This window comes from Protomyctophum bolini (assembly GCF_963924005.1).
Source record: "Protomyctophum bolini genome assembly, chromosome: 8".
Lineage (NCBI taxonomy): Eukaryota > Metazoa > Chordata > Actinopteri > Myctophiformes > Myctophidae > Protomyctophum > Protomyctophum bolini.
The window spans coordinates 10,132,387-10,241,844 of record NC_137869.1 but is presented as its reverse complement, the minus strand read 5'-3'; the positions used below and the strand labels follow the sequence as shown (position 1 = coordinate 10,241,844).

The 109,458-nt window shown below is 39.7% G+C and overlaps 4 protein-coding genes and 1 long non-coding RNA gene across 7 annotated transcripts; 2 read left to right on the top strand and 3 right to left on the bottom strand.

The window, feature by feature from the left end:
* Window positions 1-44,844: 44,844 nt before the first annotated feature.
* babam1 (BRISC and BRCA1 A complex member 1) lies at window positions 44,845-52,154 on the bottom strand. 2 transcript variants are annotated; one of them, XM_080769936.1, is made up of 9 exons: window positions 51,839-52,154; window positions 49,579-50,009; window positions 49,151-49,209; window positions 48,941-49,061; window positions 48,635-48,713; window positions 48,484-48,508; window positions 47,787-47,916; window positions 46,775-46,861; window positions 44,845-46,004 (listed from the first exon to the last, which is right to left on the bottom strand). In XM_080769936.1, exons 2-9 carry the CDS (start codon window positions 49,996-49,998, stop codon window positions 45,804-45,806), a joined length of 1,122 nt encoding a protein of 373 aa, XP_080626062.1. In that variant the 5' UTR covers window positions 49,999-50,009; window positions 51,839-52,154; the 3' UTR covers window positions 44,845-45,803. The 2 variants fall into 2 exon arrangements, with proteins under 2 accessions (XP_080626062.1, XP_080626063.1); XM_080769937.1 differs by lacking the exon at window positions 51,839-52,154 and having other exon boundaries at window positions 49,579-50,110.
* A 513-nt stretch (window positions 52,155-52,667) lies between these two features.
* On the top strand, window positions 52,668-63,232 carry ushbp1 (Usher syndrome 1C binding protein 1). The gene is made up of 14 exons (XM_080771023.1): window positions 52,668-52,812; window positions 53,688-53,902; window positions 54,142-54,269; window positions 54,851-55,014; window positions 55,761-55,970; window positions 56,635-56,894; window positions 57,433-57,573; window positions 58,013-58,101; window positions 58,783-58,921; window positions 59,266-59,500; window positions 60,383-60,541; window positions 61,510-61,607; window positions 62,394-62,516; window positions 62,872-63,232. Exons 1-14 carry the CDS (start codon window positions 52,807-52,809, stop codon window positions 63,035-63,037), a joined length of 2,133 nt encoding a protein of 710 aa, XP_080627149.1. The 5' UTR covers window positions 52,668-52,806; the 3' UTR covers window positions 63,038-63,232.
* LOC308320529 lies at window positions 56,000-85,045 on the bottom strand. The gene is made up of 4 exons (XR_013964541.1): window positions 84,906-85,045; window positions 83,323-83,377; window positions 77,013-77,206; window positions 56,000-56,878 (listed from the first exon to the last, which is right to left on the bottom strand). It is a non-coding gene; the product is annotated as an uncharacterized lncRNA (long non-coding RNA).
* Window positions 75,262-84,167, top strand: nr2f6b (nuclear receptor subfamily 2, group F, member 6b). The gene is made up of 5 exons (XM_080771024.1): window positions 75,262-77,212; window positions 78,063-78,157; window positions 80,217-80,554; window positions 80,677-80,923; window positions 81,295-84,167. The coding sequence occupies exons 1-5, from the start codon at window positions 76,905-76,907 to the stop codon at window positions 81,567-81,569; spliced, it is 1,263 nt and encodes a 420-aa protein (XP_080627150.1). The 5' UTR covers window positions 75,262-76,904; the 3' UTR covers window positions 81,570-84,167.
* Window positions 85,046-85,419: 374 nt separating the features above from the next.
* On the bottom strand, window positions 85,420-107,807 carry LOC308319388 (occludin). Of its 2 annotated transcripts, XM_080769439.1 has the most exons (10): window positions 107,579-107,807; window positions 102,033-102,658; window positions 101,253-101,444; window positions 99,171-99,338; window positions 92,609-92,778; window positions 90,594-90,746; window positions 89,955-90,173; window positions 88,962-89,133; window positions 87,850-87,891; window positions 85,420-87,465 (listed from the first exon to the last, which is right to left on the bottom strand). In XM_080769439.1, the coding sequence occupies exons 2-10, from the start codon at window positions 102,636-102,638 to the stop codon at window positions 87,364-87,366; spliced, it is 1,824 nt and encodes a 607-aa protein (XP_080625565.1). In that variant the 5' UTR covers window positions 102,639-102,658; window positions 107,579-107,807; the 3' UTR covers window positions 85,420-87,363. The 2 variants fall into 2 exon arrangements, with proteins under 2 accessions (XP_080625565.1, XP_080625566.1); XM_080769440.1 differs by lacking the exon at window positions 90,594-90,746.
* Between the last annotated feature and the right edge of the window lie 1,651 nt (window positions 107,808-109,458).

Sequence of the window (109,458 nt, the reverse complement as noted above, 5' to 3'; positions counted from 1 at the left end):
CTGAACTGGGCCAAAACGGATCTAGAAAGATGGCGACTTCCATTGCAAGGACTGACAGGCTTCATTTTACGTTCACGTTAGACCCGCGGGACGCTTTGTCCATATTTTTTACAGTCTATGGTTTCACGTCTTCAACAACAAGAATGCAGAAGACCCAAAGGCAGGTGGAAGTCCTACTGTCAAAAGTCCAGACCCATGGTGGCTCTAAATGGAGGCGGCCATTACCAGTACCACACGGCCCTGGCCTGTACCCACGGAAAGAGAGGAAGATCAGGGAAACACAGGAGAAAATCCTTGCAGAGAGAGACAATGAGATCAGCCGAGAGGAGAGAAGTCTACGGGAGCGCTACCTGCAGGGTGAAGAGCTGGAGAAGGAGAGAATGGAGCTGTGGCATAAAGCAGAGAAGAATGCAAGACAGATGGCTGAGAATCCAGCCACCAACTGGCTCATGATTGTTGTCTTTCTACTCATTGCATTTGGGCTAATGGCAGTTTGTGTTTTAATGGGATATGACCGATAGGCCTAGTTAGGCCTATGTTTGTTAATGTACAAGCCTATGTTTGCACAAAGAGCATAATGTCCCTTTGTATTTCGATGTTTATATAGTAGTATAGTATCTTTTCCCTTTTTGCATCCTATATCATGAATTCCTGTTCTGTTTTTAACTACATAGATGTGTCTATTGTCTCTAAATATTTTGAAGAATTGAACAATGTGGACCCTGTTGTAAACAAGTGTAATGCTTAATTGGGTCGTCCACTCACAGTTAACAATCTTTGTATTGAGTTTGTGCTTGAAATGTACTGTAATTCTACAAACTGTTAATAAATATTTAAATCAATCAATCAATAGATTTAGTTAAGCATACTGGCATTTCTTCGTAAATACATACTGTAGGCTAATGGACATAGTCCATTCAGTCTCCATAACAATGACAAAATGATTTTACTGTATGCTATAAAGAAAAAAGGTTTGTATGCAAAAGTAGTAGTAGTGCAGTGCTTAAACTTTGTAACCAATAAAAAAAACTATTGTAGACCATAAAACATTGATCTCATTTGAGGATGGATGTATGGAACTGTGTGTGCTAGTGCCTCCTTGTGGCACAGCTGAGTAACATATTAGTGGATGTCAGCTAATATTGTTACATCAATGTCTGCAAAGAAACAGTTTGTTGTGTATCAATCAAAGAGGTGTTTTTATTTTTTATCAACTTTGTAGAATGTCATTTCATGTATAATTCCATCCTGTGTGTATGTATGATGTGATTGTGAAGGTTTTACAATAATGTTAAGCGTTATAATAACAAAGTGAGATCAAGGTTCTTTATTAGTTGTATACTGTAGATTCCGATATGCAAGGTCTCACACACACTGTGTACAAAGTTTTATAATATTGCCAACCGGGTCAGCCAGATATTCAGAAGAGTGGACACTTTAGTTCCGGAACGCTAGTGGTGGCACTTGAGAGATTTGTTTTAAAAAACAATAAAAAATAAAGGAGCACAAATAGCGGAGCCATTTGCTCAGCTGAAACGTCACTCCAGAGTGATGATACGAGTCAGAAATGACAGCATACAAAATAGGGTGAGCCAATGGCCCATATTTACCACGGTGGCCATTTTAGTGGGCGTGAGTTTCTGGCACCACTGAACTGAACAATCTGCCATTCGTTTTTTTCGCATAGAGATTTACAAAAATATTTATATCAATGATTTTAAGCCTAGAATCAAAGCCATCTAGGATCCTGGTGAATAAGCCATGACCATACATACATACAGCACCTTTTGAAATTGTGAAAATATAAAATGCTAAAACAAAGCATATTTGTTATATATATATATTCCATCCACCAGCCGTCTAAAAACCCGTTTTTTTCGGCTGTCCGCAGCCGAGGACGTCCGCCGCTCTTTTGACAGTGTGGCAGTACTGTCTGTGTTGCATCACTTCCGCTCTGCCAGTCTCTGTAGCAAAGTGACCGAAATGATGAAAAACGGCGTGCCATAGTATGCCGTACGATATGGGCTATAGCCCACGGTCCAAAATGATGAGAAACGAGGCTAACTATTTTTTTCAAAATTTCAAAAAACATGGGCTATAACCCACCGTTTTTTTCATTTTTCATTTTTTTCAAATCCTCAAAAATGATGAAAAACGGCGTGCCATAGTATGCCGTACGATATGGGCTATAGCCCACGGTCCAAAATGATGAGAAACGAGGCTAACTTTTTTTTTCAAAATTTCAAAAAACATGGGCTATAACCCATCGTTTTTGTCATTTCGTCATTTTTTTCAAATCTTCAAAAATGATGAAAAACTGCGCGCTATAGTATGCCGTACGATATGGGCTATAGCCCACGGTCCAAAATGATGAGAAACGAGGCTAACTTTTTTTTTCAAAATTTCAAAAAACATGGGCTATAACCCATCGTTTTTGTCATTTCGGAAATTGCGGATTCTTTTTTCATTTTTTCATTTTTTTTTTGTCATTTCGGAAATTATCTCAGGATCTCAGGTCAGAATGGGTTAATCAGACCAGTGTGTGTCCAGTGGAAAACCTCGTATGAATCTGATCTCAGGTCAGAATGGGTTAAATGTGATCAGAGATTTATATCTATATCAAACAAAGTCGTGTTAGCTTAAATCATCTCTATTTAAATTCTCTCTATTTAACGAGATTGGATCTGACGTTGGTTTAGAGTCTGACTTCATAACCCGTTCTTTACGGGAACTTCCTTTTGGTGTTTTTATAAGCATTGTGTTATACTTTTATTTATAGCTATTGGAAAATAGCAGATCTACAAGCTCATATAGCGCTATAGGAGCTTGTATAGGTCTGCTATTTTTGAAAAATGGTGAAAATGTGGCGCAAATCTTTGAATACAAATTCTGCCAAAGTTTTTAACTCAAATATTTGCTTCTGGCTCTCAAACATGAAACTGTTTGAGAGGCACTGAAACATGGGGTTTTTCAGTCATGAGTTAATAGAAGACATTTGTAGAACCGTTCCCAGGTCAAAATGGGATAAATCACCCCCCCCCCCCCAGATCTCACATTGTTCAAATATCAATATTTAAAAAATGATTTGGAGGTTACAGAGATTAATATGTCAACAATATCTGACAAGTGGAAAACACGGAAACTGAGAGCACATGTATGAGTGTGTGTGTGTGTGTGTGTGTGTGTGTGTGTGGCTGTGCGTGTGCGTGTGTGTGTGTGTGTGTGCGTGTGTGTGTGCGTGTGTGTGTGTGTGCGTGCGTGTGGGTGGGTGTGTGTGTGTGAATGGGTGACAGCAACAAGGAAACTTGGGTAACACGGATGCTAGCGTGACGCTAACACAGTTATACGTTTTGCACACGCCTGTCACTAATCCTGATGTTTGATATTTTCTTATGATTTGAAAACTAACAGATGTGTTTTCATATAAAGGTCACTCATGCCTCACTGCAGTGCTGAGGCAATGTCTCTCTCTCTCTCTCTCTCTCTCTCTCTCTCTGTAGCCAGTCACCCAAAATGCACCTGTGATGAGGACCTGTGATGTCATTCATTCGTTCATTAACCCATTCTGACCTGAGATCAGATTCATACAAGGTTTCCACTGGACACACACTGGTCTGATTATAACCCATTCTGACCCGAGATCAGATTCATACGAGGTTTCCACTGGACACACACTGGTCTGATTAAGTTCCACAGACTGAGAGGTCTGCTCTGGCAGAACCATCGGGGGAAAAAAAACGATTTTACGATTTTGGCCACGGACCCCCATTTGATGAGGTTTAGCCTCTCGGACCCAAATCTATAACTCCATGCTGTATATGATTAACATGTCAGTTTAATTTCTTTTTTTTTTAAAATATTTAACACTGAAATGTATAGTGTACGGAGAATACAATATAATGTGTTTTGTGTAGTTGAACCTTATAAGGTCATCAACTCCGACCTTAATGACCAGAGCAGGCCTCTCATTCTGTGGACCAGAATACAGTATGAATACAGTATAGAGAATACAGTATATGCAACGTGTCTTTAATTCTGTCTTTAAACCCATTTAGAACGGAGAACAATTCTACAAAATGTCTCCTAAATCATGACCGAATGTTACCGAGAGAGAGAGACAGATGATACAGATGACATCCTTTAACCCATTCTGAACGGGAACCCCTTTTGGTGTTAGCATTATTATGTTATGCTTTAGCTATTGAAAAATAGCAGATCTACAAGCTCGTAGCGCGCCACCGAGTGGCGCGCTATGAGCTTGTTGGTCTGCTATTTTTGAAAGATCGAAGAACGACTGACGTAGGAACATGGCTTTTTCAGAAAAACTGTCAGGATGTAGAAGAACATTTATAGAATCTGATCTCAGGTCAGAATGGAAAACTGTCAGGATGTGTAGAAGACACTTTTAGAATCTGATCTCAGGTCAGAACGGGTTAAGTTTAGAAAGAGAAGGAACACAGCGGCCTCCTGTCCTTTGGATATGCTCAGTGATACATTGATCCAGTGTGTGGAGAAGAGCTTGAGTTGAGTTTATGCTAAATGGGATCATACTGTCGGCATTACCTGCACCTCTCACAGGGGGCTCCCCTGCATGCAGATAAAGAGCACTGATGGGAACCAAATGGACCCTTCCTTTGCTGTTGGTATACGCTCTCTTTATGAGTCATGGACGGGCCGCATCAGAACTGTGGACAGACAAAGTCAGAGAGAGAAGGATGAGGCTGGCAGGGCACTGCGTCAGGCACCCAGAACTATGTTCAGGGGTAAGGGGTCGACACTATGCCAGTCTAACCAGTGATCCCACACAGGGGTAAGGGGGTCGACACTATGCCAGTCTAACCAGTGATCCCACACAGGTGTAAGGGGTCTCCACAAACACTCTGCCTCCTACCCCTAACCCTCTCACCCCCAATTCTAACCCTAACCTCAATCCTAGCTTTCCTCCCCAGCCACCTCAGAGCATGCACCCGGATCAGAGGCCCCTCCCTATAGCGCAGGGACAGGGACGGACCTGGACGGGGCCCACACATTACGCTCTCCTCTATCAGAGGCCCCTCCCTAGCGCAGGGACAGGGACGGACCTGGACGGGGCCACACATTACCCTCTCCTCTATCAGAGGCCCCTCCCTAGCGCAGGGACAGGGACGGACCTGGACGGGGCCACACATTACCCTCTCCTCTATGTCTTCCCTCCTCCAACTCCTCTTCTCCTATACCATCCAGGCCATAGGCTCCTCTACCACTACAACACTACTCCCATTCATAACCACATTTTCACATACACTCCAACCACTATACACCACAAGTTTAAACAGAACTTCACCACTACACAACAATCCTACCCCCCATTACAAACACATCAGGTCATTTCTGCACTCAGAAGGAATAGGAACCCATGGGAGACCTCCTTGTGCATTCCAAATGTTCCACTTTACCTCCCAAGCCCCCACAGCCACATACACTTTATATTGCTGTGATCATGTTGTACCCAATCATTATACCTTTGGCTTATTTCTGTCTTTGCGTCTCGTCCTCTTTAGACAGTCCTTGGGTGCAACTTCCCATTGACAGCCCATTCATTTAAACAGAAAAGTCCTATCTAATAATATTAAACGATGTAAGTGTGTAGTTTGTGTAAGCCTACCACCTGTTTTGAATTTGCACATAATGCAGGAGGCAGAAGGAGGTTTCTTTACTGATAACGAGTGCTTCCAAACTCAGACACAAAAAATAATCATCTTGCTGGCAAGATATGGCAGCCTTTATCCAAGGTGCTTTACATACATTAAATTCACCCATTCACACACACACATTCTTAGACCAATTGTGGCGGACGCCATGCAAGGCACCAACCAGCACATCGGGAGCAATTTGGGGTTCAGTGTCTTGCTCAAGGACACTTCCACATGTTAGACAGGAGGAGGAGCCGAGATTCGAACCGCCGACCCATGAGGGATCATTGGACGACCTGCTCTACCTCCTGAGCCACACAGCCGCTCAGGAGGTAGAGCTTTGAGACGCAGTCAGTGTTTCCAGGGAGCCAACATGTTTTCATTTATTTTTAATAATAGAGAGCAGGTGAAACTATGTTTAAAGTAGTTTGTCATGGACAGACTGGGAAACCGTTTTGCTGCCATCTAGTGTTCACCAGCAGACACTGCATGTGTCTGAAGATTATTATGGATCTGCAGCAGTTCTCGACAAACCTTTTCATATTATATAATTTGTCTGTCTGTCTGTCTGTCTGTCTGTCTGTCTGTCTGTCTGTCTGTCTGTCTGTCTGTCGTGTGCGTGTGTGCGCGTGTGCGCGCGCGCATGCGTGCAGCTTGTAAATCCACACAGCTGTTATCCATTCACTCTGACGGACCAATGACCGACGGTCTAGAACCGGATACAGGAGGCGGGGCTTATGCTTTAAAATGGAGGCGCACACGGTGCATAGTGTGTTTGGGGCGTTGCTGCTGAGAGGTAAGATTTGTTTGTTAACCGCATGGTTGTTAGCCAACATTAACTCTGTTATTGTTTAAAGTGTTAGTGTTGTTAGAAGGACTGTTGGTTGTTTATTGTGACTCTAAAAGGACAACAATATGAGGAATGTGTTGGTACTTTTTGAGACACAAACAAATAAACAAACAGGTGGAAAGTAAATAATTACATCTACTGAAGTGGTGTGGACAATAGGCTATATTGTACTTTTATATTCTATTATTTGGACACTTTACTAGTTATTTTGTAGATTTGGATTATTAAATATATATCCTTTTGGCTACATTGCAATTTACCACTGGGCTAAAACCACATTTTGCCCATTTGGAAGTAGCTGATCTACAATCTCACAATGCATTGTGATGCAATCTATTTTGAGATTGTAGATCAGCTAATTGTAGATTTGTAGCTATTTTTCAGATTTTTTTTCCTTTCAAACATTTGAAATGGGACATTTCTGCACAATGAGCTACATTTGGTAATTTTTTAAGTGCCACTTCACCCCTTTTGCAACCAGATCTTCTTTGAATGATTTTTGAGACACACTTTCCTTGGGTTTTTATGTGTTTTTAAGATATTTTAGTATTTCAAAGTGTCCTTTGTCATGGACACCGGGCTCACTTCCTTCCTGAACTACTATTCCCACAATGCTTTGGTCCACTGCTCCTCCTTGTGGATAGGGGGAGGGCTGTCTTACTGAGACAAAATGTAGTCCAGGAAGGAAGTGAGCCCAGTGTCCATGACATCATGGACTCTTTGAAATATCTAAACCCCAGGAAAGTTTTTTTCTTTTTTTTTGTCTCAAACATCATTCAAATAAGATCTGGATGCAAAAGAGAAAAGCAAGAATTTCCTAAAGATGTATTTTCTACAATGTATAAAATCTGGATAAAGAGTAATGTTGGCGTATGTTTGTGTCTTACAGGTTGATCATGTGACCTTGGTGTCATGCGGTGACCTTGGCTGCAGTCTTCAGGAGATGGCTGGTATTGATAATAGAGTGTCTACTCGGGTGAGCTGAAACGAATAACGGTGTCAACGAACGCTCCCTGAGATTACGAGGCGTACGGTGCTCGGGACGTATTGTGCCATACAACCTACGCGGCTCTATTAATACCGGCCATCTTCAACCGAGCGACGGAAGGCCCAACACGGTACGTAACTGGATTACATGTGGCTGTAGTAGAAACTAGGGCTGTGTCATTACATTACAACATGTTAAGTTGACCATTCATTGTCATACAAAGGACTGCGATTAACAATTGTGTTTGCTGTTGAACATATGAATACGAAGTTTCCTTTTTAGCTTTTAGGCGTCATAAAAGAAATGGTTGCACAAGGCACATTATAGCCCTAGAATGTGTGTGACACAGCCTTGTCAGTGACTGTTATGACTTCCAAAATGTCATCCTGTAGGCCGACAACTAATTTTCTTTTCCCCTGCCATTTCAGAAAGTGAAGCTGACTGCTGGGTGAACTCTATGCTGTTGCCACTGCTGGGTGAACTCTATGCTGTTGCCACTGCTGGCTGCTGTTATCAGTGAAGGTTAGTTAACCGTCTGATTCCTGCTGCTTGTTTAAGTGGGTTACATGCTACCATACCGTAGGTTGTCTTTTGTGACATGTATAGTTTCACTTAATTTGTGTGTATAATGCCAGTCCACATCACCGTTATATGATGTTTGTGGAGGCATGTGATTTATTTATCGTTTAACATAATTTACGGGTAAAGTCTGTCCACATCCACATCACATATGTAAGATCTCCTTTCTCTTCTATTCTTTGGATTTAATAAAGTTATTTATTTTTTCTTGTCATAGTTTTTAATCGCATTTTGCTTTATTATATTTAAGTAATGTCTTTCTTCTTGCCTATCTATTGCCCTAGTTCTTCACTAGTGTTTTATTTGTGTACAAATGTGATGTGGAGGTGTGTGCTTTATGTCTTGTGTCATTATGGTAGCATGTAGCCCCTTAACACTGTGTTTACAGCTTACTATGCTGTAGGTCTGAACTAACAAGAGGAAGCAAATGATGGCCGCTGTGTCATTTGCTTCCTTGGTTGGTGTGTGTGTTTTGTTTAGTGCTGATATTGAAGGTAAGTGAGTGTAGTTTATTATCCTTGACTGTTGGGCAGAAACCTTGTATCTCCATAGTTCAACCTTTTAGTAAATTAATTTCCTTACTTGGTCATGCTACAGTGTCACACACAAGTAGCAAATGGCCAATCTCACGAGGCAAAGATAATCCATTTTTTAATATTTAACATACAATACGTAGTATTCTGTTTTTCTAATATATCGAACCAGTGAAGTATCAGCAAGAGCTTGTGACTAAATAATAACATTGGAACACAGATTATTATATTAATAATATGGATCAGTTGTTTTTGGTCCAGAAAAGTAACCGTTTTGGACGTACAAGGTTTCTACCCAACCTTCATCTTTTCTCTCTTCTATTCTTTGCTTTAATAAAGTTATTTATTTTTGTGGTCTCAGAGTTTTTAATCGCATTTTGCTTTCATTTTTATTGTAATTTCTTATTTCTTTCTTTCCCATCTATGACACTAGTTTTTCACTAGATGTGTGAGTCGGGTCGTGTCTCGCGTACAGTTTCTCATTTGGAGCTGTTTCATGTAATTTACCAGTAAAGCGTCATCACGTCAGTTCACATCAGATATGAACACAGGCCGATATGTGATGTGCATTTATGTGTTTTTTTTAAAGGTGATTTTTCACAGCAATTGCGGATAGCTCGTCATTCACGCCATTCAAATTGTGTTTATTGCTGTTGTATGTTGTGTATTATTGTGTTCATAGTATTGCTGACAAATACTGGGGCGCATAGAATGCTGCTACCTCGTATAATTTATGTCAATCGTCCACACATGGCATAAATTGTACAGTCTTGCCCCATGTTTCCTACATGGGACAACTAGATCGAAAAATACTTGCACCACGAAAACCTAAAGGCCAACTGCTTGGGCAGAGACCAAGAAAATCTATTTTGTTCATGTTCATAAAGCGCTCCAAGTGCTTAGAGTGAAAAGTGCAGCAGCAAACATCTAGGTCATAAGACCATTGTCGGTGCTATATTATCAGATCTAATTTGTGAGTAAAGCTTCATTACGTAAGCCCACATCACCTATGAACACAGGCCCGGTATGTGATGTGTGTTTATGTCTTGTCTTATTTCACATTTGTGAGTAAGGCTTCATCATGTCATCCCACATCACATAATGAACTTAGGGTTAGGGTAGGGCTAGGTATGTGATGTTGGTTGATGTGATGTATGTCTTATAATGTGCAAGCTTCATCGCGTCAGTTAACATCACATTATGTGGTGTGTATTGATGTGATTTATTTATGCTGCCATTTGCAGCTAAAACTTCATCCAGGCATTGACGATGGGCCTATGACTCAAACGTTTTCTGCTGCACTTTTCACTTTTAGCACTTGGCAGCACTTTATGAGCATGACAAAATAAGATTCTTAGTTTATGTCTGAGGAGTTTTCCTTAAGGTATTTGTGGAGTGAGTCTTCCGGTTTTCAATTGTATAATGACATAATCATGGATATCATTTATAGTCATGATTCAAATTGAGTGTGTAGGCTCTCTCTTTTTTTTTAAAATTATCTGGCCGCAAGAGTACGGTACGTTTAAAACGTCTTTTCCAAAATTGCAACTAATGACTGATTTGGACCTGTAAATTGTAAAACAAAAACTAAGGCACTGGTGTGGTACTCCTGGTTTACCAGAACGGGGTTCAACTCCCTGCGGTGCCCTCAATTTGTTGTATTTACATGGTTCATTTTCTGCTCATTGTGTTGCCTTTTCATAGATGATAACCCCCAGGTTCTTTACTGTGTTTGTACGCCCTACAGTTGGGTCACAAGTCCATTTAGGGACCAAGCCCAAAGGGACTCTTGGTCCCTTATTTTTCTCTTCTCCTTCCACCAAAAATTTCAGTTCTGGCTGAACTGTGCTGTCGGGTTTTCGTCAAACTTGGCAATATGGTAGCCCTCTACCTATTTATTTTTTGGGCTCAATTCCAATCATTTGAAAATGACTTGGCCCTGATTTCCGATCACCCCATCCGATCGGGACAACCCTAGAGGGCAATGCCAAACTGTGGATGCGAAGCCCACAACCATTGTCCAATGGGTGGCGCTACAGCACTCAACTGAAAATTCAAACTTTAAAACGGGCATAGCTCATGAACCGCTTGACCGTGAGCAATAAAACATTGATACCCGTGTGTAGGGATGGAGCTTGATACCCGAAAGAAAATCCTTAAACGTATTGAGTACCCGTTATCAATAAGCTTTGGGCTTGTTTAGCATAGTGGCCCCGGGTCATGTTTAAATAATCAAGACGAGAGGTGGATCAATAGATGCCAACCAGCGCTGTCCGGGTAAACACAATTACGCTTTTAAAGTGGTGGAACATATATTAACCTGTTAACAGTTTATTTAAAGGTATATTCAGTGATTTCACTTGATTCAAATATCACTTATTTCTTTGTTTTGTTGTGATAATCCTCTATTAGAGTGTGCTGACCATATAAGGAGTTCCTCCCTGTCCCCAGTTAACCCCTGTGGGTCAAAAAACCTTAGGTTTCAATTTTGACTCTCTATCCTGATTGGACGAAAGGCCTTATTGGGTCCCATCCAAAAATGAAACCTAGGGTTTTTTTTGAGTGAAATCACTGAATATACCTTTAATATTTATTCGTAAAAAGGTCAATTGCCCTAGTATAAGATACTGGTTCTGTTCAGATTTTATTGTCTCCTGTCTTTCCACAAAATAATATAAATTGCTCGTTAAGAACCCGGCTCGTTAAGAACCCGGCTCGATAAGCCTGATCGTTATCGATATAAATTAATGATCTCCATCCCTACCCATGTGTCTCCTCTTGCCTCACTTTCGTATTCTGACTTTTGTATCTCTCTCCTCCTGGGATCTTTGCTCAAAATGCCTAAAAATTTCTATATGAAAATTAAGTAAAAGACTGTTTACTATACAAACTGTAGTCCTGTCCGAACCTGGAAGGACCGCAGACAAGGGTTTTAAATGTATAACAATCTTTATTAAAGTAAATACTCAGTGGGTTATAAAATTAGGCAAAACTGTAAACTACGACAAGACATTTCATATATAGCAAATCACTTAAACGCAATTAAACTCCCTTCACATAATAAAACCTTTCTCTATAAAATACTAGCCACCTCTATTACGTGTACACAATATACAACAGTGTTTGGTTGTGCAATTAACTGGCCCTGGCGGCGTGACCACGCCGAGGGGTTGGGTGGAGGGGTTCTCTTCTCACCCTTTTTACTCTGTCGGGTCACCTTTTGTCATAGAGGTTTTTAATATAGTCTTGACTGTGCAGAGCGTGTCACCATTGAGAGCTTTATAGGTGAGGATTTTGACCTCTATTCTGTATTTAACCAGGAGCCAGTGTAGAGGGGCCAGTGATGGTTCTGATCACATGGTTCTCTGACCCATATAGTATAGGGGTTCCTCGTTACTACAGAGGAGTTCCAAATCTTTGCTTGCAACTTTTTTCATTTAATATTCATTCATTCGTTCATATCGTTAATGTAATAATTAAATCCAATTTCCATTTATGTATTTACTACATTAATTACATTAACCCTAGAATCACTATTCTGAGGGGAACATTAGCAAAAAAAATCTGATCTACAAGCTCATGTGTTAAGAGGATTTGAAAAAGAAAATGATGCCCCCTTTCATGACTATGCCAGTCCCAGGAAATGAATCCCAATGCATTTTTCCCATAGACATTTCAAAAAGTATTTAAAGACATTTTAAGCGTTGTACGAAGCCGAGTCGTGACAAATCATGACAACAAACACAATATTTTGGACCAAACTAAGAAGAAAAACAAAGTCTTGTATGTACCTGACATTCTAATTTGTTTGGCCCAAAACATTGTGTTTATTGTCATGATTTGTCACAACAAGAGTTGGCTTTGTCCGCGGCGTAAACTTTAAATAAATACTTTCTGAAAAGTCTAAGGAAAATGAACGGGGATTTATTTTCGGGGTCTCTCGAGGGCGGGACTGCGACGCTCTATCTATAGTATGCTGTGGTGCAACCCAACAGAGTTGCAGCACTTTTCAAGATTTTGAAGGATTTCAAAAAAGATGAATCACGAAAAAAAAGGTATACTAGTCCATGGTTTTGGACTGCATGACGTTTTTCATGATTTTGCAGGATTTGAGAACAAGATGAAAATAATGGACCTGTAAATTAAAACAAAACAAACTAAGGCACTGGTGTGGTACTCCTGGTTTACCAGAACGGGGTTCAAGTCCCTGCAGTGCTCTGCTCAATTTGTTGTATTTACATGGTTTATTTAAATTATATAAGACTAGTAAATGACCTTGACCAGTATAAATGACCTTGACCAGTATAAATTACCTTTACCAGTATGCGTTCTGTGACCATGGACTATAGCCTTTCGCTTTTCCAAGATTTTCACCTTCACTTTCAATCCTCAACAATGATGAAGAATCGCGCAATATAGCGCGCCGCTAAATGACCTTGACCAATATCAATGACCTTGAGCAGTATAAATGACCTTCATAAGACTAGTAAATGACCTTGACCAGTATAAATGACCTTGACCAGTATAAATGACCTTAACAAGTATATATGACCTTGACCAGTATAAATTACCTTCACCAGTAAAAATGACCTTGACCAGTATAAATGACCGTAACCAGTATGAATGACCTTGACCAGTATGCCCTCCGACACCATGGACTATAGCCTTTCGCTTTTACGTGATTTTCACCTTTTTTTAAATCCTCCGAAATGGTAAAAAACGACATACTATATGCCCTCCGACACCATGGACTATAGAGTGTCGCAGTCCCTCCCCCTTTCAGAACGACGAGTGGCCCAGGAAATTAATTTTCCCATGGGCATTTCAAAATGTATTTATTTAAAGACCTTTTAAGCGTTGTACGAAGCCAACTCTTGTCGTGACAACATACACACAATATTTTGGACCAAACAAATAATTACAAAGAAGAAAAACAAACATACAAAAATAACAAAAAAAGTGCCGTTTTTATCTACTTTCTAATTCTTTAATTGGCCTCGTTTCGTTTTTCATCATTTTGGACCATGTGCTATAGCTATAGGTTTCAAACGAGGATAACTTTTTCTTTTTCAAAATTTCAAAAATGATGAAAAACGGCATGCTATAGTATGCTGTACGATATGGGCTATAGCCCATGGTCCAAAATGATTGCGGAAATTGCGGATTTTTTTCCCCATTTTTTTCATTTTTTTTAAATCCTCAATGATGAAAAACAGCGCGCTATAGTATGCCGTACGATATGGGCTATAGCCCATGGTCCAAAATGATGAGAAACGAGGCTAACTTTTTTTTTCAAAATTTCAAAAAACATGGGCTATAACCCATCATTTTCGTCATTTCGTCATTTTTTTTAAATCCTCAAAAATGATGAAAAACGGCGCGCTATAGTATGCCGTACGATGTGGGCTATAGCCCATGGTCCAAAATGATGAGAAACGAGGCTAACTTTTTTTTTCAAAATTTCAAAAAACATGGGCTATAACCCATCGTTTTTGTCATTTCGTCATTTTTTTCAAATCCTCAAAAATGATGAAAAACGGCGCGCTATAGTATGCCGTACGATATGGGCTATAGCCCATGGTCCAAAATGATGAGAAACGAGGCTAACTTTTTTTTTCAAAATTTCAAAAAACATTGGCTATAACCCATCGTTTTTGTCATTTCGTCATTTTTTTCAAATCCTCAAAAATGATGAAAAACGGCGCGCTATAGTATGCCGTACGATATGGGCTATAGCCCATGGTCCAAAATGATGAGAAACGAGGCTAACTTTTTTTTTCAAAATTTCAAAAAACATGGGCTATAACCCATCATTTTTGTCATTTCGTCATTTTTTTTCAAATCCTCAAAAATGATGAAAAACGGTGCGCTATAGTATGCCGTACGATATGGGCTATAGCCCATGGTCCAAAATGATGAGAAACGAGGCTAACTTCTTTTTTTTCAAAATTTCAAAAAACATGGGCTATAACCCATCGTTTTTGTCATTTCGTCATTTTTTTCAAATCCTCAAAAATGATGAAAAACGGCGCGCTATAGTATGCCGTACAATATGGGCTATAGCCCATGGTCCAAAATGATGAGAAACGAGGCTAACTTTTTTTTTTCAAAATTTCAAAAAACATGGGCTATAACCCATCATTTTCGTCATTTCGTCATTTTTTTCAAATCCTCAAAAATGATGAAAAACCGCGCGCTATAGTATGCCGTACGATATGGGCTATAGCCCACGGTCCAAAATGATGAGAAACGAGGCTAACTTTTTTTTTCAAAATTTCAAAAAACATGGGCTATAACCCACCGTTTTTTTCATTTTTCATTTTTTTTCAAATCCTCAAAAATGATGAAAAACGGCGTGCCATAGTATGCCGTACGATATGGGCTATAGCCCACGGTCCAAAATGATGAGAAACGAGGCTAACTTTTTTTTTCAAAATTTCAAAAAACATGGGCTATAACCCACCGTTTTTTTCATTTTTCATTTTTTTCAAATCCTCAAAAATGATGAAAAACGGCGTGCCATAGTATGCCGTACGATATGGGCTATAGCCCACGGTCCAAAATGATGAGAAACGAGGCTAACTTTTTTTTTCAAAATTTCAAAAAACATGGGCTATAACCCACCGTTTATTTCATTTTTCATTTTTTTCAAATCCTCAAAAATGATGAAAAACGGCGTGCCATAGTATGCCGTACGATATGGGCTATAGCCCACGGTCCAAAATGATGAGAAACGAGGCTAACTTTTTTTTTCAAAATTTCAAAAAACATGGGCTATAACCCACCGTTTTTTTCATTTTTCATTTTTTTCAAATCCTCAAAAATGATAAAAAACGGCGCGCTATAGTATGCCGTACGATATGGGCTATAGCCCATGGTCCAAAATGATGAGAAACGAGGCTAACTTTTTTTTTTCAAAATTTCAAAAAACATGGGCTATAACCCATCATTTTCGTCATTTCGTCATTTTTTTCAAATCCTCAAAAATGATGAAAAACGGCGCGCTATAGTATGCCGTACGATATGGGCTATAGCCCACGGTCCAAAATGATGAGAAACGAGGCTAACTTTTTTTTTCAAAATTTCAAAAAACATGGGCTATAACCCACCGTTTTTTTCATTTTTCATTTTTTTCAAATCCTCAAAAATGATGAAAAACGGCGTGCCATAGTATGCCGTACGATATGGGCTATAGCCCACGGTCCAAAATGATGAGAAACGAGGCTAACTTTTTTTTTCAAAATTTCAAAAAACATGGGCTATAACCCACCGTCTTTTTCATTTTTCATTTTTTTCAAATCCTCAAAAATGATGAAAAACGGCGTGCCATAGTATGCCGTACGATATGGGCTATAGCCCACGGTCCAAAATGATGAGAAACGAGGCTAACTATTTTTTTCAAATTTTCAAAAAACATGGGCTATAACCCACCGTTTTTTTCATTTTTCATTTTTTTCAAATCCTCAAAAATGATGAAAAACGGCGTGCCATAGTATGCCGTACGATATGGGCTATAGCCCACGGTCCAAAATGATGAGAAACGAGGCTAACTTTTTTTTTCAAAATTTCAAAAAACATGGGCTATAACCCACCGTTTTTTTCATTTTTCATTTTTTTCAAATCCTCAAAAATGATGAAAAACGGCGTGCCATAGTATGCCGTACGATATGGGCTATAGCCCACGGTCCAAAATGATGAGAAACGAGGCTAACTTTTTTTTTCAAAATTTCAAAAAACATGGACTATAACCCACCGTTTTTTTAATTTTTAATTTTTTTCAAATCCTCAAAAATGATGAAAAACGGCGTGCCATAGTATGCCGTACGATATGGGCTATAGCCCACGGTCCAAAATGATGAGAAACGAGGCTAACTTTTTTTTCAAATTTTCAAAAAACATGGGCTATAACCCACCGTTTTTTTCATTTTTCATTTTTTTCAAATCCTCAAAAATGATGAAAAACGGCGTGCCATAGTATGCCGTACGATATGGGCTATAGCCCACGGTCCAAAATGATGAGAAACGAGGCTAACTATTTTTTTCAAAATTTAAAAAAACATGGGCTATAACCCACCGTTTTTTTCATTTTTCATTTTTTTCAAATCCTCAAAAATGATGAAAAACGGCGTGCCATAGTATGCCGTACGATATGGGCTATAGCCCACGGTCCAAAATGATGAGAAACGAGGCTAACTGTTTTTTTCAAAATTTCAAAAAACATGGGCTATAACCCACCGTTTTTTTCATTTTTCATTTTTTTCAAATCCTCAAAAATGATGAAAAACGGCGCGCTATAGTATGCCGTACGATATGGGCTATAGCCCATGGTCCAAAATGATGAGAAACGAGGCTAACTTTTTTTTTTCAAAATTTCAAAAAACATGGGCTATAACCCATCATTTTCGTCATTTCGTCATTTTTTTCAAATCCTCAAAAATGATGAAAAACGGCGCGCTATAGTATGCCGTACGATATGGGCTATAGCCCACGGTCCAAAATGATGAGAAACGAGGCTAACTTTTTTTTTCAAAATTTCAAAAAACATGGGCTATAACCCACCGTTTTTTTCATTTTTCATTTTTTTCAAATCCTCAAAAATGATGAAAAACGGCGTGCCATAGTATGCCGTACGATATGGGCTATAGCCCACGGTCCAAAATGATGAGAAACGAGGCTAACTTTTTTTTTCAAAATTTCAAAAAACATGGGCTATAACCCACCGTCTTTTTCATTTTTCATTTTTTTCAAATCCTCAAAAATGATGAAAAACGGCGTGCCATAGTATGCCGTACGATATGGGCTATAGCCCACGGTCCAAAATGATGAGAAACGAGGCTAACTATTTTTTTCAAATTTTCAAAAAACATGGGCTATAACCCACCGTTTTTTTCATTTTTCATTTTTTTCAAATCCTCAAAAATGATGAAAAACGGCGTGCCATAGTATGCCGTACGATATGGGCTATAGCCCACGGTCCAAAATGATGAGAAACGAGGCTAACTTTTTTTTTCAAAATTTCAAAAAACATGGACTATAACCCACCGTTTTTTTAATTTTTAATTTTTTTCAAATCCTCAAAAATGATGAAAAACGGCGTGCCATAGTATGCCGTACGATATGGGCTATAGCCCACGGTCCAAAATGATGAGAAACGAGGCTAACTTTTTTTTCAAATTTTCAAAAAACATGGGCTATAACCCACCGTTTTTTTCATTTTTCATTTTTTTCAAATCCTCAAAAATGATGAAAAACGGCGTGCCATAGTATGCCGTACGATATGGGCTATAGCCCACGGTCCAAAATGATGAGAAACGAGGCTAACTATTTTTTTCAAAATTTAAAAAAACATGGGCTATAACCCACCGTTTTTTTAATTTTTCATTTTTTTCAAATCCTCAAAAATGATGAAAAACGGCGTGCCATAGTATGCCGTACGATATGGGCTATAGCCCACGGTCCAAAATGATGAGAAACGAGGCTAACTGTTTTTTTCAAAATTTCAAAAAACATGGGCTATAACCCACCGTTTTTTTCATTTTTCATTTTTTTCAAATCCTCAAAAATGATGAAAAACGGCGTGCCATAGTATGCCGTACGATATGGGCTATAGCCCAAGGTCCAAAATGATGAGAAACGAGGCTAACTATTTTTTTCAAAATAAAAAAAAACATGGGCTATAACCCACCGTTTTTTACATTTTTCATTTTTTTCAAATCCTCAAAAATGATGAAAAACGGCGTGCCATAGTATGCTGTACGATATGGGCTATAGCCCACGGTCCAAAATGATGAGAAACGAGGCTAACTTTTTTTTTCAAAATTTCAAAAAACATGGGCTATAACCCACCGTTTTTTTCATTTTTCATTTTTTTCAAATCCTCAAAAATGATGAAAAACGGCGTGCCATAGTATGCCGTACGATATGGGCTATAGCCCACGGTCCAAAATGATGAGAAACGAGGCTAACTTTTTTTTTCAAAATTTCAAAAAACATGGGCTATAACCCACCGTCTTTTTCATTTTTCATTTTTTTCAAATCCTCAAAAATGATGAAAAACGGCGTGCCATAGTATGCCGTACGATATGGGCTATAGCCCACGGTCCAAAATGATGAGAAACGAGGCTAACTATTTTTTTCAAATTTTCAAAAAACATGGGCTATAACCCACCGTTTTTTTCATTTTTCATTTTTTTCAAATCCTCAAAAATGATGAAAAACGGCGTGCCATAGTATGCCGTACGATATGGGCTATAGCCCACGGTCCAAAATGATGAGAAACGAGGCTAACTTTTTTTTTCAAAATTTCAAAAAACATGGACTATAACCCACCGTTTTTTTAATTTTTAATTTTTTTCAAATCCTCAAAAATGATGAAAAACGGCGTGCCATAGTATGCCGTACGATATGGGCTATAGCCCACGGTCCAAAATGATGAGAAACGAGGCTAACTTTTTTTTCAAATTTTCAAAAAACATGGGCTATAACCCACCGTTTTTTTCATTTTTCATTTTTTTCAAATCCTCAAAAATGATGAAAAACGGCGTGCCATAGTATGCCGTACGATATGGGCTATAGCCCACGGTCCAAAATGATGAGAAACGAGGCTAACTATTTTTTTCAAAATTTAAAAAAACATGGGCTATAACCCACCGTTTTTTTAATTTTTCATTTTTTTCAAATCCTCAAAAATGATGAAAAACGGCGTGCCATAGTATGCCGTACGATATGGGCTATAGCCCACGGTCCAAAATGATGAGAAACGAGGCTAACTGTTTTTTTCAAAATTTCAAAAAACATGGGCTATAACCCACCGTTTTTTTCATTTTTCATTTTTTTCAAATCCTCAAAAATGATGAAAAACGGCGTGCCATAGTATGCCGTACGATATGGGCTATAGCCCAAGGTCCAAAATGATGAGAAACGAGGCTAACTATTTTTTTCAAAATAAAAAAAAACATGGGCTATAACCCACCGTTTTTTTCATTTTTCATTTTTTTCAAATCCTCAAAAATGATGAAAAACGGCGTGCCATAGTATGCTGTACGATATGGGCTATAGCCCACGGTCCAAAATGATGAGAAACGAGGCTAACTTTTTTTTTCAAAATTTCAAAAAACATGGGCTATAACCCACCGTTTTTTTCATTTTTCATTTTTTTCAAATCCTCAAAAATGATGAAAAACGGCGTGCCATAGTATGCCGTACGATATGGGCTATAGCCCACGGTCCAAAATGATGAGAAACGAGGCTAACTTTTTTTTTCAAAATTTCAAAAAACATGGGCTATAACCCACCGTTTTTTTCATTTTTCATTTTTTTCAAATCCTCAAAAATGATGAAAAACGGCGCGCTATAGTATGCCGTACGATATGGGCTATAGCCCATGGTCCAAAATGATGAAAAACGAGGCTAACTTTTTTTTTTCAAAATTTCAAAAACATGGGCTATAACCCACCGTTTTTTTCATTTTTCATTTTTTTCAAATCCTCAAAAATGATGAAAAACGGCGTGCCATAGTATGCCGTACGATATGGGCTATAGCCCACGGTCCAAAATGATGAGAAACGAGGCTAACTTTTTTTTTCAAAATTTCAAAAAACATGGGCTATAACCCACCGTTTTTTTCATTTTTCATTTTTTTCAAATCCTCAAAAATGATGAAAAACGGCGTGCCATAGTATGCCGTACGATATGGGCTATAGCCCACGGTCCAAAATGATGAGAAACGAGGCTAACTTTTTTTTTCAAAATTTCAAAAAACATGGGCTATAACCCACCGTTTTTTTCATTTTTCATTTTTTTCAAATCCTCAAAAATGATGAAAAACGGCGTGCCATAGTATGCCGTACGGTATGGGCTATAGCCCACGGTCCAAAATGATGAGAAACGAGGCTAACTATTTTTTTCAAAATTTCAAAAAACATGGGCTATAACCCACCGTTTTTTTCATTTTTCATTTTTTTCAAATCCTCAAAAATGATGAAAAACGGCGTGCCATAGTATGCCGTCTGATATGGGCTATAGCCCACGGTCCAAAATGATGAGAAACGAGGCTAACTTTTTTTTTCAAAATTTCAAAAAACATGGGCTATAACCCACCGTTTTTTTTCATTTTTCATTTTTTTCAAATCCTCAAAAATGATGAAAAACGGCGTGCCATAGTATGCCGTACGATATGGGCTATAGCCCACGGTCCAAAATGATGAGAAACGAGGCTAACTTTTTTTTTCAAAATTTAAAAAAACATGGACTATAACCCACCGTTTTTTTAATTTTTAATTTTTTTCAAATCCTCAAAAATGATGAAAAACGGCGTGCCATAGTATGCCGTACGATATGGGCTATAGCCCACGGTCCAAAATGATGAGAAACGAGGCTAACTTTTTTTTCAAATTTTCAAAAAACATGGGCTATAACCCACCGTTTTTTTCATTTTTCATTTTTTTCAAATCCTCAAAAATGATGAAAAACGGCGTGCCATAGTATGCCGTACGATATGGGCTATAGCCCACGGTCCAAAATGATGAGAAACGAGGCTAACTATTTTTTTCAAAATTTCAAAAAACATGGGCTATAACCCACCGTTTTTTTCATTTTTCATTTTTTTCAAATCCTCAAAAATGATGAAAAACGGCGTGCCATAGTATGCCGTACGATATGGGCTATAGCCCACGGTCCAAAATGATGAGAAACGAGGCTAACTTTTTTTTCCAAAATTTCAAAAAACATGGGCTATAACCCACCGTTTTTTTTCATTTTTCATTTTTTTCAAATCCTCAAAAATGATGAAAAACGGCGCGCTATAGTATGCCGTACGATATGGGCTATAGCCCATGGTCCAAAATGATGAGAAACGAGGCTAACTTTTTTTTTCCAAAATTTCAAAAAACATGGGCTATAACCCATCGTTTTTTTCATTTTTCATTTTTTTCAAATCCTCAAAAATGATGAAAAACGGCGTGCCATAGTATGCCGTACGATATGGGCTATAGCCCACGGTCCAAAATGATGAGAAACGAGGCTAACTTTTTTTTTCAAAATTTCAAAAAACATGGGCTATAACCCACCGTTTTTTTCATTTTTCATTTTTTTCAAATCCTCAAAAATGATGAAAAACGGCGTGCCATAGTATGCCGTACGATATGGGCTATAGCCCACGGTCCAAAATGATGAGAAACGAGGCTAACTTTTTTTTTCAAAATTTCAAAAAACATGGGCTATAACCCACCGTTTTTTTCATTTTTCATTTTTTTCAAATCCTCAAAAATGATGAAAAACGGCGTGCCATAGTATGCCGTACGATATGGGCTATAGCCCACGGTCCAAAATGATGAGAAACGAGGCTAACTATTTTTTTCAAAATTTCAAAAAACATGGGCTATAACCCACCGTTTTTTTCATTTTTCATTTTTTTCAAATCCTCAAAAATGATGAAAAACGGCGTGCCATAGTATGCCGTACGATATGGGCTATAGCCCACGGTCCAAAATGATGAGAAACGAGGCTAACTTTTTTTTTCAAAATTTCAAAAAACATGGGCTATAACCCACCGTTTTTTTAATTTTTAATTTTTTTCAAATCCTCAAAAATGATGAAAAACGGCGTGCCATAGTATGCCGTACGATATGGGCTATAGCCCACGGTCCAAAATGATGAGAAACGAGGCTAACTTTTTTTTCAAATTTTCAAAAAACATGGGCTATAACCCACCGTTTTTTTCATTTTTCATTTTTTTCAAATCCTCAAAAATGATGAAAAACGGCGTGCCATAGTATGCCGTACGATATGGGCTATAGCCCACGGTCCAAAATGATGAGAAACGAGGCTAACTATTTTTTTCAAAATTTAAAAAAACATGGGCTATAACCCACCGTTTTTTTCATTTTTCATTTTTTTCAAATCCTCAAAAATGATGAAAAACGGCGTGCCATAGTATGCCGTACGATATGGGCTATAGCCCACGGTCCAAAATGATGAGAAACGAGGCTAACTGTTTTTTTCAAAATTTCAAAAAACATGGGCTATAACCCACCGTTTTTTTCATTTTTCATTTTTTTCAAATCCTCAAAAATGATGAAAAACGGCGTGCCATAGTATGCCGTACGATATGGGCTATAGCCCAAGGTCCAAAATGATGAGAAACGAGGCTAACTATTTTTTTCAAAATTAAAAAAAACATGGGCTATAACCCACCGTTTTTTTCATTTTTCATTTTTTTCAAATCCTCAAAAATGATGAAAAACGGCGTGCCATAGTATGCTGTACGATATGGGCTATAGCCCACGGTCCAAAATGATGAGAAACGAGGCTAACTTTTTTTTCCAAAATTTCAAAAAACATGGCCTATAACCCACCGTTTTTTTCATTTTTCATTTTTTTCAAATCCTCAAAAATGATGAAAAACGGCGTGCCATAGTATGCTGTACGATATGGGCTATAGCCCACGGTCCAAAATGATGAGAAACGAGGCTAACTTTTTTTTTCAAAATTTCAAAAAACATGGCCTATAACCCACCGTTTTTTTAATTTTTCATTTTTTTCAAATCCTCAAAAATGATGAAAAACGGCGTGCCATAGTATGCCGTACGATATGGGCTATAGCCCACGGTCCAAAATGATGAGAAACGAGGCTAACTGTTTTTTTCAAAATTTCAAAAAACATGGGCTATAACCCACCGTTTTTTTCATTTTTCATTTTTTTCAAATCCTCAAAAATGATGAAAAACGGCGTGCCATAGTATGCCGTACGATATGGGCTATAGCCCAAGGTCCAAAATGATGAGAAACGAGGCTAACTATTTTTTTCAAAATTAAAAAAAACATGGGCTATAACCCACCGTTTTTTTCATTTTTCATTTTTTTCAAATCCTCAAAAATGATGAAAAACGGCGTGCCATAGTATGCTGTACGATATGGGCTATAGCCCACGGTCCAAAATGATGAGAAACGAGGCTAACTTTTTTTTCCAAAATTTCAAAAAACATGGCCTATAACCCACCGTTTTTTTCATTTTTCATTTTTTTCAAATCCTCAAAAATGATGAAAAACGGCGTGCCATAGTATGCTGTACGATATGGGCTATAGCCCACGGTCCAAAATGATGAGAAACGAGGCTAACTTTTTTTTTCAAAATTTCAAAAAACATGGCCTATAACCCACCGTTTTTTTAATTTTTCATTTTTTTCAAATCCTCAAAAATGATGAAAAACGGCGTGCCATAGTATGCCGTACGATATGGGCTATAGCCCACGGTCCAAAATGATGAGAAACGAGGCTAACTTTTTTTTTCAAAATTTCAAAAAACATGGACTATAACCCACCGTTTTTTTAATTTTTAATTTTTTTCAAATCCTCAAAAATGATGAAAAACGGCGTGCCATAGTATGCCGTACGATATGGGCTATAGCCCACGGTCCAAAATGATGAGAAACGAGGCTAACCTTTTTTTCAAATTTTCAAAAAACATGGGCTATAACCCACCGTTTTTTTCATTTTTCTTTTTTTTCAAATCCTCAAAAATGATGAAAAACGGCGTGCCATAGTATGCCGTACGATATGGGCTATAGCCCACGGTCCAAAATGATGAGAAACGAGGCTAACTATTTTTTTCAAAATTTAAAAAAACATGGGCTATAACCCACCGTTTTTTTCATTTTTCATTTTTTTCAAATCCTCAAAAATGATGAAAAACGGCGTGCCATAGTATGCCGTACGATATGGGCTATAGCCCAAGGTCCAAAATGATGAGAAACGAGGCTAACTGTTTTTTTCAAAATTTCAAAAAACATGGGCTATAACCCACCGTTTTTTTCATTTTTCATTTTTTTCAAATCCTCAAAAATGATGAAAAACGGCGTGCCATAGTATGCCGTACGATATGGGCTATAGCCCAAGGTCCAAAATGATGAGAAACGAGGCTAACTATTTTTTTCAAAATTAAAAAAAACATGGGCTATAACCCACCGTTTTTTTCATTTTTCATTTTTTTCAAATCCTCAAAAATGATGAAAAACGGCGTGCCATAGTATGCTGTACGATATGGGCTATAGCCCACGGTCCAAAATGATGAGAAACGAGGCTAACTTTTTTTTTCAAAATTTCAAAAAACATGGGCTATAACCCACCGTTTTTTTCATTTTTCATTTTTTTCAAATCCTCAAAAATGATGAAAAACGGCGTGCCATAGTATGCCGTACGATATGGGCTATAGCCCACGGTCCAAAATGATGAGAAACGAGGCTAACTTTTTTTTTCAAAATTTCAAAAAACATGGGCTATAACCCACCGTTTTTTTCATTTTTCATTTTTTTCAAATCCTCAAAAATGATGAAAAACGGCGCGCTATAGTATGCCGTACGATATGGGCTATAGCCCACGGTCCAAAATGATGAGAAACGAGGCTAACTTTTTTTTTCAAAATTTCAAAAAACATGGGCTATAACCCACCGTTTTTTTCATTTTTCATTTTTTTCAAATCCTCAAAAATGATGAAAAACGGCGTGCCATAGTATGCCGTACGATATGGGCTATAGCCCACGGTCCAAAATGATGAGAAACGAGGCTAACTTTTTTTTTCAAAATTTCAAAAAACATGGGCTATAACCCACCGTTTTTTTTCATTTTTCATTTTTTTCAAATCCTCAAAAATGATGAAAAACGGCGTGCCATAGTATGCCGTACGATATGGGCTATAGCCCACGGTCCAAAATGATGAGAAACGAGGCTAACTTTTTTTTTCAAAATTTCAAAAAACATGGGCTATAACCCACCGTTTTTTTCATTTTTCATTTTTTTCAAATCCTCAAAAATGATGAAAAACGGCGTGCCATAGTATGCCGTACGATATGGGCTATAGCCCACGGTCCAAAATGATGAGAAACGAGGCTAACTTTTTTTTTCAAAATTTCAAAAAACATGGGCTATAACCCACCGTTTTTTTCATTTTTCATTTTTTTCAAATCCTCAAAAATGATGAAAAACGGCGTGCCATAGTATGCCGTACGATATGGGCTATAGCCCACGGTCCAAAATGATGAGAAACGAGGCTAACTTTTTTTTTCAAAATTTCAAAAAACATGGGCTATAACCCACCGTTTTCGTCATTTCGTCATTTTTTTCAAATCCTCAAAAATGATGAAAAACGGCGCGCTATAGTATGCCGTACGATATGGGCTATAGCCCACGGTCCAAAATGATGAGAAACGAGGCTAACTTTTTTTTTCAAAATTTCAAAAAACATGGGCCGACGGCGTGCCATAGTATGCCGTACGATATGGGCTATAGCCCACGGTCCAAAATGATGAGAAACGAGGCTAACTTTTTTTTTCAAAATTTCAAAAAAGATGGGCTATAACCCACCGTTTTTTTCATTTTTCATTTTTTTCAAATCCTCAAAAATGATGAAAAACGGCGTGCCATAGTATGCCGTACGATATGGGCTATAGCCCACGGTCCAAAATGATGAGAAACGAGGCTAACTTTTTTTTTCAAAATTTCAAAAAACATGGGCTATAACCCACCGTTTTTTTTCATTTTTCATTTTTTTCAAATCCTCAAAAATGATGAAAAACGGCGTGCCATAGTATGCCGTACGATATGGGCTATAGCCCACGGTCCAAAATGATGAGAAACGAGGCTAACTTTTTTTTTAAAAATTTCAAAAAACATGGGCTATAACCCACCGTTTTTTTTCATTTTTCATTTTTTTCAAATCCTCAAAAATGATGAAAAACGGCGTGCCATAGTATGCCGTACGATATGGGCTATAGCCCACGGTCCAAAATGATGAGAAACGAGGCTAACTTTTTTTTTCAAAATTTCAAAAAACATGGGCTATAACCCACCGTTGTTTTCATTTTTCATTTTTTTCAAATCCTCAAAAATGATGAAAAACGGCGTGCCATAGTATGCCGTACGATATGGGCTATAGCCCACGGTCCAAAATGATGAGAAACGAGGCTAACTTTTTTTTTCAAAATTTCAAAAAACATGGGCTATAACCCACCGTTTTTTTCATTTTTCATTTTTTTCAAATCCTCAAAAATGATGAAAAACGGCGTGCCATAGTATGCCGTACGATATGGGCTATAGCCCACGGTCCAAAATGATGAGAAACGAGGCTAACTTTTTTTTTCAAAATTTCAAAAAACATGGGCTATAACCCACCGTTTTCGTTATTTCGTCATTTTTTTCAAATCCTCAAAAATGATGAAAAACGGCGCGCTATAGTATGCCGTACGATATGGGCTATAGCCCACGGTCCAAAATGATGAGAAACGAGGCTAACTTTTTTTTTCAAAATTTCAAAAAACATGGGCTATAACCCACCGTTTTTTTCATTTTTCATTTTTTTCAAATCCTCAAAAATGATGAAAAACGGCGTGCCATAGTATGCCGTACGATATGGGCTATAGCCCACGGTCCAAAATGATGAGAAACGAGGCTAACTTTTTTTTTCAAAATTTCAAAAAACATGGGCTATAACCCACCGTTTTTTTCATTTTTCATTTTTTTCAAATCCTCAAAAATGATGAAAAACGGCGTGCCATAGTATGCCGTACGATATGGGCTATAGCCCACGGTCCAAAATGATGAGAAACGAGGCTAACTTTTTTTTTCAAAATTTCAAAAAACATGGGCTATAACCCACCGTTTTTTTCATTTTTCATTTTTTTCAAATCCTCAAAAATGATGAAAAACGGCGTGCCATAGTATGCCGTACGATATGGGCTATAGCCCACGGTCCAAAATGATGAGAAACGAGGCTAACTTTTTTTTTCAAAATTTCAAAAAACATGGGCTATAACCCACCGTTTTTTTCATTTTTCATTTTTTTCAAATCCTCAAAAATGATGAAAAACGGCGTGCCATAGTATGCCGTACGATATGGGCTATAGCCCACGGTCAAAAATGATGAGAAACGAGGCTAACTATTTTTTTCAAAATTTCAAAAAACATGGGCTATAACCCACCGTTTTTTTCATTTTTCATTTTTTTCAAATCCTCAAAAATGATGAAAAACGGCGTGCCATAGTATGCCGTACGATATGGGCTATAGCCCACGGTCCAAAATGATGAGAAACGAGGCTAACTTTTTTTTTCAAAATTTCAAAAAACATGGACTATAACCCACCGTTTTTTTTAATTTTTAATTTTTTTCAAATCCTCAAAAATGATGAAAAACGGCGTGCCATAGTATGCCGTACGATATGGGCTATAGCCCACGGTCCAAAATGATGAGAAACGAGGCTAACTTTTTTTTCAAATTTTCAAAAAACATGGGCTATAACCCACCGTTTTTTTCATTTTTCATTTTTTTCAAATCCTCAAAAATGATGAAAAACGGCGTGCCATAGTATGCCGTACGATATGGGCTATAGCCCACGGTCCAAAATGATGAGAAACGAGGCTAACTATTTTTTTCAAAATTTAAAAAAACATGGGCTATAACCCACCGTTTTTTTCATTTTTCATTTTTTTCAAATCCTCAAAAATGATGAAAAACGGCGTGCCATAGTATGCCGTACGATATGGGCTATAGCCCACGGTCCAAAATGATGAGAAACGAGGCTAACTGTTTTTTTCAAAATTTCAAAAAACATGGGCTATAACCCACCGTTTTTTTCATTTTTCATTTTTTTCAAATCCTCAAAAATGATGAAAAACGGCGTGCCATAGTATGCCGTACGATATGGGCTATAGCCCAAGGTCCAAAATGATGAGAAACGAGGCTAACTATTTTTTTCAAAATTAAAAAAAACATGGGCTATAACCCACCGTTTTTTTCATTTTTCATTTTTTTCAAATCCTCAAAAATGATGAAAAACGGCGTGCCATAGTATGCCGTACGATATGGGCTATAGCCCACGGTCCAAAATGATGAGAAACGAGGCTAACTTTTTTTTTCAAAATTTCAAAAAACATGGGCTATAACCCACCGTTTTTTTCATTTTTCATTTTTTTCAAATCCTCAAAAATGATGAAAAACGGCGTGCCATAGTATGCCGTACGATATGGGCTATAGCCCACGGTCCAAAATGATGAGAAACGAGGCTAACTTTTTTTTTCAAAATTTCAAAAAACATGGGCTATAACCCACCGTTTTTTTCATTTTTCATTTTTTTCAAATCCTCAAAAATGATGAAAAACGGCGTGCCATAGTATGCCGTACGATATGGGCTATAGCCCACGGTCCAAAATGATGAGAAACGAGGCTAACTATTTTTTTCAAAATTTCAAAAAACATGGGCTATAACCCACCGTTTTCTTCATTTTTCATTTTTTTCAAATCCTCAAAAATGATGAAAAACGGCGTGCCATAGTATGCCGTACGATATGGGCTATAGCCCACGGTCCAAAATGATGAGAAACGAGGCTAACTTTTTTTTTCAAAATTTCAAAAAACATGGGCTATAACCCACCGTTTTTTTCATTTTTCATTTTTTTCAAATCCTCAAAAATGATGAAAAACGGCGTGCCATAGTATGCCGTACGATATGGGCTATAGCCCACGGTCCAAAATGATGAGAAACGAGGCTAACTTTTTTTTTCAAAATTTCAAAAAACATGGACTATAACCCACCGTTTTTTTAATTTTTAATTTTTTTCAAATCCTCAAAAATGATGAAAAACGGCGTGCCATAGTATGCCGTACGATATGGGCTATAGCCCACGGTCCAAAATGATGAGAAACGAGGCTAACTTTTTTTTCAAATTTTCAAAAAACATGGGCTATAACCCACCGTTTTTTTCATTTTTCATTTTTTTCAAATCCTCAAAAATGATGAAAAACGGCGTGCCATAGTATGCCGTACGATATGGGCTATAGCCCACGGTCCAAAATGATGAGAAACGAGGCTAACTATTTTTTTCAAAATTTAAAAAAACATGGGCTATAACCCACCGTTTTTTTTCATTTTTCATTTTTTTCAAATCCTCAAAAATGATGAAAAACGGCGTGCCATAGTATGCCGTACGATATGGGCTATAGCCCACGGTCCAAAATGATGAGAAACGAGGCTAACTGTTTTTTTCAAAATTTCAAAAAACATGGGCTATAACCCACCGTTTTTTTCATTTTTCATTTTTTTCAAATCCTCAAAAATGATGAAAAACGGCGTGCCATAGTATGCCGTACGATATGGGCTATAGCCCAAGGTCCAAAATGATGAGAAACGAGGCTAACTTTTTTTTTCAAAATTTCAAAAAACATGGGCTATAACCCACCGTTTTTTTCATTTTAAATTTTTTTCAAATCCTCAAAAATGATGAAAAACGGCGTGCCATAGTATGCCGTACGATATGGGCTATAGCCCACGGTCCAAAATGATGAGAAACGAGGCTAACTTTTTTTTTCAAAATTTAAAAAAACATGGGCTATAACCCACCGTTTTTTTCATTTTTCATTTTTTTCAAATCCTCAAAAATGATGAAAAACGGCGTGCCATAGTATGCCGTACGATATGGGCTATAGCCCACGGTCCAAAATGATGAGAAACGAGGCTAACTTTTTTTTTCAAAATTTCAAAAAACATGGGCTATAACCCACCGTTTTTTTCATTTTTCATTTTTTTCAAATCCTCAAAAATGATGAAAAACGGCGTGCTATAGTATGCCGTACGATATGGGCTATAGCCCACGGTCCAAAATGATGAGAAACGAGGCTAACTTTTTTTTTCAAAATTTCAAAAAACATGGGCTATAACCCACCGTTTTTTTCATTTTTCATTTTTTTCAAATCCTCAAAAATGATGAAAAACGGCGTGCCATAGTATGCCGTACGATATGGGCTATAGCCCACGGTCCAAAATGATGAGAAACGAGGCTAACTTTTTTTTTCAAAATTAAAAAAAACATGGACTATAACCCACCGTTTTTTTAATTTTTAATTTTTTTCAAATCCTCAAAAATGATGAAAAACGGCGTGCCATAGTATGCCGTACGATATGGGCTATAGCCCACGGTCCAAAATGATGAGAAACGAGGCTAACTTTTTTTTCAAAATTTCAAAAAACATGGGCTATAACCCACCGTTTTTTTCATTTTTCATTTTTTTCAAATCCTCAAAAATGATGAAAAACGGCGTGCCATAGTATGCCGTACGATATGGGCTATAGCCCACGGTCCAAAATGATGAGAAACGAGGCTAACTATTTTTTTCAAAATTAAAAAAAACATGGGCTATAACCCACCGTTTTTTTCATTTTTCATTTTTTTCAAATCCTCAAAAATGATGAAAAACGGCGTGCCATAGTATGCCGTACGATATGGGCTATAGCCCACGGTCCAAAATGATGAGAAACGAGGCTAACTGTTTTTTTCAAAATTTCAAAAAACATGGGCTATAACCCACCGTTTTTTTCATTTTTCATTTTTTTCAAATCCTCAAAAATGATGAAAAACGGCGTGCCATAGTATGCTGTACGATATGGGCTATAGCCCACGGTCCAAAATGATGAGAAACGAGGCTAACTTTTTTTTTCAAAATTTCAAAAAACATGGCCTATAACCCACCGTTTTTTTCATTTTTCATTTTTTTCAAATCCTCAAAAATGATGAAAAACGGCGTGCCATAGTATGCCGTACGATATGGGCTATAGCCCACGGTCCAAAATGATGAGAAACGAGGCTAACTTTTTTTTCCAAAATTTCAAAAAACATGGGCTATAACCCACCGTTTTTTTCATTTTTCATTTTTTTCAAATCCTCAAAAATGATGAAAAACGGCGCGCTATAGTATGCCGTACGATATGGGCTATAGCCCATGGTCCAAAATGATGAGAAACGAGGCTAACTTTTTTTTTTCAAAATTTCAAAAAACATGGGCTATAACCCATCATTTTCGTCATTTCGTCATTTTTTTCAAATCCTCAAAAATGATGAAAAACGGCACGCTATAGTATGCCGTACGATATGGGCTATAGCCCACGGTCCAAAATGATGAGAAACGAGGCTAACTTTTTTTTTCAAAATTTCAAAAAACATGGGCTATAACCCACCGTTTTTTTCATTTTTCATTTTTTTCAAATCCTCAAAAATGATGAAAAACGGCGTGCCATAGTATGCCGTACGATATGGGCTATAGCCCACGGTCCAAAATGATGAGAAACGAGGCTAACTTTTTTTTTCAAAATTTCAAAAAACATGGGCTATAACCCACCGTTTTTTTCATTTTTCATTTTTTTCAAATCCTCAAAAATGATGAAAAACGGCGTGCCATAGTATGCCGTACGATATGGGCTATAGCCCACGGTCCAAAATGATGAGAAACGAGGCTAACTTTTTTTTTCAAAATTTCAAAAAACATGGGCTATAACCCACCGTTTTTTTCATTTTTCATTTTTTTCAAATCCTCAAAAATGATGAAAAACGGCGTGCCATAGTATGCCGTACGATATGGGCTATAGCCCACGGTCCAAAATGATGAGAAACGAGGCTAACTTTTTTTTTCAAAATTTCAAAAAACATGGGCTATAACCCACCGTTTTTTTCATTTTTCATTTTTTTCAAATCCTCAAAAATGATGAAAAACGGCGTGCCATAGTATGCCGTACGATATGGGCTATAGCCCACGGTCCAAAATGATGAGAAACGAGGCTAACTATTTTTTTCAAAATTTCAAAAAACATGGGCTATAACCCACCGTTTTTTTCATTTTTCATTTTTTTCAAATCCTCAAAAATGATGAAAAACGGCGTGCCATAGTATGCCGTACGATATGGGCTATAGCCCACGGTCCAAAATGATGAGAAACGAGGCTAACTTTTTTTTTCAAAATTTCAAAAAACATGGACTATAACCCACCGTTTTTTTTAATTTTTAATTTTTTTCAAATCCTCAAAAATGATGAAAAACGGCGTGCCATAGTATGCCGTACGATATGGGCTATAGCCCACGGTCAAAATGATGAGAAACGAGGCTAACTTTTTTTTCAAATTTTCAAAAAACATGGGCTATAACCCACCGTTTTTTTCATTTTTCATTTTTTTTAAATCCTCAAAAATGATGAAAAACGGCGTGCCATAGTATGCCGTACGATATGGGCTATAGCCCACGGTCCAAAATGATGAGAAACGAGGCTAACTATTTTTTTCAAAATTTAAAAAAACATGGGCTATAACCCACCGTTTTTTTCATTTTTCATTTTTTTCAAATCCTCAAAAATGATGAAAAACGGCGTGCCATAGTATGCCGTACGATATGGGCTATAGCCCACGGTCCAAAATGATGAGAAACGAGGCTAACTGTTTTTTTCAAAATTTCAAAAAACATGGGCTATAACCCACCGTTTTTTTCATTTTTCATTTTTTTCAAATCCTCAAAAATGATGAAAAACGGCGTGCCATAGTATGCCGTACGATATGGGCTATAGCCCACGGTCCAAAATGATGAGAAACGAGGCTAACTTTTTTTTTCAAAATTTCAAAAAACATGGGCTATAACCCACCGTTTTTTTCATTTTTCATTTTTTTCAAATCCTCAAAAATGATGAAAAACGGCGTGCCATAGTATGCCGTACGATATGGGCTATAGCCCACGGTCCAAAATGATGAGAAACGAGGCTAACTTTTTTTTTTCAAAATTTCAAAAAACATGGGCTATAACCCACCGTTTTTTTCATTTTTCATTTTTTTCAAATCCTCAAAAATGATGAAAAACGGCGTGCTATAGTATGCCGTACGATATGGGCTATAGCCCACGGTCCAAAATGATGAGAAACGAGGCTAACTTTTTTTTTCAAAATTTCAAAAAACATGGGCTATAACCCACCGTTTTTTTCATTTTTCATTTTTTTCAAATCCTCAAAAATGATGAAAAACGGCGTGCCATAGTATGCCGTACGATATGGGCTATAGCCCACGGTCCAAAATGATGAGAAACGAGGCTAACCTTTTTTTTTCAAAATTTCAAAAAACATGGGCTATAACCCACCGTTTTTTTCATTTTTCATTTTTTTCAAATCCTCAAAAATGATGAAAAACGGCGTGCCATAGTATGCCGTACGATATGGGCTATAGCCCACGGTCCAAAATGATGAGAAACGAGGCTAACTATTTTTTTCAAAATTTCAAAAAACATGGGCTATAACCCACCGTTTTTTTCATTTTTCATTTTTTTCAAATCCTCAAAAATGATGAAAAACGGCGTGCCATAGTATGCCGTACGATATGGGCTATAGCCCACGGTCCAAAATGATGAGAAACGAGGCTAACTTTTTTTTTCAAAATTTCAAAAAACATGGGCTATAACCCACCGTTTTTTTCATTTTTCATTTTTTTCAAATCCTCAAAAATGATGAAAAACGGCGTGCCATAGTATGCCGTACGATATGGGCTATAGCCCACGGTCCAAAATGATGAGAAACGAGGCTAACTTTTTTTTTCAAAATTTCAAAAAACATGGACTATAACCCACCGTTTTTTTAATTTTTAATTTTTTTCAAATCCTCAAAAATGATGAAAAACGGCGTGCCATAGTATGCCGTACGATATGGGCTATAGCCCACGGTCCAAAATGATGAGAAACGAGGCTAACTTTTTTTTCAAATTTTCAAAAAACATGGGCTATAACCCACCGTTTTTTTCATTTTTCATTTTTTTCAAATCCTCAAAAATGATGAAAAACGGCGTGCCATAGTATGCCGTACGATATGGGCTATAGCCCACGGTCCAAAATGATGAGAAACGAGGCTAACTATTTTTTTCAAAATTTAAAAAAACATGGGCTATAACCCACCGTTTTTTTTCATTTTTCATTTTTTTCAAATCCTCAAAAATGATGAAAAACGGCGTGCCATAGTATGCCGTACGATATGGGCTATAGCCCACGGTCCAAAATGATGAGAAACGAGGCTAACTGTTTTTTTCAAAATTTCAAAAAACATGGGCTATAACCCACCGTTTTTTTCATTTTTCATTTTTTTCAAATCCTCAAAAATGATGAAAAACGGCGTGCCATAGTATGCCGTACGATATGGGCTATAGCCCAAGGTCCAAAATGATGAGAAACGAGGCTAACTTTTTTTTTCAAAATTTCAAAAAACATGGGCTATAACCCACCGTTTTTTTCATTTTTCATTTTTTTCAAATCCTCAAAAATGATGAAAAACGGCGTGCCATAGTATGCCGTACGATATGGGCTATAGCCCACGGTCCAAAATGATGAGAAACGAGGCTAACTTTTTTTTTCAAAATTTAAAAAAACATGGGCTATAACCCACCGTTTTTTTCATTTTTCATTTTTTTCAAATCCTCAAAAATGATGAAAAACGGCGTGCCATAGTATGCCGTACGATATGGGCTATAGCCCACGGTCCAAAATGATGAGAAACGAGGCTAACTTTTTTTTTCAAAATTTCAAAAAACATGGGCTATAACCCACCGTTTTTTTCATTTTTCATTTTTTTCAAATCCTCAAAAATGATGAAAAACGGCGTGCTATAGTATGCCGTACGATAGGGGCTATAGCCCACGGTCCAAAATGATGAGAAACGAGGCTAACTTTTTTTTTCAAAATTTCAAAAAACATGGGCTATAACCCACCGTTTTTTTCATTTTTCATTTTTTTCAAATCCTCAAAAATGATGAAAAACGGCGTGCCATAGTATGCCGTACGATATGGGCTATAGCCCAAGGTCCAAAATGATGAGAAACGAGGCTAACTTTTTTTTTCAAAATTTCAAAAAACATGGGCTATAACCCACCGTTTTTTTCATTTTTCATTTTTTTCAAATCCTCAAAAATGATGAAAAACGGCGTGCCATAGTATGCCGTACGATATGGGCTATAGCCCACGGTCCAAAATGATGAGAAACGAGGCTAACTGTTTTTTTCAAAATTTCAAAAAACATGGGCTATAACCCACCGTTTTTTTCATTTTTCATTTTTTTCAAATCCTCAAAAATGATGAAAAACGGCATGCCATAGTATGCCGTACGATATGGGCTATAGCCCAAGGTCCAAAATGATGAGAAACGAGGCTAACTTTTTTTTTCAAAATTTCAAAAAACATGGGCTATAACCCACCGTTTTTTTCATTTTTCATTTTTTTCAAATCCTCAAAAATGATGAAAAACGGCGTGCCATAGTATGCCGTACGATATGGGCTATAGAACACGGTCCAAAATGATGAGAAACGAGGCTAACTTTTTTTTTCAAAATTTAAAAAAACATGGGCTATAGCCCACCGTTTTTTTCATTTTTCATTTTTTTCAAATCCTCAAAAATGATGAAAAACGGCGTGCCATAGTATGCCGTACGATATGGGCTATAGCCCACGGTCCAAAATGATGAGAAACGAGGCTAACTTTTTTTTTCAAAATTTCAAAAAACATGGGCTATAACCCACCGTTTTTTTCATTTTTCATTTTTTTCAAATCCTCAAAAATGATGAAAAACGGCGTGCCATAGTATGCCGTACGATATGGGCTATAGCCCAAGGTCCAAAATGATGAGAAACGAGGCTAACTTTTTTTTTCAAAATTTCAAAAAACATGGGCTATAACCCACCGTTTTTTTCATTTTTCATTTTTTTCAAATCCTCAAAAATGATGAAAAACGGCGTGCCATAGTATGCCGTACGATATGGGCTATAGCCCACGGTCCAAAATGATGAGAAACGAGGCTAACTTTTTTTTTCAAAATTTCAAAAAACATGGGCTATAACCCACCGTTTTTTTCATTTTTCATTTTTTTCAAATCCTCAAAAATGATGAAAAACGGCGTGCCATAGTATGCCGTACGATATGGGCTATAGCCCACGGTCCAAAATGATGAGAAACGAGGCTAACTTTTTTTTTCAAAATTTCAAAAAACATGGGCTATAACCCACCGTTTTTTTCATTTTTCATTTTTTTCAAATCCTCAAAAATGATGAAAAACGGCGTGCCATAGTATGCCGTACGATATGGGCTATAGCCCACGGTCCAAAATGATGAGAAACGAGGCTAACTTTTTTTTTCAAAATTTCAAAAAACATGGGCTATAACCCACCGTATTTTTCATTTTTCATTTTTTTCAAATCCTCAAAAATGATGAAAAACGGCGTGCCATAGTATGCCGTACGATATGGGCTATAGCCCACGGTCCAAAATGATGAGAAACGAGGCTAACTTTTTTTTTCAAAATTTCAAAAAACATGGGCTATAACCCACCGTTTTTTTCATTTTTCTTTTTTTTCAAATCCTCAAAAATGATGAAAAACGGCGTGCCATAGTATGCCGTACGATATGGGCTATAGCCCACGGTCCAAAATGATGAGAAACGAGGCTAACTTTTTTTTTCAAAATTTCAAAAAACATGGGCTATAGCCCACCGTTTTTTTAATTTTTAATTTTTTTCAAATCCTCAAAAATGATGAAAAACGGCGTGCCATAGTATGCCGTACGATATGGGCTATAGCCCACGGTCCAAAATGATGAGAAACGAGGCTAACTTTTTTTTTCAAAATTTCAAAAAACATGGGCTATAACCCACCGTTTTTTTCATTTTTCATTTTTTTCAAATCCTCAAAAATGATGAAAAACGGCGTGCTATAGTATGCCGTACGATATGGGCTATAGCCCACGGTCCAAAATGATGAGAAACGAGGCTAACTTTTTTTTTCAAAATTTCAAAAAACATGGGCTATAACCCACCGTTTTTTTCATTTTTCATTTTTTTCAAATCCTCAAAAATGATGAAAAACGGCGTGCCATAGTATGCCGTACGATATGGGCTATAGCCCAAGGTCCAAAATGATGAGAAACGAGGCTAACTTTTTTTTTCAAAATTTCAAAAAACATGGGCTATAACCCACCGTTTTTTTCATTTTTCATTTTTTTTAAATCCTCAAAAATGATGAAAAACGGCGTGCCATAGTATGCCGTACGATATGGGCTATAGCCCACGGTCCAAAATGATGAGAAACGAGGCTAACTTTTTTTTTCAAAATTTCAAAAAACATGGGCTATAACCCACCGTTTTTTTCATTTTTCATTTTTTTCAAATCCTCAAAAATGATGAAAAACGGCGTGCCATAGTATGCCGTACGATATGGGCTATAGCCCACGGTCCAAAATGATGAGAAACGAGGCTAACTTTTTTTTTCAAAATTTCAAAAAACATGGGCTATAACCCACCGTTTTTTTCATTTTTCATTTTTTTCAAATCCTCAAAAATGATGAAAAACGGCGTGCCATAGTATGCCGTACGATATGGGCTATAGCCCACGGTCCAAAATGATGAGAAACGAGGCTAACTTTTTTTTTCAAAATTTCAAAAAACATGGGCTATAACCCACCGTATTTTTCATTTTTCATTTTTTTCAAATCCTCAAAAATGATGAAAAACGGCGTGCCATAGTATGCCGTACGATATGGGCTATAGCCCACGGTCCAAAATGATGAGAAACGAGGCTAACTTTTTTTTTCAAAATTTCAAAAAACATGGGCTATAACCCACCGTTTTTTTCATTTTTCATTTTTTCAAATCCTCAAAAATGATGAAAAACGGCGTGCCCTAGTATGCCGTACGATATGGGCTATAGCCCACGGTCCAAAATGATGAGAAACGAGGCTAACTTTTTTTTTCAAAATTTCAAAAAACATGGGCTATAACCCACCGTTTTTTTAATTTTTAATTTTTTTCAAATCCTCAAAAATGATGAAAAACGGCGTGCCATAGTATGCCGTACGATATGGGCTATAGCCCACGGTCCAAAATGATGAGAAACGAGGCTAACTTTTTTTTTCAAAATTAAAAAAAACATGGGCTATAACCCACCGTTTTTTTCATTTTTCATTTTTTTCAAATCCTCAAAAATGATGAAAAACGGCGTGCCATAGTATGCCGTACGATATGGGCTATAGCCCACGGTCCAAAATTATGAGAAACGAGGCTAACTTTTTTTTTCAAAATTTCAAAAAACATGGGCTATAACCCACCGTTTTTTTCATTTTTCATTTTTTTCAAATCCTCAAAAATGATGAAAAACGGCGTGCCATAGTATGCCGTACGATATGGGCTATAGCCCAAGGTCCAAAATGATGAGAAACGAGGCTAACTATTTTTTTCAAAATTTAAAAAAACATGGGCTATAACCCACCGTTTTTTTCATTTTTCATTTTTTTCAAATCCTCAAAAATGATGAAAAACGGCGTGCCATAGTATGCCGTACGATATGGGCTATAGCCCACGGTCCAAAATGATGAGAAACGAGGCTAACTTTTTTTTTCAAAATTTCAAAAAACATGGGCTATAACCCACCGTTTTTTTCATTTTTCATTTATTTCAAATCCTCAAAAATGATGAAAAACGGCGTGCCATAGTATGCCGTACGATATGGGCTATAGCCCACGGTCCAAAATGATGAGAAACGAGGCTAACTTATTTTTTCAAAATTTCTAAAAACATGGGCTATAACCCACCGTTTTTTTCATTTTTCATTTTTTTCAAATCCTCAAAAATGATGAAAAACGGCGTGCCATAGTATGCCGTACGATATGGGCTATAGCCCACGGTCCAAAATGATGAGAAACGAGGCTAACTTTTTTTTTCAAAATTAAAAAAAACATGGGCTATAACCCACCGTTTTTTTCATTTTTCATTTTTTTCAAATCCTCAAAAATGATGAAAAACGGCGTGCCATAGTATGCCGTACGATATGGGCTATAGCCCACGGTCCAAAATGATGAGAAACGAGGCTAACTTTTTTTTCCAAAATTTCAAAAAACATGGGCTATAACCCACCGTTTTTTTCATTTTTCATTTTTTTTAAATCCTCAAAAATGATGAAAAACGGCGTGCCATAGTATGCCGTACGATATGGGCTATAGCCCACGGTCCAAAATGATGAGAAACGAGGCTAACTTTTTTTTTCAAAATTTCAAAAAACATGGGCTATAACCCACCGTTTTTTTTCATTTTTCATTTTTTTCAAATCCTCAAAAATGATGAAAAACGGCGTGCCATAGTATGCCGTACGATATGGGCTATAGCCCACGGTCCAAAATGATGAGAAACGAGGCTAACTTTTTTTTTCAAAATTTAAAAAAACATGGGCTATAACCCACCGTTTTTTTCATTTTTCATTTTTTTCAAATCCTCACAAATGATGAAAAACGGCGTGCCATAGTATGCCGTACGATATGGGCTATAGCCCACGGTCCAAAATGATGAGAAACGAGGCTAACTTTTTTTTTCAAAATTTCAAAAAACATGGGCTATAACCCACCGTTTTTTTCATTTTTCATTTTTTTCAAATCCTCAAAAATGATGAAAAACGGCGTGCCATAGTATGCCGTACGATATGGGCTATAGCCCACGGTCCAAAATGATGAGAAACGAGGCTAACTTATTTTTTCAAAATTTCAAAAAACATGGGCTATAACCCACCGTTTTTTTCATTTTTCATTTTTTTCAAATCCTCAAAAATGATGAAAAACGGCGTGCCATAGTATGCCGTACGATATGGGCTATAGCCCACGGTCCAAAATGATGAGAAACGAGGCTAACTTTTTTTTTCAAAATTTAAAAAAACATGGGCTATAACCCACCGTTTTTTTCATTTTTCATTTTTTTCAAATCCTCAAAAATGATGAAAAACGGCGTGCCATAGTATGCCGTACGATATGGGCTATAGCCCACGGTCCAAAATGATGAGAAACGAGGCTAACTTTTTTTTTCAAAATTTCAAAAAACATGGGCTATAACCCACCGTTTTTTTCATTTTTCATTTTTTTCAAATCCTCAAAAATGATGAAAAACGGCGTGCCATAGTATGCCGTACGATATGGGCTATAGCCCAAGGTCCAAAATGATGAGAAACGAGGCTAACTATTTTTTTCAAAATTTCAAAAAACATGGGCTATAACCCACCGTTTTTTTCATTTTTCATTTTTTTCAAATCCTCAAAAATGATGAAAAACGGCGTGCCATAGTATGCCGTACGATATGGGCTATAGCCCACGGTCCAAAATGATGAGAAACGAGGCTAACTTTTTTTTTCAAAATTTCAAAAAACATGGGCTATAAGCCACCGTTTTTTTCATTTTTCATTTTTTTCAAATCCTCAAAAATGATGAAAAACGGCGTGCCATAGTATGCCGTACGATATGGGCTATAGCCCACGGTCCAAAATGATGAGAAACGAGGCTAACTTTTTTTTTTCAAAATTTCAAAAAACATGGGCTATAACCCACCGTTTTTTTCATTTTTCATTTTTTTCAAATCCTCAAAAATGATGAAAAACGGCGTGCCATAGTATGCCGTACGATATGGGCTATAGCCCACGGTCCAAAATGATGAGAAACGAGGCTAACTTTTTTTTTCAAAATTTCAAAAAACATGGGCTATAAGCCACCGTTTTTTTCATTTTTCATTTTTTTCAAATCCTCAAAAATGATGAAAAACGGCGTGCCATAGTATGCCGTACGATATGGGCTATAGCCCACGGTCCAAAATGATGAGAAACGAGGCTAACTTTTTTTTTCAAAATTTCAAAAAACATGGGCTATAACCCACCGTTTTTTTCATTTTTCATTTTTTTCAAATCCTCAAAAATGATGAAAAACGGCGTGCCATAGTATGCCGTACGATATGGGCTATAGCCCACGGTCCAAAATGATGAGAAACGAGGCTAACTTTTTTTTTCAAAATTAAAAAAAACATGGGCTATAACCCACCGTTTTTTTCATTTTTCATTTTTTTCAAATCCTCAAAAATGATGAAAAACGGCGTACCATAGTATGCCGTACGATATGGGCTATAGCCCACGGTCCAAAATGATGAGAAACGAGGCTAACTTTTTTTTTCAAAAATTCAAAAAACATGGGCTATAACCCACCGTTTTTTTCATTTTTCATTTTTTTCAAATCCTCAAAAATGATGAAAAACGGCGTGCCATAGTATGCCGTACGATATGGGCTATAGCCCACGGTCCAAAATGATGAGAAACGAGGCTAACTTTTTTTTTCAAAATTTCAAAAAACATGGGCTATAACCCACCGTTTTTTTTATTTTTCTTTTTTTTCAAATCCTCAAAAATGATGAAAAACGGCGTGCCATAGTATGCCGTACGATATGGGCTATAGCCCACGGTCCAAAATTATGAGAAACGAGGCTAACTTTTTTTTTCAAAATTTCAAAAAACATGGGCTATAACCCACCGTTTTTTTCATTTTTCATTTTTTTCAAATCCTCAAAAATGATGAAAAACGGCGTGCCATAGTATGCCGTACGATATGGGCTATAGCCCACGGTCCAAAATGATGAGAAACGAGGCTAACTTTTTTTTTCAAAATTTCAAAAAACATGGGCTATAACCCACCGTTTTTTTCATTTTTAATTTTTTTCAAATCCTCAAAAATGATGAAAAACGGCGTGCCATAGTATGCCGTACGATATGGGCTATAGCCCACGGTCCAAAATGATGAGAAACGAGGCTAACTTTTTTTTTCAAAATTTAAAAAAACATGGGCTATAACCCACCGTTTTTTTCATTTTTCATTTTTTTCAAATCCTCAAAAATGATGAAAAACGGCGTGCCATAGTATGCCGTACGATATGGGCTATAGCCCACTGTCCAAAATGATGAGAAACAAGGCTAACTTTTTTTTTCAAAATTTCAAAAAACATGGGCTATAACCCACCGTTTTTTTCATTTTTCATTTTTTTCAAATCCTCAAAAATGATGAAAAACGGCGTGCCATAGTATGCCATACGATATGGGCTATAGCCCACGGTCCAAAATGATGAGAAACGAGGCTAACTTTTTTTTTCAAAATTTCAAAAAACATGGGCTATAACCCACCGTTTTTTTCATTTTTCATTTTTTTCAAATCCTCAAAAATGATGAAAAACGGCGTGCCATAGTATGCCGTACGATATGGGCTATAGCCCACGGTCCAAAATGATGAGAAACGAGGCTAACTTTTTTTTTCAAAATTTCCAAAAATATGGGCTATAACCCACCGTTTTTTTCATTTTTCATTTTTTTTAAATCCTCAAAAATGATCAAAAACGGCGTGCCATAGTATGCCGTACGATATGGGCTATAGCCCACGGTCCAAAATGATGAGAAACGAGGCTAACTATTTTTTTCAAAATTTCAAAAAACATGGGCTATAACCCACCGTTTTTTTCATTTTTCATTTTTTTCAAATCCTCAAAAATGATGAAAAACGGCGTGCCATAGTATGCCGTACGATATGGGCTATAGCCCACGGTCCAAAATGATGAGAAACGAGGCTAACTTTTTTTTTCAAAATTTCAAAAAACATGGGCTATAACCCACCGTTTTTTTCATTTTTCATTTTTTTCAAATCCTCAAAAATGATGAAAAACGGCGTGCCATAGTATGCCGTACGATATGGGCTATAGCCCACGGTCCAAAATGATGAGAAACGAGGCTAACTTTTTTTTTCAAAATTTCAAAAAACATGGGCTATAACCCACCGTTTTTTTTATTTTTCATTTTTTTCAAATCCTCAAAAATGATGAAAAACGGCGTGCCATAGTATGCCGTACGATATGGGTTATAGCCCACGGTCCAAAATGATGAGAAACGAGGCTAACTTTTTTTTTCAAAATTTCAAAAAACATGGGCTATAACCCACCGTTTTTTTCATTTTTTTCAAATCCTCAAAAATGATGAAAAACGGCGTGCCATAGTATGCCGTACGATATGGGCTATAGCCCACGGTCCAAAATGATGAGAAACGAGGCTAACTTTTTTTTTCAAAATTTCAAAAAACATGGGCTATAACCCACCGTTTTTTTCATTTTTCATTTTTTTCAAATCCTCAAAAATGATGAAAAACGGCGTGCTATAGTATGCCGTACGATATGGGCTATAGCCCACGGTCCAAAATGATGAGAAACGAGGATAACTTTTTTTTTCAAAATTTCAAAAAACATGGGCTATAACCCATCTTTTGCGGAAATGGAAATTGCGGAAATTGTGAAATTGCGGAAATTGTAATTGCAGAAATTGAGGAATTGCGGAAATGGTAATTGGGGAAATTGCGGAAATGGAAATTGCGGAAATTACGGAAATTGCAAATTGCGGAAATTGAAAATTGCGGAAATTGCAATGCCATGGACCAATGAACCATGTAAATACAACAAATTGAGCAGGGCACTGCAGGGAGTTGCACCCCGTTCCGGTAAACCAGAAGTACGACACAGTACTTAGTTGCCAGTAACAGTGCCTTAGTTTTTGTGTTGTCATTTACAGGTCCTATTTAAATGACTGCTGATTGATTTCAAGTATAATAATGGATAAAATGTAATGGCTTGGAATTATTATACAATTAAGACAGACAGCACACGCAAATACATGGCTTGGATTTATTACACAACGAAGCCAACTTTTGTATAATTACTTTTCAAAGAAAAATATTTCTAATTTGTGTGCTAATTCTTCCAAGGAGACTAGAGATATAGTGACTAAAGACTTTCATTGTGTGTATCTGCATCAAGTGATCTTGGTACATAGAAATTGATTTATTGGAGATTATGACTGACATACATTTTGTTTTGATTGCATTGTTCCACTTTTTGCTTTGGCAATGTAGTTTGCTTTTTCATGCCAATGAGAAATTTAATTGAAATTGATTATCAGTGCCAGAAAACGTTTCAGATGGAATGGCTACGTTCAGTTTAGTCAGAGGTCCAATTGACTATGCCATCTTTAGAAGGCATGTGCTGCCATCACCTGGAGTAAAAGAGAAACAACATCCAAAGCCACTGACTAAATAATTTATTTTTTGTTGTCTCCACCAGGACGAAGTCATGTCTTAAACATTAAATTCCCATTGACAATTTTACATCAAGTATCTGAGCAAATAGGCAGTGCCTATATTACATCATAATGGTGTACGATGGGGGTCTCCAGGGACTCTGTCTCCACGGGGTGCGAGCGAGGGCTCGATGCAGGCCAGGCCTGTGACTAATAAGGTCATATACAGTATCTGTATATTGTGAGTCATGTCTCCTGCTCTTTTCCTGCCTAGCCTTACACTCAACTTGAAAAATGCTGTACTGTTGTAGTTATGTTAAGCTGTTTTTCTGTTTACCTTTGTCTGTTCATTTCTTTTTTTTATTCTTGTTTTCCTGGATTCATGCTTGATTTTTGTTAATTTATTCATTATTTGATGTAAAGATTTTTTTTTTTTTTTAAATAAAAACAAAGGGTTAATGGGGTACGATGATAAGCGCACCCCTCACTTCACACCGTGTTATTTGTTTTAGTATAGTTGTCAAGCTCACAGCTTCGAGTAGATGGGCTTTTTTCGGTATGTGATTCCATCAGATGATGGAATATAAATAAAGCATTACTGTACATTCTTTCATTGTCCCCCATAGCAAGAGAAAGAAATTAGCATGATTTAAAACAACTTTATAAAATAAACAAATACATTTGGCATTAAAAGAGGCAATAATATGGTGGAAACACATGTCATTACGATGACACTAAAGGTGTAGTTATAGACGAGAAAATAATAACATGAAGCAGTATTACAACTTCTTTTAAACTTGTCTCCAAATGCCAGCCATGGAAAAAGGTCAGAGATTACAGTTGTTTGCTTGGACTCCAAAACTAAGCATTTATTAAAAGGAAAAACCAACCGTAGTTCCCAAAGCCCCTGGCTTTTCCTCGTTTCTGTTTTTTCTTTGTCTCTCATGCGACTGTTGTCGTCTCATCAGTCCACTGGCATGCAGTTCCTCCGTCTCACCAGCAGTCATCCAGACTCAAGAGAATGATCATGCTTCCGTTCCCAGCTCAGCTTTAAAGCCATTATCAGCTTCTCAATCAGAATGGCTGCATTAGTGTTTGGCTGAAGTCTGGGTCTCCACAGAACCTGGGTTGGTCTTCCCAAAGGCATTTCACAAATACATTTATTTTTGCTCTATTGTGACTTAACCGCTTACACAATGTCATGGCATTGTGAGCTTTCAGAACACCAATTACATTTTTTGAACTTTTTTGTTTTTGTTATCACCTTTAATGACATGCCCAAAATTGAGAATTAACTAATGCCAGCATTAATGTGGTTAAATGGAGTTGAGGTATGGGATGGGGGGTTAACTAAAGACATGAGCTATAAGAGAAACCAGTCCTTTACTGATATAAACTTCAGTGTGTACAGTATAATGCACATTTCCTGAAGAACCAGTACGTGATGTACAGTAGGAGGAGCTGTGTTAAACCGTAGCCTCAATATCCTGGGGATCGTCCCCCTCCAATAAACTGTAGGAGGCATGGCTCTGGAAAGGCCTCTGTAGAGGATGTGACAGAAGTTTGGCCATGCAGTTGTGTAGCTCGATGGCAGGTCCACTCAGCGATACCTCAAAGCGGTAGCATACGCCCCTGGAGTCCAGGTTGCAGAAAGAGGTGTAGTTTTCCTGCAGATAACACAAATGCACATACAAATACAGTGAATGCAAGCTACAGGACACTGCTGCAGTGCAGCACTTTGATCAAAATAATGGAAACACTGAAAGGAGTAGACGAGCGTTGTCAAGTGTGAACACTAAAGAGGAGTGCCCTGGGTTGGGTACATAGCGAGCTTGTAGATCTGCCAAAGGGCTCACCAAGGGGAGAGACATGCAGCAAAGGTCGTCATAAATGGGACTCGAACACACAACGCGCTGTCAGGCCAGAGCCTATATGTGGCAAGCGCCTGGACCACTTGGCCAGTGGGCGCCAATTTTAGTGTTCTGAGGTTAATTCTAGTGCCACATAACAGTAAATGTGGTGTGCTGTGCATGTTTTCCTCATCTCTTTGACAGTGAAAAGATTTATTGTCAAACAGATCTTGGCAATATATCAATATTATAAAAACGTATCAATTAATGACTTAATCGATAATTCCCATCCCTAATTAAAATACAATATTTTCAGAGGTATTTGGTCATACATATATTTGATTTTGTCCATATTACCCAAACATATAATATAATATTACACATTATGTCAGATAGATAGAGCATGAAGATTACTACATTTACATGTAGTAGTATGCCAGTTTTGCTGCAAACATTTCAATCTTTTTATCAAAGTTTCATCATTTTCTGTATGCTGGATTTACCAAGACAAATCAACATGTTATGTAACTGCATAAAGCCACAGTTGTCTGCCCTTCTTTCACACCACTTCAATACTCGGTACTCACCCTCCAGCTGCTCTCATCTCCTTGTTCCTCTGCCCCGTTGTGGAGGTAGACCACATCAAAAAAGAAGTATGGAGACTGCAACATTTTCTGTAGGAGACCAGTGGGTGAGTCCTTGAGTTAAGGTTTGTACAGTGAACTGGGCACTGGAGATAACTTGGCACCAACACAAAATAGGCGAATGGTGAACAGGCACTAAAACAAAGCACTGAGAAATTGAAGTCATAAGCATCACACTTAATTATTTGATTAAGCATCCTTAAGTATGATTGTGTCTGTCTGCAAGTGTCTGTGACACATACAGACACAACAATTAATTTGTTTATTTACATTTACAGGTTGCCTTTATTCAGAAACGTCTCGTATGTTTGGTTTACTTTTATTTTGAAACTTCCACTTCCTGCACCAGAACACATATCTGAAACACGCTAGCTTTCCACGCATTCCACACAAGTGACACAGGGAGAGAGACAGCGTGTTTGAACGTAGCAGCGCCACACATGCCTGCTTTGCTGTGTCTGATGTGCCAAGTGCCTGTTGTCCGATTGTTTTGGTATGAAGTTCAAGGTGGCTTTCGACCCAGCCCTTAGCCCCTCAATTAGCGGAGCGAGTTTTCACTGTAGCTGCACTCGATTTGTGAAAGAATGAGAAGTGGATGATCTCAACAGGTGCTCAAATGATCTTCATCTGTGCCTGAATAAATTACACCCGTTGAGACCATCCACTTCTCATTCTTTCACAAATCGAGTGTCTATGACTGTATATTCTTTTGAACTATTTGCAAAATGGTAAATGGACTGCATATGCATATACCATATAGCGCCTTTATCCAAAGCGATTTACATCTCTATTTCAATCTCATTCACACAATGATCGCTGCACATTAACATACCGATCAAACTAACATTAAACAAGACCAAAATATTAATCTAGGGGGCTTGATATTGATTACACATGGGTGAAGGAAAATAGCAGGTATATCTAAAGAAAGCTGGGTGTGTTTTGGTAGTCTTACACTGACTGCCTCAGAGGGGTTGAAGTGGAGCTGCCCTGCATTGCGACTGTAGATAAGCAGAGTCCGCACCACATATGGAGGTGGAATGGTCTGAACGTTCTCCATCATCGGCAGGTCAATCTTCTGGCGGCTGCACAGACAACAAAGGATGCAGTTACAGATATGAAGGGCTGTTACTTCTGTTTCTGTATACGCGTCTGAATAAATTAATGTGGATCAATCAATCAATCAATCTGCAAGTCTTTAACAATGAAGTACAATCTGCAGGTCTTTTAAAAAAAACAATCACACTCGCGTGAAGTGAGGGGGACTCTTATCATCATACATCACATTCCGTGCTTAAACGGACAGACGGACACACATACCGTACACACAAAGCTGTGCATAAGCTAGCGCCCCTCAAAAAAGCGCGAAGCTCACAGCTTCATGTTGCGGCGTTCAGACTATGGGTTTTAAGGGTACGTTTCACATTGGACAGCCTAGAGACGAGGCAGACAATCATGAAAAAGTGTCGACTACGGCCGCTACTAGAGGTAGTAGCAAATGTAGTCCAGGCACTTTAAGCACATGGCAAAATAAAGAGGCTGGCGACTCCATATGTATGGAGAAGGCATGTTGTCTATTCCCCAAGACCTACACAAGGGAATTGGCAATGAGAAGATGTGTAAGATTTTTTTTTTTGATGAAAGACACTTACATGACACTGAGAAGATCTTCCAGGTCTTTGGAGAAACGTTAAGTTGAAAAGACACTTAACTTAATTTAAGGGACTTTTATATTTTCAGATGTAATTATTATAAATGACACAGTTTCAATTCTGAAGTTAGTTTTGAACGAAAAAAAGATACTGAAAGACTCGCACACATTGGTGTCCAGGTCATACAGACAGCTGCACAGCTCCCTGGGGTCAGAGGTGAACCCCGACAGCTGAAACACACACGAGAGAGAGAGAGAGAGAGACAGACAGACAGAGGGGATAACATTTCAGAAAAATGTCACATACACTGAAAAACATCTATGACAATGTGAGCAGAATAAAACATCTATGACAATGTGAGCAGAATAAAACATCTATGACAATGTGAGCAGAATAAAACACCTATGACAATGTGAGCAGAATAAAACATCTATGACAATGTGAGCAGAATAATCACCCATAGAGCGTCATCATTCACAACAACCAGAGCAAACTCATGCCGCTTGTCAATCTTGTGCTTCGTTCTGACAAACATCTCAATCATCTTCTGGGATATATTAAGTGCATTGGTTTTAGACCTGAATTAAAAGACAAGGGAATTTGATTATTTTGCATCCATGTCAAAAATGTATAATAGAATTAATTCATTCATTCATTCAAAGCTTACCCATTAAAAGACTCCAGATTTTGCAAAGACATCTCTTCAGACAGATCTAAACAGATGATCTGTCAAGAAAAAGATCACAAAAAAGATCACAAGACTACAGACTAACCTCAGACAGAGCTGCATGTAATACATACAGTACAGTAGCACTGTACAGTAGCATAACCATTTAAATTGCAGAATTCAATGTAGGAGCCGAAAACTGCAAGGGTACAGGCATAAGTTCCGACATACTAGCAGTCCGACAGTCATTAGTCCGACGCATGTCAGACCAACGGGTGATTTGCGCACAAATAAGTACCTTCCCTATATTGTTTTATGCCACAACATTTTTTCAAAAGATTTTCATGATGTATTTTTGAAGATTTGGTTCCAGGAGACAGCAAATTTCTCTTTTGGTTCTCTTTCGGGACACCTGCTATGGAACGTACCACTTTCTCTGGACAGTTGACACGGGGGGCTCGGAGCTGGTACTCTACAGTGGAAGGGGTGGGAGGTGTCAGTACTGGTGCCTGTTGTGCAGGTTTAGGTCGCTCCTTGGCTGCAACAGGAGCAGTTGGGAGTGGAACAGCAGCGTTAACTGCAGCCGGCACCACTGCTGCGGTCTGGGCTGTGGCGGCCAAGACAGTTGTAGTGGTGGAACTGGGGTGACTTTCACTGGTTGAGGCTTCCCCCTCTCCCTCCACACGACTGCCCACCGCAGGCTGAGGCGTATTAGGGTTACTGTTGCCACCCAGGCTGCCCGTGCTGCTACGTCTGTCTTCTGCCCCTTCTGGGTTGGAGCGAGTTCGAGGTCGCAGTTCCACCAAGCGTTCCTCTCCATCTGCGGGGCCGGGCTCTGGGGTCTCCATGGAAACACAGGCTAGGAGAACAGAGGTAATAGTAATAGTCTTGGTTGGATGGCTGGTTCAGCAGGCATTGCAATCAATGGCAAATGTGTGTGTGTGTGTGTGTGTGTGTGTGTGTGTGTGTGTGTGTGTGTGTGTGTGTGTGTGTGTGTGTGTGTGTGCACTGTGCAGATGTGTGGAGTAATGGACAGATGAACAGTAACATCGAGAAGAAAAGAAGAAAGAAGAAAATGATTTGCAAAAGGCAGGGGGCAGCTTCATGCCTTCATCTCTCTAGCTCTGGTGTCTGGTCCATAGCTCTAATGCCGTTGCATTTAGAGCTATGTTACTGTTGACTTCCGGGGCTTGCATAAATGCAGACCAGCCTCTCGTTTTTGCTACTCACCAATACAAAGGCGGCTTGTGTAATTAGAATTTAAAGCCTACTTTCCTTAGTGGACACACTCTGAGCCCCCCACCACACGTAGAAAATGCACTTTTTGGCCAGAAAGGGATTTGTCTACTGGGAAAAAAATACTTTTAGTTACTCCACTGCGCCCTCTACCGATATTGCCAAGAGAAAACCATCATAGAGAAGATTTTTCCTGCAGTGAAAAAAAAATCTATTTCTGGCCAAAAAGTTTCATATAATTTCATCTCTAAAAGGTTGGACTAACAGAGCTTTGGATCCATCAGAGCGCACCTGCTAATACTACAGTTTGGAGGCATCAACAAATATGATGGTTGCTTGCTGCTCAGTACACATCACTGTATTTTGATTTTGTGTCAACAGTTGAGGTGAGCTGGCCGGAATTTCCAAAAGTCCTATCTGATTGTAAATGATGTCGTTAATCTAACCAACATTGCAGCTGTACAAAAAGCTTGAAAGCTTTCAATCTGCAAAATGTGCAAAGTGTTTGTTTCATAAAAATCCACCATAGACATGTTATGAGCTACTTTTTGTCAATACATTCTGTGCACCTGCATGATTCAAAACAGGGGGTACGCAGGACCCTTGGGTGATTTCCAAGAAAGAGCGCTTCCAAACTCGAACACATAGGGAAAAAAAACCATCATTTTTTTTACACAGAAAGCCATAACATGTCTACTTTGGATTTTTATGAAACAAACACTTCGTCAAATGAAAGAGCCTGATTCAAGCTTTTCAACAGCTGCAATCTTGGTGAGTTTAACGTTGTTAGGACTTTTCTGTTTGGATGTATGGGCTGTCAATGGTCGGTGTTGCAACTCTAGAATCAGCATATTCAAATAAATCTAGTGTTGCAAATTGTGGCCAGCCTATTGCAGGATTACTGAATTATTACTGCACAGTGCACACAGTGCACAGCTGTCAAGACATGTTGGAGGAAATACATCAACAAGCATTGTGTTTAGAGCTCAACAGAGAAGAAACATACCTACCCATGAAATAACATGGGTACCGTTAGGATAGCTCTGAGTCTGATCCATATATCTAATGCCGTTGCATTTAGAAATGCAACAGCATTAGAGCTATGGTCCAGAGCTAGGGTTAAGAGAGCACTTTAGTAACTAGATTAATTTAAAGCTATGACTTGGGATAGAAAGATTATCAATTGGCTTTTCTGGATGCGTTTATACATTAAAAAAAAACTAATTATTTATTGCCAAGCGGACTGAGTCGCTGCCTAAACCGTTTTCTGGACAGACACACTTACTTAGACTCAGCTTACTGAGAACATGAACTGAACAAACAGGTATTTGCACCATAAACATGACAACGCTAGCGGTTAGCATGACCAGAAATGCCATAGTGAGAAATGGGCTACAATTTAACTGTCAAATCGTTAGGGACTAAATGAATTATATCATCATGTATACTTACGTATTATGTTGAAGTGGTAGTTATTGTCTTTCAAAAGAAAAACAATTCATTGAAAGGTCCAATTAAAGACCAAAATATTCAACGAGCGAATTTGTTTTGTACAACTTCCTTACCGGAAGTAGCGCAATCAGGAAGTCAAAGCGCCCAAGGCATTGTGGTTAATGAAGTTCAACGTACCATCCTCATTAGTAGGCCTACCATCATTCTATTTAAAACATCAAATAAAAGAAATGTTTCAATGAAGTCGGCAAATCAGGAAACCCACTGAATGCACTGTTGATGATAGCTATAATAGTCTGTATTAAAATCAATTAGTTCTGAACAGAACAACTAAAGCAGAAATACTATTAAATTACAGTCAAATTAGCTAATATATTTTTGTGATATGCCTTTCACAGTCAGCATTTGGATGGCAATCATTATCTCTGTGTTTTAAAGGGTAAAGAAGATCTAATCATCATAACAATGATAGACAAAGAATAAAATTTTGTAATTAGAGATGGCCATACAGCATACTGTAACTGTAAGTGCAGCTTAAAAACAAATCAATGAGTGAACATGTAAACCAACAAAGTTTGTACATCAAAATAGTGTGTATGTAGGGGAATGGGGAGGGGGTATGATTACAGGAGGGGTTTCCACTTGACGCATTCACAATGCTAGAAAAAACATCTCAGTGATAGGAGTTAGATACAGAAACACTGAGAACAAAGACACTGTTGCCAGAGAGAGAGAGAGAGAGAGAGAGAGAGAGAGAGAGAGAGAGAGTGAGAGGTGGGGACAGGACAAGGCTCTGCTCACTGGCAGTCTGGTACAGTGTACAGTGTATATTACAACACAGACTAGGGAGCTGTTGGAATGTATAATTATACACAACATAAAGACAGGAAGAGCAGTTCTACAAAAGCTTGATACTGGACAGTGGACAGACATTTAATCACTTCTTCCGACACACAGCAGTCTGAAGCATGGACGTGAGTTGTTATCAGGTGTTTCTTTTTTCTTCTCCAGTTTGCCTAGTGTGGCTTAGTTCTCACACCCCTATACAGAATGTTGCGTTGCATCTCCTGTGTTCAAAAATAACATTAGAAATGTATAAAAGAACACATGTGATTTTCATCACATGTGTTCTCATTCTTTTGTGTTAAATCCTTTTTGTTATCCATGTGCTGTTTACATTTCTGACTAATAAAGAAGTATGTTATAGGCTATGTTCAATTGTCCACTGATTTAATCACAGATATAGATAGATAGATAGATAGATAGATAGATAACTTAAGCCCGTTGCTCCTCTAGGGTGCATAGGCCGTTGACAAATGTCCTCCATTTCACTTGTTGAACCTAACACTATTATTCAATTCTAAACTATATAAAACTCTTGCAATAAAAATATATGTTTATTTTATTTCATACCGACTTACAGTAACAGAATAAGTTAAAAAGAGAGTTTACCATGAAACAAAATTGAGTCCACAAAAGCTTTCTCTGCAGGAAGTTGGATCACAGGATGTTTGAGCTTCCTCCTCTTCCGTTGCTCAAAACAATAGCTGTTTAAAAGAGCAACAATAAAAGAGCAACAATAAGCATAGCAGTCTCCCTGTGTAGGCATTCAATATTATAACAACAATAAGCATAGCAGTCTCCCTGTGTAGGCATTCAATATTATACAGTAAAATGTCAGCCCCATGCACGCAAAAAGTCACAAATCACAGAATGATTTAAACTTGAATGAAAAAGTTGTTTCCTTGACACCATACCATAACAAACATGTACCACTTGAATGTCTAGCAACCCCAGCTCACTATCCTATGATCCAAACAATCTACATGGTTCTCCATCGCCCTTGCAGGTCAGAAGTGATGATCTGGATGCTGGGTCAGGGTGTAATGAGGAGGAGGTGATGAACCCAATTGACTTGATCAACTTTGACCCTGTGGGCTCTGACCCTGTAGGAAGCCCTGAGCCCTCACAGGCAGAGCTGGCCCAGTGTCAGGCTGAGGTGGGCACCCTGCTCAGCCATATTGCCGAATTGAACAAGAAAATGGGGGGACTGATGTTGCCACGGTAATATTACTGAGGTGTGAAATGAGATGTGTGGTTTTATGTTTATAAGTAATGTGCGACTGCGAGGCATATGAATAAAACAGGATGGATGGCAATGGATGTGGAGGGTCCTGAATGGCTGAATGTCTCCAGTGCAGCTCAGTAATGAATGAATGAATCAATAAATGTTATACAGTATAACGCCAATCAAATAATTTGCAAATAAGTTGTGGAAATGTTCTGCTTCTCTGTCTCTCCAGTGAATCAGAGGACCCAAGACCACCAGGACCAGACAGACCCCTGGTTCCCGATCTCCTGAGCCATGGGTTGGTCAGCGGTAGGAACACTGCCCCTGGTACCACATCTGAACCACCAGTAACCAGCCGAGGTTGGCTCATACTTCACAGCACGATCTGTTCTCAACCCACACTACCCTCATCAATCACTGGCCACTGCACTTATATATGGCATTGTGCTGAAGAGATATACTTTCCTCTGCCAGACTAGGCCAAACACAATGTTTTGTTTCCAAAAGAACACCGCTGTATTATTTCAAAGGTTTGTTCTTAGGCTGCAAAAAGTCAAAGTCAGTACAAGCAAACAACTCAAGGGTAATTGTCCCGCCTCGCGTACAGTAGTTCCAAAGTAAGCTGGGAATTGCGCACAGGCAATTTCTCTAAAGACTATCTATCACCATATCCATGTGTTTCTTCATTTGTGATAAAGTAATCTATTAAGTGGCTGGCAGTGTAAGAGTATAGTACATTGAATAAGTGTAAATCACTCTGGATTAGACCATCGGCTAAATGTCTAAAATCTAATTTGAATAAGAATCAACATTTCCATGCTTATATTTTAATTGACAATTCAAGTATGAAAGTGAGCATAACAAAACTGAACACAAAGTCTCTAAAAAAAAATAAAAAAAAAATCTCAAATATATAAACAATCTCTATGTTTACCCTCTAGGGGGCAGTGTCAACGTGTGGTCAGAACTCCAGGAGGCACTTTCCGCAGTAGAGAATTCCATCAGTTCAAGAAGGATCTGGGCCGTTCCCCTCACAGCCTTGGACCAGGACAAACAGACAGAGCACATAATGGCTGCCCAGGAGAGCTGGGTTCAAGCCACCCAGGTCAGGAAAATAAGTATCATATTGGTTTCAAGGTTATTGTGGATTAAAAACTTTCAATAGTGTTTTTGTTTTTTTATTTTACTTAATTTTTTTATTTCAGTTTAGTTTTAAGTGTGTTTGCTAGTTTAGTTTGTTTTTGAGCGGTGCCTCCGCTCCATTACACAGCTATGTGTGTCCCTATGTATGTATGTATGCATGTATGTGTATGTATATGCGTGTCCGAGCATGGATGTGTGTCCGAGGCCCGAGCACGCAAAGCTGCAACATGATAACTTTGTAATTTCTTTACTGTTTCGGACACGGGGCGGCTCGCTAGATAGTTACTAAAGTTACTATCTTTTTTTATTATTATTATTATGGAGGGACAGACAGTAGGCTGACAGGAAATGGGGAGAGAGATGGGGGGGTGACATGCAGTAAAGGCCTTCAGGATCGGGAGTCGAACCCGCGGCACACTGCCAGACTGGATTACCAGCCAAGGTGCCTGGACCGCTGAGCCACGGCCCAGGCCTTAAGTTACTATCTTTTGTGTTGTTTATTAATACTTCATCGCTATTTTAGATTTATTTTTGTATGTGTTTTTGTGTCAAGATAGAGAACAACCTTAACCCTCTCCCAACCCTTAACGCACCCCTCACCAACCTTAATCCGGTCATCTTAACGCACCCCCCACCAACCATACCAAGTCAAATCTCTTGCACATTTTCACTGGTATAAAAGTGAACAAACGGCCATAACGGTTCCAGATACTGGAGGAGATGGAGAGAGAGTTTGGCATCACGTACCCCTCAGGCTTACCAAGTGAGGAGCGGCGGCAGTACCAGAGGGATGTCTTGGATCTGTACCAGAACAACTGCGCTCTCAGAAGCACTCTGCACAGCCGACAGGAGGAGCAGGAGCTGACGCAAAGCACAGTCAACCAGATGGAGGAGGAGAAGAACAGACTACAGGAGAAGGTGGGTTCAGCTCAGGGCCACAGGTGCGCCATGAGAGTATTCATTGCCCCCAAATGATTGGAAAAACATTTTTATGATAATATGACATTGATATTATTATATATTAATATTAAAATATTAATATAAATAAATGTCTTTAAAAGCTTGAAAGATGTGTTTTCATAGTGATACCAATAAATATTAAGTAAACTACTTTAGTTTCACTGATCCGAGACAAAACACAATCGATTGATTGATCATAAAATTTAAACATGCTCTGAAAATACACGCTACCCACTATCTGACCACTAATTTAACACGGCAGATGGGTGGGCTGTGTATGATTTTAAGACTTGAGTAGGCCTTGAGTACGTTGGGCTGCTCATTGATCACTGCTCATTGATCACAACCCAGCGTCTGAAACGCTGGGTTGTTCAGAGCGTTTCAACAATGGAGGAGGAAGTTATTTCAAAAGGCAATGGTTGCAACTTGTTTGGTACACTGAGTCTAGACAGCATTCAATATGTATCTACATGTAACAAAACAGGTAATTAATCATGTTTATAAGAATTGAATGAATTTTAAAAGATTGGCTTGACCATTCAGAGGTTAATCAACTGATAAAGTGAATATTCATGTTAATGAATTGCATTTATGAGCACACTTCTGACTTCTCTTACTCCAGCTGGTGGGTCTCTACAAGGTCTGGAGGTCAGGCAGCCTCTCCCCTCCTTACAGCTCCTCCAGTAGTTCTAGTGGCGGAGCTCTGAGTCCAGACGTGGCCTCTCCTTTCTTCCCTGGTTCTCCACTGCTCTTCAGACGACCCCGCAGATCCTTCTCAACTCTGTCTGTTGGTGAGGATGTCTCACTGTCCTCAGGCATTGCCTCCCTGGCCAGCCCCTGCTCCAGCGTCAACCTTGAGAGTGAGACTGAAAGAATGCAGAGGTGACTTAGGACCCGTAACGATATATAGGACATAGCAGAGGCGGCCATTTTCTGGTTCCATTCATTTTCCCTTAGAGATTTCCAAAAGTATTTATATCAATTATTGTAAGCCTAGAATCAAGCCATTCAGGCTCCTTGTGAATCAACACCTTTGATTCGGTTCTGGTTTTAAACCGCTAAACAAAAGGTATTTATTAAACAGTACTGTATATATAATTAAATATTCAAAATTATTTTTTCACAGAATCAAAGGTTTTATGGTCATGATTCATGATAGGATATTAATATTAAAGACGTGTGTATTCATGCTGTCTGAATCAAAATCAAAGAAGTTTGATCATTCTAAGCAACGAACAGGGTATTCAAAATATATTTCTGGAGATGATATTGTGTGACTGCAAACCAACACACACGCGCACACACACACACACACGCGCACCCACGCGCACACACACACACACTTTGGAGGGCTTTCCCCTCCAATCTTTTCAGTCCCTGCCACCCCCTTTTCCTATACTCCCCCACGTTTTCCATGCAGGTGTATTGAGAGGCTGAAGAGCAGGAACGAGCGTCTGACTGCGGCTTTGGAGCGAAGGAAGGGAGAATCGGAGGAGATCAGCATGACCCTGAGCAGACACGAAGCAGACAGCTCAGCCCTGCAGATGGCTCTCAGATACTGGTACACACACATGCACGCAGGGACGGATTAACCCCCACGAGGGCCGAAATGTTCTGTTATTATTAACAATCAACGGCCAATTAAGGGCTCCAGTAGTCCTTGTCAGGGCCTCAAACCCAGTACCATGCGGTACAGTTCCCCCGAAGGGCCCCTGAGAGTCAAAGCCCTCCTGTGCCCGGCCCCACCGGCCCAATGACTTATTTGACCCTGCACACATACACACACGCGCATGCACACACACACACACACACACACACACCCGTCTCCAACTCTCACTTACAAATGAGTACACTCAGAACCTTACTTTATATACTGTATACTTGTATACCGGTAGTATAGAATTTGTCCTAGTTGATTTTGCATTTAATTTCAATGTCAAATAAGTTCCACCCCCAAGGTTGTTGAGTGTGCTTTGTCTTTGTGTGGTTTTGATCGACAGTGAGGACTGTGAGGAGGTCTACAGTGAACTACTGTCACTATATGAGGCCAGGAAATGGCAAGGCCTGTCACTCTGGACAGACCCGGCAGGTGCTTACATACCTCCCATCTGCAACTGTTTACAGCACTCACATGCGTGTGCTTCTACATGCCTGTGCACATAATGGCGCTGCCGCACCATTCCACATCATTGCTAGAAACCTTGTCCTGTATGTCCACAAACCATATAAACTGTTCCGAAAATGGAATCCATAGAACCTGTGTTCCAGTGGATCCAATGTAGTTATTTTCTCACAAGCTCTTGTTAATACTTTTCCATTTCCATTTGTTAATACTATATTTAACTTTTTTTAAATAGCAAAAATAGCCAATCTACAGGCCGGATCTGGTGTTTTTGTGCGACACTCTTGTATGATGAAGTATAGGGCGTTAATTTACAAAAGAAAAAAAGGGAGATAGGCCTAAAGGAGAGAGTCGTTCTCTCTCTCTCTCACACACTCTCTCTCTCTCTCTCTCTCTCTCTCTCTCTCTCTCTCTCTCTCTCTCTCACACACACACACACACACACACACACACACACACACACACACACACACACACACACACACACACACACACACACACACACACACACACACACACACACACACACACACACACACACACACACACACACACACACACACACACACACACACAAAATGAATAAATTACAAACATACTGCAATACACAGGCAAACATGAGATCACAATGAGGTTTCTTATTCACAGAGTCCGTCTGTGATGGGCAGTGGCCTCATGGTATTCCAGGATCTCAGCACAGGAACCTAAAAACTGAAGAACTGTCAACGTCCTTCTTAACAGCAGGGGGAAGTGTGGAGAGTGAAACGCAGAGTCACACAAGGCAGAGGTAGTACTAGTAGCCAACTGTGTTGATGGCTAGAATGATGAAGTACTGTACTGTATGTCTCCTGAACTATTGGCTGATGGAGTAAAATGTATCATTTTAAAGTCACAAATCACAGAATGATTTAAACTTGAATGAAAAAGTTGTTTCCTTGACACCATACCATAACAAACATGTACCACTTGAATGTCTAGCAACCCCAGCTCACTATCCTATGATCCAAAGGACAGATGCACACTGACTGCATCTTTATGGTCAACCTCACATAAGCAATACATTGAACAATTCAGAAGAGTTGCTTGCTGTCCAGTATACATGCTGAAGTCTCATTCCTTATCACCTCACAGAGGCTCTGAGCTGGTGGAACGAGAGGCTGCTCTCCGCCAGCAAATTGAACACTTACAGGAGGACAGAGCAGCAGTTTGCCTCCCTAAACCTGGTCCCGGGGGAGAGGGCAAACTGAGCCCTGACACCGGCACCCTGGCTGGGACAAGGGGAGGACATACGGCTAAAGACGATGCCAACCCTAACGACACCAAAAGAGAAAGGGCTTCCCTACTCCATGAGCTCGTCAGTGTTAGGGTGAGACCTTTCACGAAAGTTATTGTACATGTTAAATATATACTGTATGGCCTGTGTCGGCTTAGAGGTCCCGGTGCCTTGGCTGGTAATCCAACATGACAGTGTGTCACGGGTTCGAGACCCCACGCCGACAAACTTTGCTGTGTCTTCCCCTCATCTCTCTCCCTGTTTTCTGTCTACCTATTGTGATCTATCAATAAAGGCAAAAAAGCCCCAAAAATATCTTATATATAGAATATACTGTATCTACTGAGTCCCTATTCTGGGTATGTCATGTGAACATTCAGCAGATATAGCTGATCTACAAACTTACATGTCATAAGAGATTTGGTGTACTGTAGAAAGAAAAAAGTATAGACTCTTGGCAGACCCTGTCGGCTATCATAGTTTACAAGGGCGATAATGAGCTGTGATCAAATTCCCTTTGAATCAACCTTTTGTCAAATCTATGCTATGACACTACATTTGAGCTAGCTCTGGTCCATTAAGGCTAGGTCCACTAGGGAAAGTAGTATTTCTTCAAAACCGTCTTTGTATTGGTGAGTAGCGAAATCGTTCTTTTTATTTTTGCAGAAGTCGAAAGGCTTGCTGCATGTCATGCGGCGGAAAGAAATGGAGATTCCAATATCCTTAAGGAGAAGTCCTTTAGGCTATGGGCCAGAGCTACAGTTGAGCCAGCACCAAAAGAGACAACAATATTCTTTCCGATATTTATCCCAAACAAATAATTGTTTATACTCTTATATTATATCTACTTATTAACACACATTCATTACTTTATGATTGTCTCACAAAGTCTTAAAATGGATGTTGTCACTTAAGCTGAAGTTGTGCCCACCCAAATAAATGTGTTTGACTTCTGGTGTGTATCAATGTGTCCAGGAGGAGATGTCGGAACTGCGAGGTCTGATCCGTCTGACGGAGAAGGAGCGGAGGTGTCTGGACTGGAGCTTGATGGCCCAGAAGGCCCAGGACGCAGCTGGAGCTCTCATCTCAGAAAGCCTGGGGGAGGAGCTGGAGGACCGCAAGGCTGAACAACAGGTAGGATAGATAGACCAGTGGTTCTCCAACTTTTGCCAGGGATACCCCCATACAAGAATTGTGTTGTTAAAATATTTCATATTCCACTTTTTACACATCTTCTAAGCTTAAGGATGGTGTGTCGGTAAAACTGAAGTAGAAAATATATAGAATAAAAGAATGACCCATACTTGGACCTTCTTCAAGCATCACACCTTCATGCCTGAAGAAGGCCCATGGCCGAAACGTTGCCTTCATAATAAAAGTTGTCTTTATTGTGTGGAGACGGTGTGTGGGTCATTCTATTTTATTCTACAAACAAACAACGCATACCGGTAGTTAAAATTAACTAAAAGAAATTAACCCACCTTTGCAATAATAAATGTTCCAATCTTCCACCTTAGGCCGTTGCACTTGTCGTAGCACAATATCTTTGGATAATCTACTGTTAAATAGGTTATTTGTTTACTTATACTCCTAGATGCACTTGATGTATTACCTTGTGTTGCTTACTGTAAATCACTCACAATTAAGAGCTTCTGCTAAATCCATATTGAGTTAATGAATTGACTTAACTAGAGTACCAGTGCACTAAACATAAGGAACATTTTGCCAATATTTAGTCATGCATCACTTCTCTCACGGGCCACGGCTTACATTTTCAGATTGTCGCAATTAGCAACCCCTTCCTGTGACTTTTCTTCAGTAAATTGAGTGATACCAGTAATGGATTCACCTGCTCACTAATTAATGTGTATTTTCCTTCCTCCTACTGTATTTGTAAATGGATCTGAATTATGTTCTATTCTGTTCAAAAGCCACTGTATGCTAGCCTGTTTGATAGATTTTGAGCACTTGAAAACAAGCATTGCAATATAATGTGTATATGTGCAGTGCAGTGTGCACAGAGCTGTTCAATGCATATGCAATAGATTAGATGGAAAGTTTTCTTTCTCTACGTTTGAAGCTAATCCTATTGAACGTTTCAGAGCGTTGCTGAGAATGTGGCTAAGCTGGTAAATGATGGAAACCTCCCTGGTCCTCGGAACAGAACCATTTACAGAGAGCTCCAGGCTGTCTTGCAAAGGTGAGGAGGAAATATGTGAAAAACATAGAGTTTTTGGAACAGGCACAAACCATTGTGGTGTCAGCTAGTATTGGGTCTAGACATTTATGAGCTAATCATGGTCTGTTACGTTGACTAACTTTCCAGGGACCTTATAAGATGTCTGGAAAACATATAGGCCCACAGTGGCCTGCCTTCTTATATATTGAGGGCTCTATATGATTGGCTATTGGCTATTTACTATTTCACATATACAAACACATTTTGCCTGCTTGTATTTGATGTGGTGGAGCTGGATAAAGAATGATATGTGCTGTAAAACAGTGTGAACACAATGTTGCTGCTCTGGTTGTCAATGCAGAAAATGTACACATCCTGTATCCTGGTGAAGGTGGGGGTAATCCATGTCTCTGCTTTTGATACCCCCCTCTAGTCATTAATTTCCTTCACCGGTGGGGAAATGTATCATTCCTGCTTATGGTCAGAATAAAATGCATGAATGTTTTTTTGGGAAATGTAGAATGATGTGTTTTTATAATATCACAACATAACAATAATTACACAATTATTAATCACAGTTAACCACACTATTTTGGGGGATTTATTTCCCCTTATTAGTTCGCTCGCAGAGGGAGTGGTGTGCCATGGGAATTTATATATAAATTATTTCGTTTTTTTAAACCTGGCATACAGCATAATATTGTTATTGAAACAGTTTCCCTCATTAAAATAAATGAACAACACATAAAGTGTAGCTCTGGTGGACTCAGACTGTGGCTAATCTAGCTGGTGTCATTTCCCCCTCAGAGAACAATGTCTGAGGATGAGAATATCTACAGTCCGTGACTCACTGGACACAGCACTCTCTGACAGCGCCTCCCGCAGAAAGGACAGTGAAGAGCGGATAACACGCCTTGTACAAGCTCACTGGTACATCACACTTTTTATTGAGGGCCACTAGCCCCTCCAATGCATGGCTTTTGAACATTACGTCATATGGGAGCCACGTCTATGGGATTTTTAATGTATGCTTAATGAGTGCTTATGATGTAAATCGTTTGCCAGCCATAATGTTTGTTTAGGGCACTAATTGACAACGTAAGACTTCATGTGGCCGATATAAATACAGTGGGCGCCCCTGTATGCGTGGCTTTTTTAATAGTAGTTTATTTCAATCGATCTCTTTCCGCACTGTACTGACTGAATGTCAGACTACAAGGTGTCAGTAGGTCTGTAATGTGTTTTCATTGAGTAACTCAGTAACTCAGGTGTGTTTCTATTCCAGTAAAGCAACGGGTTTGTACCGGAACGCTCGCCGGAAGTACCGGGAGCAGCTGTGGAGGCTGGAGAACAAAATGTCAGCCATGTCAGACAGTCACCAGAGCCAAATCGGGGCCCTGAAGGCCACACTGGAGGCACTGGAGTGGAGGAGGGAAGAGACCATCCTATGATTCTTGACCTTATAAGTCTTTAGTAAAGGCTTTATAAGGTGTAATGATTGCATTATGAGTCATTATAAAATATTTTATAGTGTGTTAGGATTATTGTTCTAATCTAAAGCATTATAATTATGTTTATATAGATATGGGACGCATAGCAAAGGTTATAGAGATATTCTGTTGCTGATCATGCCCATACTTGTAGTTTATCTGCACTTTCCAATCTAAATGTATTATGCTTTCACTGAATAAATTCTTGACTATTTTGAACCTGGATCCATTTTCTATTGTCTCATAAGATTGGTTATATACATTATCTGCATGCATTTAGAAGCCTTTGAGTGGAACAGAGCAGAGCTGAAGCATCAAGAAGAATCAACAATCAAGAAGGTTATTTGTCCCTATACTCATACTGGTACAACCAGCTAAATGCAAGAATGTGAGGTCTGCAGAACAACAAATGGCGTTCATCTATTGTGCAGGATCTTCTCAGAGAGTGAACGGATTTAGAGATGTGCGGGAGAGGCCTGTGCACATTTTTCAAGCCCAACTCTGTAAGTTAGCCTTTCCCATATCTCTGTGACAATACTCAAAGAAGGGGGATATGGCCTGGACAATATGCCTCATGCATGCATAAAACAGAAAGCATGTCCTCTTTGCACTTTCACAGTTTCCTACATCATGCTCTATCTTACTCTCTCATTGTTTTTCTTAATTATAATTAATCAAGCCATATACAGTGCTAATACCTCTCTATGCTTCCGTCCATTTCATGTCTCCACCTCACTTTCTTTACCCCAATTTGAATTTCCTCTCCTCCAGCCCCCGCACCACACCCCTCCAACCCAACTCCTGCCCCCCCGCCCTGACCTACGCTAGCCGGTCAGCTGCAGCTGTGACCAGTGGTCAAGAGGTTAAGGCAAAGGTTGAGTGCCACACCCACAGGGTCACAGCAGTGCCTGGCTGTTGTGCTAGTCAGTGAATGGAGGGTTCAAGAGGCCAGACTAGGTGATGAGCTCCTGACGCCCTGACTCTTGCCTGAGCTTGCCCTTTTCCAGAGAAGAGGTCATCGGAGTGGGCCCGCCCTATCGCACCCCCAACCCCCCAACTGCAGGTCACCATCGCCATTGTTGTAATAGCCGCCATTAGAGCAGATGATACAATTATCATTCCATTTTGCTCTCCCTCTTTCCCTCTCCCTCTCTTTATACCCTGTGTTTAGCCGTCCTGAGTTCATCAAAGGATTCTAGCGTAGAACACGACTGTTCTAACCTCTGGCTGACACTCTTTTCAAAGTGGCTGCGCTCAATACATAGGTGTCACATGGAAGAGAGAGAGTATGATGAAGTGGTCAAATGCTCATACAATGAAAACATGAAAGAAGGTCCGCACACTGTAGCGGTTTTCTATATACCTGCACCTGCACTATATAACTGCACCTGCTTCAAATGGTATGTGAATGTGCATGACTATGCAAATATTCATGCAGCCACATTAACGTTAAGGCCAGTACTGTATACCTTGTGTTTATGTGTTTCCTCTCCACTGTCAGGTCTTGTGACAGGGTGAGAAGCCATATAGAAGCCATATAGAAGCTTTAATGACATCTTTCTCAACATGAATATACTTCAACTATCACAACCTTGGTTTAACATGAATTCCACATGAACCTACGATCTGTTTGGACGTTTTACCGTTATCTGGATGTCGATAAACTAACTGCAGATACAGTTGTAATGGAATACGCATTGAAATGTATTTACTTTGTAAAGGTGTGCTAACACCCCAGACACAATTAGATAAGGACTTTAAATCGTCACTTTTTGAGAAGTACAAAGGACCTCTAATAATCTCATCTGTTGACATTTTAGTCTGCATGGCATTTGTGGACTATTGTTTTGTGGGGGTTGGAGCATGACTAGAGGATTTGATCAGAGCCTGGGAAAAAATACCCAAACCATTATTAGACAATGACAGGGGCTGTCAATCAGTGTGGAGGAGGAGCCGATCACACGCACGCACTCACGCACGCAGGCACGCGCACTTACATAATACTTAATAATAGATATAATAGATTAGATATCATATTATTTACTGTGTATGCGTGCGCACACGCACGCAGCCACGCACACACACACACTCTTATATAATACCTATAGATATTATAGATTAGATATCATATTGACTGTGTATGCACACACACACGCACAACCACATTTAAAGGACAACTTTAGTTTTTTTCAAACAAGGTTCACGTTTTAGGTTGTTATTGGAGAAAGTAAAAGATGAGCGTAGATTTTGTTTCATTTGCTGCTTTCTTTCGTTTTAGCGATTTTAGCTATTTTTGATAGGGGGGCATTCGAACATGAGGCTAAATATGATTTTTTTTGACAATTTAATAGCGATTTATTTTTTTATTATAATATTTACTATATTCCTACTAGACCCCATAAAATTGCATCTGGCCACAAAAGATCAGTGGATCTATTGAATGTCAAGGGGGAGGTGAGCCTTCAACACACAGTATGGCATCCCCCTAACCCCTATAGTACCCCCCTTCACATTCAGTAGATCCTGTGATCTTGTGTGGCCAGATGTAATTTCCTGAGGTCTAGTAGGACTATAGTAGCCTACATAATAATAAAGAAATCGTCGTAAAATTGTGTACAAAAATATGTATTTAGCCCCATGTTCGAATGCCCCCGCCCCCCTGTCAAAATCGTTAAAACGAAAAAAAGCAGCAAATGAAAAAAATAACTTTTACTTTGTCTAATAACAACCTAAAACATGAACCTTGGTTAAAGTTGTCCTTTAACATCTTTATTTGCGTTCACAAGTAATTCTTGAACACAAACAATAGTAAATGCACAAACTTGGGACACTCAACAAGTATTTCAAGATACACAGATGCGTGTACAGGAAGCATCGCCTCCTCCATATATGGAGACTGTCAATTATCACAGACACTGAACAGAATTTAGCCAATGTCTTAACTCTTGGCTTGGGCATTCCTGCAATCTGCAGGCCTCTTACAACTGATTCATTACAGAGGCTTCCTTCCAAATATGAACACGAGTGGTTTACATTTGGAACCAAGCTGTATAATAGCATTCTTAAGATATTGGTACTTAAGCACCATGAGGAATGCCTCTTCCAGACGCACGCATATATATATAATACTTGTAGATCATATTTACTATTTGCATACACACTATACCAGTGGTTCCCAAACATTTTAAGTGAAGACCCAAAAGAGAAATTAAACGTTTGGGGGACCCAAACTAGTGACAATAGTAGGTCTACAGATCGTAGATCTGCAGCTTGTAGATCAGCTATTTTCACTACTGTGTCTGTATGTCCTTTTCACATGATTAATTTACCTCTGACGAGCAGACAATGTACGCGTTTCGGCCTAGTGCAAAGATCATTTTTATAGCCATTGTGACAAAATTCCAAAAGAACAGATTGATATTTGGTCGTTAAATATTTTGAAATTGCAAATTTTGATGCACACACACACACACGCACACGCACACACACACACACACACACACACACACACACACACACACACACACACACACACACACACACACACACACACACACACACACACACACACACACATACACACACAGAGGGCAGTGACCCATGGGCTTTTGAGGTCAACTCATTTACTCATTTGAATACGTTCTCCCAGTGTAAGCTGTAAGAGGTCACTGGTCGCCATGCATTTCTCCCTCAGAGCCATTAGCTCACCCGTCACAACCACTCCACATCTCCTCTCATCCCTTGCTCTCACTATGACTCCCTATTCTCTCCTTGGTGTCTACTGGCAGCTTTCTGACTCCAGAAAGACTGACTGAGGCCTTATTTGGAGTCAGGCCAGAGAGGTCAGAACTGGATGCCACTGACGTAGGAAAGTGCATAAAAGAGCTTTGACCTTAATCGAACAGCCTATCTATCACATCCACTTTGTGCTTTCACCCACTTACTATAATTGAGTTTAACAGCCGGACTCCTCACGTCAACATTACTGCAATCAGACACTACTACATAGCTCACACCAATACTGTAATACACACATATCTATCTTTTATACTTTGTTGTGCGACCGCACCACTCGTCTCTCGTACCACTGAGTATAAATTGAGCTTCATTTGATTTGATATATATATATTTCTCTATAGAAATCTAGATTTGAACCATATGAACCCTGGTGTAACCCCGGTCAACAGGGTTTAAGTGGTTAACGGCACATTAAAACAACATCCTGGACACCACGGAAGTTCAAAGTTCTCCCATAATGAAGCTTAGATAATCCAGCTTACTTTGCTGTTAAATTACAGTCAGGCATTGGGTTCAGGTGTCTATTCTAGTGTGTGGCTCACAAGCCACAGATCATGTCAGCCTCCAGGGTAACAGAAACCTGGAGAGCAACTTAGTTAATGAGGTCACTTAGCTCCTCGACTTGTGAGCACTAGATTACAGCTAAGGTGTTTAGAGGGGAGAGATGGCAAGGGGAGTGGCTCAGTGGCAGTGGCCCTCTGTCCCTCTGTCTCCCTCTGTCTAATCCTGTTAGCTTCTAAGGTCTGCATTGAGCTGATTAAGTTAACTGCAGTGGCCATTGGGAACTCAATCGAATTGGTGTGGCAGCCAGAAGCTTTACGTTAATTCCATGTCTGAACATTGTAGACATTTTGGATGATTTAAGTAAAGATTTATGTATTCATGATGATGAGTGTGGTGGTGACAGGTGACCATTGAATGTCCCTGCTGGTAAAAAATTATACTAAGGTTTACTATACATAAACTGTTACTGAGAGCAAAGTTGGAATGGAACTTTTTGAGGGAATTAAAAAGCAAGTACGGTGGACCAATCGGGTCACACCACAATGTGTACTGTAAAGTGTCAAGTAATCTTACTAATATTAATTACATCAAGAACAATCAATAATATAAATAGGCTCAACTAATCAGTGCAGATGTATAAATTGCATGATCAGCCGAAGTCTCAGTGCAAAAAGCCATGACCATAATTCAACAAGTCAATATTAATAATCCTGACACATCTATTCCATACATTTTGTTGGAGGTTCATGAACATGAAATGTAGTTATGGTCTTGTTTGGTTTCCTAATGTGGGAGACCAGAGTTGGAATGCAGGTGGTTATTCTCACAAAGCCAAGTACAAATATCTTATCTTATCTTCTCTTCAAAGCAAGCACACAGAGGAAAAACAAAAACACCATAACTAAATAGCTCAATCAACTCCTCTACAAAAGGTTGATGGTTAATATATCTTGTACACGGCTGATTTGAATGACAACAATGCACACCAAATGGGAAGTTTCCCACCAACCTACAGCAGGTTCTGGGAAGGGGAACAGGGCAAATATTGATTGGACCCCATGTGTGGTTCTGGAGTCTCACCAGCAGATGTTAAAATTGTTTAGGCAGGTTCCTCTGCCGTTTATTTTGTATTGGTCTATTATTCAGCTAAGGTCAAAGGCTCAGGAACGTACACACACTCACGCATGAGCGTGCACACACACACACACACACACACACACACACACACACACACACACACACACACACACACACACACACACACACACACACACACACACACACACACACACACACACACACACACACACACACACACACACACACACACACACACACACACACACACACACACACACACACACACCATCCGTTTTGAACTCTAACAGATAAATTACCACTCGTTATTTTCCAGTGTGAGAAGGAGAGGGAGAGTGAGACCAGAAAGAAAGATGGAATGAAATTGACTTCTCCTCTGGCCTCCAGGTCAAAGGCCAATGGGGCTAATGAGGAAGGAGCACGGAGTCATGTGACTCATTGCTTGGTCACTCAGAGTTGCTCCGCAACACAGTTAAAGTTTAACCCCAGTGGTCAAATTCCTCCACACTCCTCAAGCTACAGGTCAACTTATGGGTAAGTTCAGCCCAATGTCCAATTTATCATCTGTTGACCTCAAACTGTCAGCTTTATACAGTAAAATAGAACATGCTTACAACAACCTTACAAATACAATTTGTAGCCAAATTAGCAGACGGTCTTATCCAGAGCGACTTAGAAGTGCAATATCAAAGTAAATTGCATGAACCCTTGTCAGACAAACAACAGGACACATCGTAGTACAGTAATCACTAAAAAAAGAAACAAGGACACCAGGTAAAGATGAAACTTATTATGAAACAACATGCTATAGTCTATAACGTTCTTAACATTAAACAAATCTAAATAACATGAGGGGAAAGTAAATATTTTAGATCTACATAGTATACCTGTAGCAGTGGTTCCCAACATATCTCAAGACCCAAAACAGAAGTTTGATGTTTCCCTATTTTCACTAAAAGGTTTGAATACTAAATTAATTTCTAATGATGAAAAAAAAATCTTTGTGTTTCTGCCATCAATCAGATGCTATATTAAGTTGAGATACTCAATTTGAATTTAGCACAAATAGATATAAATGTAGGTATGTGCCAAATTTGGCACAGTAGGCTATTAGGGTTATTACACCATTACACTATTTACACTATTACACTATTATACAAATTACACTATTACACGTATTTTACTATTACACTAGTACAAATATTTTACTATTACACTATTCCACCATTACAAAATTACAAAATTACACTTATTACACTATTCCACTATTAGTCTTATTACTATCTCTATTATTGTGATGGCATAAATCTAGTAGTCCGTGTTGCCTGATGGGTCAAATTAGTCCCAAACAGACATTTAATTGCCAGATATCTCAGACAAAAGTGAGGTCAAATGTAATCTACTTCAATATATCTGTAGTTATCGAGTTAGCTGAGTTAGCACAACTAATATCATGGGCAATAAGTCACACACTGGCAGCCTAGAGCCATGTGCGGTCATCCACTTCCTGCTTTTTCAAATGAATGTAATTTATTAATTTAATGTAATAGGCATTGACAGTCCTTTTCTACCTCGCCTATATTTGGCCATTAACTGGTATGTGCCAAATTTGACCCAGTCGTCCAAAAGGGGATATTATTGATGTATGTATTTTGAGGTGTAATCAGTATGATGTCAGAGGCACTTGCTTGTCAGGCAACAGGAAAGGTGCAATTCTGGGGAAATTGCATGGTTGGCTCAATGGCACAGACGCCTTTGGAAATATAGGCCCCTCCCACAAAATCTGTAGGTGGAAGAGTAAAAAGACGCAAATGGGCGTGGCCTATATGGGGAGATGTGTCATGACCCAATAGGAATCCAGGGAAAGAGACATTTGGCGACTTACAGTTCAAGACTTATAAGGCGAAATATAAGTGGGCTGTAATAGCGCCACCGTGAGGCCGACTGATGTAATTATTTATTACATACATTTAATATAATTGTACGGTTTCTGAGAGAAAAATACTTGAATGTGAGTTTTTCGCATTTTCCATTATAAGTTGAAGGGAATTTTTTATTCGCTAATACATTTAATTAAAGGTAGAGTAAGTGATTTCACTCAAAGGTTTCGTTTTTGGCTGTTGGACCCAAGCCTTCGTCCAATCAGGATAGAGAGTCAAAAACGAAACCTAAGGTTTTTTGACCCCCAGGGGTTAACTGGGGACAGGGAGGAACTCCTTATATGGTCAGCACACTCTATAGTAGAGAGGATTATCACAACAAAACAAAAAAATAAGTGATATTTGAATTAAGTGAAATCACTTACTCTACCTTTAACAACAGCGTAACATTTGTTAAACTGAAAAAAGGGCCTCATTAAGACCTCCATAATATAATGGTCAATGTCTGTTTGAAAATTCAAAATAATTTTGAATGTAAAAAGAGATATTTACTCACAGCCCACAAAAATGTGTCTGCGACACAGTACAAGCCGTTTGTAGTTAGACATGCATAGATAATCTATGCGAGTGGTGTGGTAGGGGTCGAGGTGGAGTCTGAAGAGGTGAACTTTCAGACAGTGCCGGAAAATGGGAGTGAGTCTGCAGTTCTCTGACTGGAAGGTGGAGCTTAATCGTCAGCTAGACAGAAGAGTCTAGGAAGTGTTTGGGAAGGTTCGGCCAGCCAGTGTGCGCCACTGTGCGGGAAGCCTTGACATTGGGAGGTTCACATTAACCACGTCAACCAGTTACTGGGGTCCCCAGGGCTCTATACTTGGTCCACACTCCTTTTTCCTTGGTGTACAATCGATACTGTATGCAATTGTTGTTTTGAGATTTTTTTAAATGTTCGTCCCCCAGGATTGGGACGATACGGTTCATTTGGTTAACATGAATTTAATGTATCTGTATAATACTTGTTAAAAAAAAAAGTTCAACCAATTAAATGTGTTTGTACTTTTCATTTGTTTAGTTCTAATGATTGGAAAAAGCTTCCCACAAATAGACAAATGTAGTCTACTACATAAGTTGCTCCTTCTCATGTATTATTGGCTATACAGCTGTGTGATTGTTGGAGGATATAACAAATGAGTGGAATTATGATATACCGGTAGTCAAATTAATGTCATGTACTAAATATCATGCTCCAGTAGCCTGCAACTGCTCCCTTCATATACGTGTAGCCTTTGTGTGGTGTGCAGCCTTCAAACAATAATTTGTTCAAATATTACTAGCAGGTCAACGTTGTACTTCCTCGTACTGATGTGTACTTCCTCAAACCTCGTACAACTTGACCAGGACCAAGAAACCTGTCTGACTGCATCTAAGTTATGCTACTGAAACCGGTCAATTCTTTGCATTCTGGATTTGTGTGCTTGTACATTAGGTACGTAGACTTGTATATCAAGTATATGATGTATATTGCCAATTCAGTGTACTATAGTGATTACAACTGTGATACAACTATGGATTATTTAGATTATTCTATCTATTGCTGTTTTCGATTAATAAAAAAAAACCCTATTTTATACTTCGTCATACAACAGTGTCATGCACAAATATGGCCAAAATAAAGATTGATTATTAAGCAATTTGTTTATTAAATGATTGATTATCGACTTTAAAAACAATAATCAAATAAATTAGGTTTAGTTGGATTAACTGTTGCACCCCTACAGTGTACAGCTCCTCTGCAACACCCTGATGCCTGTGGGCTTCTGGCTGTGTTGAGAATGCACAGACCCCACCACACAGTAGACTTCACGCTGAGAGCAGCTGCATTCCTGACCTGCAGTTCAAAGAGCTAAGAACACACACACTGACATAGACGCAGGCGCTCACACACACACTATCACATACTCACACACACGCAGTCACGCATGCCCGCCCGCCCGTACACACACACACACACACCACGCATGCCCACCCGTACACACACACACACACACACACACACACACACACACACACTTATATAGACACACTCAAACAGATGTACATGCATGCACAAGTTGTGCCGTGAACATGTTCTCTCACACATGGATAACATTTGTCCCCAACACACACACTCTTCACTCTGTAACACACACACACACACACACACACACACACACACACACACACACACACACACACACACACACACACACACACACACACACACACACACACACACACACACACACACACACACACACACACACACACACACACACACACAAATCTGAAAGGTTATCAGCTCAACCTCTTGGAAGCAAGGTGGTCTAATAAAGTACTTAATTCATACAGTACTACTAGATAAAAAAGTAATTGACTCATACATACTGTATGCACTCAGGTTTATCCACGCTATTGTAATTCCTTCTCCAAAGTTTCTTTTGTATTACCGGTAGTTCATAAGATATTTAGTTTGCTTGATTAGAATTCCTAAAATAAAATTAAAAACTCTCCCTCTACTGTGAACTATATATAAAACAACCAATTAATTTGCAAGTACAAAGTACATTTCCAGTATCCCTCTGTGAGGCTTTAGGCCATGCTATTTTTTGATCCGTTTTCATCTTTCCACAGAGCTGTGCTTAAGACCACATGGAATAAGTTTCTCTGCAATGACATCAGTCAAAGGACAAAACCTAACTTCTTCATTCTTAGCAACACTTGAACCAAACAAACTGGTCGGTAGTTATGTATGTGTGTGAGATATTTTGCACCAAACTGTCCAAACATTCCAAATTAACCACATATAGGAAAAATAGGAATAAAAAGAAACCTTTCTGACACTGGCTGAATGAGCTTTCATCATACTGTACTCCTGAAAAGATACTGTACAATGTAAGGAGAAAGCATGCTACTTTTTAAAAGATATGGGGTAGGTTCTTTGAGGTTCTACCTTCAATATCTCCTCTGGGTTGATTTAGTTTTAGTTTTATTTATATATATTTTTTTTTTATCCGAGTTGATGTTGTCAAGTGGTGTTGTGTACAATACAGAGTAATGAGAGCTGTGTAGTTTACCTTTCTGGGGTTTGGGGGGGGGGGTTGCTGTATTTTGTCTTCTTTTTTGTTTGAAAGAAACCTCTCTGTGAAAATAGCAGATCTACCAGCTTACAACACATCATGGCACAACACGTTGACTTGTAGATCATCTACTTTCTGCAGAGCGATTTGGTGTAGAGGGAAAAAGGAGGGGACAAATGACAGACCCCTGGGGGGACTCGGTCAATGAAGTATAGGGTATCAGTGGTTAAATTGTAGCTCCAGGTAGTATTAGTTTCCTCCAGTAGAATTAGAGTCGTGTCCTTGGTGGCCAGAATATCAATGTGAGCTGATGAAAAGAGAAGTAACTCAGACCTGCTGAGCAGTGCCCAAAACCTTTGAACTTCCAACACTTCAGCAGTATATCATAGAAGCAGATCTTCACATTTCAACTCAGTGACTGACAGTGCTGTCATTTTGGAAGAGAAGCATTATTCCACATCCCCCAACCTTTGTTAATACACATCACTGGGGTCTAAAGGAAAGGACTAATTCAGCTTACAGCAGCTTAGTTTGGCCCCTGATAACCTCTTAACAAAACAAAAGGGCTATCCATGCACACTGGGACTCGTGGTGACAGATGTAGGTTAAAGTTACCTTATGTTCACGGCTAAGAGGCTAAAAGTTCTTAGCTCAATCTCATAATTAGATAAGATAATTTGGCATTTCCAATAGATTTCTTTTTATACCAAACACTCTTTTTCTAAACCCCCATAAAGTCCAAAACATGCCACACAAAGGGAATAGAGTGGATGAGCATGCATAAAGTTAGTGGCAATTAAAGTGAGTGGCAAAGTGAGTTTAACGTCGTTTAATGCAATCAGATAGGACTTTTATGTTTGGATGTATGGGTATGTACGCATATCCTCTATATAGCATGTGACAAATACACACATTTTCTGTAAAGAGAAAGGTGTTTGAAACATGCAGAATGTGACAAAAGCACAGAACTTCCTCTATGAGATGTGTGAGTTTTAAGCTGTTCCTTGAATACGGCTGTCGGCTGCCCACACCAAGCACTATGCCTCTAACTACAACTACCGTATAAGTGATGAATGAGAGTTGTATTTACAGTGCTTATGCACTGTAAATAGTTCAGACCTTCGTAAGATAATGATGTTGTTGATATATAAAAATCAGTCGCAGTCACTGCCGCTTTACACAGAGCCAACTCGATTAGAGAGGAAGAAAGGTGGCTGTATATTACAACCCTGACGCTATCTTCATGCAGCCTTGTGTGATGTGTCTGTGGTAGGTGTTAAAAAGGAGGTCACGGAGGATCATATAACCTTTTGACAAGTTGCTCAACAACAACAGGCTCTGCCTGTTATTATTGGGTCAACAAAGTCAGAGGAAGGCCGTTGGATTAGAGTGGAAAATGAGACAGGAACAGAGAGAGAGAAAGAACCCTGCCATGCGCTCGATGTGTCGGCCTGAGGCCTCCTCTTTGTCTTAATGGCAGTGTTGGGGTTAACTCCCCTGTGCTCCCATGCTGGCCTGAGGTCAGAGCTTACAGAGGGAACAAGCAGCCAGTGAGGCAGCAAGACATGCATTCTTTCTTTCTCTGTGTGTGTGTGTGTGTGTGTGTGTGTGTGTGTGTGTGTGTGTGTGTGTGTGTGTGCATGTTGTGCGTGTGTGTGCGCGTGTGTGTGGGAGTAGCTGCAGCCCACTCTGTGCTCTTTGACTCCACTGGCCTTATAAGGCAGCCAGTGCCATGGCAACCAGAGGGTTTGAATAGCAGTGTCAAATCCCTGAGCTCACAGACACACGCTGTCTCTAGGCTAAAGGAGGGAGGGAATGAGGAAGAGAGAGAGAGAGAGAGAGAGAGAGAGAGAAGAGCAGAAGAGGCTATCTGGGCTGCCCCACACAGCAACGGCTGGATTTCACCAAGGTCTGTGACCATGTTTTTCCTGTGCTTGTTTGCCTAATTTATTCCTGCAGGGGCCAGGAGGAAGGCGGAAAAGGGACGGGCAGCAGCGTAAAGACTGCAATAGTACACTCTGACTCGCTTCCAGGGAATGCAGAGGCTTGGGCCTCTGGTCGTTACTGCTGGATGGACAAGCGCTGACAAAACAAGAAAAGGAGAGAGAGGTTGGGAGAGACAGTGTTTGTAAAATTTGCAGAGGAGTCACAACGTAGGGCAGAGAGAACTGTGAGACAGTTTCTCAGCTCTTTTGTTGTGTGTTTGTGTGAGTGCGCGTGTGTGTGCTCGTGTGTGTGTGTGGGTGCTAATGACCTTTGAGCCACTGAAGCCACAAAGCTCTGAGAGTTGGAGGAACTACAACAAGACATAATTTCACAACGAGCAACGGAACAAGAGGACTTGCTTGACGAACTTTGATCCTGCAATAGTTACTGAGATACTTTTTTACAATTTTTTTCACCGTGCTTTTTTACACTTTAAAACCAAGCCTGGAAACAACATAAACAAACTTTCTGGATCTTTTATTTTTCAGTGTCTTACAAGGTGCTGAGAGGTGTTGCTGAACCAAAGCCATTCAGAGTATAACGGTGTACGCTGTGAGGGAGAGCATGCGTTATATTAATTTCAGAATACCAAAGAGAAAAGCAGATTTTTTTTTGCCCAAAATCTTTTGTAAACAGCGTGCGCTCATAACCTCTGTTCCTGTAACAGCCTCAGCAAGTCAAGAGTAAGTCTGGACTAGAATTGCCCTGTCAGATCAGCAGATAACATTTCTACACAGCAGGAACAGGTTGGACTAGTTTATAAGTTGGGTAAGAGGGCAGGGCAGTTTAACCCTGCCTGAAGGAGAGTAGCTTTCCCCCCTCCTGCTTGCCCTTTTGGGAGAAAGTAGTGTGCTGAGAGAGAGAGTGAACAGGCGTTCAAGACATTTTTCTCGTTTTCACAAGGGGCTCCGTTTTACTCCTGTTCACTGCGCTTATTGGTAGATGGTGTTTTTCTTCCTTGGGAGAGACAAAGTGAGTGCAAGAGCGAAAGAGAGAGAGAGAAAGAGAGACACAGTGCGAGTGTAATTTATTGTTTCCTGTGAAAGGGCATGCTGCGCCCTTTTCTCCTGCCTGAACTCTGAACCGCTCGTTGTGTCTGAAGTTTTTCTCTCAGACCTAAGGAGCCATTGACTGAAGGTCACAGCAGAAAACACAGGGGTGGAAATAGAAGAGAAGAGAGCAAAAGGCTGAAGAAGAGAGCAGTTGTCGAGAAGGACCTGCAGGTCATCACAAGTTTCACAACCAAGGGGAGAGAGGTCAACACAGCTTCTGGAACTTTTTTTCTTTTATAATCACGCGTGTATTGTTTTTCATCTTCATTTGATTTTCAGTCTGGAAACATTCCATTCTGGTATGATATGAAAAAAATGAACTTTTTTTATACGTTGTGTTGAAGAACAGTGTTGTAGGGCACTTCAAAGGGAGGGGTGGACATAAGAGCGTCCGTGTATGTATGTTTCACTCACTCGGCCGTGTGTCTCAGATAATATGGCCATGGTGAGCGGGGGCTGGGGTAACCCCAACGGGGACACTAATGGACTTGGGGACAAGGCTTACCTGAGGAGGGACGAGGAGGAGGGCTCTCCCCAGGCCGGAAGCAGCGACGTGGACGTAGGGGATGATGACAAGGCCTGTGTGGTGGACTGTGTGGTGTGTGGGGACAAGTCCAGTGGCAAGCACTACGGCGTGTTCACCTGTGAAGGCTGCAAGAGCTTTTTCAAGCGGAGCATCAGACGAAACCTCAATTACTCCTGCAGGTAAAGAAGATTCAACCAGGACATTAATGATAATGTTCATTGTTATTTTGTTTGTACAGTATAATGTCTCATGGTTAGGCTTTCAGGTTTCAAGTCGACAAATCTTTTTTCAAATTGCACGTGATTCACAATGTCACACAAACAAATTTTATTTTGAATCCACTGTATTATCCAAAATATACATTGTTAGTGTTTCATGATTCACGAGGGTGCCGTCACTCCTCAATGGCCTCATTTCAACCTTGGGTCTGTTTCAGTAACAACTAACAACCTCATAAACGACAAACAGAAAGACCTGAAGGTCTTTAGTGCAGTGAGGATGCTTTACCTTGGAAGGTCAAATTCAGATTCAATCTGAATTCCTAATTCATTTCTTGACAGATTGAACAAAATGTTACAACTGTATATTATCTTTTCTGGCGTACACAACCAACCTAAATGCCATTTTCTTTTCAAAGTAGTGTGGTTAACTCCAAGTGGAATGTTTCATTTACGGTTGTCAGTTGTGTGGCTGAAAAGGCCCCCTCTAATATTATTAGCCAACCTCCTCTTCTGGAGAAGTCAACAAGGGTGTGTGGGAGCTGATGATTTACAAAGGTCATGGCTGTGATAGTTTTTCAAGCACACCAGCTCACACAGTTCAATCATCATAGGGGTCACCGACAGAGAGGGGGAGATGGGGGGGATTTAGCAAAGCAATGTTTTCTTTCATTATAGGACACTTTTACATTTAAAGCACATTCAATGTTATGTAACAGTACTCTTTTTAATGCCTTTAAATGAAATCGAATTAATGCTTCTCGTAGGCAATATCTCAAGCTTTTGAATTTTATTTGCTTTCCTCATGCAGATCAAACCGAGAATGTCAAATAGACCAGCATCACCGCAACCAATGCCAATACTGCCGTCTGAAGAAATGCTTCCGCGTTGGCATGCGCAAAGAAGGTATCAAGCTATCATACTGTAGCTTTATTGGCTATGCAGGGTCAGACAGGGTCAGCCAAAATGAGTAGGATGAGGTGACAAATGCAGTGTTCTACTAGTATCTGTGCTTCATCCCAGAAGCTCTGTGTATGCTACATACCACACACACACACACACACACACACACACACACACACACAGTACACGTTGATTCAGTCCAAATGTGCTTATTCTGATAGAAACAGACCTGACATTTCCCAATGATCAAACCAAAATATTTATACTGTTGACGAAAGCATTTACGGTGTCTTTATCATTCTCTGTGCTCCATCTGTTCCTGTGTCTTCGTCCTCTCATAGACATGCATAGGCTTGGATTATTTTCAAAACATCAGAAGATTTAGTTTTTCACAACTCCGCTCACAACAGCGTCGCAGCCTGAAAGGTTTGAGAACCACTGCTGCCCTACATCACAGCATTTCCCCCATAGTTGAACAGTGAACCACCACGAAAAAAGACTGGCAAAAGTAATCAGCAGCTGCTAGCCTGTCGGCCCTGCCAGCACACGGTTTCGGACAAGAACCTTCCCTTCGGTGCATCCCTAAAATATGGAGATACAAGGTTTCTGTCTGACAGCAACGATAAAAGTTGGGAGCCCCCGAGCTTCTAATCCAGATATTTCAGACATTGGGTCTTATCTTGGCATAGTCCTTAACCCATTTAGACCTGAGGACAATTCTACAAATTCTAAATCCTGACAGTTGAAAAACCTATGTTTCTATATGTCAGTGGTTCTCAAACATTTTCATGTCAAGGTCCCCCAGAATTATATGTATTTGGCCGCTGACCCCCATGTCAAAATATGTAGTTCCAGGGACACGCCAGAAGATTTAAGTTAAAAAACGTTTGCTGTGAAAGAATATATATTCAAAGATCTGTGCCACATTTTCGTGATTTTTCAAAAATAGCAGATTTAAAAGCTCATAGCTTGTAGATCTGCAATTTTTCATAGTGTAACATAATGCTGAAAACACCAAAAGGGGTTCCCGCCCAAAATGGTTAATGACCGAAGAGAATCAGATGATTGCTATGGCGTGACATATGTCACCCCATAGCGATGATTTGATTGGCTGAAGAAAATTGAAGATAAAAGTGAGGGCAGAAAAGTGAAGACGATTGGCCGGAATGACATTTGTGATGATATGATTGGCTGAGCACAGAATGTGATGTATGATGATGTATGAGCGCCCCTCACTTTACATGTGTGATATTTTTTTAAGTTATACATGTTTTAATGTAGGCTATACTGCTTGGCCTCAACAGCTAGAATGATCTATTTTCAAGCTCTGGGCCTGTGCCAAGAAAACTTGCATTTTCCTAATTTCCTTACACATTCTTTGGAAGGTTGGCTTCCTTGAACTGTGACATAGGGCTACTAGCGGCTAGTATGTCGTAGTAATTAGCCTATTAATAGCCTAATCATTGGGAGCAAATTATTTCCAAAATAAATTATATAGGCTAACACAAATGTAGCGTTTGTTGTTTATCCATTACCCTGTCTTTAAGGCTGCAGATTGAGTCTTTAACATATGCAACACACTGAACACAGAAGTCCTTGTACTGTAGGTGATGTGAAGTAGCACTAGCAGTGCTGCAAGTGTTACCACCTTGATTCAAACCCAGGTCTCATATGGTAAACCAAATATTTACCATTAAACCAAAGGGGAAACTCCCATTGGCAAAGAGATATTAGGCCTCTGGGCAAAAGGCAGGGCTAATTACTCTTATCCTACTTTGATCTCCTTCCATTGGGAAACCTGATCCAGATTGTAACCCCCAGGTCTACCACATAGGAAACAAAACATACATGCCTTCGGCCTGGTGGACAATAATCTAGTATAATGCTCAGTCAAAGGGATATCATTCCTGGACAATATTTGGCTTCTGGGCTATAGGCAAGGCTTCTCTGCTAGAAGCATTGAAAGGGTGGGCTGTCTACAATTGTCATTACCGGTATATCTCTATATATATATACAGTATATTTATATTGTTATATCTCTTCTCTTCTAATTAATCTACAGCTGTACAGCGTGGGCGCATCCCTCCATCTCACTCAGGTATCAGTCCCACCTCCCTGGTAGGTGGTGGGGGTGGTGTTGGAGGGCCAGTGCATATTGGGGGTGACTATTTTAATGGCCAGCCGGTTTCAGAGCTCATCTCCCAGCTGCTCCGTGCTGAGCCCTACCCCAGCAGCCGATATGGAGCCCCATATGGCCAGGGACAGATGCAAGGCTCCTCCAGTGGTGGCTCGGTCATGGGCATCGACAACATCTGCGAGCTGGCAGCTCGGCTCCTCTTCAGCACAATCGAGTGGGCAAGGAATATCCCCTACTTCCCCGAACTGCCTGTGTCAGAGCAGGTCAGTCAATACAAGCAGTGGTTTGTCAACCTCATGCAGTATATTTTACATTTTGCGTGCTAGTAAGGCATCAAAGGACAAGCTCTGTAATCACATTGCTCCAAACCTGGCCCTGTCCACAGGTGGCACTGCTACGGCTGAGCTGGAGTGAACTGTTCATCCTCAACGCAGCACAGTCTGCCCTGCCGCTCCACATGGCTCCATTGCTGGCGGCGGCTGGCTTCCATTCCTCGCCCATGTCTGCAGAGCGTGTGGTATCCTTCATGGACCAGATCAGGGTGTTCCAGGATCAGGTGGACAAACTCTCCAGGCTGCAGGTGGACTCGGCAGAGTACAGCTGCCTCAAAGCCATCGCACTCTTTTCACCTGGTGAGTTTGACAAACTGAATCTACACCTTCTCACCTGGTTAATTACACCAAGACAGCTAATTTATAAGCCCTATGGCCTAGACATGTAGTGCTGCTGTAAATGAAGCCATTGCAAACTCACAGCTAAAAGGAAAACGTCTTAAGCAGAATTGGCATATATGCTCCGTGGAGTGCATATCTCTGCCAGGCCAGATGGCCTACCCAAGGCTGTATAATTATGGGTTGCATGAGCTCAGCTGTCCAGGAAGGGATTGAAGCTGCAGGAGGAAATAATAGGTATAGTATTGTGGCATACCAATCTGAGGGTTCATGAAATTAAATAGTTTAAAATGCGTCGCTTAACATGTCATATGTTCTCCTTCTTTTCACAGACGCATGTGGTCTGACTGATCCAGCCCATGTGGAGTCTCTCCAGGAGAAGGCACAGGTGGCTCTGACGGAGTACGAGAGGTTGCAGTACCCCAACCAGCCTCAGCGATTTGGCCGTCTGTTATTGCGCCTCCCAGCCCTGCGGGCTGTGCCAGCCAACCTCATCTCCCAGCTCTTCTTCATGCGGCTGGTGGGCAAAACACCCATCGAGACGCTGATCCGAGACATGCAGCTATCAGGGAGCTCTATCAGCTGGCCCTATGTGCCGGGACAGTAGATTGAGATGGAATTAGATCAGACAGGGAGGACCTACAGCTCGCGACAATTAGATTAAAATAAAACTAATTAAAAGCATGAATGCAAAGAAAAGGAGGGCAATTTTTTGTAATGGTACTCTTGTGAGCATAGGAGGACAATTATTTTCTGACGTTGTTCAATGTTGAGGTTCCTGAGGAAATTCAGTTTTAATAGGTGAAGGGCCCACGTGTCTCATTTAATTTTTCCCCTGGTGAACGAAATGTAACCAAACGAGGAAAGGAGTGAAACCAAATGATGATGCCATGTCTTTGAAGCATGTTTGCAGCACTTCTCCTTTTTGTCTGACCTACATCTGATCTCTCTGTCTCATGTTGGGCTTTGAAATACAGACTCTTAACATGAGCCCATGTGCCTATACTACCTCTTCCCATATCACCTTTTATGTGTGATTCAGTTTGAGTTCAGGCTCTGTGTGTACTCTCTGCTTAAATAAATGAACCTGATGTTGCTGATAATGGCAGTGCTAACCCCAATAGCCCACAGTAACATCTCCAGAACAGTTTGGTTGTCACAACTGTGGATTTTAGCTGGACTGACTTACCACTGATATAACTTTCAAAGTCAACCCGTGTATCATTGTGCAGACATACATGGAGATGCGAATCATGTTGCACTTATGCTAAACGTCATGGACATTCTATATTATACTGTGTATAATATACTATACAGTTCTGGATGCTAGCTATTACTGTGCAAATAAATAGGCAGAGGGGAAGTGGAGGTGATTGTATAATACATGACCTCTAACACACATCCTGGTTCCTCAGACAGTCACACCCCTGTCTTATATTATTACCTCATGTTTTATATATTGGAGACAAAGATTGTATAAGTATTCATGTGTTTAGTAGTAGAAGTTTCTTGTGAAAGGGATCAAGACATCACCGAACTCAACAGCCATATATTTTACCAGAACTTGGCAGAAATACATGGTTTAATAATGAAATGGTTAAAAAAATAATAGTAGTACACTTGAGTGCTGCGTAATTTAACACCAAAAGGCTGGGACATCATTCACAGAGCAGCACAAACAAAGCAAAAATAAGTTGTTATTCAGTAAATATTCGTTTTCTTATCTGTTAACTAAAAATGTCTTTTGTCTATGTGAGGGAGAGTTTTTTTTTGCGCTCACCTCTGTGGTCCCTTAAAAAAGTAAACTAATGGATGTGGGCTATTTTGGCAATTATTATGATTATGCAAGGTACTAAACGCTTTGACATTATGGTTATTCTGTTTGCTGGTGGTACTGTGATAAAAGGTTACGAGTGCTATTGCCATGGACTCTTGCCAAATTACTTGAAAGTGTAAGAGTGTGTGGAGCTGAAAATATATATGGTTTAAAAAAACTTTTATTTTCCCTGTCATGATATTCTGTTATGAAAACCACTGACCACATTGTACGTAAAAAGGTTCATATAGCCTTGAATCAGGCACCTTTTTTGCTGGAATGAATATGCGGTTTAAATTTGAGTTGATATAGCAAACATTTGCATGAATGAATAATATTTCAACATGTGAAAACGATTAGTTTTGCTAACTGATTGATATTTCTCAAGAGGAAATTTAGTAACAACTGTGTCACATTAGCATTTTATGTCTATCTTTACCCAATAGTCCTTTTGCAAGATTGCTTAAGAGCAACTACCCTGACTTTGGTGTTTCCCAATCACAGCCACAAAAAAAAGAGAAAAGGTTAAAGCCATTTTACTCACAGGAGCAGTGAATGCCAGCTTGCATCGTGTTTGTATGGGTCAGCATCGCCTAAGACTGTAGACAAGAACAAGCGGTTTGGATTAAGGCATTAAGCCTAACTTATAATCGTATAATAGCTGATGTACGAACTCAAATGTGATGCTTGCCTTGTAGATGTGATATTTTCTTTTAGCAAGCTACTGTACACTGCCATACTATGGTAGCATACATGAATTAAGCATACTAGCCTGGTAAACCATCCCAGTCACATTAATTCACATTTTCATGCTGAAGACACATGGAAGTGTGAATTCACGCAACTGGGATGGTTATGCCAGAAATACATGGTTTAATAACGAAATAGTTAAAAGATAGTATTGCGTAAGTACCTGAGTGCTGCAAGAGAACACCTAAAGGTTGGGACATCATTCACAGAGCAGCAGAAACTTCCAAAAAGAAAAGTATGCAAGTGTCCCTCCCCTTTCCCCCAAACATTTGTTTCATAATATTATTCAGTAATAATTAGTTTTCTTTAAAAAGCAAACTATAAATGGATGTGGGCTATTTTAGCAATTATGATTATACAAGGAAGGAACTAAATGCTTTTACATTATGGTTATTCTGTTTTGTTGGTAGGCCTACTGTGATAAAAGGTTACGTGTGCTATTGCCATGGACTCTTGCCAAAAGTGTAAGAGTGTGTGGAGCTGAAAATATATGAGTTAAAAAAAAACATTTATGTATGTCATGACATTGTGTTATGGAATCCACTGACCCCTACGTAAAAAAAGGTTCATGGCTATAATTGAATCAGGCACCTTTATCTAGTGATTTAACTGTTTTACATTTGAAAGAATCATTTTTCTATCACCATGTCAAACAAAAATGTAGAAAGGAATAAAAGTATAAACACATTTCCATGGTTGGTGTGAATATGCATGCTTTTGAATTGATATAGGCTAGCACACATTTGCATGAATTAATTGGTATGTCAACATGTGAAAACAGTGCCAACAGATTGATAATTGTCAAGGGGAAATTAACAACTGTGTCTACCGTCTACCTATACACATTTGACATTAGCATTTTATGTTTTCTTTACCCAATAGAGGGTATGCGTGTGACATCATCATCATACCCAGAAGTTATGCAGGAACGCCTACTGAGTGGCAAAAAACTACTTTCTGGCCTCGACAGCTCATACATCCAAACAGAAAAGTCCTATTTGATTCCATTAAATGACTTTAAACAACAAAAAATTAACTTTGTCACACATGTATTGCCACTCGATCTGCCATTCACTTTATGCATGCGCTCTATATAGTCCTTTTGCAAGCTCATGTTTAAGCAACTATGACTTTGGTGTTAATTCCCATCCCTAAACAACCAAAGACAGCCAAAGTAAAACATGTTTTAAGGTCATTTTAACAGGAGCAGTGCTAGTGAATGTTAGCTTGCATCTGTTTGTATGGGTCAGCAATGCAGCATTAGCCTAAGATTTAGACTCTCCTATGTATTTATCAGAATCGATAAATACATCTACGAGTGTCTACTCTAAAACTTAGGCTGTAGACAAGACTAATTGTGTTTAACTTCAAACTCACCAACATTGCAGCTGTACGAAAAGCTTAAATTATCCCAAGTGTTTGTTTCATAAAAATGTAGACATGTTATGATCTAAATTCTGTGCAGGTGATGAAGTGTTTGGAGTTTGGAAGTCCTCGTTGAAGATCACTCAACTGCCCATGCGCAGGCTACCACCTGTTTTTAATTTGCACATAATGCAGGGCTTCCTAACTCTGACACTGAGGAAGAATTTCTTGACAGGAAGAAGCTCATAACACCTACGGTGGATCTTTATTGAAATAATAAACTTGATAATTCAAGCTTTCCATACAGCTGCAATGTTGGTGAGCTTGACGCAGTTTAATACAATTAGATAGGACTTTTCTGTTTGGATGAATGGGCTGTCAATGGGAAGTTGCACCAAGCACCTTGTTGCAAATTGCTGGCCCATTTCAGTCCTATGACTCTCCCTACTGGACACAAATTGTAAATGCAGACAGTAATTTTAAATAGCTAAAGGGACAGAAAACATAGGGCTAACTCACAGCCAGGTAACATTTAGACAATTAGAGATGTTTATTACTCAGTGAATATCAATACCTTTTAGACATCATACGTCCTGGAAGTACTCAGTTACAAAACATGTAATTTACAACAGCATCAAAGAAAACAAATTTATATAAAAAAATAAATGACTCACAAAAGGTTTGCAAAATGACAATGTTCTTCACAGACTTGTCAGTGCCTCATAAACAAATACAATTGCATGACAAATCAAAACAGGTGTAAATAATCTTAGAACTTCTGCCAGTAACACTTTGCACATGGAGTGGATAATTCACCTCTTATACCACACATGAAATCAGCAGATAATCATTTTCACAACTAGAAGGAATCAAATCAATCACATTGTGCTTAAGCCTAATTTATGTCATTGTGTGACTGTGTCGCTCACCAAAAATGACTAGTTAAAAGACTGTTATTTGTTATTTGTGGCATGTGACACATTCACATGTGAAGAAGGAAAATGCACATCCCAGTTTCAGAATACAGTGCTGGACCCAAAAAAGTGGAATGTCCGCACACAATATAGTTCTGCTCCCCGTCTTTTTTATTTCAACGCCCCTCCGGGCTAGCCCGGAGGGCGGACATTCCACTTTCATGTGACACATTCATACAATAGTATGAATTTAGGCTTCAGAAATAGTGAGATGATATATACACATACAGAAATGTTTCCCATTCTGTTGGAGGCAAATGAGACAAATATTGTTAAGAAATAAACTGTTACTTTATGATTTGCATAGCATCAGTGCATAGTCAATGATCGCTGAGGGGGGGAATCATAATACCTACTATCAATCCCTACTAGTATGTACAAATAACAATATCAAGTCCATGTTTATAGACCTAACAACTGAGCATAAAATGTATTCGTAGCTTTTGTTCCTCTGGGTCCTGTGTTACATTAAAGCACAAATCAAACCCTATTAAACTTAAACGTATTACATATGAACAGGACTGCTGTGACACTGATATCAAAACTATATACAACATATCTCAGTGACTAGTCCAGTACAACCCCTTCTTGTTTTAACTACAACCAAGATAAGCAGTAAAAAGTCACACAATGGAACATAATGTATGCAGTACATAATAGAACCATGGCCTAAAAAATTGACATAATTGACAGGAATGTTTTAGATGAGAGAACAATCAAGTGTTTGGGACCTACGTAATATTTCTGTGGTTAATAGTTTGTGTTTTTGAAAGCAAACAGATGCAACAACTAATCTCACTGGTTTCTACGTGCTCTGATAATGTTTCGGATCTTATCTAAGGAGATAAAGCAAATTAAAGTCTCCAATCTAGAGCGCAAACAGTGTAGAAAACACCTGATACTGTTATCACAGGTGACCAAAGGTCAGCTGACTTTCAAATAACCTTTCTTCCACGATGACCAGTGCCTCTGACGACCGACAACCAGTAGCACTTCAATACAAGACTACAATGAAATGTCCCTTTTAGTGAAATGGCAGTGTTGCTGTGGAAGTGGGAATAGTGGACGGTGGGAACATTTGCATCCATACAAGCCTATTCGGTCGGGTGAGGGAACAATAAGTAGTGAGATATTATCAGACCTGGTAAATGATTAGTCAGCTGCACATTATATCAGAGAGAGAGAGAGAGAGAGAGAGAGAGAGAGAGAGAGAAATACAAGCTTATAACATTATCATTAATGTCCGTTGCCTGGAATGTGTGTGTCCATGCATTTGCATTTGCATGCATGCGTGCGTGCGTGCGTGCGTGCGTGCGTGCGTGCGTATCTCCAGTGTGTGTAAGGCAACTTTGGTCTCAGCGTTTTGCACAGTCTCTGCTGCAATTATGAGCATAGTCTTTGTATTTGGGCCATGTTGTCAAGGAGTTTCTTTACGTGTGTGTTGTGGTGTGTAGACCCCAACAGGGTTGGCCGAGTAGCGCAGAGAACTAGTGACTTTATGAGTGGGTCCTGTCGTAGTCCTTGACCACGCGCTTGAGGTGGAACAACTTGTGTCTCAACCTGCGGCACTTCTGCTTCTTAGCCTGGTAATCTGAGGTCTAGATAGTAGCGAGAGAATTGGTCAGTGGTGAGTGTCAATCAAGTAAAGGACACTTACCGTGTCCATTCTTACGTTTTACATTAAAGGAACACTGTACTGTACTGTACTGTACTGTACTGTACTGTACTGTACTGTACTGTACTGTACTGTACTGTACTGTACTGTACTGTACTGTGTACTGCAGTGCATCCCAACTCTCCTGCCAAACATGGAATATTACGCTACATACTGAATATACATTTTCTGATTTCAAGTCTTAAAACTGGATTTCTTACAGCTTTATTTTTATTATTATTCAAACAACAGGGCCAGTAATGGTTTATGGTATGGCAGCATAAGAGCATTACTCTAGTCAGGTGGCTTATAAGAAAATATCACTCACCCGCTTCAGGTCCTTCAATCGATTATAGTCCTCTGCCGCAACCTGCAATATAAAAAGAGTAAAAACTCAGGTGAGAAAACAGGGCTCTAACCATGCCTTTGAACTTTCTCTGGGATACTTTGTCATGGTTTGAATTTGTCTCCGATTTAGTTGTTGTCAATTCCCCTTATGTGTGTATTCTCCCAGTCTCTACCAATAATTACTGGAGTTGGGTGTTGGATTAAGAGCGTCTGCTAAATGCCTAGATGGTAAATCGATCTCGCTGTCTCCCAGACAACCACGTCTCATCCGATGGGCACTTCTTTTCACCTGACAGTGAGGAGTTTCACTAGGAGATAATGTGTATGGAGGAATTGCCATGCTTTTTGTTCTTTCTTAATGAAAATCGCTCTGGATTAAGAGCGTCTGCTAAATGCCTAAATTGTAAATTGAAAATTGAGGAACACGCTATCCCTCCCAGCTGAACAGGCTGGGAGGCCTGAGACTAACCTGAAGTAGTCCCTTGTGCAACGACAGAGAACATGCACCTTCCCCTGCCGAACACAGCCAATTGTGTAAATTGGAGTGCCCAGCCAAGCCGGAGGCACTGTAGAGGATTTACCCCTGCACCACCCGGATGCCCATTTAAATGCCATGTTATGCGTTTCCATGCTTTATGAAAAAAGCACATTGAATTGCCTTCGTCTATCTATGACCTCCCATGCAGAACACGGCAATTGTGTTTGTTGGAGCAACCGGCCAAGCTGGAGGCACTGAATTGAATTGAATAGAATCCCAGTCTCCACAGCGGTGGGCAGGATGCCTTTTCTTTTGTGTGTGTGTGTGTGTGGGGGGGGGGGGGGGGGGGGGATTATTTCGGCATGTCTTTGACAGTGATAGAGACGGGAAAGGTGGGCAGACAGCTACCGGGAGTTGAACTGGGGACATACCGAAGAAGCGCCTATGTGGTGTGCACCATAACCATTAACAAGGCGGTTGGATTTCCCCTTTCAAATGCCTTTCATGTGTTTGTATGCCTTATTTAAAGCACTTGGAATTGTCTTAATATATGGAAAGTGCTATCCAAATGATCTTGCCTTGCCTAGTTAAGCATTTCATGCAGTAAATCTGACCTGGTATTTGGCAGAGTTGTCATCCAGAGTGTCCAATTGTCGACTGAGTTTGTTTAGCTGATCATTAATGTCGTCCATCTCAGCACACAGGTGCTTGTAGTCTCTCAGGTCTGCATCGAACTCCCTCTTATATTCGTGGCGTTGTGTGTCAGTCACTATGTCTGGGTAGGTACTGAAGACAGATAGAGGGAGCAACAGGACAGATGGAAGTAGACATGGCAGAAGAAGGAAAAGAAAGTGAGAAACAAAAACGTGGAAAAAGAGAGAAGACTACAAGGTCAGAAGCCAAATTTTACGGGCCACTGATCACTTGAATTCATGTTTCTGCATAAGTAAACTTTACTTGACCCCCTATAGTGCATAGGCCAAGGAGGTATGAGTACTCCCTTGCAAGGGCAGAAAGTGGCTTGTTCGGATAAAAAATGTCTCACAAAGGGAAGTGCAGTTGCTTTCGCATAAACTACAGTGACCTGTATACCTCTGTATACTCATACAGTACCTTTGGCCCAATTCTCTCATTATTTCAGAGTACAAACCCATGTGGAATGGCATGCCTTAGGGGATTAGTCTCTCTACTGGACGGAGCAAGGTCCAAGCACACCACTAACTTGGACATGGATGTGAGTGTAAAGGCGCACGTGTGTGTGTGAGAGAGAGAGTACACATGCATACATGTGTTCATGTTGTAGTATGAAGTATGACATTATGCATTCATGTTTCCAACCATACTGTGCATGTGCCTTAGTGAGCACTTTATTGAGTGTTACTGAGTTACTGATTTATTTTATTTATTAGAAATGTCACTGTAGGATAAGCCCCTTGAGATGCAGCTTGTTTTTGAGAGGGTTTATGTACATCAGAGATGTTGGACACTGTTCTGAAAGTGCTATACACCCACCTTGTCTGTGTCTTGTGAAATCATCCTCGCTGATTCACAATTTCACATGTCCTGTACTGTACCAATATCCATATGTAGTAAACTTAATTTCTTACTTCTCCCACTCGTCCGGGTCAAGCTCATTGCCAGTCTCCCCTCCTGTGGTGTACTCTGTTTCATACTGAGACTCATCCAGCTCTGGGTTACGCCTATGCCTCTTCCCCCTATTGGCTGAGGGCTTGCGGACCCCTGCTGTCTCTTCTGATGGGCTGGAGCTGGTTCCCCCACCATGGGATGGCTCCTCTGATGGATAACTCATGGGCTTCTCGGAATATCTGAGGCACGACAATAGATGCAAGTAAGTTATTATAGAGCAAACCTTCTCAGGCATTAATTGTACACTAGAATATAGGATGGCAGAAATTCATGGTTCTTGCCCCAGCCCCAGGCAGCATGACCAGATAACTGTTTCACAACTGTGGAAAAAAGCTGAAGCTGTCTCTTGTCTAAGAAGATAAGCAATACTTACAGTAAGTGCATACTTAAATGTTTGCTTCTGAAATCACCTGAACCTTCTACATGGATAGACATACACTTGGGTCTAAATGTTTCCATTGAGGTCTTATTCAATACAGCAATATAGCATAAAAGATAACACCAAAATACAATATTAAAAATATAAAACACTATATGACAGTACAGAGTGAAAAAAGGGGTGGGAGTGAACACCATTCTAAAGGAGAAGTGATATTTACCTCCCCCTTTGGCCTGTTTTGAAGGAAGCCGGTGATCCACATTTGTTTAGGGATGGTGTCAGGGCATTCCACACTTTGGTGGCAGTGTTGTAGAAGGAGAATTTACCCATGATTGTTCTATAGGTGGGTGTTACCCCATCGTTGTCAATCCCTCTAAAAAGAATATTTGTAACGGAAGCAGAGCTTGAATCAAGACACAAATTGGCTACAATTTGTTTTAGGCTGTTAGAGAGTTGTTTCTTTACTTAAGTGTTGCTATCTTCTTGTCAATTCAGGTGAGGTATCAGGTGAGGTATGAGCAAAGGAAAGTTCTGTAGGATTAGTGGCATTATCCTTGACAGATTATGAAGTAATGAAGCAAGTTAAAAAAAAGCAGCTTTACCAAAATTACATTGTGACCCAAAACCTTTCAGAATTATGTAATAGGAGCCAAAGGCTTTAAGTCAAAGTCTCAACAAGAGCCATTGAGTCACTACACAGTCAAATCTGGAGTGTTCATTTAACTCTGAGTGTCACATTTATACTAAATGTAGGGTTAGGGTTTAGTCTCAGAGTTATATGAACACTTTAGATTTTGCTGTGTAATGATTTTGCTGTGTAATGAATAACTCCCACCCTACAATTTCATAAACACTGCACCATGGAGGGCACACCACACCGCCAATTATGATTCTACCCTTTTTGAACCAGGAGCACTGAGATCAAGATATTTTGTTTCTAACAATGTAAGCATAATGAAATATAGGGAAAGGTATTTGTCAAAGTATAATTAAATTTTAAACCACCCATCTATGTTTTAAATCTGTTGGTACAATCAGATAAGCCATTAGTTATTTGTAAATTATGTGCTTTTTTGAAGAGTCCTTCCTTTGTTGTGTAACATTTGTTGTACTTTAACGAATACCAAAACGCTCGCCCCAAAACAAAGTCTCCCAGGGCGCAAATTCGGATGCCTGAACCTAATCTTATTCCCAAATAAAATGGAGCCAAAACCTAAACCTTAACCTCAGTAAAACTATGTCTAATCCTAAACCTATTTTTGAGGGGCACTATCTCCTCCAATGTTCCTTCAGAAATGACGTCATGTGGCAGCCACGTCTATGGGCTTTTATGCCCTAAAAAAACAGTGTTTTGGGGTGAGATTTCCGGTTACCCTTTATGCCATGTTCTATCGATTTGTTTTTATTGTATGTTCTCTGTGTGCTCCATACCATGTGATCATGGTCTTAACTCACAATAAATAAATAAATAAGTAAGTAGGTAAATTAAATTAATTAAGTAGGCCTATAAGAAAAAAGGAATTTCCTTCATAAAGCTAAGAGCAAACCTGTCCCATTTTGGACATTTGCAGAGATTTATAAAGGAATCTGAGCCTCTGGCTAAGGTACAGCATGTTATTAATATGTGAAAGACCATGTTAAGTCAACAAGGGAACACATGTCAGTTCCTTTGCTTTATGAAAAGAAGACTCGCTCTCTGTTAAACTGTAAAACAACTAATCATTTCTACCATTATCTTCAATATTTGTAAGGCAGGGCTGTAAGACTTTAGTAAGACATACAGTACTGCGGTCAGGTCTTGAGTATAACAATGCAAACAAAAACCTTGAGAATTCATGTCAAGCCTTGGTGAAAAGCAATTCTAATGCTTCCTGTTCTTAAAGCAATCCGTGATTGTAAGAACGAGGGAAGGGAAAGTCCCAATAAATGAAGATGTGTCACATTATCACATACTGTGTATACTTTAAGGTGATCAGGGTGTATTCATAGAGAGTATTGATATAATGCTTGTGTGGACATTTACACTGGCAGTTGAAAATCTCTTATTTCAGAATTATAAATTAGGCTTGTTGTGTGTTTGGAGCCTGCTTCTTTTATGTTACTTCAACATCAAGACAAAAAAAAGAATAGGCCTACACCTACAGTATATCTCATTAGATGGAATTTCCTTGGCAATAAGTATCTAAACTCTGAGTGAGCTAGGAACAGAAGTAAGCTTTGGTATGATTCACCCACACGTTGTTGTTGTTGTAGGTGTCTCCGGTGAGGGAGCTGCTGTCCATCTTGGCTGGGGGGTGGTAAGAGATGACACTGTTAGCGGAGGCGTTGAGCTGCCCGCCTGCCTTCTCCGACAGCACCAGGGTGGGGGCGTCCTGCGTGCTGTGGCTTTCCTCCACATTGTTCACCTAAAAGGGGTCAGGAAGTACGGAGGGAAGAGGGTCAGCAAAAACAAACAAACGGCCTTAACAAATAACAAGAACAGACACAGGGGCCACCTGCAGACCAATTTTCATGCTGACTTTCTGTTAAAGAAAGCCCTTTTATTTTTTGCCATTTAAATGACATTAACGTACAGGTCCGCTATGCACTTTTAATGGACCATGCAGGAGTTTTCTGAGGACTTTCTGAGGACTTTCTGAGTGAGCAATAGGGCATGTAATTGGACAGCACAGACAAAGTCTTCAATTAATTGTGGATTACCTGCTTGGTTCACTAGGTTCCGAAGAATCCAAAGACTAATAAACAACAGAAAATAAACTCTAAAATCACCCATGACAAACCAGAACCCATGAGACTCATTTGTCTTTCCATTAAAGAATTCTTGTTTATCGAAACGGTTTGTGTTTTCTTGAGGGGCGCTAGCCCCTATATAAACAGCTATAGTGTAGATTCTGTCTGAGCACAAACATTAAATGCCATTGACAATACATGGAGAATGTGTCTGAGCAAATCAGTTGGGTATGTTGGTGGCCAACCTTGGCCAATAAGGGACCACCATTCTTGATGTACATTGATTAGAGCGCCCCTCACTTCACAGGGGTGTGATTTTTCTTTTTCATTTTGTCAGTCCACTGATTCTTTGATACCGTCATAGTCAACTCAAGATGAACCCTTAACCTAAATTGATAAATATATTGTGCATATTATATAGTGCCTATATCCAAAACACTTGTGCATTACACTCACACATTCACACACACATTCACACACCGATGACAGAGGAAACCATGCAAGTGACCAACCTGCTCATCGGGAGCAGTGTCGAGAGCAGTGTCTTGCTCAAGGACACTTCGACAGCAACACAGGAGGAGCCCGGGGTCAAACCATCTGGTTCCCAAGCGGCTGCTCTACTTGTGTATTTGGTGGACAAAACACAAAACGTATATTGCACATTTGTACACCTGCAATGGATGTGCTTCTCCTTTCCCTTTCCTTCCTACCATCAAACAAATGGGAAAAGCCCCCCAAAACGCCTTAATCTATATCTCCTATTCCTTCCTGTGTGCGGGGGGAGGTTGTGTAAGGCATTTTACACAATGAATGCCTTGGGGTCGAACAACACATGCCTTCCCCAGTGGCCCTGGTCAATCTGTTAACTGTACTGTGTGACATGTCCTGTGCAAGAAATACAACAAAGACACTTGGGAGGGTGGGAGAGTGCTGTAAATTTAACCAAAGGATGTCGGAAAAAAACTCACAGCTTATGTCAGAAACACCCAATTAGCTAAAAAAAATAACAGCTTACCCTCATGCTTACAAGTGAGAATTTAGTGTTCATACTAGGGAGCAACCAAATCTATGAAGCGACCAAGGGTGGCCAGACAGCTACACTGCTGCTGCGTCGCCGTTGAAGGGTTGCTCAAGCCATACTACATAAATGAAAAGGGTAGGGCACAGGGAACAGAACTGGTTTCCAGCTAGAATAAAAATGTCTTCCTTAAAGAACAGACCAAGAATTGTGGGGAGAGAGAAGGGATGTCGAAATGATGAAACAAAAACATATGTTTGATTGACACTTGACTGTGTCATGGGAGCACTGAAAAAGGCCAGCTAAAAGTAATATTATATAATATGTAATATATTAGTCTTGATTCCAAGTAATAAGTAATATAATATTGTAACTTTTTCTAAGGAGTAATAAGCGATACGTAACATATTACTCTCCTAAGTAATATTGCCCAACACTGCCCAAGTAATATTGCATTACTGTGAGCAACGTCCCCCGTACCCCCAAAGAACAACAACAATCAAAATGGGAGTGGTTGGATAGGTGGGACCCTTCCAGCAGCTGCAGGAAAACTACAAGACATCCAAGAATCCCAACAATGCCCTACCTCTCTCTGCATGCAGCACAGTGGTCGCTGGGCCGTGAGCAGACCAAAGTAAGTAAGTAAGCAGGGTAAGAATGTGTGAGGCCCTTGGACCTGTGGCAGAGCATGGGGTGTGACAAAGGAGGTAAGAACAGCAGGAAGGTATAGATGTGTATAGGGAACAGTAGACAGAGATACACTTGGAATAATAAAAGAGAAAGGGAAAGCAGATGGGAATGGGAGAAGAGGGGAAGGAGACATACGTATAGCAGCATGATGGAGAACCGTCCGTAGGGAGAGGTAGAGCAGAAGGAACTGAGTAATATAAACTTAAAGCACAGAGCGAGTAAAGGGAGAGGTCGCATACTGTAATGTTGCAATTAATCAGGAATGTTGGCAAGTAAAACAAAGATTTCAGTCGGCTACTAAAATTCTACTTCTGAAACTGTAGCTACAAATCAGTCTTTAGTTGCCACTATAGTAAATAGATAATGTTATTACAGAAATGAGGATGCCACTTGTGCAATTGCATTTGCAATACAAATGAGAATTTGTGTTATTGGGCGGCAGTAATTGACAGATTGATTGCAGTGAAACAATTTCAAATAGCTCCTTACACTATTCATCCCTGGTCAACAACACAACTCATCTGCCAAGCACCAAATCAGAACAGTCCCTCCCAACAGAAAATAAACCATTCATGGATTAACAGGGAAAAAAGCATTAAATCTCTGCATGTAGACCGCGCTCAGCAATGTTTGTGTCATCATATTTTAACTTATGTAATACCAATCAACCAAATCATTCTGAACTATTCTCTCTCTATTTCCCACATAACGACAACATGCACTTGTATATTTATTATTTACTGACATACAGCTCAATCCATGTCTGAGTAACCAGTCCAACAGAGTCATAATTCTACATCTGTGGATCTCTTGAATACTACCAACAGGCGAGCAAACCCTCCATCAGCAGACCCTGGTGACATCATTCTGCAGACACAATGCAGCCAGCCTGGGCATTCTGAATGAAGCTAGTGTCCTAACTAGGACTAACCCAGTGTGAGGTCAGTGTGAGGTCACCAAAGAGACAACCCTCCCAATGGTCAGCGAGCAACGGCAGAGATGGGTTCCAATTTTAAACACAGACAACCCTAAAATGGCTGTGATTACAGGAACCATGTACTGTAAGCAAAGTGCTAGGCATGGTACACCTCACCCGAGTCTGATAACACAAACAACCATTCCTCCATTATTAGATGATGCCAGTCTTACTGTAGGATTCACTGGGTTGGGCTAGCCTCATCCACACCCCTCCTCCCTGACACCACGCTGCCTGCTGTGTTGTACACCCCTCCTCCATGACACCACGCTGCCTGCTGTGTACACGTACGGTATGATGCCATGCTGTATAGGGCAGGCAATGACAACCTCGCACTCCAACCACAAACACACAGCTAAACATAGCATGACTCCACTGCACGGCTAAACACCATGACAACCTTTTGTTTTAATGCGGCAACCACTTGGAATGACCTACAACTTAAATCAGTTCTCCCATAGCATAGCCTACAGCTAATTTAAATCTTTCATTAATTCCCACAAGTTTCTGCAACTGCTTTTAAACTTGTGTTGTATCACACGGTAGGGAAATGTTTCTGTTTTGTTTTGTTTTCATCGTTGAGGTCTTTTGAGAATAAACAAAAGTTAGAATTGAATTGAACATGCCTGTATAGGTCTTTGTTCCCTTTTTTCTCGAGCAGTTTACAGTATTTATGTGTTTTTTTCATGTTTGTTTGTACAGTGTTTGTGTTTTTATTTTGCTATTGTTTATATTGTATTTTTGTTCAGAAGTTTTATAAAAATCTAAGTGACAAAAAAGAAAGCACAGGGGGGGTGAGTAGCCTGTCTGTCTAGTGTTGCATTTGTGAACTTGAGAATTTGTTTGAAAGTAATTACTAAAAGGGGATGGAGTTGGGGGTATCGATATTTATAGTGGATAGTGAAGATGGACAGGAAACAGGGAGAGACACAGCAAAGGTTGTCGGGCTGCATTAGAGCCTATGTGGTATGCGCTTGGACCTATGTTTTGGATTTTATCTGAATTCTGGGAATCCCAGTTCCAAAAGACAATGGAACTTCCAGGGGTGCCGCCAAAACAACTAAAATGCAGTGTGACTTTAAATACTTTTGGGATGTTGTTGTTCCTCTCCCCCCTTGTTAATAATTAGCCCCATATGTGCCCTCTCTCTACGCAAGGAAGTTTCCGCAAGGAACGTTTCTTATCCTTACCACACCATTAATCCAAAACGTGTAGGGCCCATGTAGGTTTACACTAATTCAACCTTAACATCGGCCAATAAAATCCAACTCGCCATTTGAACTGAGTCTTTACGTCCCGTATTTTGTCAGTCGCTTCCATGTTTATCAAGGAAGTGTGCGTGTACGCGTGCATGTCGAGTGAACTGAAGTCAGTTGGAAATTTTCAACCAGGGGAGGCGCCGGGGAGGCGCTAAAGCTTTTCAACTTCCTTCAACTTCAACTGACAAAAGACGGGACGTAAAGGCTCAGTTCAAATGGCGAGTTGGATTTTCTTGGCCGATGTTAAGGTTGAATTAGTGTAAACCTACATGGGCCCTACACGTTTTGGATTAATGGTGTGGTAAGGATAAGAAACGCTCCTTGCGGAAACTTGCGCCTCATCTCGGAGCTACAGAATGAGCGTAGGGAGAGGGCACATATGGGGCTAGTTAATAATGTGCCTTTTATGGCAGCTAACTAACTTCAACTAAGCTCATTAGGTGTTCTTATACATTAGTGTACCCATATGACTCACTGTGGGTCCCACAATGAAACACGTGTCATCATCTGAATGTATCGAGGCAGGTCCTTATGATAGGATACAAAACCATGAGACTGACACACTGTTGATGTTTAAATCTCACAGGCAGCTCCCTAGAAACCACCTGCCTACCTCCGGTCCTCATTGTTGGTTAATGATTACGTAGGGTGAAACCAGCTAGTAGTGCTAGAACAAACAATCACCGACTGCTATCAGCACTGACCCTGAGCAACGTGACAGACACAGCCTAAGTTATGTTTATTACGTCTATAAGGATAGACACTATAAACTTGCGCTAAAATACATACTGTGTAGGACAGGTCATGCAATAATAGCAAAAACAGGGCAATCCACAAGCTCACTATACCTAACGTCACAATGTGAGCCATTGTGAGTTTGTGGATCTGCTATTTTCACACAAAAGAAAGTGTCACCTACAGTTGTGTTGTATTTAGAGCAGTGTAGTATTTTCATTTCCATTACACAGTATAATCATTGTACTATAGCATGTCATTATACTATAATGCCATGCTCACAATAGAGACGCCAGGTTAAAGGTGGTTAAAGCTCGGAAATGTGGACTGGAGTGGACAATATTTTGAGTCGATGATGCTCTGATTTCAATGTTGATTGATCCTAGTGTTTAGGACACTAGGATCTGGTCATAACCTCTACATTGTCAAAGTGTTCATACTAGAGATAGACAGAGATACCACAATGTTGCAAAACATTTGAGATCATTTCTTGCTAATCAACATACAGTAAATACAATGCTGATGCAGATATGATAGGATGGGCAGAGCTGTTGCTGACCAGTGTGCAGTGCACTTCTTTTGTCCTATCGTGTGGTTGCGCGCACGCGCACACACACACACACACACACACACACACACACACACACACACACACACACACACACACACACACACACACACACACACACACACACACACACACACACACACACACACCTACTCCAACACCTAACACCAACATCATTACTCCAAAGCATGTCATGTTTTCAATGTTTCATCCTTGATAACTTATCCTAAAAGCTATAGGTAAGATGACACTCCTTGTGGACTTTCAACTCATGAAGACAAATGATGAAAAACTTACGAGTGCATTAAACTGCCCAAGAACATTACAAAGTCTATCCGGAAGTATACTAAAGCGGTGAAAATCGTTTTGCACACAAGGCTACGCACTCAGCTATGGCCGCCCTTCACTACGTTGACTTAGTGGTCTGTACCTTCACAAGCACCTGACTATATTCTGGGATGATTCATCAAGCCTTTGCTAACTTCCAATTTCCAAACAAGTGGCAGGTAATTTCTCAAACAGACAAAAATCACAGTTATACAGACAGCGAGTACTCCAGCTGAAACAACCATTCAGTCTAAAGTTCAATATACTGTAAAATGGTAGTCAACTATTTCATGATCATGTAATGAAATTGGTTATTTAATTTCATTGTCTTTTTCCTAGGCTGGATTAATGTAGGAACAAACTCTCTAAAAACAGGCTAAAACGTCAAAATCCATATCAGATAGTAAGTCAAAAAATAAATAAATAAATCTGATTTTGCTTTTTACTGTAAATCCTCTGATTGAATTGGTATGCAGTGTCCATCTGTCTCTTACCCACTCCTCCACATTTCTACCCTCGGGGGCTAGTCCGCCTGCCAGAGGAGGATCCCAGTAGATGTTGGGTTTCCCATAGCGCCAGATCTTCCCCCGTGTTTTATAGGCGTAGAAAGCTGCCACAGCCAAGGCAATGACAACCAGGAATCCACACACCATGGCAACACCCTAGAAGAGCGAAATCACACAACGTTCTGGAAGGTTCTCAAGTAGATAAACTGAAGAAAAAAAGAACACATAGCATGTCCTACTCTACTGTACCTGCTTTATCTCTTCTACATTGTCTTAGTAGGAGAAAGAATATGTTGTAGCAGTATAAACATTATATCAGTAACACTGACATGTATCCCAAATGTAGCAAGATCACTCAGAAAAACAGATATCTTCTAGAATAGGTACACTTGCCCATTCTAGATATTTTGAGACTAAAGCAATTTTTCTAAAATGTACCTCACGTCACCAGGCTTTCCACCGCAGAGAAAAGCCTGTTATGCGTTCCAAACTGCCCCATTTGATCCGGTTTCGAAAAAAGGAAAAATAATTGTGGCGTCACATTGTTTTTGTTTCCCACATAATGCGACTCAATATAGTTTAGTCTTGTTAGTTACGCCACGGGGTAGAAAAAAAGATGGACATACTAAATGATTATTATACTAAAAGCAACGAAACAATTCTACCGAACTAAATACAGGTGCCCGGTACCGGAGGTTCCGGTCGTGTGTCGACGTAAAGTTATTTCAACTCTGACCAGAACATAAAATGGTATTGATCCCAGGCTAGTCAAAAATAATGTAACTATTTAAGCCCTTGAAGAATATTGGATCTCATAATTATACTGTGTTGCAAGGCCTTAGTCAATTGTGTAAATTTACATACAGTAGACCTTTGGGTGAACAGCTGCTAGAGAGGGGTGTCGGTCTCTTCAGGAGTAGCTAGGAGTCTAATTCCGTTGTATGTTAATTAGGGGTCTGTGTTGGCCTGAGTTGATCAATGGACTTTGCTACTAGAATTTTCCTATAGATATGAGAGATATGTGATATTATTGTTAGACTCTGGCGTGGAATGTGTATCTACTTGGATCACCAGTGTGTGATGTTGGTCAGACGTAAATCCGAGAGTGGTTTAGCTGGCATTGTGTATTTAACATTGGACAGCAGAGTTTAGTCGTAAACCACGTAGGTTATTGCGTATCAAAAAAGTGCTCTTGTAAAAGGGAGCTGAAAGCGGCATATGTATTGTTTAATGTCTGTTAACTGTACTAATCATTTTTCCATTATTCATATACGTATGGATGTCTGAAAACCATGTTGGGGGAATTCTGTACTGTAATGCGGTTATTTTTTGGTTTCTTGAATGTATTGTCTAAGCTAAGGGTCAAGGGGGGTGTAAGATAATTATGGTTCCATATTTTTAGATGATCATCTTTTGATGATCAAGGGGGGAATATGAAGAATATTGGATCTCATAATTATACTGTGTTGCAAGGCCTTAGTCAATTGTGTAAATTTACATACAGTAGACCTTTGGGTGAACAGCTGCTAGAGAGGGGTGTCGGTCTCTTCAGGAGTAGCTAGGAGTCTAATTCCGTTGTATGTTAATTAGGGGTCTGTGTTGGCCTGAGTTGATCAATGGACTTTGCTACTAATAGATATGCACCATGTCGATCCCCTTGACCAAATGTGGAGTGTTTAAAAGGTGGCTTCAATGCTATCATTTTAGTCAGTCGAGGCGCGAGCCTTGTGGGAGACGTGAGCCATGCATCTCTGCATGGCTGGCGTGAGTGAGTCTCTATGCTGTTGTTGCTGTATGCTGTACTCCGTTTGAATAAACACCATGGAATTTCTCTTCGTCTGCTGCGTGCACATTTCTCCTCTGTATGGTATATTATATACATCACCCTCTAACAAATAGGGGAAATAGCCGACATACAATCTCAGAAGAATGCAATGCTGACATGCCCAGACTGAACTGCCAGGTTGAAAGTGTTTAAATGTGTAACAGCTTGTTATTTTCTCATTATAATCCACATGACCATTATTTTAACCAAGGAAACAATAATTTGAATGCGGACATGAAACCAACCTCTTGCGGGTCCACAAAGCAGTAGTGGTAGAGGTACTGGTTGTACGAAGGGAAGCCTCCCATTCCTCCCATCTGGGAATACTGGGTCTGGTACAGGTTCTGACACATCATGAGCATGGGGTTGTACATCATATTAGAGGAGCTCTGGGCCATAGGGTTCACCCCGACAATGTACACAATGTTTATGATACCCTGCAAGAAAAGTGAAGGGGATTTAAGGATATGATTAGTTTATACTGTATCTACTGATGGTGAAAACAATTTGTCTCAAATCTGTTAAGGTTGATATCATCCCCAAAACAGTTAAAACTGTACATTAGTGTTATTGTATGCATTACTATACTGACAATGTAATGGTGTGAACTTGCTAAAGCAGTGGTTCTCAACTAGGTCCGAGGACCACCAGTGGTCCTTGAGGGGGTTCCAGATAGTCCCCAGCTAAAGGCTGGAGAGTTGGGAACCAAATGGACCATTATAGATCTTTAACTCTTGAGTTAAATTATTATTATCTGCATTACGCTGAGGATGTAGAAGAATTGTTATTTTGTTCAATATATATATATTCAATGTTTGCCTGTTATCTTTCCTATGGTACCAACATCAATACAGCATGGAGATGTGCACACATTCTTTAGTTTTGGGTCTGCAAGGCTAAATCTCATCAAATGGTGGTCTGTGGCTCAAATGCAGAATAAATAATGGGCCTTTATATGAAAAGGGTTGAAAACCATTGTGCTAAAGAAAGAGCACACGTACAGTACAGCCTCCCCTCTGTCATACCTGCAGGAAGGCCATGATGATGGACATTACCATGACCGCCAGGTAGAACTTCCTGCTGCGGAACGTGTTGGTTTTGGAGAAGCTGGCAATGAAGAAGCCTAAAGCCACGATGAAGTTAATGGCCGCCAAGGCAATCATAGCTGTTTTGGCAGAGTATGGCGTTAGGGAGCCACCACCATATCCCCCGTAGCCGCCACCACCGTATCCCCCGTAGCCTCCCCCGTAGCCTCCTCCGTATCCCGACCCATAACTGCCCCCCATGTAACCACCAGTGCCATAGCCCCCGCCGCCATAGGATCCCATGCCCATCCCGTATCCATACTGCATGTCCCACATCAGAGTGGAGGCCACACAGGCAAATATTCCCACGCACAGCACAATTATCGCAGCCATCATAGCCTTGATGATCCCGGGGGGCGACCGCCACTTGTAGAAGTGCTGCGGTGGTTTGTCTTCGATGTAGTAGGATCCTGGCGGAGGCGGATATGGGTCATACTGGCTCTGTGGGGCCTGGAAGCTCCCTGGTGGGCCGAAGCCATTGTGAGATGGAGAGGTATAGGGCGGACTGTAGACAGGTGGGCTATCATAGCGCTGCTTCTCGAACATCGCTCGCTGATGTCAGGAGGCTAAAGTAAACAGAAATACAGAGACAATGTGTCAGTGCTGGGTACAAAGTGTGATAGCAAAATGTACAGTACTGCCCTCCCTGTAAAGAGTAACTTCCAATCTGTTTTGCAGCCCTGCTATGAGTAATGTCATGAGGTGAGATATGAGGAAAAACAAGGGTGTGACACACAAAACCTCATTGAAAAGGTCTTGTGAACTGAATAGTGTTAATGATTTCCTATTTCATAAGCAGGTCTTTTTTTGCAATAGCCATAATATACTGCACTTCCCTGTGTGACCCATTTTCATTTGTTTGTCTGTCATGCAGTAAATTAGGTTATTACACAAAGAACAGAAACTTCACATCCCATCATGTCATAAAGCCAACCAAGTCCGGTTTGCCACAATGGCGGAAGGAAAGAAAAACTTCAGAAGAGTGACCTTAGCTCCAAGTTCTTTGAACCAGTAAAGTCAGAAGCAGTGTGGACTGTGGAGACATCCGTACCAGGAGTCAGTGTGCAACCAAGCAACAATACTGCCCTTCTTGCAGCTTTGTGTGCTGTGGGAGTCTCTCTCGTGGCCACATATTGTACAGCCAGGCTTTGAACTATTTTGACCTAATTATTTGAAAACCTTAGTTTTGCTTTCATCACACAGACATCTGACAGTAGTGACACTACTACAGTGGACTAAACAGACTTTCAAATTGCAGGGTGAAAACGGACAGGATTAAGTGCAATTCACACTGAGCACTAACTATAACTATATCATTCACTGTTGTATTTTTTATAGTCGATGTGAACTCTACCATCCACTTTTTAAAACAATATTTCTATAATTATAGTGCTTGCTCAGTGTGAATGGCCTTTTAATTAAACAGTTAAAGATGACATCTAAAAGCTACATGTAGGCATCCCTATCTAATTCACTCTACAACAGAGGAAATTCTTGACTACCATTATCAAGTATACCTTGTCAAAATATTAACACACTGTCTTTAACTCACGGATAAGTACGCAGTAAGTACGTAAACCAGTATCCGGCAGCTGTTATCAGGTTCTCTGACTTGTACCTCTTATCAACAATGCATGGTACGCTCCCAGTATCACCAAAACCCAAGCACATTATGTGCTTGGGTTATATAATACTCGCTCATTGACTTTCTACTACATCTACTGGCTTGGCTTCCCTGTGTCACCGAAGGCATCCACCTCATTAGTCTAGGTATAGGACCTGGCTAAGATATGCACTTTATTTAGCGGAGAATATCTCAACTGTTCTTGACTAATAAGACCCCAGCGAACAACTTAAAAACTGTGAGATATTTCCTATCCGGGACGAGATAACCAAAAGTCACCACGCCCTTTTAAAAATAACTGCTACTTAAAACATGGCTCTATCTTCTAAACTGTTACAGATACAGATATTCTGAGTTCCTGAAAATGTTCAGAATACACATGTTTGAACACTCAATAGAGCATATAAGTGGTCATCTTTCCATAAGTTAATGGCAGGGTGGAAACTAGACACAATTTGCCATCCAAACAGACAAAGTCTAATCTAAATCTAATTGTAATAAATCAAATGAAGTCAAACTCACCAAAATTGCAGCTGTACAAAAAGCTTAAATGATCTTCTTTCTATATCTGCAAAGTATTTGTTTCATAAAAATCCACCGCAGACATGCTATGAGCTACTTTATATCAATAACTTCCTTGCAGATTATTTTTTGAAAGTTTGGAAGCGCTGACTTTCAGTAAAGCAACATCCTGCTCCTGCATTATGTGCAGATTCAGGTGGTATGCAGGGCTGTTGAGTGATTATCCAACGAACACTTCCAAACTCCATAACTTTGAAAGAAATGCAAGGAATTTCTTGACATAAAGTAGCTCATAGCATGTCTACGGTGGCGTTTTATGAAACAAGCACTTTGCAAATAGAAAGAGGATAATTCAAGCTTTTCGTACAGCTGCAATGTATGGTGAGTTTGACTTAATTAAATACAATTAGGACTTTGTCTGTTTTGATGTATGGGCTGTCAATGGCAAATTGCGGCTATAGTTTTCACCCTGCCATTAACTTATGGAAAGATGACCACTGTGTACATATGGTCTATTGAGTATTCTGAACATTTTGAGCATGTCAGAACATCATAGCACACAACAGTTTAGTAGATACAGGAGAGCCATGTTTTAAGTAGTGGTTATTTTTAAAGGGGCGTGGTCATTTTCGGGTATTTCGTCCCGGATAGAGAATTTCTCGTTGTTTGCTGGGGTCATATTAGTCAAGAACAGTTGAGATATTCTCCACTAAATGAAGTGCATACATATCATTCACCAATGATCCTATTGAAGCACTTAAATTGGACTATATTGGAGGTGGTGGTGTCCAAGGCCCCTGGCCTAGACTGTCCCTGGCACTGCCCACCGTCTACAGTTCTGGGGGTAGGTGCAATAACTCTCCTCTCTAAATGACCCTTTGGTACACACTGCAGTGGGGGTCTCGCCTCAGAGCCTCCAGGCCAGACAACTCCCCCCTCATTCCGTCCCTCATTCCTTCATATCCTTCCATCCCCTGTACTCCCCTCGCTCCCTTGTTCCCCTCCCTCCCCCACTAACTTCTTGCCTTTGTTTCAGGAGCAGGAGGCAGAAAAAGTCAAGCCTGCTCGTCGCAGGAACAGTGTTGCCATGGATTCGAGCAAGGGGAAAAAAAATTGGGGCACTGGCCAGAGAGGATCACACAAGAGCCCCTCTGTTGGTGCTGCTGAGCCTTGTAGTGAGAGAGGGAGAGAGAGAGAGAGAGAGAGAGAGAGAGAGAGAGAGAGAGAGAGAGAGAGAGAGAGAGAGAGAGAGAGAGGGCAAGCCAGACAGGTAGAGAGAGGTATAATTTGTGTGCGAGTGTCAGGTGCAGGCCACTAACTGGGGAGATTCCTTCATTGTTATCATCAGGCTATATCTGCCTTATTATCTTTATTATTGAGAGGTGCTAACCGCTCCAACCTGTGACTTTGTGTGTATGTGTGTCTATTAGTCTGTAGCAGCATGGTTATTGTTGTTACTACATGGGTGTGTACTGTGTACATGCGTGTATGTGTGTATTAGTCGGTAGCAGCACGGTTATTGTGGTTACTGGGTGTGTACATGGGTGTATGTGTATATTAGTCGGTAGCAGCACGGTTATTGTGGTTACTGGGTGTGTACATGGGTGTACGTGTGTATTAGTCGGTAGCAGCATGGTTGCTGTGGTTACTGCGTCTACACATTATTATACACATCATCATGATAAAAGACAATAATGCAGACAACCATCTTATGTGGATCTGCCGCTGTGCTGCAAACTTTTTCACCTTATGTCTAAACTCATGTAGGCTAGCTGATAAAGAGTAGCTGATAAACATCTTTTTAAAAAAATCACACTTGTGTGAAGTGAGGGGCGCTCTTATCATACATGTATGTATCCCTGCAGACCGTGTCTGCCTTCTGAATCAGCCTGATCAGCTACAAGTGGTACAGGTGCTCCCCCATGGCCAATCAGAATACATAAACATACATCATTACGTATGTGGATGACTTAACCAATTTGAGTTTCAAACTTATTATGTTAACATTGGCACATTTCGGGGCGCATGTGTGGCGCCCAAATTGGCGCTGTGATTGGCTGGAAGGTGTGCCATTCTGCACCGTGATTGGCTAAGCATTGGGTGGGGCCACAGGGGGCCACCTGTTAGAAGTGTCAGATACTGGGGGGAGAGACCGAAAGTGTCATATCTCCTATATACAGGTTTAATGTTTGTTTTTCCCTAGACAAACATTAAAAACGCCATTTACAATGAACAGAGTTTAATGTTTGTTTTGTCCTCGATGTTGTAAGATGATAAGAGAGCCCCTCACTTCACACGGGTGTGATATTTCTAATAGGTAATACTACTAATACTACTGTAGTAGTACTACTACTACTACTACTACTACTACTACTACTACTACTACTACTACTACTACTGTAGTGTATAGACTGTGTATTACTACTGTAGTAGTAGTAGGCCTACTACTCTCTGTAGTATAGTAGTAGTAGTATTAAGCAGCAGACTCTGTCATGAGTAACAAAGTGGTTGTTCTCTGAAGTTTGGCCGACAAACAGCATTTTCTAGCTGGGCAGTCTGCAGGGTCAGGTCAAACACCCACTGGTCCCAAACGTCTCTGCCTGTCGTGTGCTACAACACAGAAACACCCACTGGTCCCAAACACTCTGCCTGTCGTGTGCTACAACACAGAAACTCAATCATCTGCTGAATTCCAACGCTGCAGTCACATGTCTCACATCTGTCAAAAACAATTATGCCCCATGATGCCTTGTAGGCAGTGTCCAGCCTCCCAAGACACCCAGACCTCATCCTGGTATATATGCCTGGACTTTTTTTTTTTTAATTATTATTTTAATAACGATAGGCCTATGCCTATTTAAAACAAGCTAATACAAAAAAGTATCTTAATAAAGAATAGCTATAGGCCTATACATAATACATTAGCCTATTGGCCCAAACTGCAGGTGTATGATCGATCCGGGAATTCAAATCACTATTAAATATTTGAGTACCGACTACTGAGTAGCCTACTCGATGAAGTTACTTAGGAATGAATGGATATCCTAAAATCCAATAATCCAATAATCCAATAATCACCGTCGATGAAATGCAAAAGACAAATTGAAAACGACGGAAAGAGGGAAACGACAAGTTGTCGGCTATTGATTTTCTTAAATACATTTCCAGTGTCTGGGAAAAACATTCTACGTACCGATTACCGAAAAAGCAACTCAATTTGAGCAAACATCAAAAAAATATGCGGGCCTATACTCTTTATTTTCATATTCAATTACGCAATTTTATTTAGGCCTAAACAGTTTTAAACTTTGTGGTTGGTCAACCACTGAGTCTTACGTACCTGAAAGAAGGTTGGAAGCAAAACTAACAGATTACCCGGCAAGATCTTATATATTCTTCGTTTCGAGTTTGGCAGAAATAAATAAACGTCTTGGTTTCTGACAGAAATAGAAAAAACGGTCTAACTCTAACTAATTTCTCACTTTAAGACAGTCAGGCTCTTTATCTAAGATATATGCTTTAAAGTCGTAGTAAAAGTTCCACTTCCAGAGTCCCGTCCTACGCACGGAGACAACGGTTCTCACTGAGCTCTGAACAAGTGCTTTGTTCCGCTCGTCAACACACGCTGGATGGACGACGACGATGATGATGATGATGATGATGATGATGATGATGATGATGATGATGATGATGATGATGACTATAGCAGTCCTACGCATGCACTGATTCTGAAGAAGGTGAACACTGCCTTACGTATAGGTATAGGCTGGCTCTGAATAACTGGATGACAATATAAACTATAACCCGTTACCTTATAGCGGCAATAATTAAGGTAGCCTACATTAGCTATGCACAAATAAATAAGAAGAAACATTGACAAATTGTCTTTACAAAATGTATGTTTGTTGAGGCCAGTCTTCAATGTTTAGGCACAGGCGCCCTCATCTGGGTTAATTCAGAAATAACATGAAAAAGAAACAGGCTACAAAATAAGGGATTAATCTTTTTAGAAGCTGAATTCCATTTCTGATGAATCAACTTTAAATCCCCTGTCTAAAAGATTGGAATACGTTTTATTTGTTTATTTAAAAATAATAAATCTACAGGCCTATAGCTCTAGCCTAGCCAAGTCCTAAAAGTAATTAATTGATACTTCACAGTAGTAGGCTAGCCTACACGCACGCACGCACGCACGTACATATTTTCATTGACCACGCAATTAATGGTTTTGTCCTTTTTCTACACACCTCTTTGCCGCATAGCAAGCTCAAATAGACCGTTGTGTGCTTAATTTACTCATAGGGATGTTAAAAAGTCAAATATTTGTGCCCCCCATAGCCTATATGGTCTATAGTAGCCAGAATGTGAACCCGGACATGTTGAGTAGGCCTACACCAACGTTTTATGTTAGACATTTTTAGTACGGGTCCCCAGCATGTAGAAACTGCCGGATGCTAACTTGCATATGTTGAGCAATTTTCATAATTGGCATAATATGTGACCATAGTACTATTAACAACCTATGGAAGGCAAAATATTCAAAATTTCATCATGCTTTATCTAGCATGTGATGTGTCAAACTAGGGTTTTTTCCATGATGCTGAATCCATTCCAAGCATTAGTTTAGCAAAAAAATTGGGCTTAAAATGCCATGCCCACTTGCCCAAATGTGCTGACATCATCACATATATGACGGCATTGGCCGTTTTTAGCCCAATGGGTGTTTTTTTTTGCAAAACTAATGTTTGAATAGCAAACTAGACTAGCAAACTAGACTAGCAAACTAGAATATAGAAAACTAGACTAGCAAACTAGACTAGCAAACTAGACTAGCAAACTAGTATAGAAAACTAGAATAGAAAACTAGACTAGCAAACTAGACTAGCAAACTAGAATAGCAAACTAGACTAGCAAACTAGAATAGCTATACTCATTATCTTCTTGACTGCCCCGTTATAAACGATGGATTCCTGCATCACTCCATTGATATGTTTTGTTTTCTCGTTTTGTGTTTTGTTATGTTGTTTTTGTTCTTTTTTGTCTTGTTCCTGTTATAACCCCATCGCTGCGTCATGTGAAACGGAACAATGCATGTCTTGGCACATATATACGTTTCTCATGGGTTAACCCATTTTTGGCGGGAACCCGTTTTGGTGTTAGCATCATGTCGTGCTTTAGCTATTGAAAAATAGCAGATCTATAAGCTCATATAGCGCGCCA

Coding starts and splice junctions, on each gene's coding strand:
- babam1 (XM_080769936.1), bottom strand. CDS start 49,998: ATGGAGACCCCAGAGCCCGGCCCCGCAGATGGAGAGGAACGCTTGGTG. Junction 49,210..49,578: donor TCAACTGTCCAGAGAAAGTG/GTACGTTCCATA, acceptor TTTTCTTGACAG/ATCATCTGTTTAGATCTGTC. Junction 46,862..47,786: donor ACCCCTCTGAGGCAGTCAGT/GTAAGACTACCA, acceptor GGTCTCCTACAG/AAAATGTTGCAGTCTCCATA.
- ushbp1 (XM_080771023.1), top strand. Junction 61,608..62,393: donor CTCCAGGCTGTCTTGCAAAG/GTGAGGAGGAAA, acceptor TTTCCCCCTCAG/AGAACAATGTCTGAGGATGA. Junction 62,517..62,871: donor CGCCTTGTACAAGCTCACTG/GTACATCACACT, acceptor TTTCTATTCCAG/TAAAGCAACGGGTTTGTACC.
- nr2f6b (XM_080771024.1), top strand. CDS start 76,905: ATGTATGTTTCACTCACTCGGCCGTGTGTCTCAGATAATATGGCCATG. Junction 77,213..78,062: donor AACCTCAATTACTCCTGCAG/GTAAAGAAGATT, acceptor TTCCTCATGCAG/ATCAAACCGAGAATGTCAAA. Junction 80,555..80,676: donor AACTGCCTGTGTCAGAGCAG/GTCAGTCAATAC, acceptor CCCTGTCCACAG/GTGGCACTGCTACGGCTGAG.
- LOC308319388 (XM_080769439.1), bottom strand. CDS start 102,638: ATGTTCGAGAAGCAGCGCTATGATAGCCCACCTGTCTACAGTCCGCCC. Junction 92,779..99,170: donor GTAGAAATGTGGAGGAGTGG/GTAAGAGACAGA, acceptor GACCCCTTTTAG/GTGAACAATGTGGAGGAAAG. Junction 87,892..88,961: donor ACAACTCTGCCAAATACCAG/GTCAGATTTACT, acceptor TTTATATTGCAG/GTTGCGGCAGAGGACTATAA.